Below are 144,179 nucleotides of genomic sequence, written 5' to 3'. Positions count from 1 at the left end.
TTGGATATATTTTTTACACTTAAACAGATACAGTTTGTAACTTCCTCTCTGGTACTGGGCACAGATTAGTCAAATGAAAAGAAAAAGAGTCTTTTGTATTCCCTGCTAATTATAAGACTATTTTCGTAGATCATACATTGCCAACAGCTTTTACTCCTTTGGTCTTGCTGAAAAGAAGAATAATTTATATTTAATAATTAGTGGGGGAAAAGGGAGGTTAAATACTAGCCTGTACTTTGGACTGGGGCAGGAATTGTATGTGATAACATAAGTGTTAAAAGCATATCGTAATTCTGGATGTGAAGATGTGACCATTCTGCTGCAACAAGCTTATGAAGTTGTGCAACAGCCCCTCAGAGACAGGGGGTTAAATTCAGTTCTCAATTAATTATGTTTGGTTGTGACTCACTGGTGATTTAAGTGGGGGCTCGTTTGGACCTTTCTGATCAAAGCAGATTATAATATGTTTGTCTTGTGCCAGTCTTCTCCGCTCCCCGAGATGGCGGTCTGTACTAGAGACATGGCCAAACACAGCTACTGTGCAGTTGAACCCTAGACCAGTTTGGTCCTGCCTCTGAGAAGAGGGCTGAAACTGCTATGCTGTAGGCACTGTGGTGTAGTACAGTCCAGCCTCAAATTGACTGAACTGTTTTAAACTAAATCACAGTTATTGAACTAGAATAAAGTCAGAGATGTTGTCTAAACCAGACTTCAAAATGGAGCTTTTGCTCATCTTTAATGTTGTGTTTTCCATGGTTTAAAAATGAATGGGGAAGCATCATGCATATTGATGGGGAAAAACCTATGGATGTAATTGGGGTTTCTTAGGGTTGCACCTGGGCACACTTTTAAGACACTGAAAAGTTTGCTTTCTTTGTTTGCTTAGGTTCTTAAGTTACATTTAAGAGTAGTGAAATAAGCTTGCCCTAATATAACAGGTAGTTTCAAATCACTGCAGCTGTGAGGAAAAAAAGAATTTGTAAGCATTTAGGCAGAATGAAACTTTCAAAATTTCCTTGTTGCCTAAATACAAGCTAATTTCCCCCCACCAAAAAACCCTCAACTAACCAATGTCTTCTCCATGTTCATCCTCTCCAAGCTCCAACATCCTAATCATGCTGAGTTAAGGTTCTGAATTTGACCTTTTGTCAGTCAGTCATAAGAATCCAGAAGTTGATTGTCCAGGGAAAGAGTTACCTGACTCTTATGAACAGAGGAAAGAGAGGTACTTTCCTGGAAATTACCAGGAGTGGTACTGCAGTTTCTTAGAATCACAGAACAGTTGAGCTTGGAAGGGACCTCTGAAGGTCGTCTGGTCCAACCCCGCTGCTCAAGGCAGGGCCAGTTGCCCAGGACCATGTCTAGACAGTTTATTAGTATCTCCAAGGATGGAAACTACACAACCTCTCTGGGCAACCTGTGCCAGTGCTTGATCACCCTCACAGTAAAAAAGTGTTTCCTGATGCTCAGAGGTAACCTCCTGTGTTTCAGTTTGTGCCCACTGCCTCTGGTCCTGTCACTGAGCACCACTGAGATGAGCCTGGCTCTGTCCTCTTTGCACCCTCCCTTCAGGTATTTATACACATTTTTCTGAGCCTTCTCTTCTCCAGGCAGAACAGTCCCAGCTCTCTCAGCCTTTCCTCATAAGAGAGGTACTCCACTCTCTTAATCATCTTGGTGTCCCTTTGTTGGACTCTCTCCAAGTGTGTCCATGTCTCTTGTACTGGGGAACCCAGAACTGGACACAGTACCCCAGGTGTGTCCCCACAAGTGCTGAGGAGAGGGAAAGGATCACTTCTCTCAACCTACTGGTAATACTTTGTCTAATTCAGCTGAGTTTCCACTGTAAATTAGTCAAGATCATTGAAAACACATTCATGCATGGTTTCTCAATCAGAAAGGCAAATAACGCTGGGGGTTTTTTTGCCCCTCTTGAGTTTTATCCATCATTTGCAGATGACAGTAAATTGGGCAGAAGTGTTGATCATCTTGAGGGTAAGAAGGCTCTACAGAGGGATCTGGACAGGCTGGATCGATGGGCCAAGGCCGATTATATGAGGTTCAACATGGCGAAGTGCCGGGTCCTGCACTTGGGTCACAACAACCCTGTGCAATGCTACAGGTTTGGGGAAAAGTGGCTGGAAAGCCGCCAGGTGAGAAAGGACCTGAGGCTATTGTTCAATAGCTGCCTGAACATGAGCCAGCAGCGTGCCTAGGTGGCCAAGAAGGCCAGCAGCATCCTGGCTTGTATCAGAAATAGTGTGGCCATCAGGACTAGGGAAGTGATCTTACCCCTGTACTTGGCACTGGTGAGGCTGAACCTCAAATACCATGTTCAGTTTTGGGTCCCTCACTCACTACAAGAAAGACATTGAGGTGCTGGAGCATGACCAAAGAAGGGCAACAAAGCAGGTGAAGCATCTGAGCACAGGTCTTGTGAGGAGTGGCTGAGGGAACTGGTGTTGTTTAGTCTGGAGAAAAGGAGGCTGAGGGGAGACCTTATCAGTCTGTACAACTACGTGAAAGGAGGTTGTAGCAAGGTGGGTGTCAGTCTTTTTTCCCCAAGTAACAAGTGATAGGACAAGAGGAAATGGACTTAAGTTGCACTAGGAGATGTTTAGATTGGATATTAGAAAAAATTTCTTCACTGAAAGTGTTATCAAGCATTGAAACAGGCTGCCCAGGGAAGTCGTTGAGTCACCATCCCTGGAGGTATTTAAAAGACCTGTAGATGTGGTGCTTGGGGACATGGTTTAGTGATGGACTTGGCAGTGTTAGGTTTGCGGTTGGACTCGATGATCTTAAAGGTCTTTTCCAGCCTAAATGATTCTAGGATTCCATGATTATTGATGGACTTTTGGCTATTGGAGTATATGTATGCAGAATATAGCAGAACACAATATACCTGGTTTTGTTGCAAAAGCCACATCCTTACTACTGTCAACTTACCGTGAGCTCAAGTAAGCTACCTTGACTTCTTGATACTCTTGTGTGCAAGTACTACTTACTGCACACTATGTTGCAAACCTTTTTATGTAATATATGGTGTGTAGGAAACTTTCTTTGGGAAGCTGGCATCATATTGGTCTCGGTAGAGGGTGGTGGTTTTTTTTGTTCCTCTTTGATTATTAGATGGAATAGCTCCAGTAGCTGTTCTCAGTGATAGGCTGTTTTGGTTTGCAGTATGAACTGTACACACTGGATGCATGTGCTTTTCCCCTGCCCCTCTACCTCTCATGACTTTAATGCAATGACTTCACTTATGGTAACAAGCAGTTTAACACAGTGACCTAAAATGTGGCCATGTCTCTGGTTTTTGAAACATGAGGAGATAAGTGCAGTTGAAAGACTTATGGGAGGAGACTATATTCTTTCTATTATCTATAAACTAGAGCTTTTTGCTTCCTATGGTGGTGACATTGATTACTGAAAAGCAAAGGCATCAAGAAAACTTCATAATAGATAGCTGTAACTTAAAGCATTGAGAAGGTGAATTAAACACCAGATCCCTTTCTCCTTTGCTTGGATAGCTCTTGACATATGTAACTTGACCTTCTTCCAAATGTCTGCATCTTTTGAAAGACCTGATCGGATCTTACGACACGGGTAGCTGTTAAGGTACTGGCTGGAGGAATCTCCTCTAATATAAATTTTTATTAACTGTTGTTGGGCTTTATGGTTATGCACTCATCAGTCACTCTGGAAATCTTGATTCAAACTGAAAATGAGTTTTACTTGACACATATTGTCCCTTTTCTCTCAGGAAATGTGTCAATTGTCTTTTATGGGAGAGACATGTTGATAAATTATGCCAAGTTCAACAGGAAGTAACAGTCCCCTCTTCTTGCATGGAGCAGGGATGAGGTCTGAAGAACTGGGGGAAGACTGTAGGTCCATAGCCACCTGCAGCCCAGGTATTTTGCAGGAGGACCCTGGCTCCATAGACCTCTTCTGATCAAGATTATTCTTAACCAGTATGGCCAACCCTAGCAGAAGGACCCTCACTTACATCTTCAAGGACTTTACAGCAGCTGCTTTGCCTACGTGTATGTCACACCAAAGCTTCTCTCCTCCATCCTGTGGAGCCCCTTGCTATGTGGAGTGATTGTATGTGGCTCTGAGAGATGACCACTAAGCAAGGGTATTTCTTGGCTCAGGTATGCACAAATAATGTCCAAATGATTTCTTTACCAAAGAAGGAAGCATGTAGCTCTTACTTCCTTTTCTTTATATTTGTTACAAAATGTTAATAATACTAGAAAGGTCTTTCCAAGAGAACTGATGGAGTAGATGGGGGAGTCAGGCTCTGATCTGGAGAGAGGCTTGTTGTTCTTTAGAGAACAAGTGTGCTGTTGCCAGTGGATGATGATGCAATCCATTGAATAAGCTGCTGCAGATGTGTAGTGGCAGCTAATAAAGTCCTATGTTTTGTTTCAAAGAAACATTGAAGTCCCTCACTGTATGAACATCAAATGAGAGGGAAAATACAAGTACCACCACAGTAAGAGAAATAAAGTGAAGTTGCAAGGAACCGGTAGAAAGAAGATCTTTAAGAGCGGCTTTTACATTGTTCTATGAAAAGCACTTGGACTTTAGATGGTTTGCTTCCCTACATGACCTCTCTTCCCTAGCAAAGGATAGAGATTAAAAACCCCAGCCTTTCTCTGTCTGTGCACAACATGCAATATTAACTAGCTGATATTTAGCAAATAGCAACATGGCACAGGTCATTTACCGCTATCATTACCGTTTGGGAGAAATGCTGCTGTTGGTTTGGGAGAATGGTTTAAAATGCAGGAAAGACCCATAGCACTGCATGTCACAATATTCCCAAGTGTGGTTATTTTTCTTCTCTACAGTAAAAGTTCCTGTTAGAAGCTCTAGTGTATGTAGAAGTGTTAAAAATTCAACCTTTTCATATTGTTCCTTTTACATTTTAATTTCCTTCAGAGAGGGTGAAATCTGGTGTTTGTGGAATAATTTGTCCTACCTGTCTATTCTGCTGTTCCTCTTTGTACCATATGAATTGAAAGGTGAGGGGAAACATCTGAAAAGTCCGAACTCCCAAAGGCTGGTGCACTTTCTTTGTCCGAGAGGTTAAATTTGAAAGATGTTGATTGCTTAACTTCTTACTCTGTATAGTGAATATAGAGGGTGCTCTATAGTTTGAGGGTAAAAAAAAAAAAAAAGACCCATAGATCTAGGAATAAATCACAAGCAATATCTTTCTGGCTTGATCTGAGAAAAATGTAGGTAACAAGATAGAAACTGCTGTTACGCAGAAACTTGGCTCGTCTCTTGGTATTGAAGGTACATGTATCTGTTGTAACAAAAACTACGCCTAGGTTGACTTCCCTAATGAGTACATCATGCGTATCCAGATATCCTGCCATGGTACGGTACTCCACAGTACTCTGAATACTTTGTCGTGGTGGCAAAACAAGAAAGCTTAATTGGAAAAGATTGTAAAACCCACAGAAATATAAAAGAATATTTGGTACTCTTGCATATATGTATAGTAAGGTTTCAGGAACGTGCAGTTCAGAAATACTGAGCCAGGCTTCTATTTTAGTTGTAGAGTATTTGCAAGCCAATTCCTTGGATGTTCTCTTACATAACCATTATGAGAAAATACTATTCTAGATGGTAATGTGCAAGAGGAAATAAGATATAAAAATGAATACTAATGGCTTGTAGAGACAGAGTTCAGGGCAATTCTTAAAGCAATGTGTTTCCTCTAATATTATGGAGAATTAAATTAATTAGTGTTTTAATTCTGGATAACCAACAAAGGCAAACAGAGTACTGTATTACACTAATTTTATACTAATCAGTGAACTTTTTCCTCCTAAGCAGAGCTAGTTTTAAAAACAACATACTCCATAAGCTGGGTGCTCATCGAACAGAAAGAGTGGGGAAAAAAATATAAATCTAAACCAACCAAACCAGGAAACAGATGGTGATGACTAGCTTTATAGTTGGAGAGGATAAAGAATTTTCGTTTTACAAAAATGTTTTTTTATCCAAATCTTATGTCCTGTTTTATTACATTACTAACAGGCAGTCTTCACACACTACTCTGTACCTGCAGCCACATCCTGAATAGACCAAGTTAAATCCCTCATCAGGCTTTAACTTGGACCTTGATGATAAATTCAGCTCAAACCTTTTTTACAGGTTTTACTTCCTCAGGAGCTTTTCTGCATTCATCAGTCAATTTTTGGAGTCTCTTATGTATGATCTGAGCAGCAAGACTCTTGTGTGCATGCCTTTGCCAGCAGGACTGGTATCTTGGAGGAGGGTGTGTGCTGGCTTGTGCTTGTGGTTTCTGCACTTAGATAAGTACTTCTTCCCCCAACTTCCACCATACATCCTAGTGCACTATCTCAGAGTGTGAGTTAGAAATGCTTGTGCTCAATTGGAAAGAAGCGTTGGGTCCTTTGAAGTAAACTGGCTTTGTCGTGCTGTGAAACTGTGGCTTCTTTAGTCTGAGTTTTCCTTTGCACGTGCTGTGGTTATGCAGCACACGCTCTTTGTGGCCATCACACAGAAATGCTTTTGTCGTGTTGCAGGCTGTAAGGTTTTATAATGGACAAGAGCTCTCGAGAAAGCCATCGACTTAAACTAAAACATAGAAAGAGCACTCCAAAAAGACTCAGTTTGGAGAATGAAGGAAGAGGGGCCGGGCTAAGCTGAATGTATGGGTCTGTGTTGTGTCGAACACCATTTCAGCTGTGTAGCAGTAACTCTGCAGAGAAAACAACCCACACAAGTGCTACATGCCCTTTTGTTTCTTCTACTACATTTGTGTGGTGCTGGAATATGAAACAAGGGCAGTCACTCAAAGTAGTTATATATAGTTCCACGCATGGCACTTGAGCTGTAAGATGCATGACAAAAGCAGTCGAGTTGCTGTCAATATATAATTTCACCAAATTTTACTGCCTACGCTGCTGCTGCATCAGTTCAAAATAGTAACCCCTCTTTATCCTGTAGCCTGCACAACGCAAACCCAGCTCTCTGGCAAGTGCATAACCATCAGTTTTGCCTTCTTTTGTGATAGTCTGTAACTGCTGGTGAGATTGTGTCATTCCCACAGGGCCTTGCACAGTGGTCCGAAAGCTTAGTTAGTTTGGGTTACTCTGGACTCAGTCCAGAAGTGGAAAGTCAAATTTTCAAACAATATTGCTGGGCCAATATCACTTAGTTGTTTTTTTTAATACATATTAAATATGAAACAGGCAGGAGTTGTCTGTTGCACATATTTTGTCAGTAGGAAGAAAAATGAGGGTTACATATTTGGTGGAGGAAAAAAGCCCAGACCTTTGGGTGTCCTCCAGTTCCTGCCAGTGGGAGAAATGTGTTTGTTTTAGCATGACATAGAATAAATGTAAACTTTTTTTTTTTTTAAATCTCCCTGTGTGGCCACCTCAGTTGTTCAGGATGATGTAAGCCACTGACTTTCCCCCTTAAGTGGCTTAATACATTTTTTTTTTTTTTGAGGGAGAGGGCAAAGATCTTTCCTTAGGTGATTACATGATTTGTTAACTGGGTATGGAGACAGAAGAATTGACTATAAAACAGCGCTGGACAGTGCTGATTTACAGGGACAATCCTCGGGGTCAGTTTGTGATTGCAATTTCTGTTCCCTGGGCTCTGGTGAGGGTGAATGCTCACCACACAAGATGGCAGTTTGGCAGATGGGTAGCAGCCAAAAAATCAGAGGACAACCAAGTCCAATTTACAGTGCCACTTTCAGCAAAGTGGGTTAGTTGCTTGGTGGTGGTGTTGGGTTTTTTATTTGTTTTTTTCCTTTAAGTGTAGCCCTCTTTCAGTACAGATGGGCTAGAGTAGGAACTGTTGAAATGTACCTGTGGAGCAAACCCAATGAAATCCTGACAAAGCAGTGGGCTGTGCTTGCTGCTGGCGTTCAGCCGCCATGTGTTTTGATGTACTCTGGGAGTGCCTTTGCAGGTAGTGAGCCTCAGACCCTCGTGATCTTTACTCAGAGGCTTTTTTGTTTGGGAAGTATTTACTGAGAGCCATAGAAAATGCCACAGTCTAAACTGATGTATGCATTTAATAGTTTTTCCAAGTAATTGCGTGCTTCTCAGTGCTACTTATTAATGTGTTTTCCTCTTCCATTCCCCATTAGCTGTTTCCAGTACAAAGGCTTCTAATGTAATCCTTACATATTTCCAGTGAAAACGTTAATAATGCCAGGTAGTCACAAATGGACCACAAAGTTTTATCTGTAAACTGTAAAAAAAAAAAACCAAACAAAAAAAGCAAAACATAAGAAGAAACCCTTCTTCTACTTTATGAATATTAACTTCATGAATTATAGTGAATAATAACGCAACTAAGGATTTTCACCCAGGTGAACTCATCAGCCAAATGTCAGTGGCTGCATCTTGGGTGATTTATTTCATTTTTATTACATGATAGTAGGAAGTGAGGGGTGTAGTTCAGGTATTGTAGATTCTTGCAGATCAACTCTGGTGTTGTAAATTTCTCTCCACAGAACTTGACCAAAGACTTTCTTTAAGCATAACGCAGCTCTAGCTGAGATTCTCTTCCCCAAGCCCACCGAATGTCCCATCGAACACACAGAAGTCTTAATATGTTCTGGCACAGCTCTTGACTGTTTGTTTCTAGTGGGAAGTTGGTATAAGTTGCTATAAGTGAGTAGGATGAGAAGAAAAGAAAATACCTCCAAAATGAATTACTTCCCTTTCCCTACTTCTTCCTTTCTGACCTTCTCCTCCCTACATTAAGGCCAAGGGACTTTCCAGGAATTTATTGCAGAAAACAAACAGCTATAAAGCTTTTAATATTTATAGCATAATCTAGTTTGCTTTGTTGTTCAAGATAGTTTTGGCCAGAGTTTTCCAGTAAAAATATCGCTGCCGGCGTTTCCAAGCTCTGGATTCACATAAGAATTCTTCTTGGTTTAGTAAGCTGTTGGCTTAACCTCTACTTTGAAGCTGCTTAGACCACCCCAAGCAGTCCTTGGCCCTTTATCTCCAATTGGCTTCTTATCACCGGAGAGGAAGAAAGCTCTGCTTTTTCTCCTTGCTCTGAGGTTTGTAACTCTGGATTCGCAGGTCCTGTTGGAGAGATGGGTGTGGATCTACCACACAGGCTTCCTGCCCCTCTCCTGCTGTCTGTGCATTCACTTGGCTGGATGGGGGGACGTGAAGGCAAGGAGGAGCCCAGCAGCTAAACCAGTGGTTCCTCTCTTCTTCTCCTCCTGCTCAGGAGCTGAGTGATGGGCCTCTGGTTCAGCTCTCAAAATACACATCTAGAAAGTTTTTGGTTGTAGAAGAGATGAGTGATTGTTCAGGTGGTTTTTTAGAAGTAATAAACTCAAAGACAGAAGGTGCAAACATTCAGGATGGAGTGCACCTAATTGTTTCCCTGTCAGAAGGCTTGTCTGGGATGCTGCTGATGTGGCTGGGCAGTAACCCTTGAAGAAGCAGGCCACTGGTGAGCTCCATGGCCACCTCTCATGCTGTCATGCAGGGACTGCTCTGTGGCTTTTTTGGGGGGATGGATTGGATTTTTACTAACAGCACCTGCCCTGACAACTTCCTGCTGCCCTGTGGTCAAGTTAGGGGTTTTCCTTCTTGCCCCAGTGTGGCTTTTTCTCTGAGCTGGGAGCCAGGTGAGACTCACTCCTCCTTAGCAGGCAGAGTGTGGGTGAGGCTGATGTGGCATGCTGCATCACACACCTGGTGCACATAGGCTCTGTGGTGTCCTGTGGTGAATAACCTGCACTTGATTGCTCTGACTGTGGTCCCAATGAGTTGTAGGTCAGAACTAATTTACAAATATACTTGAATAGCAAATGAATCTGGGACTAGAAAACTAAAAAACAGAATAAAAGGCTAATGTGATAAGACACACGAGTTGTTCTTTAATTTGCAAAGATTGTTTTCCTGTGGAAGTGTGGGAACAGTTTGGAGGGATGATATTAATGGTGTTAACACGGATGTAATGCAAGAGAGCCATTATTTAAAAAACAAAAAAGTTTTAGCAGTGTATGAACTCCTTGTATAGCATGGGCATGATTCACCTAGTGCTGCGCAGAAAGGCCTTTAATAAAACAAAATGGGTAAGTAAGCTGGGGTTGTCTGTTTGGGAGTAGGAGGGAAGCAAGGCAATGAGACAGACATCTGGGGGTGCTCATGCATGGGTGAGCCTGGCCACAAGAAATGCACTTGACTTGCTACTGACTGGAGTTTGCTGTTGTGCTTGGGATGGATAGGGTCAGTGTGTGGGGAATAAGGCCTCTAGCAGGATGTGGAAGAGGCTCAGGTTTCAGTATCAGGACTAATTTTCCCAGTGGTTTACCAAAGAGGGAGAGTGTGATGGGAAGCCATGATGATAAGTACTCCCGTTGCTATCAAGAAATGGCAGGGAATGAAAAAACCATCACTAGAAATTTGAAGTTTAGAAGACCTGAACCACCCCTGGTAATCGAAGCACGTGATATCTCCCACGGCTCACTCCTGCAAATGTGTTTTTTTCATCTAGTTTCCAATTAAGTATTTGACATGTTTTCAAAATGCAGAAGCTTTCAGGCACCCTCTGGTCTCACACAGTGCTTGCTGCTCATGTAGATGTGATCAGAGACATCTTGGTGTGAGGGTGGGTGAGTCTGACAGTGTTGACTCAGGGCAGGAGCTGCAAGATGAGATTTGCACCAGTCTGACTAGTTTGGGTTGGACATATATAATATTTCTATATCCTAAAATGAAGTGAAAGCCAGTTATAAAAGCACAAAAACAAACAAAAGCCATTAGTGGAAGAACAGATGCTGCCAAAGCCTGGTTCTCTGGTTGCTTTCCTGTCCTCTTACATACCTTTAACCCCTAAGACAAAATCCCAGGTGGTGTCCTCATGGAAAGGGGCACACTATGTGACCCCAAAGGCTTCCTTCTGTTGATCAAAGCACAAGGCCAAGTAATGTTTCTGTTGTTTTTCTCTAAGTCTTGAGCGACTTCCTGGGATGACCAGTCCATTCAATCTGTTGCTTCTTTCTGCCTTTGCTTAAGCGAGGTGGCCTGTGGTGACATGGGTGCTGCATGTGCACTTGGGCATCAATTGTGTGTTCCTCTAGATAGCTCCAGTTTTGCTGCCCTTGCTGAGAACCTTCGGCAGTTCCTGCATTGTCACACTTGTGCACCTGCAGAAGGCAGTGTTGTGTTCGACATGCTTGTGCTGCTTTTATACTCTTTTTTTTATACTTCATACTTTTATACTTTATTTACCTCTAGTAAACAGGACTTGTCTGGCAAGAGGTTTTGTCCAAGGCAGCACTAGGTCTGATTCTTTTTACTTTTTGTCAACTCTGTTTGATTTATTAATTTCTGATTTATGGCTACAGGGTTGAAATGAAAGTAGGATCTTGATGAAGAGGATTCAAGTGAACATTTAAACAAATGAGAAAAGGCCAAGGAAAATAGAGAAGTAGAAGCAGGCATTATTTCTTCATCTTTGAGTAGTGCTAAACCAAAAATACACCAAGTAAACATGTATATGTTTTGCATTTGTGTGTTTTTCTTCTCTCTGCATACTGTCTGGAAACTTTAAATGCTATTCTCCTACAAGTTTCTAGACAATGAGAATATCTTGAACTTTCAAAATATAGCTGCAGGTAACTTTGTGGAACATTTACGCTCAAGCTGCTGCTTATTGGGCTGTTGTATCTGGGAGAGCAGACTGCTTGCAACATCTGGCTTTTCTGTTCCTTTGCAGCTCTCCCACTGTAAAACCAATGCACATCACATCAGGTGGCTTTCAAAATTATGAGCTTGTCACTAGATCCTCTTTTTCACTGCCCTGTTTGGTGCAACTTTTGAGAACAGTATAAAACGGATTCTTAAAGGCTGGAGATACTGCAGTATATAAGCACAGGTAGATGTCATTAGGTTTGAGAAGTGGAGCTGTTGTAAGGTAATGGACACACTGCTGCATTTCAGATTAAAAGTTGTTCTTCAACTGGGAATTGTGTTGATATGTACTTGGACTATTAATTACACGTTTGATTCAGAAATGTACAAAGCACTATTTGTGTGCAACTTCATAAAGTTTATGTGGAAAAGCTGAATCATCCAAGCCATCTGAATGATGCACACTATTTGATGGCTGTTTTCTTCATCAGGCAGCTGGTGATCTCTCTTCCTGTATTCAGGGTGGGGGTGTGGGGGGGAAGAAAAGGAAGATGGGAAGGAGTCTCTGTTGCGGGGGGGGGAGCCCTCTTGTTTCATATGTGCAAACTATGATTTTCCTGAGAGATCTCTAGATTTGTGGTAAGTTAAAACTATATTCAGAGGATTGAAGAGGTAATATATATCACAACTAGGTTATAAAGTGGTTTTATTTTAAAGTAATAATGCTTTGTACACTTTTTAGTCATGATTTGCTTAGTATAAGTTATATGTCAAGCAGCCCTTCGTAGGGAGGACATGGGAGTTGTGCTAGGGCTGGAGATCCTTCAGACTGGGTGGCTTCTGTGTCTCCTGCTCCCTTCTCAAAATCAGGAGGTGAACTATGAGATTTGGTGCCTCTCATCTACCAGCCAGAAAATAATTTATCTCTCGTGCTGCTTACGTTGTAAACTTAATACTTAATTTACATGTTTACGTACCTAAGCTCAGTGGTACTGAAGGGCTGTTAAATGCTGGAAAAACTCACAGCTAAGGGGTGGGGGACACAGGTGATAGGGTTTGGAGGGAACAGTAGTTTTGCAGGCAACCCCTAACACGCTCCCTGTAGTTACAACATCTTTAGTTTTCCATGTATAGGATGTATCTAGTTTTCTGTGGGATATTTTGTTTACATTGACATTGGCAAGCAAGTTAACTGTTTTTTGTGCTCTATCCTTTATTACAGTCTGTCTTATCTACTTAGATCATAAGGGGTTTTTTTGTAGCAAGCCATATCTTACAGTTGTAACTCCCTGAGTGTGCTGGGTCAGTGATTTAATTGACCTCTAAATAGTAATAATACAGTTCAAAAGGCCTAAAGAGCAGCAGAGTGGAAAAAAACAATGCAAAGAAGCTTTGCTCAGAGATCATCTTGTTGGCTCGATTTTTCTTTTTTTTTTTTTTTTTTTTTTTTCCCAGAGCTGAAGAGGGACAACCAGTAGGCATTCATATCTTCTTTTGAGTCTATACCAAAGTTTGTGACTGTGTCAGTATGAATAATAATCTGCCTGGGAAACAATGATAAATTACTTGTATTTCTAATCAACACAGAAAAAAGGGTCGGGGCTCTTGTTCTCAGCAGGCTCTTCAAGAGAGTCTCTCATTGACTGTGCTAGGGTGGCGCTTCCATTCCTTTTGGTGACTGTCATTTTAGGGCTGGAAGTGCCTGTCACATAACCTGAAGTAGTCACCACAGCAGGTAGTTTTAATGAGGGGGCAACAGCCCCCTTACAAGGCTCTTTGCTTAGAAAACATTTGCCTTAGAGGAAATATTAAATAAAATGATGTTGCATAGTCTTAAGAGGTGACTGAATTAGTGTCATAAGAACAAAAATGATAAAAGTTTATGTAAGAAATTTATAGGACAAGAGACAATTGTCTTAAATTACAGCATGGAGCTTGAAGTTGGTAGAAAAAACTAACATCAAGGAGAGTTAAGCACTGGTTTAGACTGCTGAAGGAAGCTGTGGAACCTCCTTTATTTGATGTCTTTGAGAACAGGTTAGGCAGCCTCTGTCAGGAATAGCTCAAGTATAATGGATCCTACTGGGAGGGACAGACTTAATGATCTCTTGATGTCTCTTTCCAGCCTTATGAATCTGCAGAGATGTGAGTAGGCTGTATATAATTGCATCCTAGTAGAGTTCATCAAGTGCTTTCAGGTTGTTCTGGATAAAAGCCACCATATGCACTTCAAATCACTATAACTGTAGTGAAGTTTTTGAGGTTTAAAGGAACTTGATTCGGTTTGGTGTCACCATACAGGAAAAAAGGACAGGGAGCAATAACATACAAAATCAATACTTTTGAAGTTTTGTAGTTATCTAGAATAAAATCATCATCTTCTTCAATTACCGTTGTCATTTCTTCAGTCGAGGCACTTGCATAACATTGGAAAAACATAGCTATTTATTTTGAAGAACTACACAGTTTTTTTCACCTTAACAAAAGGAAAGTATGAGGGATGGCGCTACACTTCTGACTCGTCAAGGGAAAGCATATTGATAGTTCTAAAAGATATTTTAGTCTCTGAAAACCAAAACAAGAGATCTATAAAATCTAGTCTTATATTGCTTCCTTTAATATGATAGAGTGGAAAGGTGACCCCCCCAACTCCCCCATTCCTATTGTAAGCCTTAACATTTAAAAAAGGAAAATCACTTGAGAACAGGCAGGGTAGCTCAGTGCGTATGGAAGTAGCTTGTTTCTCTATGTAAGTTCCTTGTTAAAACAAGCTGTGAGGCAAAAACTAGCCACCCTCATCTTCTTTCAACCAATGGGTGGCCCATGGATAAGAGCTTTGTGGGGAGACACAGTGATGGCATTATACTGAGAAATTAATTTCCCACACAGGGCAAGTCATCAGTGGCCAGAGTCTCCAGAAAGCAGCACCAGGTGCCCTGAATATTTGGCATGCAAGTCTGTAGAAAACTCCAAAGAGGAGGAAGTGAAAGAACGATGGCCAGTCTCTTGCAAGCAATTTTAGAGATGTGGGACTTCATTTGCACATGAGTATGACGGCTTTCTTCAGCAAAAAAGCATGGCGGGAAGTGGGATAGGGGATAGGCATCTGCTGAGAGACATCTGCTTTTCCATGTCGTCACTGAACACTATCTGGTCTGCTGTCTTTATCTATTCTATGGACTATTCATTCTTTCCATTAGTAACACATGCACTTCTTCAGGCCTATCGCTATTACCCTCACTGCGATTCAATGCACATGTAAAGGCAGTAGTTATTTTAGGAAGCAATAGCTGAGTCTGTGCATCAGATTCTAAGATATGTTCTTGGGCAAGTTTTCAGATAATCCATTTATATGCAATTGAAGTGCTTTGAAGATATAAAGTGCTATGTTACTGATAAATACTGATTAGTCATGCAAATAAATGGAAATATTTTAATTAGGGCAATTTCAACATGACTTGTACTGTGGAAAAGAGCCTATATAAACATATTAAATAGGTAATTTTTTAGTGGGAACAACCTGTGATTAAGGGCGTTGTGTTTTAATTTTTTGGGGGGGAGGGGAATAATATACACAGCAAAGTAGCCATGCAAGAAAATAACCTGATAAGCTTAAAACCCAATAACTAATAACCTCTAATTTTCAAAGTATGCAGAAAGGTACATATGAGACTTGTGTCTCTTTATCTCTGCTTGAGCCACATTACAACTCTGAGTAGGTTGGGGGTGGTCAGATATATACTGCCTGAAATGTGGCAGCTTTGCCAGCTGGTCGCTGCTTGAGTCTACCTACCTGTCCTATGGTGCTATAGTAGTTTTGTTCTAGGATTTACCATCATTTTTCTGCCAGAACCCTTCTTTCTTGCAAAGAGGGTTTTTTTGGGTGATCCACCAGCATCCTGTCTGGGAGTAACAACAAGTGGCTGGAGCATTTGCCACGAGGCCTTTGTGTGTTATGTAGGAGATGTATGTCAAACGTTGCTAGGTCATTTTATATCTATTTCATAGTTACTTTTGCATTTGTGTACAATTACATGTAAGATGAATAGAAACAGAAGGCCAGGATCAAGGTATTGTGTTATGCTAGACATGTTCAGGAAGGCTTTGAAGAATTAGAGCCAGATCTTTCATGTTCTTGAATGTGGTTGCACCCTACGCTTTTGCTTCCCTTGGAAAGTAGAATCAGGTACCTCTGTGATGGGGAATGGAGCAGAATATCAGACTATTGTTATTGATATGTGTCTGTTTATCACCTTTGACAGTATATCTGGGCAATGTAAGTGGTGAATGGTTGATGGACTATGGAAATACATTCATGAAATTATTCCTTGTCTTTTCGTTTTTAGTGCCAGGACTTGTTTATAGCGGAGTGCACCACAGTTCAATTAACCTCCAATTAAAAATCAGGAGAAGCAACAGTTTACTTCATGGTAAACACCATGTAGTGCCTCAATTTACTCTGTCAGTTAGTCACAAACACCCACAGTCTATTGAATGTATGAATAAAATGCAAAGTTTTAATGTAAAGTGACTCTTTCAGTCCAGCTTCCTGGTATCAGTGAAATTTGCCTGAGCTTTGTATGAGTGCATTTACATAGAATCATAAGATGGTTTGGATTGGAAGGAACCTTAAAGATCATCTAGTTCCAACCCCCCTGCCATGGGCAGGGACACCTTCCGCTAGACCAGGTTGCTCAAAGCCCCATCCAACCTGGCCTTGAACACTTCCAGGGAGGGGGCAGCCACAGCTTCTCTGGGCAATCTGTTCCAGTGCCTCACCACCCTCACAGTAAAGAATTTCTTCCTTATATCTAAACTAAATCTACCCTCTTTCAGTTTAAAACCGTTACCCCATGTGCTATCCCTACCCTCTCTGATATAGAGTCCCTCCCTATCTTTCCTTTAAGTACTGGAAGGCCGCTATAAGGTCTCCTTGAAGTCCTCTCTTCTCCAGGCTGACATGTGTATGTCTGCGGGTATACATATATATATACCCATGTATTTTTGAATCCTGCCTGATTTTAAACCTAAATATTTATCAGAGATGGAATGACAGGATTTTTCAGCTCTGTCTTTCAGAGTCACTTTCACCTTTGCTGCAACCCTTCCCAAAGAATTTAGACTTATAAACTTTAGTCAAGGCACACGAGTCTGCCAGTTGCCACATTTCCCTGTCCCCACAGCAAGTTCCCTTACCTAGAAAGGGGATAAACCCAGGCTCAAGTGAAAGCTCTTGTGTAACTTGTAACTTTATGCCTGTACAAGGGTATATTTCTCCTGGTTTTGTTTGTTGTTTTTTCTTCAAACTGAGAATATACAGCAATAAATTTTCACAATCATTGAGGTTGTGATGCTTACTGAGTAGGTATTTAATTTTTTTTTTATGGCTGTCTACACAAAGTTCAGTGCAAAATATCTTGTTAATCATTGCTATTCTCTTTCTTACCATAAGGTTTACACTCTAAGTGCAGCTGTGTCTGTCTCTGCCTTTAAAAAGAGGTCAAATTGACATTTAGAGTTGTGCTTTGAAAAAACTGCTGTGACTTCATGACCTTTCTAAAACTGGTATTCTCTGCCTTTTAAATAGGGACCTTCACTTGAAGGAATTTACAACAGATTTTCTTCTCAATCCTTCACACTTAGATCCTGGCTTCGTTCCAGATTGTAGAAACTAGATTTGTAATTGCCTTATTTACAAGGTGTGGTTTCCCCTCCTCCTTGTTTGCTTAACTTAACAGATTGTAGACTATCAGGCGCCACTTAACCTTTTTAAAAAAAATGTTTTATTTCAATTCCTTCTGCCTTAAAGATCCATTTATTCTCTTGAGAAACCGCCATCAGAATGAATAGAAAAAGTGGATTATTCTGGATTAAATTTGTAATACCAGAGACTGTGTCAAATTGCGGGTTTAACAGAATGGGAGAAACTAGATTAAAGTTGTGCTCAGTTTGACTTAAAATTCCTGGTTTATTTTTCCCATGAATTTGCAGATTTGATTAAAATTTGGGTAGAACTGTGGTCTGAATTTCTATTCCAAGATTAAAACAAGTCTTGAACATGGTAAATATTTCAGGGAACAAAACCCTTAATCCAAATGGTTTCTGGCTTGATACTGTGGGTTATTTATTTTTACCTTCAGTCACTTCCTCTTTGATATCTGACTGGCATTAGGAGTCTGTAGCACAGCTGGGAGGGACCCACAGCCAGCACAGGGACACTTGTTGGGAAGACTTGCGCATTCAGGACATGCTCAAGCCTTTCTCTCCCAAACATGCCATCATGTGCCCTTCTGCCTACTCGCTGCCCTAAACTGCTCCTCGTCAGTACCTTCCTTTTCACAATGACCCTTCTAGTATGTCCTGGGCCCAGCATTTTCTTTAGGAAGAGATAGTTGATGGGTAAGAGAGGGTGTAGTTCAGAGTTTGTTTTGGGACCAATGGGCTATAAGTAAGCTCCTGAGTGAGCTGGTTGTCCTCCTGGTGTCTGTGGTTCTCCACTGGACTCCTCCCACTGTGGGAAAGGGCTGCAGCAGGTCCAGGTCCTACACACAAGGGTGGAGGTGGGGGAGGAATTGTAACTTGTCTTTGTTGTGGTAGGACCTGGACCATGGCTGGAGGAGTGGGGTGTTTGATTATTCCTTTGTGCCAGAAGCACCGGGTGTTGCTGAAGATCCCTGAGGAGGATTGTAGATTACAGCAAAGAGGAAGATACCCTGCACGAAAGTGTGTTTGATGTCTGCAGAGTCCATCCACACAGCACCGTTGTCGTGTGAGGTGAAAGCAGGTACAGTGGTACCACTACTGAACCTCGCTCCTCTGAGACTGGCAACAAGTGACTTCCTAGCATTGGTGCCCTGAGGCATTTGTGCCTGTGGCGCTGGTCGGAAGGTCTGTATAAGAAAAGTCTTTGGAACACAATACTCCTTGGTGCTTGCCTGCTGGAGCCTCCTCATCCTGCCCCCTTCACAGAGCATACAAGGACATTAGAGGTACAGCTGGAGAGATCTGGTGCTTTTCTGCGAACTGAAGCGTCTTGTGTTGGTAATGCTGACAGACCCTATATCAGTCTCTGCTGGTTTTGGCCAAGATGAGAACTTCTGTGTGTGTGACTACCAAAATGCGTGTTATTTATACAGCATGTGCTCATACTGCTTTCTCTAGACTTATTTCAAATGGATCCATGCAATAGACTAGGCCTCATCTGGAATTTCTGACAATGTTTTGTTGCTGTATTATTTAACATCTTTTCTCAAATATCACTGTGTGAGCAGATGGCACTTGCGGTCTGACTGATTGGCCAGTTAGGCTTTTATCTCTATGACTCTGCTGTAGGAGAGCACAACAACTAGCTGGGCTCTACTGAAATGTTGTCAGTGGTGACTGGCGCTGGTTGGATTTTCTGGTCTGCTCAGCCCTCTCTTTTATTTTATGTCAAATAGACTGTGAAAAGATTCTGAATTGTACAAATGGACTTGTTTGTAACAATGTGACAGGCAGCTCGTGTATAACAGTCTCATGTACAAGTCCTTCAGAAACTCTTTGCTTCCGTGGCTTCCTATTTGTTATTTGTGGCATTTGACTGCCCAGCTGAGATGTGTGGGTGTCTCTCTGTTCCCTGACAAACTTTTACAGTGGGAGAAAGATGATTTATTGTCCTCTGTGGCTGAATACGGGTATTCATGCAAAGCACAGATTGTCCAGTCATGCACATAAATAAAAATCCATTCAAGATAATGATGATGAAAAAGGAACATACATAAGTTGAATAGATCATCTTCTGTAAATCCAGATAATAGTGAGGTCTGTAGAATTTACTTAATTTAGGCCCTGGTCCTGCAAGCACTTATCAGCATGTGAATACATTTATGTAGCACCGTTGACTTTTAGAGGACTGGTCAAGTTTATAAGATTAGTTCAAAGGCTATGGAATACCCAGAGTCATTCTGTTAAATCTCACCTATTTTAATGTGTTACCATCTTCAGGTTGTGGTCATATGTATTTTGTATTTCATAGGCAGGGGAAGGCTATTCAAGGGGCGAATAGCTGTTCACCGGGAACTTGCAAGTTTTGACCGCAGGTCCCACAGCTGCTGCAGCCTGCCTGCTATCTTGCATCTCGGCAGTAGGAAAAAGAATGTCATGGTACAGGAAGTAATGTTTAATTCTCATATTACAAAGTCTTATAAGAGTGAATACTTTTGAAACTGTGAAGCAAACAAGAACTAGCCATGGCTCTTTATATTTCCTATTTGGGGTCAATGGGGCAACTGATATTTGATAGTACATGTATCTTATTGCAAGGTTGGGTTGTGAAACTTGTTATAAATGCCTTCAGGTTTGCCATCAGGAATAAAACTTAGAATGACTTGTTTGGCCTCATCCACAAGCTAAAACAACCAAGGAAAAAGGGCTTTGGAGCTAAATGACGTTTAGAACCACTCTGGTAGACGAGACTGAACTTATTAGAATTTTTTTTGAGGAAATGAGATTTAAAGCATGTATATGTTAAATACAACAGCAACGAACATTGACAGTCATTTATAACTGTAGTCCTTTTTGATACATTGAAGACTTGTAAGCTGTGGTGTCTCAGTAGATGCTGAGCAGATTGATGCTCATTCCTGCACCATCACTGTTGAACTGACTGAAATGTGAAAGTCCAGATGTCTCTTTAGGGGATAGTCTCATGCTTTATCATATATGTGTGTATTACCAGAATTCACATTTGAATTGATTCCATGACAGTGAAAAATAATCTATAGCTGAGTGGTAATGGAAACCTGGATACAAGGAATAACAAGAGAACTTGGAGGGAAAGAATGAGAACAGGAAGTCTAATCTTGAGCTTGTCTATATATAGAAAGCACCTCAAGGGTAAGCACATACTGTTTTGTATAAATATGTTTAAAATGTGTTTTGTAGGCACATATTTTCAACGTGTTGTCATGATTGAAAACACATGTAGACTGAAAAATTATGTGAAGCATGCAGAACCCTTGCTCATACATATAAGTAAAAGCTATGCACAGTGTATACGTGTGTAAATATTTAGCTGGAGGAATAGCCACATGAGAAGTACTTCAAAACCATCCCCAAGTCAGGAAGCCACAAATTATAGGTCTGAAATTTACCACACTGGCATGTCTATGTAAATAAAACCAACTGGAAAGATAGGAGGGAGAAAAAAATGCGTTTACAAATAGGATTAGATTAGAGAAGAGAAAAAATGCTAAACCCTTTTCTTGGTTCTAATCAGAAGGCAGGAAGGTTATTATAGACAGGAGCCTGCAGACTTCAGCTAAACAACTTCCTGGATCTGAGTTTGAGTCTTGATTTTTATTTATGTGTATGCATACCATCAGGTCTTTACACATCATTATTTTGATAGAGGCTAACAGGGGGCATGGTTGGATTTGGTTTTTCCTTTTCCAGGAACACTGCCATCATCTTATTCCCTCTTTATCTTTGCCAAATCTTCGGGATGGAATGATGTCATCTTCTTTATCTACCTACTATCTACCATGCTGAGGCCTTGATCCTAACAAAGGGTGTTGGCTGTTTCATGAATGTTAAATTGGGAAGCAGCCACAGGAAACCTGAATTTCTATTGCAGACAGCAATACTTCAGCTAGAGTAAATACAACTGATACTTGTAAAACCACCAAGACAACTTCTGGTTGTCACAAGGCCTTACAGAGGCATTGGTACGTCAGTCCTCTTCCAGTCCTCCCATCCTTTGCCTACGCCAGATCAAGCTCCCAGAGCTTCTCTCCCCACACAGTTGTCACATTTGCAACTCGAACTTGGCTGCAGACAGGCTGCTGAAGGCTTGGAAAAAGTAGCTGCCTGGAACGACTGGATGCTTCTCAGATCCAGGTATTCCTGGAGCTGGATCAAGAGCAGCAGGTAAAATATAATCCTTTGAACTGAAGAGTAGGAAAAGGGGATGTCATAAGGTCTGAAGAGAGAAAGCAAAACAATCATGTATGTTTGTCTGGAGTTGTCTTTTTCTTCTGTGTCTCTGAAGAGAATCTGAGCAGAGTTGTAATCATCTCTGATGTGGAGCATCCCCACACGGTACAGAAATTCCGGCACTCACTTCATCTCCTGGTTGGGTCTGGGAGGTCTGTAGCACGACTGGCAAGAATGTAGCAAGGACCGCTCCTCTTCCTCATGCAGACTTCTTGGGGCTTTGTCCACGTCCTCTACTTCATCGGCTGGAAGGATGCAAGGGAAGAGGAGGAGAAGGGAAAGCATTATGTAAGTTGGGGAGGCTTCCTTATTATCTAGCAATGTCTGAAACTTTTAAATAAGGGGGGTAGAAGCAAGTGTTTTCTTGAGACCACATGTTGTGAAACTAGAATTGAACGGTTCAGCTTTGTCACCTGGCTTCTCCAGAAAGGAAATATGAGGAGTTTATTCTGTAAGTGCCCCAAAACTGGAGGCTTGGTGTGGGGAACTCTTGCTACAGAAGAAGGATCAGTAGGTTTAGAAAGTTTAGTTCTACCCTTAGGCTTTGATGTTAGAGATCATAAGCGGACGTTGCATATCACCCTAAGGAAAATGACTGTCAAGAATGTGTTGGTATTAATGGCCTTATGTGGCAGCTCCTGGGAACTGAAGCACTGGTAGCACCTGGAGCAGAGGTGTTTATGTGAGAGGATACCTCCTGTTCTCTCACCGAGAGCTGACTTCTGTGTCATTGTAGCTATGGCATTGTCATCAGCTTTAGTAACTTAAAATCATGACAGTTTGGTCAGCAATTAGTAGTCTTTGCATCTTTTTAGTTCCTCTGGTTGAAAAGCTGACTGCTACTATTAATGAAGTAGATTGATCTCGATTGGCACCTAATAATAAATACTTGCTTTGGGTGGTACCGGGGGACTGCAGTCCACACAGCTGTGGAGCCGAAGTTCCCTATAACGTTTAGTGGATTTACATCTGCTCTTCACAATGCTTCCATCTGCAGAAGAGAACAGCTGTCGCTTTCCTTGGGCGATCTGGGGAACTGAGATGGAGGTAAGCCAAGTTTGTTCAGCACTGCAAAGCAAATGGGGAAATGGAAAGCCCCTGAATCGTAAACTAGTGCTCTTCTACAGCTGGACTATCTTCCCTGCTGTCATTCTCTTAACTATTCAGTGGCTGTGGATCATTCAGTAGTATGTGGTGGTCACTACCAGTTTTTCAGTCCTTGAAATGACCTCTGTTTGATGGGGTTCCTGTGCCTGCAGAGAATTTGTCTGAACTGTATTTAATGAAGAACCTGAAAAATTTAAGTCTGCAAGGTAGCACTGAGGAAAAACATCTAGCTGGATATTTCTCTATCCAGAATGAGTTTTAATATGTTAAGATTTTCAGTCATCACTTTGATCTATTTGGAGTGATTCCACTTTCTTTTTGTGGTAACAGAAGTGGTCAGGGTCTAAATTTTTTTTTCTGTTTAATTCTCCTGGGTTGGAATATGCACAGTTCCCCTTACTAGAGAAGGGGAAGGAAATGGTTTGAGCTGTGGTATGGTAACGTTGTGTAAAGAGAGGCTCAAGGTTTTTGTGATGTCTCCACTGCCCAGTCCACTGTGCATGTATAGACCATGATCTCTTTGGGGACAAGATACATGTACTGTTGTGACCTTCTGCAGCAGAAGGCTGAGTAGACAGCTGCAGGAGGGAGCGTCTCTGCTGGGTTGTAATAAACGGAACAAAGTTGTTATCTTTTACAGATTTTGGTAGAGTTGGATTTATACGTGGCACTTCTTTCAAAATATCTTCCTATGTATTTCCCAAAAACTTTTAAAATATATATGATGTTCCTTTTGGACTTCCCGATATGTGATAGGGTAGGATTGGGAAGGGATGCTTAAATATTTAATCTGACTATTATTCATGGGATTAAAAATTGGTTATAACTAGTGCTTTCTTGAATACCTTGTATAACTGTAATCTCTAGAATTTTACACGACTGAATGCTGTTCCAGGATAACCAGCTTCTACCATGCTTTGGTTAGATAGAGCTGATGGAGTCATGCACAGAAACTATATGTCTTACTAGACTCTCCTTATTTCATCTTGGAGCTCAGGAGATCCAAGGGAGACTCCCACTGAAACCTGAGCTCTCCACAGGGTGAGCCCTGCATGCAAGCGTAGGTCCCTGCTTACGTCTCTGCTGGAGGAGGTCACTCCACCAGCTGTCACGTTCTCCCCTTTAAACCAGAGCTTCATCCAGCTGTGACGCAGTGACTGGACCAGGAAGTGTGCTGCTGATATAAATCCTCCATGGTCCAATACGTTATTAATAGTTAAACACTCTGTGGCTGGTGGAGGTTGGGTCATATGCTGGTTCACATTTTTTATGTGGGGTTAGGCTATAGGGAAATCTTGAACTGCTGCAGTTGAGTGTTTCTGGCAGACAGCCCAAGGGACGGGATAGAAAGGCTTTTGTAAATACACTGCTGTATAAACGTATGCTTGATGTGTGCATGCATAGAAAGTATTTATTAAACACGTAGCTTTGCATAGCAGGAGAGGCAAGCAGCCGTTCTGCATATAGCTGGGGCATGGTGCTGCTTTCCTGCAGAGCCCGGCCCAGTCCTCTCCTACCAGGTGTTCCAGGCCCCAGAGCGGGGCAGCAGCAGCACCCTGATGCCCACTGCAGCCCCTCTGGCTCCCCACGGCTGTGCTGGCACTGCAGGGGGGCCAGTGCCCCAAGCCCTGGATTTGGGGTGAAATTGTCATCGTTGTTTTCATTATTATTGTTAATCTTCCAACTCAGGATTTCTGAGAAAAGCGAACATTGCCACTTAATCTATAGGGATTTTCCTTCTGAGGATGTACAAAGCTCTCATTTATAAAGATTGTTCAGTTGGAAGTCTTGTCAACAAGAAAGAAAACATCCTAGATAAAATTTTAATTCCAGATGTCAGCGGTTAGGGGAAGTGCCAAAGAAAGTAACACGCCTCTCACCTTTGTTAGGTTAAACAAGTGTAGAAACCGCAATGACTTCAAATTCAGCATCAGTCTGGTAGTTAAGAAACCAAATAAAGTAACATTGAAAAGGGGATCTAAATGATATGAGAAGGTGTGTTGAGACAAAAATAAGAGGAGCATTTAAAAGGATAAGCAGTCTGAAATGGCATCATGTTTAAACGTGCCATTATTAGAAACTAAGAGTAAATGTTTATCACCCATCAAGGAAGATTTAAAACGTACCAGTAATAAAATGTAAAAGATAGTATGTGTAAACAGCAAATTACAAGGTCAATTAGAAATAAAAAAACATTTTTCAAAAAATGAAAGCCATATCCAATAGAATAAAATGGAAAAGACCATAAGTTCTGGTAAATAAAGTTGTTAGTCCTTTTGGTTTGATTGTTAAAGTCCTAAAAAATGGACTGGGGAGGGAGACACACTGAAATCCTTTCAGATCATCAGAAACAGAAACCAGAGAACTGTTTTTTGATACTGTTTCAGTTGTAAAGAGTGGGAAAAGATGACAAGACCATAAGAAACAGTGTTAAATGAGCCCTTGTACTAAATGTTTCTAGAGGAGAGCCTTTTTGTGTGGAAGAAATCTAAGGAACTGTTTCAAATTGAACTACTGCAATAATATGTTTTAAAACAAATAAGTAATAAAGGCTCACAGATCGTCAGGACTTGGCAGTGTTCATGGAGAATTCTAAAGCAACTGGGAAAAGGAAATGCTAAATTATATACTTTGGCATGTAATTTATTAGCTGAATTAGTTGCAGGATAACAAAGGAAAAGAAAGTGGCAAATTAATAACCATGTGGATTCACAGGTGTCAAGGGAGAGTAATACTAACTTTGTTTTTTTGGAGTAAAGATGATGTTCTTCACAAACCGAGAGTTCTTTGGATTTGTAAGCCAACCTGAACTGCGGATGTGTCCAGTTGATAAAGGATGTGGTGCCATAGGTGGGTTAATTCAGATTCAGAGTGTACTTCTGAAACAAATCTCCTGATTATCGCCACTTACCTTGCTGTGGTTCACATGGTACACGGATCTCACATTATACAAAATGAGTATCCTTTGAATAGAATTAATCCAGATGTGCTTCAGGAGTGCACTGCTAATAAGTCCATGGGACTAGACTACCAACACTCATTTGCAATACTTATGTGCATGTCAGATCCTTGGCACTGCCTATTTTGCTCTACAGATTTGTTGTTGTTGGCCTGCTGCACCGCTTGCCCGTGTGCGTATCAGGGCAGTGGACTTGGATTTCCAGAAATCTTTTGTCGGGGCTATTACCAAAGGCTTGTGGCAGCTAGGCAGCTACAGGTCTTTTGTGGGTTAACAGCTAATTAAAAGATGGGAACTGAAGGTCAGAAACACAGTATGGAAAAGGGGAACTAGAATTTCAGTACATTTGGGCTCCTCAGCTTGAAAACGTAGATTGGGAGGTAATGTGTTAAAGGTCTGCTAGTTATGACTGGCACAGAAATGGTTACAGGGCAGCACTGAATACTTACTTTTTCACAGAAAACTAATATGCACCATTTATTAAAACAAAAACCACCCCCCCCCCCCCCCCAACAAACAAAAATCCCAACCATCAAAAAACCCCAACAAACCTGACAGTCAATTTAAATGAAAAGAAAGTACTTTTTCCACACACCACACAATTAAATTGTGTGAGTTGGTCTGGATTTTGTTTTGCTGAATGTATAAATGGGTTCAAAAAGCAAGGAGAAAAGTTTATGGAAGGAGAGGCTATTGAGAGCTATTGTATACAATGAAGCTGTGCAAATCTTCCTTCAGGATGTGCCCAGACTCTGGAATGGAAGTCCCCATGGAGGCCTCGTTTGACATTGTTCCTGTGTTCTCTATTTCGGTATCTGCTGTTGGCCACTGTCAGAGGTAGGGTTTGGGATTACCTTTATTTTCACCCAGTTCAGACCATTGACTAAAAATACCACTTTTATTTCCTCTCAAAATCTGACATTCAGAAAGCTAATTACCGAAGAGATCAATTTTTCTTCAGCTTGTTGAAGAGCTCAGTATCACTGAAGATACAGGTGCTTTACCTCTGCATCCCCTTGGAATACCCAGATTATCCATACTTTTTTTTTACATAGCAGCCTTGGGTCAAGCTCTCTAGAAAGTGTTGGGTTGAAATCTGCACATGGATGTTCTTCTCAAACAGCATTGCATTGCCTTGTAATGAATGGCCAAGGAAGCTTGCTTGAATTCTGGAGATCCTGCTAGTGCTGTGAAGACTTGCACAGTGCACCACCACCTGTAAACTCACTTGCAGAGTCTTGCTGTAGTATCCAGCTGTGGGAAGTGCCTTGCTCGTACTATTTCTGTGTCAGCCTCAGGATTGACATTGCCCTGGGCACTTGGGCCAAAGCCCAGTGGTAGCAGGGAGGTGGCTGGTGGGGCACTGGGCAGATGGAGCGGTGCTTTGTCAAGGACTAAGACAATTAAGAATGCTCATAGTGTACCTTGGTAGTTTCTGACTGTGGGGAGCACCAGGGATATTACAGCTGTGGTTATAGCTGTTGTAGCAGGCTGTACCACAGGAAGGGAGCGACCTTGAAGTGGTGACACTGGGGAAAACACGTAGAACTCCTTACAGAGCTAAAATTGGAAGACCAGGTGGGTGGGTGTCCTGGCAAGCAGAAACTGCCCAGGGGGCTATGGAGAGCTCCTCAAAAGATATGGGGGTCTTCTAAGTTTCAAAGGTCCTTTGAACTCTTCAACAAAGAATTAGTGCAGGCTCTTGAAGGTGTAGGTGCAAAGCAGGAATCTGTACCATTGGCTTGTCTAATTGCATCTTCTCTCTTGCCTTCCCACTTCCCCTTTTTCACTCTTTCCATAACCATTGATCTTTATTGCCCTTTGCTCTTTTTTGGATAGACAAAGAATTCCTATATAACAGGAACTGGTGGAACTAGAAATATAATTTGTGAGCTCGGAGTGTTTATTGAAGTTCTGCTATGCCCAAAGCCTTGCATGATGAGTTGTTTGGATCTCAGAAACTGTTTATAGCAGTGGAACAACTCTATAGGAAGTAGTGGTGGGTTGGAGGAGCAATGAGCCCTGCTTGAATTGTTGAAGGACAGTATGAGGTAATGCCACTGAGTCATGCTGGCCTCAGGGGTGGAAAGCAGTGAAAGGGCTCTTCATCTGCTTTGTTTCCAATGACTGAACTTTGCTGCTTTCAGGGGAGCTGGCCCAAAGACTGGTCAGTTCCCATATAAAAGGAAAATAAATTTCTGCTCCTGGTGATGAGTTTGAAAATTAGAGTTGATGATACCATAGATAACACTGTCTTTTCAGTCAAGAGATATTTGGAAGGCTTTTCTGAGAGCTGGTTAAGCAATTGCTCCCTTACAACAAAGCAGAAACTGCTGTGATATCCTCAGTGGGCCTCCATGGGAAGCTTCAGTACCTTTTCAGAGAATTACTGTCATTAACAATGTAAAAGTGTTGGTAGAGGTGTCACACAAGTTCTTAGGGTTTTGTTTGGTTTTGTTTAATCAAGGTACCATCTAGCTCCAACATTTTCACATTCCTCATCTATACAATGGGTTTAACACCGAGCTATCTTCCTTAAGATGTTCAGAGATTTCCAGACTTAAGTCTTTACCAAGGTGAAGTGTTCTGTTGAGGCACATGTGAACCTAGAAGAAAAATGACTTGGTAAAAATGGAACAGCGAGTCCCAATTACATTTCTTGAAGCCTAGTGCTTAGGATCCTATTCAAAATAAAGAGAGAGATTTTAACCACTAGACCACAATGAGTCAAATGTTTACTAAGATGTATCAGAAAATGCTTATGTTCCCTTCTCTTACCTTGTTATGACTGACTGTTGATGATGAAAAATGCAAATAAGCTGGGGGAGTGGAGGAAGGGTAAAAATCATAGCTGGGCAGAAAGAGTGACTGGAGAGTACCCTTCACCCTCTTCATCCTGGTAGGTTCATTGCTGTGCTGGGAATGAATGCTGTGGGGGAGGAAGAGGGAGAGAGAGGAAGTAGCAGTCACAGAGGCTTTGCAACCTCAGCAGAAAATACTGCTGAGAAGCAACAAACACACAGCTAAGGTTGGTGTTCTTCCTGGTGATTGTGTCAGTGTGGCTGCATGACCTGGTTTGGTCCTCAGAGGTGTGAAAGCTCAGCAGTCAGCTTCCCTCAGCCCAAGGATGTGCGAAGGGACGGAATCTCATTTGGAGAAATTAATTGAATCCAGATGAATGCAGATCATGTGTATATACCTAATGATAGTACCATTTGAAAACCCATTATTTGATAAATAGCTGTGCAAACAAAAAGACCATAGTATGTCAGCCTTTTCTTACCAATGGTTCAAAACCTGACCTTTTGCAAGTTAAAGATTTTTGAAGGCTCTGCATTTTAGATGGCTGTATCATGACAGCATTTGAATTTAAATGCAGCTCATGTGACCCTAAAGTATGATTGAATTCAATGCACATTCGGTGACTTACATACAAAGTGAATAAAGTTTATTGATGAATTGTTAAATTTGATGACACAAGTCAATGGCTGCGTTGGCTTTTTATCTATTTATCTTACAGCTGGAATGGGACATCCCTCTTTTGGGTTCTTTACAAGTAATTAGATGGCTTAGCCTTAGGAAGCTTAGAGCATAGCTCTAGAGTTACTTGAAAAAATAAATTTGAGATATAGGAAAATAATGGGTTTTTTCAGAAGACTTTCAAACCCTTTAAAATATTTTCATTTTCAAGACATGTACTAATTTTTTCCTTTTTAATTTTTGCTGTTGTGAAATGATCCTGTTTGGAATTTAAACGGTTGAGTGAGAATGCAAAAGATGTGTGTGTATATATTGTTGGTTTATTTTTCCTATTTAATTTTTTTCTTCTTAGGAAAAGCATTACATCCAGTAAACTCCCCTCTTTTCTTAAATACTTTTAAAAACATGAAATAGTTGAATAAAAGTCTTACTCCTTTTTCTGTCTGTGAAAAACCATGCTTTAAAAACTTGAAGTTCGGATGACTTGGCAGGACAGCTGAAATGTATGAATGAAGGAGAAGGATGTGTTGGCTTAGTGAGAAAAGAAAACTTCTGAAGGAGTGTATTTTTGAAGGTGTATAGTCTCAGTTCATTACCATATGCCTAACAGTGATATTTTGTAGTTGGATTTTAACATAGATTTTTACAAACGTGCACAATTATAAAGATCCTCCTAAATTTGTATTTGTACTCATATGTATCCTGCTTTTTGAAAATATAGCATCTTCTACTTCTGGTAAGACTTTTTAATATCTTCACTACAGGTTTGTGGATGATCTGCTAGTCAGAGGTAGGTTTGGATCTAACAGGGAACGACAGGCTTATTGCACCACCCAGGCTGGAGGGAAGCTCAGGAAGTCTTGGTCAAACCTCCTGCTCACAGCAGGCCCAGCTGTGAGCTCGGCCCAGCTCGCTCAGGGCTTTACCCTGAGTCTTGAAAGGATGGAGACTGCACAACCTCTCTGGGTGACTGGTCCCACTGTCCTCATGGGGAAAGAGGTTTTCTCTATAACCAGACTGAAGCTTTCCTGTTTCAACTTCTGCCTGTTGTGTTTCATCTTTCTGCTGTACTCCACAGGGAAGAGCTCATCTTTATCGTCTTGCTGACCCCCTCATACAGGGTGGAGGGCTGCTGTTAGATGGTCCCTGAAGCTGTCCTCCAAGCAGGAAATGTCCCTATTCCTCAGCTTCTCCTCGCAGGATGAGTGCTCCAGCTCCAACCATCTTGGTGTCCCCTACTGAGTTTGTTCCAGTTTGTCACCATCTTTTCTATATTGGGGGCATCCCAAACTGGATACAATATTTAGATGTGGTTCAAACCAAGCAAAGGGGGATAATTATGTTCCTCAATCTCCTGGCTATGCTCCCATCAATATAGCCCGGTATGCTGCTGACTGCTGGCCTTCTTGCAAGCCCACCAGACTCCCAGGGTATCTGGAAGATCCAGTTTCTGTCACAGGGTTAGTGATGAAATTGTCCACATGAATATTTACAATGGGAAGCTGTTGCAGGCTCTCTGGCAGGTCAATGCATTTTGAACATATACAGCCACAACAAGCAGCACTAGTGTTAACACGACTGGAACTGCTGAAGGCTTTTTATCAGAGATGAAAGGAAAGCAGTGGCATAAGGTTGTGCAAGAAATGACTTTGAAGCTAAGAGTGGGATTTAGGATTCTGTACATATGTTAAACTCCTTGATTAGTATAGTGCTGCAATAAAACCAGTGTCTAATGTTTAACTTTGGCAACCATTTGTTTTCAAGACATTTAAGCAATTTTCTGGTCGCATTAAAGATGTTCTGTTTTTCTTTTCTGATAATGCTGTCATTATAAAGATAGCTAATATACTTCCCTCTTGTGAAACAGTTAATTCAGAGAACTCCAAACACTTTAGGGGTATTAATTAGCAAATTTTCATAACATTCCTCCAATGTAAGTAATTACTATGTACTTCCTTTAAAAGTGTGGAGGTAAAGCTGTGGAAGTGGTTGGTTCAAAGTCAAGTGGTAAGTCAGTGCCAAAGTCAGGGCTGGAGCCTCCAAGTGCTTGTACTCTGCTCAAAGGCTGCCAGTCCCATGTTGTCCATCAGTATTTTATTCTCAGTGTCTCACAGTGGGGTTTAGCCAAGTGGTAGAAGTAAATATACAGCCAATTTCCTCTCCCTTGATTTTACAAATAATGAGCCCACAAAGTTGACTTGATCTAAGGGAGAGAGAAATGCAAAACTGAAGCGATGTGTATAAAATCCCACCATTCTCTCAACACTGGAAAGTTCAAGGGCTGATTAGTGCTCTCAGTTTCAAATTCACTTCATTATGTGAAAAAAAAAATTAAAATAGAAACCTCACAGAGGAAGCTGGAACATCTTTACTACTTAGAAGGAAAACTTTATGGTAGTGGGAGTTGGTAGCTTTCAATCATAAATGTTAAGTGCCAGCAGCAACTGGTTTGCATGTAACAGATGGGTATGGCAAATATGAATCATATTGGTTGATAGAGACTCATCTCATCCCACTTGTGGTCTCTGCAGCCTGTGGCAGAAGTCATGCAACCAACAGGGTTTGTTGATAAGTGATAAGTAATCTGCTTTCAGTGGCTTTCCCATACCTTTTGGTATGTTCATCAGTTACTTAGTTGGCTGAATAGGCAAAGGAAGGCTCAGATGATACCTTACTTTCCTGTCAGGTAAGAAACAAACACTTGCAGAGAATTTTTGAATAAAAAAGACACAGTGTGTAATGGGATTTCATTGCAAATAAGCTGCGAACTACGTCACTTTTTTTCTGATTCCTGTGACAAATGCTGGTTGGCTCAAGGAGAGAATACAGATGCTATGTCTTGAATTTTTAACCAGGCAGATGTGTTTTCCCCTATGCAATGCCCAGATCCAATGGATTTGAAATCTGCTGTAGGAACACAATGGAAAAGTAGTTTAACCTGGCTGCTTTCACCAAGCCTTACTTCTGTCTGTGAGCTGCTCTCATGTTCCTGTACATATTATTTTGGTTATTCTACTTCCACAATCCTTTGCTTCCTCACAGGGAGCTTGAAAGATTAAACAGGAATAAGGAATTCCTAAATTTTTGTGGTTTCCCCCCACCAAGTTTTCTTGTGTCCTTGTAGTCACATTGGCAAGCTGACAAGGACTTGGAAATTCCTTCAGAAATCTCTCACCTGCTCCAGCCTCCCAACTGCCCTGAATGGAAGCCTAGTGATTCCCACAGCTTGTAACTGCACAATTTTATGCATCGTTTTTTAACTCTCTGCATCACTCATCCTACTGAAATTTTTATTCTTGTGATGTGCAGCATCTACCTCAAAAGTTAGTGAAGGTCTTTTACTCTTTGCCACTGCTGTGGCCGTAAGAAACTAGTGAAACTGAGAGAATAATTTTCTTATGCTGGAAATTACCTCATTTACTGCTCTATGCACACAGTGAGTCACTGTTTGCCTGCTTCAAAGACTGATATTTTTAATTCTGCACCAAATTCCATGCTCAGGTCACTGCAGCAGTGAGTTCCAAATAATGCGCTCAAACCCACTTCCTTCTGTCCATTTTGTTTATCACCTTTAATTGTTTTTTCCTTCCTTTTTTGTTTTATATGACCAAGAAAGATTTGTATTTTCCCTATATACATCATAATTTAATATATTTATGTTGAATCCCTTATTAGTTACGCCACACTACAAAGCATTGTTTGTATTAAAATCCATCTTCCTACAAAAGCTTTTTTTTCTTGGCTCTTGCTCATTCTTTTCACTCTTTCCTATTTAGTCTTACAGAATTTTTTCTATTGTTTGTTGGTGATGTTTATTTTACATAATATTCTACACGAAACTGCCACTGATTTAAACAAAAGCGCTCTTAAATCTGTTATAATATTCACCATTCCCTTCCTCAGTTGTCTGAACATTTTGTTCGTTTTTGACCACAGCTCAACATTAAGCAGAAGATGCCTTTAACATGTCGTACACCTCCTTTTAAGTTTGTTTGTAGCAACAGAGCTATTAAGTTAATCAGCTGAGTATTTTCACTTCAAATGTTATTAATGGAAATTTAACAATAAAGGTGCATATACTTACCTTTGTCTTACTGTGTACCTTCAAATGATACATTGGAGAGAAGTCTTTACAGACATCACCTTAGCTATGGTTGGAAGAGTGGAAAAAAAAAGAGAAAGCAACACAAAATAAGTTAATTAGTATATTCTGAAGGATATACAACTGCTTCCAAATGCAGATGCAAAGTACCATGCGCATGCAATGCGAATACCAGTCATTGAAGTGTGATGCATTGAGTTACACAGTCAATAGCTAAAAAGTAAATTAAAAGTGGGAAAGTTAATAAATAAGGAAAAAGGAAAAAAAATTAAAAAATGTGTGCAGCCATAATGGAAACTTTCCTTAGATTTATCTCTTTGAGGGTGATGTCTGTCTTTGGAAATGATTGAGGATGTGACAGTTCTCTCCTGCTTACAGTGGTAAGCTCTAAGGTGGATGGACTATGAATGCATGGTACAGTCACATCCCCTTCCCACAAGAGATTCATCTTAGTAACAAAATATCCTCTTCTGGGTGTGCTGAAATACATAAAACAAAACATGTTGCTCAGTGTAAGAAAGGCTTTCAAGTTACTCCCTGTAGACTGACATGAGTCATCTGGTTTTTATGTTCTTATGCTTCTGCCAAGACTACTATAAAGCCCTATAATTATAACAACTGGCATTCATGGAATCAGCAAGGCCCAAATTAAATTTCTTCTGGGTGTCCTACAGGTGGCACTGTAATTTCAGTGTCATGAATAATAAAGCATTCAGATCTCTGGATGTCTCCTTTACCAGCCTTTGGAATCTGGAATTTCCCTGCCACAGCGGAGAGAGGTCTGAGGAAACACAGGAGAATCCTTAGGCAGCAGCATCCCTCTGTCCTGCTTTGAAGAAACTGGTCTGTAATATTCCAGTGAGTCAAAAAGGAAAAATTCATTTCAAAGCATGTAATGATCTATCTTATTTTTAGCAATGCTTATCACTTTGAAGAAGGATAAGATTTAACAGAGTGCATATGCTCTGTCTTTTCTAGACTAATGTGATATATGAAGTAAAGAGTAGCGTAGAGAGAGCAATGAAAATTAGTTAGATGTTTGTGCTATAGATGTTTATTCATTCTTGAAGTCCACATACTTGTGGCTGAAACTGTTGACTACACCAGCTAGAAAAGTACCCAATACTACAACGTCCTGATTTTTATTTTTCTTTGTTCCCCAAGCCTAGTAAAAGTGTAACTTACAGAGCATAATATCATAGAATGGTTTGGATTGGAAGGGACCTCAAAGATCATCCAGTTCCAACCCCCCTGCCATGGGCAGGGACACCTTCCACTAGACCAGGTTGCTCAAAGCCCTGTCCAACCTGGCCTGGAACACTTCCAGGGAGGGGGCATTCACAGCTTCTCTGGGCAACCTGTTCCAGTGCCTCACCACGTCACAGTAAAGAATTTCTTCCTTATATCTACTCTAAATCTACCCTCTTTCAGTTTAAAATTGTTACCCGTTGTCCTACCGCTACCCTCTCTGATAAAGAGTCCCTCCCCATCTTTCCTGTAGGCCCTCTTTTAGCATCTGTCTCATATTTTTAATAGGGCTATTAATTTTGGCTTGCCATTGCATCAGCTAGTCAAAAAGGGAGAAATGGGAAATAAAGATTGTTGATTTGAATCTATTAGACCCATGTGCTCTTCCACAGATCTTACTGTCAGCTCCATCCCTGCTTGGATGGTACTTCCTGGAACACACCTTGCAGGTGACCCAGAAAAACCAAACCGGTAGCGCTTCATGCCCCGTCTTTCCTTTTGTCCCGAGGGCTTCCTGGCCTCTGCGTGGCTGGGCTCAGACTGTGCTGAGCTCTCCTGCACCTCAGGGTGCAGGGTTGGACCCTGGAGGGCCCCTGGGAAGCTGAGGCTGAAGGGGGTCTCTGGAGAATGGGTTAGCAACAGAGGCTGTGCTGAGGCTTGGATAGTGCCATTTGTTACAGGGCATCCATAATATGCTTTCTCCTGTCTCCCACAATATACTCTGACCCTCTTCTCAGAAATATTTGATAACACAGTTTTTAAACCAATTTCCGTTTGTGAAACAAAAAATTTAAAAGACTTGTTATCTGGGAATATTTCTCATTTTTTAGTCCAGCCCCTTCCCCATTTCAACCTAGCTTGATTCTAGTATTAATAGATCTGGCAGGCATGGCTTTTAGCACTTGCTTTGATGCCTGGCTTGTGGTTTGCATAGTCATGACTTGTAAAAGAGACACCAGTTTCCTCTTGGGCAATGTCATCATTGCAACCAATTTCTGTAAGAATTTCCTCTCTGCTTTGCGAGGTGTGGGAGTTGACACGACAAGTGTGTCTGTTCATCAGAATTCCTTGCTGGTAAGGTTGTGGCTTCTTTCTTTCCTCTTAAGTGACAAATGTTATTTGTTTCTGTCTAAGGACATCTACCTTTTTTTTTTTTTTTTTAAATATGGTTTTAGCTGATGAGAAACAATGATTAATTGGTACAATAAAGGAAGTTCACACTGGCAAGTAATTGCCCTTTTTTTAAGGGCTGTGTAAGAGATCTTATGCTTCTCTTTCCCCACCCCCACCCCCTTTTGGTTAAAAAATGCAAATGCATTGCTTAAAAATAATGAAATCATTAGAAATAATGGAGTTTGTGGAGTGAGGACAAGTGACAGCGTGTATATGTGAATGATTCCTATTTTGGACAAGTTTAATTCAGTTATGTTTTAAGATCCATCAAAAGCCAGGGTGACAGTCTACTCATGACTTTCATGTAAATTGGATATTTGTGAAGACAAGTGTATAATATGGAAATGGAAACAATTCCTTTATTGATTTCAGTTTCCTAGAGAAATGTGCAAATCTAGTATTGTGTAAAGAGTATTTACGGTGTAAGATGGAAGTAGACTCTAATGTGCTGTGGTGACAGCACTGAGCAGATTGACTTCTGGTTTTAATGTGAAAATAATTTTAGAATACATTAATTTTAATGTTTTTCTCATAGAGATGAAATTGTGTGAGTAAAGGCACAGAAAAGTACTGTGTGAATGGGCTTACCCATACCATGAGAAAAAAAGACAGCTGGAATTAAAATCTCTTGTCCTTTGCACTGAAACAGAAAACCCAAAAACCTGACTGCATCTCAAATTTTCCTCAACAAAATGTGCCTCTGGTGGAAGCTGAGGTTAACAGCTTGTTTAATCATTCACTTACCTACTTGCTTCCAACAAGTCCTTTTTGGGGTGTAGGGTAGTAACTTTCTTTACTGGGCTCAATTGTATTAATTGGATTTCTTGGAAGGTTTTTTATCCCTGCTTGGGAACTGCAGTTCAGTTCAGCAGGATTTTCCCATCTGCAGTTACACCAACATTTAATGGTTTGTGACAGTGCACAAAGGAAAGAGAAATTGTTTGGTAACTTCTCATGAAATGGCTTTTCTGTACCTTCCCCTGTGGTGAAATTTTTACTTTCTAGAGGTAAAAAGTGCCTCCATGGGAAGGAAAGACAGGCACCATGCCCCTCTCTTGGCGTTGACTCTGATGACACAGCTGCACACGATTTGATCAGGTGGAAGTCCTGTGGCATGGCAGAGGCTGTGTGCTGTGGGTCAGGGATGCTGAACCTCTCTGCTTTCAAATGCTGCATCACTTTGACTTTGCCCAGAGTGCTGCCTCACCACCGTCCCTGAGAGAGCAGTCTGTTTGCAGACTGTGCTCAAACACCTGCTTTCCATTGGAAAGTCATACTGGTTTCATAGGTGGGAAAGGTGAAAGAACACATTAAGATGCATATGTCTACAAAAGTATGTTTCATGAGAGCATCTGTACCACAGTCAGGAAGAAACAGGGTGATAGAAAGCTCCGTTTCACTCTCTAAATGGCAAGGGCCCTTAATGCCAAGCTGCTAATGTTCATGTGAACTTTTCGTGCAAGCTGCTTGCTACTGTCCCCATGCGTACTGGGAGACCTGATTTCTTGTGGGGCTGTCCAGTGGGCAGAAAGCAGCATTTATTTCTCACTTTTTTGAGTGTGTTTCCCTGGGTGGGTGCTGCAGCTGGGTGCTACACACTCAGCACAGCATGCTCTCCACCGGTGTCTGTGCAGTCTCTACAAGGTGACTGGGGAAGGCATCAAGCCAACATGGGCTGAAAAGCTTCCACAGTTGTTAAGATGCTCTCTGTTTTGTCCTTGTTAATTCCAGATGTTCCCCCTTGCCCACCAAATTCATCCCTTCCACATTCCCGCGTGATCTAGCTAAACTAATAGCGACTTCATTGTGGGTGAATAGGATGAGGACTAGTTTGAATAAAGACTCATCAGAAGGACACTGTACAGACAACAATATTGTGCACTTGCTTGATTAAATGGTACAGATGTGCAGCCTGCTGCTAATCAGCGTGTCATGTGGAGATCCTAGCAGATTCTCAGTTGGTGTTGGATCCTGAGGTAGGAGCAGGAACCCAGAGAGAGGGCTGTGTTGCTAAATGACATGTTGAATATCACTATTTTGTGTGCAGAATTGTCTCCAAAGGATCACTCAACCATCTGCTAACACACCTAGTAGTATTTGTGGGCCAATGTAGTTAGTACTGTTTATGGGCCTGGAGAAAGGGTCCCACCTGATGCATCACTTATTGCTGATGAAATTGTGCTGAGTGTGGTTACACAATCACTAAATAGGGAGATGAGTACTGAAGTAATGTTGCATGTGAAACTATACCTGTTACCCACTTCTGCATCTCAGTTTCCCTCTCAGTTGAAGCAGAGACACATTTCTGTCTCTTAAGGATTTTTCTGAAAAGCAATACATGCAGTTAAAGGCATAGCTCATCAAAGTGTCTATGTGTGTGTACTGTGTTTATGCCTTAGTGACATACATTTCTAAAAATATTTCCCTTCTGCAGCCTTCTCTACCCTCTAATTGTTCACTTCTCTTTCCTATCATCAAGTTACAGGCTGGCTTCCCTCCAGTGTCTGCTTCTTTTGCTTTTGCTATGGGGCATGTCTGGCATAGGTTCCATGAATAGACTGAATTCTTCTGCCACGATGAGTGTGTCTGTCCTCCTCAAGCTCTATCTCCTGCCTCTGGCTGAGCTGAGTCACACTTTCTCTGTGCATACACTTTCAGTTGTCCCCATGTTCTTGCCTCTTTCCTCTCCAAACAGGTCTTGCCGATTGCTTCCAAGGCCAAGGGGCGGGAATCAACATAATAACATGGCCTTACCTCACCTACTACTACTTTAACTGCTTTTTCTGCAGATATGGCTTCCTCATCTGGGTAGAGCTCATCTTCCTTTGACTTCCTTACTTGTTTTTCCCCAGAACCTCCTCTAGCTGTTCTCCCTTTTGTCAACTGGTATGTTTTTATTCCTTCTATTAAATACAGTCAACCAACAAAACCTTCTGTTCTCTGCCATCATTTTATCCTGGAACTTCCCTTTGATTTTATCTGAAAAATCTCTTCTTAAAACCTACCATCTGTGATTCTATCTGCCAGTGGTTCTCAAGCTGTTTTCACCTACAAACTTCCTTTCAGAAGGCCCTGGTACACCCCAAAATACTGTCTATGGTCTGCTGAAAGATTTTATCATCTGATCCATTTTCCCTCTGAATCTTATACCTGGATAATTTTATTCACAAACATCAGTATGGCTTCTCCTATGAAGGGCAGATCTACTCCTATAACACAGAGGTTTGGGGTTTGGGTTTTTTTTGATCAAATGTAGAGTTTGGCCTGTCTCTCTGATATGTTATGGCTCAGTCTTTAGTTGGATCCAGCACAATCAACTTCTGTCTTTCCTAAATCATCTTTCCTCATTACTGACAATGACATTATGGTCTAAGTGCTGCCTTCAATTCTCTGTGCCCTCATTTCCAAGCCATGTTTAAATTTTGCACATACTTTCAAATGTCTTGACTCTTCATATAGCAAAATAAACTGTCATCCAAATTGTCATTATCTCATGTCATATTTGCTGAAGTCTCCTATTCTCTGGCCTTGACAAAAGTAATTTCACCACCCTGTATCAATTCAGAAACTCAGAATCAATTCAGAAAAAGGATGATTTTCTCACTCTGCTGCTTTGTTGAATCTCCCAGCCTATTTATTTACACTTCTGGGCAGCATCAAACATATTGAGCTTTAACTCTCATTTTGAACTCCCTGGGATCCCTCCCTCCCTGGGATCCCTCTCTTAGTTTTGCAAACATTTGAAAACATTATATCTCGTTATTTTTCAAAGCCACTTGCTACTGCACTAACACAAACCTTGACAATGTCTGTCTTCAGGCACGCTGAGACCCAACATATGATCCTGATGACTGTTGTCTCACTATTATCTTGGACTTCCTCTAATTCCTGTCTACATCTTCCTGTTGTATCCTGTCTTAAACTGGAAGCTGCCAGGAGCAGAGTTACCTTCTCTTTTCTTCTATTTTCCTACAGTACCTGCCACGTGGTCCATCATAATGGCAATAAGCATACTGTGATCTTTATTGCTAATACTTCAGAAAAGTTTCTTGAACAATATTTTGGGTGTTAATGCTGTAAATCATTTTACATAGTTCTCTGCTTTGTTACATTATGTAGCTGCCTCGTTATCCTTGTTCCTTCTTGCAGCTTCTGGGTACAAGTACCATCAAAATACTGTACCAGCTCAGTCATATTAATTATGCTTATTTTCTCTTAATCTAAACCAAATGCAACTGCTAGGTAATTACAGAATCATCTAGGTTGGAAAAGACCTTGAAGATCATCTAGTCCAACCATTAACCTAACACTAACAGTTCCCAACTACACCATATCCCTCAGTGCTATGTCAACCCGACTCTGAAACACCTCCAGGGATGGGGACTCCACCACTGCCCTGGGTAGCCCATTCCAATGCCTAACAACCCTTACATCCAGTCTAAACCTTCCCTGTCGCAACTTGAGGCCATTACCTCTTGTCCTATCGCTTGTTACTTGGTTAGAGACACATCCCCAGCTCTCTGCAACCTCCTTTCAGACAGCTATAGAGGGCGATGAGGTCTCCTCTCAGCCTCCTCTTCTCCAGACTAAACAACCCCAGTTCCCTCAGCCGCTCCTCGTATGACATGTGCTCCAGACCCTTCACCAGCTTCGTTGCCCTTCTCTGGACACGCTCGAGTAATTCAATGTCCTTTTTGTAGTGAGGGGCCCAAAACTGAACACAGTAATCGAGGTGCGGCCTCACCAGTGCCGAGTACAGGGGTAAGATCCCTTCCCTGTCCCTGCTGGCCACGCTATTTCTGATGGAAGCCAAGATACCATTGGCCTTCTTGGCCACCTGGGCACACTGCTGGCTCATGTTCAGCTGGCAGTTCAGTTTAGCTTAAATCTCTTTTGTAGTTAATATGTCTCAGCTGACACATAGCAACTTGCTTATGTGTCTGAACTTTCTGTAGCTCCCTAATACAGACTTTAAATGATTTGTGTGGATCTCACAAAGTGCAAGGAGAATGGAGATGATGTCAAATAGTCAAATTTTCTCAGAAAGCAACAGTGTGAAGATGTTTGTAGTAAGTAGGAAGTAGCACTTCTCAAGTTTGCTGTTGAACATCTCTGCAGTTAAGAGCAAACCAGGGAATTGGGAGAGGAGGGGAGGGAGGTGGAATGGAGAAACAGAAGTTATTAATTTTTTATTTTATTTATTTATTTATTTTTTTTACTAGCAATTTAGTGCACTGGAGAGGTTCTTCTCAGATGTGATTTTTGTCTTGTGTCTCTATCTGGAGTCTTGTGGGTTGCACCCAAGTGCACTACCAGCGCACTTAAAGCACTTTTCCTCCTGCTGAAATGAAGATTGAAGCTGTACTCTAAAGTGCTGTGTAGTACATGCCATTGCAGGGGTAAGCAAGATCCTCCAGCAGTTTTCTGTCTTCTGGATGATTTGTCTGTGGCCAGCGTAAACTGTGTTTCCAGTAAAGATGTGTTGTGGAGATATGATCCTAGAAACACAGTGAATCACAGAACTTTAACCCCTGTCTTTGGTTCCTGCAACCACAGAAGAGACATCTTGGTCTTGTATTGGTTAATTGCTGAGTCCGTAGGGCTTTCTCCAGTTCCTCCGCTTTGATGATTTCTGAGGAGATGTACTTTCAGGTGGTGGTTGCGTTCCAGCCTGTTTGTCTCCTGATGGAAACCTTTGGACATCTTTAGAGACAGCTACTCAGCATGCTTAACTATTTTGCCTCTACTTTTGGGCCATAATATTGCATTATACTATATCACATGATGTTATATTTGGGTCCTCTATTGCTGCCTCTGGATATACAAGGACATTGGGTGCTCAGTTAAAGTTTGTATTATTTCTCCACTGCTGCTTCCTCTTCTTTCACTTCTGCTGAAGTGATAGAGCAGGAACATATTGGTTGCACATGCAGCACATTATGAAATGTGCTGAAAACTTGACTGATATCCAGTTTGAAGAGCTGTTCAAACTTCTGACCTGACTTACAAAACCCTGTGGAGTTTCAGCATTGGCTACCTTGAATTCAACATTTCAGCATTCTTTTATCCTAATATTTGTGGTCAGCTCACTTTCTCATGCTAAGAATTGGGGCTTAAAGTCTGGAGTGGCAGATGTTTAAAAAAAGCATCAACAAACCATTTTGAGAGTGGGTCCTCTGAAGTAGTTTGATTTTCTTGTTTTGGAGTAGTTTGGATTTTTTCTTTCTCATTGATCTCAACAAATTACAGATTGATGGTCAAAAGTCTGTCCACCTCATGAGAAGTGGATTTCTTGTGCCAACTTTCTCATGAATTTGGGTGCATTTTATATTATTGCTCAAATGTAAGTAAGTTATAAAATTGAAATTTAAGGACTGTAATAGAATTTGAAAAATATATATTTGAAAATCAGGACATAATGAACTTTAGACATGATATTGTGGCTAGATTCCACTTAATGTTTTTGTCATCCTATGTTAGGCTATAGGTTTCAGCAAAAGGAAAGATTAATGAAAAAAAGGAAATAATATTGTGAAAAAATACAACAAAAAATTATTTTTGTCTAAATAGTAATTTAGTTGTTGGACTGCTTATCTAATTTGTGTTTTTAGATAAAAAACATTTCTCAGAGCTCTGTGTGCTCACTGAGGTGTTTCTGGTCATGCCTGTGTGTCTAGAAAGCACCATCACCCATCATGAGGTAATAATTCAGTTGTGTTCTGCCAGTGATGTGCCTAGAGGAGTTGTAGCCAAATTTTCCAATAACCTTTCAATCTTTCCAAACATTTCCATGACTTTAACAAGATGGGAATATTACAACCTTGTTGTGCTTGACAGTGCTTGTAAAATAGATGTGCTCATTTATAATATCTGGTCAGAAGGCAGGAGAAGCTATCCAGCTGCCAACAGAAAAAGGATGTGTTGTGGCATGCACTTGAGTAAAGCCTGAGACATCAGCTAGGAAGACAAATACACCATTCCTTCCCATGTCAGAAAGTGTGTGTTGAAAGTTGTCATGAAGTCAGTTGATTTAAACTGAGGTAATATAGATTATGGGTGTTTCAAATCCTTGTTAGCCTCAGATTTATACCTTATAGATATAGCTAGCCTATAGATTTATACCTTAACTGGTATAAATCATAGCTCTGCTGCAGTGGGAATTACCAAGCATGGGGTTGTTTTTCTCTGAGCATTTACTTCTTGTTAATTATTTGTACTACCATGGACTTTTTGTTGCCAAAATTGCACGTGCCATGAGAGGGAAAACTGAAGCAACAAATTAGAATAAATTATTTAAAGATGATCATAAAAGTAAGAGTAACTATTGAGGCTGCAAATACTGTGAGCTATACATTGCCATTAAATAGCTGATAATACTAAATTTATTTTGTCTTCATTAATATTTTTTCTCACTGGGAAGTCTAAAACTTATTATGTCTATTTGCTTTTCTTATGTAAAACTTGAAAGATATTAACAAGTTAAAAAATGGAGATACTCTATATTGGAATATACTCATCTAAATATAAAACGACATAAACAGCTGGAGACTGGTTTAGAAGAAAAACAGAGGAGAGAGAGTGTCTCTTTAGAATAAAAAAGTGAGAGACAGAGACAAACTTAACTTTGTATGAAGTGCTGTAAGAGTCATGATATGGCGGAATTTAAGGGAAAATGTTTGGTGAAATACAGATTATGGTATCAAAAAAGTCCAGATCTTCTGAGAAAACCTGAAAATCGTTCCTGTCAAAGAACAAGCTCAGTTTTAAGTTTTATGTAAATAGTTTCACCATATTACCTTCTCCTTTAGAAAAATGCTCACTGATTTCCTTTCAGATTTTACTATGGTGAGGACAACCACACAGAAAAAGAGTAAGGAAAAGTGCTCATTTCTAAGATTCAAGAAACAAGCATCCAATGTAGCCAGATCTGCATTTGCAGGAGTAGCAAATAGTCACATTTAATGATTTATTTTTGAGTGCAGATGTTCTGGCAGAGGCTATAGTGTTTAAGAAGCAAGAATCATAGTAAATCCTGAATACCTAGAGGGGCTGATGGCTGCAGAAAAGTATTGCAGCAATCTTTTGCAACCAGTAATAGTTTTTTTTCCAAGTTTTATTTCAGCTCTCAGGGCCAACCAGCTTGTTATGCTACCCATCTCAGGCAAGACACCCTTTTCACACTGGTGGGAGGCTATGTTCTAGCAGGTATTTCTTACTACTCTCTTTTTGTGTGGTGAAGTAGGCTTTCTTCTCTTGTTCATTGCAAACATAAGCCAAAGTAAAGATGTCTGGTAGCAATTTGAACAGATAATGAGAATTAATGTGATTAAAAGAAAAGCAAATCTACTGCTGAAATAGTCTAGAAGCAGGGAAGCCACTGATGATTAAACTGGATTCCCAGGGCAAAGTGTTTCTAAGAGCACCTTCACATCATATCTCTGAGCATTTATCCTAGAGGTGATTTTTTTGCCTCTCACCAGACTATATCTAACTCAGATGTACTGAGACCATCACTGGGCTTCCAGTTGCCTGCCCAGCTTGCTGGCCTGCCTGTCCTGGACCTTGGAGAAACTCTATGTTATATATTAGCATGTGGAGCTGGATGTTGAATTGAGGAGTAGGTGTTGGTTAAACTTCTCTGTAGAAGCTCTGATGTTAGCAGTCTGGTTTTCTCCATTCTCTTGTTCTTAGGGAAATGCCTTTCACCTGTGGGGAAAAGAAGACCACATGCAAATCTCTATGGCTGACCAGACTACACTGTAGTGCAGGATCAGTTTCACCTTCCTCTGGTGCAACCTGCCAGGGCAGTTTGCTGTCCCTATACCTTGCCTCACTGAGATTGCTCTACTGCAGAGGTGACATTTGAGTATAGTGCATGTATTTTGTATACGGTGAAGGCTGAAAGGAAGATAAGCACTTCAATGCTCCTGATCTTTTCATGAAGAATCAAACAGGACTTTCAAGACTTCTGTTTCTTGTGGACTTTGTGAAAGTGGAGTGGAAGTCTCTGATGGAAGAAACAGCAAGTCCCCCAGCTATTTCTTCCTTACTTCATCCTCATAATCATCAGCATAACAATTTTGTTTTACTTTTTAAAACCTGTTCTCTTGACTTTTCTCTGAAGTGTGAACGCTGGCCTTTTGTATAGTGCTGTCAATATAATGAACACTGCCTGAGTGGAAGAAAAGAGGAGAGGATTTGCATCTAAGCTTCAGAGAGTGCAAACAGTAGCAATTTTTTGTGGCCTTTTGTTCTGAAATGCAAGAGCCAAAAGTGTGCTCCTGTTAATGATGTATTATTTATGATGATGTAATGATGATGTATTATGATGATATGATGATGATGTATTGATTATTGATGTATTACAGTGCAGTTGTAATGGGACTGAATTTCCTTGTGACATCTCTTGTCAGGGTGGCAGCTCAGGAAATATTGGTCAGGTAACTGTTGTTCTGGACATAGGGAAAACTGCATCCACAGTGCTCTGGAGAGTGTCTGTAAACATAGAAAGGACCGGTCAGCTTCTGCTCTAGCCTTGGCTTCACTGCCTTAAATTGAATTATTGCTGCCCAGGAGATGCCTCTAGCAACGTGTGGGTGGGGACTGAGCCTCTCCGTGCAGCCTGGAAGCACTGTGGGGAGACAATTCCCTGCCTCGGGGACTCCTGCCTCTGAGGTGGGTTTTCATGCTGATGGCTGCTGGAAGGAAATGTAAAAATTTTCCAAAAGGAAAATGCCACTGTGTTGTGCTAGGCAAAGGGCCCCAAAGTCAGTTTGTTCTTGAAATGGCATGGAGCAGAGCTGGAAGATAGGGTGTACTAAGCAGTCTTACCATGTCAGCAATATATAGCAGGATTTTTTTTTATTAGTCTTATTTTCCCTATTAGAAAATCTGGTTCATTTTGATGGCAATACCTTTTCTCTTTCTTTTTCATTCTGAACCCTGTCCTTCAAATTTGCAAAATGTTTTGCAGTGGCTTATTGCTGTGACTAATTTTTTAAATTTTTACCTTCCATTGGATGCACAAAACTTTCTGCTTTTCCTTACAGCAAATGTTTGTCAGAACAGCCTTCCAGTGAGGATGTCTCATCTTTCTGTCACTGCTATGATCTACATTTATGATTAGGGCAGCAGTTCTGTGCCTCTGTGCTGGGGAAAAACATCCCTGTCGTTCTCTCTTTAGGTGCTGGACCTTGGGGTGTTCCCTCAAAACTGTTTGCTGAATGGCTGATCTGAAAAAATAGAGGAGGGAACGATGCTCCCTCTCCCTTCATCTATATCTTTTTGCAAGGGACTTGCTTCAAGAGAAAATCCTTAGATTGTCGTCTCAGGAGGGGCTATAGGCTTTGGGTTTTTCTTCCAGCCTCCCCTCTCCGTTTCATCTTTTGGGATAACAAAGAACCATGCATCTTTGGAAGAGAGCAGAACACCAGGGAAGTGCTTCTTTAGCCCTGGAGTGTTTCCTTATCCCCTAACTGCACTAACTCTTCATCCATTTTTGCAGCCAACTTAACTTTGCCAGTTTTTATTGCCCGCCACAGCAAAAGAGCCAGCTAGGAGGCAGTAGTAATTGCAGTATTGCACTTAATGTTTCTGCAAACCCTTCCTTGGCCTTCAAACATAACAGCACTAGGAATCAGCTCAAGACTATAAGGAGTCTGCATGCAAACTCACACTTGGGGCAGACACACTTCACTAAGTATGTCATTTTGATTTCTTATTTTTGTCTGTGAGGCCACAGAGGCAGCTGGAACATCTCTCTACTTGTTGAACCTCTTCTTTCTTTACAGCCCCTCTCCCCCCAAAGGCAGTGAGTGTGGGCTCCTGCAACTGCTTGCTCAGAGCTGTCAATGCCTGTAACCTGCCGCTCTTGGGCTTCCCAGCTGGACTGACAGGGCCTGGCTGTGATCCAAGCAGGGCGATGTCTCCAGACCTTTTCTGTCTCTGAGACAGGAGCAGTGAACTTTGTGTTTCCTGGCCCTCTCCCAAATGGAGTCAAAGTTGTCTTTTTGAATTGCTTGCAGGTGAGGGGATTGAGAAATTTCAAATACATTTGAAAATAAGGTTATAACTACTGGTATTATAATGTGACAAATGCAGTTTCTTGCTGCTAAGCCTGTAATTTAAATAAAAATTACAAGAAACAAATTTATCCATTGTGGTCAAAGCTGAAGGTATGCTTTAACTGACTTGTTGTTACCAATGTTAATGGTGAATCTGTAGTTTCATTTGCAGTTGGAAACATGAAGTCATGGGGACCAAGGTGGGTAGGACACCACTTAACCAGGGTGGGACAGCCCACCAACTTTTGTGAAAAATGCCTTAATACTTCTTTGTCATTGCCCTGTGGCAAAGCACCAGCTTAATATACAACTTTCCTGGTGAGCCAGTAAATGAGAGAAAATCTGAAGATGAAGAAACTCCTTGTACAAATAAGATAGCCAGTTTAGATAGCTAATTAACCAGTTAAGTAACCAACTAGATCTGATTAATTAGTAGCTAATGGTAAGGTTCTGACATATTAAATTGATCTCTAGTAACCCAAAGGACAATTATGAGTTTACAATCACTCTGATTATTTTTCCCCTGCATTGTTGCAAGAACCCCAGTTAGAGGTAATGTGGTAGTTTAGGACTATTATGTAAGGCTGTCTCCTTGACACAGGACAGTGCTCCAAGCACTGCTATAATTTGGGGCAATGATATTCCTAATTCTTGTTAAGTGAGATATGTGATTAAATAATCATTGATCTTTTTTTTAAGGGAAATTTTTGTAGCACTATCATTAGTTTCATATCGCCTGTCAATTCACTGCCCACTGAAGTGCAGATTGTTGCAGGCAGCCAAATAAGCAGAAAGCAAGTAGAGAGGTTAAAGCTGGTGACCAGTGTGAGAAATGTAAACAGAAGGCAAAAAGTTTATTTTCCAGGTTGTCCTAGAGCCCTGACTAGGTGCTTGGTAAAGCAGAATTCTTTTCTTTTTCCTGAGTAGTCTGTGTCAATGCCATCTGAACAGGAACTGAGCTATGCATATTTTGGGTGCCTCTACAACACAAATAGTTTTAGTCATGTTACAAATCTCAAATATTTTTGCTCAGAAGCAGGAAGGCATATGCCCACTCTGGATGTCATCTGAGGCATGCCTGGAAGGCATGTCTGGCAGGCATATACCAATATCATTGCAGATCAGCATTCTCACTGTAGCTTGTAACTGGTAAGAGACAGTGTCAGACCTTGTGAATTTTGACTTCCACAAGAGGAATATTACTAATGAATTAAGATTGCTTTTTGCAATTAGAATCATTGGAACCTTAGTGGTTTCTTTTCCTTTTTCCACCTTTAATATTGCCTTTGATCTTTAACAGAGATATTTCTATTTCTTTCAGAAGAGATGATGTAGTCAAATGGAAATGATTGCAAGATATTTCTGATAAGTCACTTGCTGTGTTTCCACATTTGTTGCATCAGCTATTACTCATGTACCTACTTGTTTATTACTCTTCTTGAAAGAGCAGGAGTGAAATGGGACTAATAAAGCTATGTAAACTGATATTTATAGTTCAGTTGTTGAATCAAAATAAAAAACCCTCAGAAACTTGAATTAGAAATCTTTTAGCTGAAAACCACTTTTGACATATTATATTCAATTCAGACTGAAATGAAATTAGTTGTTTTGGGCACCTCTAAGAAAAGTCAAAGAAATGTAGGTAACGTTTACAAACTGGTAATGTAAATCCATCACCTTTTGCTTTTACCTAGTAGGTCTAGTACGTTTTATCCTCCAGGAAGTGAGGCATTCAAGTCTGTTTTCTCCTTTATAAAGCCATTTGAAGTGGGAGAGGCTTCACTGTCCCTTGTTTTATTTTCTCTCTTTGGTTTGTTCCACTTTGCAGTTTTAGTGAATTGGATGTTCATTGCAGCAGACTGCAATCCTGGTACGTTTTCAATGTGGGTGTCTTAATCTGTAGGCTGGAGGGTTTTCCTCTCCTTCTGTTCCTAGGTATTACCTCGTTGCAAATGGAGAGACTTAGGAAGAGGGCTGGAATCCCTCACTTTGGTGCTTAGGGTACACCTTTGGGAGTGACACCCCGCTTCAAATTCAATGTCCACCTAAATCAGGACAAGGATACACACATGGGTGTCTCTAGTCTGTAATATAGCACCCTGAGTGCTATGAAATGAGGTGGTCTGGGCCAAGGCTTCTCCTGCTGCAGCTGTTCCAGTTAGGAATCAGGACACTTTCCTGGTGGTATGAACTCAAACGTTGTCCCCTACTAACCTCTTGCTGGCTTGCCAAGTTCCCAAGTTCAGGTGTAGCTTTTGTGGGCTGGGAAGCTCTTCTGCCGGAAAAAAATGCCAGTCCTGGGCTGCCCTGGTGTGACCACCTACTGTCACACACGAGGGGCAAAGCTTAGCAGGGGATTCTAACTGGAGCCTGTGGGAGGGCAATACTGGGGGTTGGAGGGCTACAGGTCCCAGAGACAGCCCCTGCAGATTTATGCTGGACCATCCAGTAAGGTGGGTATAGACTAGCTCTGCTTGAGTGGCCATATTTATCCAGCTCCTTCTCCTGGTTCACCTGTCTGTTTAGAAACGATAGATGGTTTTCCCACAGTGCACCTGCAGAAAATTGAAAGGAAACACTTATTTTACTGTAGTGCAGAGATAAACAGGTTATGCCCTTCTGAAATGTTGGGTTTGCAACAGTTGAGTACACTTGAGCGGACATAAAAATCCTAATGCTATTTCACAGTGTAACTAATCTCACTCAGGTTGGGTTTACTTAGGAGAAATAAACTCAGGTTATGTTATAGGAGAGTTCTTTCTGCAGTGAACATGCAATTTTTAAAAAATATCTTTACACATGGAATAATAAATTATACTCTTAACTAGAATGAGACAGAAGTCAATGCTGCTTTTGAAAATTGGATGCTGGCTCAAAGATTCTTATCCAGTTTCTGGAAACTAAACAAAAGTCTGAGTTAAAGTCACTGAGAAGGTTCTGCTGAAATCCATTTCAACTCCTTTGGCACAAAGCACACAGGCGGAAATGTTTCCTTGCCAGTTAACTAACATTCTCCTCTTGCTCCTGGTACCATGGCTGATTCAAATCTGTGCAGTTCATATAATCACACCCCACCCTCCCCAAACCCAAAGCACGCATGAAATGAAGAAATGACAGGAAAAAGGCCACATGTCACAATAATGACTGTAATTTGGTCTGTTATTCTCTTGTTTTCTGGCTCAGTATTTAAGGCTCAATGTTAATTTGGTTGTATAACTAAAGGTGTTTCCTCTGCTTGTTTATACTAGCTATGATTTCCAAACATCCTTGAAATTATTTGCCATAACATCTCTCCTCATCATGATATTACTTCAATTTGAGCCACTTATAGAAAATGCTTCTTTCTATTTTTGAACAGAAACAGTTGGGAGCCAGAAAAATATGTATTTGTTTGACTTTCTATTTTTGGTTTGAAATTGCTGGAAGCCAGTAGGTGGGTTTTTATTTTCTGTTTTAAGATTTTATTTTCAAACTAAAACAAATATTATGTATGAGAAATGGCACATATCTTAAATTACTGGTTCTAGTAACAGGAAAAAGTTCTTGTTAGAAATTATTCTGAAGTGTTGCTCTATTTCTGGAAATCCTTTCTTGCTCACTTCAGCAGAGTCTTGTATCGTCTCCCATTTCACTCAATGATTTTTTTCATAGGCAGAGGGGTGAGTTTTGTAGGAACTTTGCTGACACTAAAAAGTTGGTATGTTCTCCTTCATCTTGTATACTGCACTGATTATTTTGTCATGTGTCCATTCTACCAGACTAAGGAAAATCACGCAAAGAGTTGACTATTGGTTGTGTATACCAAATGAAATCACCTGAATTGACACCTAAATGGGTAACTACTTTGTGTATCTTTCTTTGGAAAATAAACCCTAGTGTCTACTGTTGGACTGCACAGATTTTGTTCTCCAGAATGGAAAACTGCAATTCATTATAAAATGGATAGTCCAGTATGAGATCTCATCCTGTTCAAGAGAGCCAGCAGATTACCTAATTAGAATTCCCAGGAAACATAGGAATTACTCAGCAAAGCGGAAATCAAAATCTTATAGACTTCTTTCAAAGTAAAAAACAAAATGAACAAAAAAACCCAATCTCAAATCACCTCCGGTTTTACTTATTTATTCGCTAAACATTTCCTAAAAAAAGCAAACACCAACCCCCCCCCAACCCCAAAAACAAACCCAACCAAACAATAAGCAAGCCTCTGACTATATCCACGTGCTTTATTCTGTTTATTTCATTGAAAAGCTTGGGCAGCTTTCAGTTAGTGTTCCTTATTACTGGTTGTCTTCTAAATCAGTAAAATCAGTTCACATAACATAGCATTATCTTTGGAAAAGTTTTGGGGTTTTTTTTTGAGGGGATGCGTGGAGTGGGGAGGGTAAAGTTGGCAGGTCAAAGCATATTAACACATTTTTTTACTCTACTGCCAAGACTCATGTTATATGAAAATATAATACAGAACTTAAGTAACAAAATCTTTCTCTTTTTACAGCTTTCCCGCTAAGCTTTGAAACCATTCATGGAAGCTGATGGCAATGCTCTTGTAAGTATAATTGAAGTTATGCCAGAGTTACTGATCAGCTGAAAAGGTGGTGTGTTGGGGTTCTGTCCTTGTAATCATAGAAGACTGTGGACAACATCAATACCCAAACAAAATCTTGCTTACAGGCCAGGTCAAGTGGTGAGACTGCCACAGGCCTGCCCTAGTTTTGCTCTAAGGATGAAATGAATTCTATTGTATGGGCCTAATGCCAGGTGTGCCCTCACTTCCAAGTCCTATCCCTCAATAGATGAAAAAGCAGTAACTTAGGCTACATGAGCTTAGCAAAGAATTTTGTTAGCCACACATCTCTCTAACCCTTGAGAAGCCTAAGGAAAGTACAGCTCTGTAGAAGATGAACTGTCAGTCACAGTTTCCTTTGGTACCTTTTCAGACTCATCCATTGTGAGTTGAACTTCATGAGACATGAAGTCTGGTCTTCAGTATTAGCCCAATGCCCCTGCTTTTTCTTGTAGAACAGTTTTTTTCTTTCCCCTAAAACAGCCTCATACACCTATTTCACCCCATTTTTTTCTCCTGGGGAGTTTGCAGGCTGCAAGCCCCTCAGTATCTGGGCAGAAACATCCTTTGGTGTGATCCTTGACTGTTCCTAGCAGCTCCCCAGGGGGATGCTGCCTACCCAAGTTTGGTTCACATAGATGATTTCTCAAAACCACCTATTTGGAAGGGAAGTTGGAAACATGTAGCCCCCATGCTATATATCTGCAAATCCTTGCTGTCAGGTAAGAACAAGGTAAGGGGAGCCACAAGAGTGTGGGCTGAGGAAGCTCTAGCAGCTTTTAATGATTGTGATCAGCTGCCCCTGACCCAGGGTGCCTGGAGCCTCTGATTAGGGAGGGTCAAGCACCCTTTTAACTGGTGCTCAGGAGGAACCTGTCTAAGAGCCAGGCCCAGAGGGTAGCCAACAGACCCAGCAGTTTGTGGAGCAGGATGTTAAGAAGGAGCAAAGTAAGGGGGTTACAGTTGAAATTGTGCTGCTGTAACAGTCTTAGGTGTGGGGGTAACAGGGCAGTTTTGCCAATAGATGTGGGAGCAGCTGTCCCTTCTAGGGCAGATGATTCCACACAGACTCAGTTTCAGGTGGCAGACAGAGCCCTCAGAGTCCCAGAATGCAGGAAGTGCCTGGGACCTCTCTCTGAGGCCAGGAGAGATGACCCTCTGCCCTTTAGGAGGTGCCCCATCTTGGAGAAGCTGTGCTAGCAAGTGGAGAAGACATGGGAGGAAGTGAGCAGGCTGCACAGCATCAGAGAAAATGAAAGGGAGATAGGTAAGGTCTTCTCTGACACACAACAGCTTTAAAAACCTCAGTCCCCACCTGCAGTGGAGAAGCAGGCAGTGTCTACCACCACTATCAAAGTAAGCAAAACCTCTGGAGAAGGGGAAGGATGGAAGCTGATGACCTCTAGTACCAAGAGGAAGGCTCCTGCTCCACCTAAGAACTTGCATCTGCGATATAGGTTGACTGCCCTCAAAGTAAAGAGGAGCCAGATATACCTATTAGCAAAGGACCTGGTTCATCTAACCATAAACCATACAAGGCTACCAGGAGCAAATGGTGAGTAAACACAAGGGGTGACTCCCTGCTGTGGGGGTCAGAGTCATCCATCTGTAGGCCTGACCAACCATCTAGAGAGGTTTGCTGCCTGGCAGGGGCCAGGATCCAGGATGTTGTGGAGGGACTGACAAAACTTGTCCAGCCATCTGACTTCTACCCCCTACTGTTATTCCATGTGAGCACAAATGATATTGACAGGGGAAACCAGTATTTGCTGGGGGCCACCCAGATGGAAAGCAGCTTTGCAGGAAAGGACTTGGGATTCTTGGTGGACATCAAGTTGAACATGAGCTAGCAACATGCCCTTGCTGCAGAGAAGGCAAATGGTATCCTTGGAAGCATTAGACACAGTATTGCCAGCAGGTCAAGGCAGGTGATCTTTCCCCTTTATTCAGTGCTGGTGATGCGACACGTGGAGCGCTGTGTCCAGTTCTGGGCTCCCCAGTACAAGAGAGACATGGACATAATGAAGAGAGTCCAGTGAAGGGCCACAAGGATGATTAAGGAACTGGAACATCTAATATATGAGGAAAGGGTGAGTGAGCTGGGACTGTTTAGCTTGGAGAACTGTCTCAGGGGGATCTTATTAATGCATGTAAATACCTGAAGAGAGGGTGCAAAGAAGACAGAGCCAGGTTCTCTTCAGTGGTGTCCAGTGACAGGACCAGAGGCAGTGCACAGAAACTGAAACACAGGAGGTTCCCTCTGAACATTGGGGAACATTTTTTTACTGTGAGGGTGACTGAGAACTGGCACAGGTTACCCGGAGAGGCTGTGGAGTCTCCATCCCTGGAGATATTCAAAAGCTGTCTGGACATGGTAGGTGTCTTTGCTTGCATTGGGGGGTTGAACTATATGACCTCCAGAAGTCCCTTCCAAGCTCAACTATACTGTCAGTCTGTGAAAAAAATAGGATCTCTAAACTGACAGAAGTCTCTTACTGAAGTTATCACTTCTCTCATATGTTTTTGCTCATTGGTGGAGCCTGCCTGGCACAGCAGTCATTGTGAACAATGCTCAGTTGTACAGCTCCCTTTGCAATTGGCTCATGGGGGTATTTGCCAAGTGGAGGAGTAATGGATAGCAAACTTGAAGCCCACATTGTCCTGCAGGATCACTATCTCATCCTGTTCAGGTCTCAGTAAACTGATGAGTAAACCAAAACCTACCTAAAAAGATTAAAATCTATCCTCTATTGCCAGCCTTGCGCAAAAATGATGACCCTCCTAAAGTTGCAGATAACTGTAATGTTTTGCATTAATTTCAGAGCTTTCTGAGGTTTATTGCTCTTGGATTTTCCCTGGTAACAAGAGATAGAAATAGGTCTGATTTTTTTGGTTTATTTTTCAGTTGATCGTGTGATAATGAAATAAATCTTTTGCCATCAGGAAATTGAGATTTATAGAGAAACATCCACCATTATCAGAAGCATAGTAAAATCAGGATATTTGATTCAGTTTCAGATAGTTTCAGTGACTATGTCTGGTAGTTACAGTACCTTGACATCTGAAACGGCTGTTATGCCACTGGTTGGTACCATTGGCTTTACTGGTAATAACTCTGTCTTCCACTGTTTTCTCTTTGTTTTGCACTAGTGTTAATGTCACCGTTAGAGGTGAAACTTGAAAGTATCTCTTAATCAGTTTTCACTCAGGTTCACTGAAATGAAAGACTGTGGACTCTAAGCCAGTTTTCGAAGGAGGAAACTTTAATTTACTTCTTGAGGAAAGGTTTGCCACTGGAGACTTGCTAGTGTGTTGTATTCTCACGGAAAACTGAATCCAAATCCTGTTGGTGAAGCATTTTATGACTTCTGTGATAGATTTGTTTAAATATAGGTTTTCTATTGGTTTAAGATGGAAACAGTTTTACTGAAAACTGTTTGCTTATTTCATAAAATATTTTACTTCAAACACTGGTGCTTTGGAGAAAGAGGTTGTTTTTGCTTCTCTACATCAGCAAAATTTGGGAAGGCAGTTTTGTGAATAACACTGGATTTCATTGTTACAGTCTAGGATTAGAAGTTTCTCTTGCACAGAGCAAACCAGATATTTTTAATAAGATGATGCTGGGCTTCTGAACAGCACTAAAAACTACTTAAATTGTTGAATTTCAGGTTTAAGATTAATTTATTGAAAATTTAATTCAGCTTTCAGGAATACTGGGAGTGAAAACCAGAAATGTATCTTAATTCACAAAATCTCACTCAGCAATGATCTTATTAAGGATTTATCATTGATTTTATCCAGGCAAACTAAATGCAGTGCTGGCTGGGTAAACTGCCCTTCCTTCCCCCATTAATTTCCCAACTCCTCCCACAAAATATGAAGAGATGGGGATTCATCACCCCTGTCAAATTGCAGCAAGATACTATCATTACTGTGGAATAATAAATGCACATTTGTAAATTCTTTTTGTTACCCCGAGCTCTCACTAGGTAATCAGTTTTTTCATCAGTCTGTATACAAAACAGGCTCTTACAGATGATTTACATAATATGGATATTAACCCTTTCTTGACAGATAAGCCATAGACCATATTATTTTGCTTTAGATCATCAATAAGGTTAGTGGAAAGATCTACTTCTTCCTCGGTTGTTTAGAGAGCCACATCCTGTCTCAGTAGTGCTGCTCTTGTTGTACTACTTTATGCTGGTTAAAGATGAAATGACCCCACTGTAGTGTCATGGCAAAGATGTGACATTGCCCCACTACATAGTTTTTGTGGAAGGACAGCTGATTCATATTTGTTTTTCTTAATATCACTTTGGGTAGCTCTAAAGGAAAGTAATTAGTGTGACTCTGTGACCCATTGATTCACTGAGGCCATATATTATTTCCATGTGTCCTAAATAGGGCATTACTTCCTTTGCAATCAAGACACAAAAGGTGGCCCATATAGGATGGGGAAATAGCGAAGCCTCCAATAGAGCTGATGTGTTTTCTCATTGCTTTTCTTTGTCTGTTGTCATGGAGAATAGGCTGAGAGAAGGCAGTGGTAGAATTAAAAAAAAAAAAAAAAAAAAAAAAGGAAAAAAGGAAAAGGGAAAAAGAATATGTGATGATTAAGCAGGAGTCTGGGATTATTCATTCCTGGTAAGGCCTCCCACAAGTGTGTTTCTCAGGTCATCTCAAAGAGGCATCAGATAAGCGATATGCAGTTCTACACACTGTGATACATGCTGCAAAGATCACTGGTTAAAGAAAGTTCTAGCTTTCGTAAATACTGGTGGCAGTGGTCTCTTCTATCTATTTCCAGATGGTGCAGCTTTACTCACCTTTAATTCGCCTATGAGAAAAGTCATCAAATCCTTCAAGAATAAGATGAAGTGGGGTTTTGTTTTCCTGAAAAGCTGGCTGGCTAGGCAGAGGGGCTGCATTAGGGATGTTCATAGCGTAGCTCTGCAGCGGATCAGGTAGCTACCAGCTTTGCATAGCAACGTTGTGGCCAGCATATTAAATCATATGTCACCTTATCCAGCATTTGTCATCTGGAGGCTTCAAAACCTTCCTAAAAATAGAAAAAGGTGAATGCTTTTGTTCCCATGCTAGAGATGGAAAGGTTGAGGCGAAGAGAAGTCAGGTGCTTTGTTCACAATTGCGTGACCAAACAGCCTGTCTGGGGAGAATTTACTTCAAAAGCCAGACTTTACATTTCTAATGATCTCTTTTTTAGCCTGTGGTCTTCTGTTTTAGTTTCGTTTTCTACGTGTTTATGTGGGATCAAATATACAGACTGCAAATGAGTAAATATACTTCAATTGTGTTATTTTTGCGGTGACTAAAACTGTCATATATGGCACGGCAAACTTCTGGCATTTTTATGTTTTATGGTTTGGATAATCTGCCTGGTTTGTATGGTTATTATTTTTTTGTTAAAAAAAAATATTATAAAACTCTTATACAGAGGGAAATACATTCTCGGCACTAAATAAAAAAAGAGGACGGCAAAATCAATTATTTTTCTTTTTCAGAATTTCTTAGAATGAGCTAAAGGACAATCAGACACGTGGCATGTATTTTTCATCTCCCCACATTTGTAAATCCCCCTCGTGGAGTCTAATGAAGCATTAAAATGTTGGAGTCATAACTTATATTTTTTAACTTCTGAACACAGAATACAATTCAGGCAAACACGTAGCAAAGTAGAAGCTGCCTGTGGGTGTGAAACAGGAAGCACTAGTAGACACACACATGTATAATATAGTTACGTTTGTTCTTGCTCAACTAGATATACATCAATTTTAATTAACACGTTTTATGCTTCAGCTACTAACGTCCCTTCAGCACTGAGTGGGTTATGCGTTTCCATCCTGCATATACCACCAGCATCACCACCACGTCCTTCTCTAACTTCCCCCTCCCCTTTCTACACAAATGTTGCAACACAATCTGAAATTTCCTCTTTTCTTTCCTTCCTGCATTTCTTACAGGTTCCCTTGCGTCAGAAGACAAAAAAGAAAAGTCAAGGTAATGAGAGATTGTTTTTTCTTTTCTCTTCTGGGTTCCTCTTTTGTTATTTTCTTAGTATGTCTTATTCTTGGGAGGGTGAGGATTTTACACTGCTACTCAGCTGGTGGAAGGCTGCTTTTTAACTCCACTGATTCTTGCACTGATTCTGAGAAAAATGACAACGGGCTGCTCCTTTGGACTAAATCCTTGTGGTATGTTAATTGAATCGAAGCTGGAAATCGGTGAGGTGGAATCAGCTGCCTGCACATACACACACACACACTAGCGGTTTTCATGTACTTGGCATAATAGTTTTCTCTAGCTGACTTAAATAGATGTATTCTTTTCAGTGCATTTGTGTCAAGGGAGATATATGCATGCTTCTCTTAAAAGGATCAAAGGATATATTTTTAATTTACAAAAACCTGTATATGGTTATCTTAGCAATAATCAGTGTCTACATTATCTATAGCTTACTATTTTGTTTCTGCACATCAGAATGCCTTTCAAATGAATGTGTGTTACTGCCACAGCCATTATAAAACTGAATGACTTCTAAGTATATTTTAAAATATGCTTGGATGACTTGCTGAGATTGCTAAGTAAGGTTAATATCTTTAATTGGCAGGAACATCTTTCTTGGTAATGCACTTTTAAACAAGCAGAACACTGTATTTTTAATGGCACAGGGTTCTTTATAATGAGCCGACGGAGGATATCGTGTAAAGAGCTGGGGCAAGCCGATTGTCAAGGATGGCTCTACAAAAAGAAGGAAAAAGGAGCTTTCATTGGCAACAAATGGAAAAAGTTCTGGTGTGTGCTGAAGGAGTCATCGCTGTATTGGTACAGCAGTCAGCTGGTGAGTACAGTGTCCAAACAGTATCTGCTGGGACTGAGAGAAGGGGAGCTGGGGTCACAATTTAAATGCACCCTGGAGACCTACAAATGACTGGGTTTATTTCTCAGCCCTGACATTTCTGGTAATCTGGGAAATGTCTATATGAATGTGAAACATGCAGAAAACTATGTGTTTTCTAGTTTAGTAAGTGCTTGTAAAATGTTAACTTGCTGTCTGTTCTGCTCTTTAAAGAGCTGCTCTTTGCAGGCACTGGTGGCATTTGAATTTGGGAAAGGTTTTCCTGGGATGGGCAGTTTGCAGACACTCGCTATCAAGACGCAAAACAGGAACACTTTTTCACTTCTAATTCGTTTAATTTTCAGAAGTCTCTCCTGCTTCTTTCTTCATCCTCTTCCTCACTGAGATTAATCTGTTTATTTGTTTGCTTTTTGGGCTTTTTAAAATTTTTTTTTTTATTATTATTATTTTTTTCTCAGTTTGCACTGGTAGGGTTGCAGGTATGAGAACTGCCAGTTGGTGATGTTTTTGCTCCTGGTCTTGCTGATGTCTCATCCAGAGCACTGTAATTAAAGGTTCTCACGTTCTGCTGATTATTAACTTCCTGCTCTGATGAGTCAATGCTAGCAGTCAAATCTGCAAGAGAACACAGTGTTTTGAATTCAAGGTCCAGCTTTCTGTTCAGAGGATGAGCTCTCAGAACAACTAATATAGATAGTGTTTCTCTTCCAGCCAGTCAAGCCCAAGTAGCCTACTCCACTTACAGTGTGAGTGGGAAACAGAGACAAAGAACAGCAGGCCTTGGATTTCCGTAATCGGCTGAAGAACTAGGAATTAAAAACTGAACAAGTAGTGGTGGGGGAAGACATGGTGAGAAATCCAGAGTAATCCTTTTAATGAAAGGTTATGGCTGAGTGCAAAGCAGCAGTGAGTCCTAGGGAACAGCCAGCTTTACTCTAGGCTGTTTGCTACAGCTGGGCTTGATTGGGCAAAGAGGGTGTCTTGTCCATCATCGGAAGATTCAGACATAATTACTACCTTCACTTTGCTCTCTTGCACTGCTGCCTCTAAGAAAACTCCTATCATGTTCAAGTGCTGGAACGACAGAGCCCAGAACTGGGGTGTGCAGAGGATTAGGGCATGCTAGCAACAACATAGGTTGAAACTCAGCAGCTTTAGTGTCAAATTGTGAACAGGCATCAAGTTTCCTAAATGCAAACAAACTGCTCTGGAAATCAGCATGTCCCACACCTGGGAAAAGATGAGAGATTAAAGGAACTCTTATTAATTCTTAGAACACTTTAAGAAATCAAATGCAACCTAGGTTGTTTCCACTTGTTTATTTCCGTTGCAGTAATCCCCATTAAAAATATTGCTAACTATTTCAAGGTACAAATAAAATAGTTGAAACCATAAAAAAAACCCTAATCCCAAACAAAAACTTTACTCATATGAAGAGTATTTCATATTCTCCCTTCAGTTGCAGGTTTTTTAACAGAATAAAAACTTTGGCATTTAAATATGGTATTAACTATTCTTTTTTTTCGGGGAAAAGTGAAAACAACTCTGCTGGTCTTGGGTAGTTGTTTTTTGTGGTGTTGTGGTAGTCTGATTTAGCTTCCTTTCAAGACCAAGTCAAATACATGCATGAGAGAAAAAGAAAAGAGAAAGAAATAGGATATGTAGGAAAAAAAAAGATAAAAGGCTTTGTTTTCCCAGTGCTTACAATATCTCTTCGGGAAAGACATGGCCTGACAGATATAGTCATCAGTGGCATAAATACCCTGCAAACCCTTATTAACATTAGCTGTTCTAAATCACTGATTGCAGTTGTACTTCTGGCAAAGCAGTGTTAAGAAAGGTGAGCTAGATGGCTGATGTGCCTTTTAGACATGGGAAGTATCAGAAAGGAATTATTCTGAGGAGTAAGCAAAAATAACAGTGACATGTTCACTTGTTTGCTTGATATTTCTTTTTACTATCTGGCCTGGCTTTAATACTCCCTGCACTTCCACTGCCTTCAGTGGAGTTAATCCTTGGTCCCAACGGGGCATCCAAGATGACAATTTTAAGTTCACAGCTGTGTGAGGCTTCCCATGATGAGCCCTCTTATAGAGGCTGAAGCACAAGGTGGTGGTGGAGGAGCAGGGCTGAGGCCAAAGGAACTGGGGCATGCTTGATGGCTGCCTGTAGCTCTGTCTGACCAGTTTCGTTCTCGTGAGAAACAAGCGTGTTTTGTTCATGGCTGTGTGGAAACTGCAGTCAACCAGACACTGGCAACTGTAGCATAGCAACAGGGTGCTGGACCTAACCTTTCTTTCTAATGGAGATGGAGAAAATAGGGAGTGGGTGGAATTTGTACAGGAACGTGCATTGTCCCAGATTTGGGTAGGTAATCTCAGCTGACATCGTGTTCTCAGTGAAGTCTGTCTTCAGGCACCTCCAAAGCTCTGGATGTTTCTGTTGCTCTGATTTCATTTACTTTCAAGCCACTCTGGTTCTGGGTCTTTCACATGAGGCAGGTTGGGGGAGGCGATATAGGACCCTTCTGGTGACATTTGCAGACAGTAGTTCCTTCAATTTAACATAAAATATGATGTGAAAGCTACAGCTCAAAAGAGAAAAAAATAAAAAAATGCTGGGAAGGGTCAGCAAGGGCAGATCCAGACACCCCAAGTCAAGCTTCTCCTTCACTGAAAGCAAACCAGAGCACACAGTCAAATCCAAATTAGCTTTCAACTGGTTAGCTGAGGTACTGGGAGTGGTGAAATTAGGGCCCCAGTAGTCTCAGCAGGCTTGGGTAGGCTGCCCTCAAACCTTTTCCCATGTATGCTTGCTCTTTTTATAAAACATGGATATCACGAGACACGTAAACATTTGTTTGCAGCATGGACGCGACCCAGTCTGGGGGGGGGGGGGGGGGGGGGAAGCTGTTTGGACTAGGAAGAAACACAGAAGGGTTGGTTTTGCAAAGGAAACACAGAAAATGGATCTGAGCAGTCAGATCTGAGCATTCACCAAACTCCTTGGACAACTGCTCTTTGTTAACCTTTGGTTCCCTCTTTCAAGTACTGCTCTCTGTAGGGAGCTGCCTTGAAGATAACTGTTTAAAGAGGACAGTGTATGGTGCTGCCTGCTCCTTTAGCAGTTTTAGTTCTCATACTGAAACCCTGGAGGGAATCAGTACTCCTGTGTAGGAAAATCATCACGTGTAATCCCAGGCTCCTGGCTCCTTGCACTTGTTGCGACTGTGTTGGATAGTGTTGGCTGGAAAGTGACAGAGGACTAAACGCCTCTGTCTTGTGGGCCTTTAGGATAGCTCATCTGGTTTTCCAAGTAGAGTTGAAGCAAGATGTGTTAACGATGGTTGTCATGGGGATTCAGCTGAAAAGAAATATAAATATAAAATCAAAGGGTTGCAGGCTGTGATCTACTGTCACTATTTATCTTTGGGGTTTTTTTCCCCCATTGACTGCATTTAAATTGTTCCTCACTCCAACAGCTTTGCCAGAGCTGTGTAATTGCCGTCTTTTAAAATGGAAACCTTTCACCTTTGAGTTATAGTAGCTGCTTACATGAATGATAAAAAGTCACTGATGTCGGCTGATTGTGCTGAAGGCTTTGGGGACCTCTGGTCCGATATCTTACACAAATTATTCACAGTTCTGTAGGTTGCCTCGCTGGTATACTTGGCAGAGAGAAAAAAGACTAAAAATGCTTGAGGACCGAACTGCTCCTCCAGCATCCACAGGGTCTTCTGGGGGCAGTGCTGAAACACTGTGGTGAAGCCATGAGGAGTATCCTGAATTGCAGATTGGAGCTGTTCCACAATAACTAGATATTTTGACTTTACAGCACTATTTAAAAAAAAAAGTCCTTCTGCCCCACTAGGTTCATTTTAAATACTGAAAAAGATCTATTAAATGATTTACTAAATCTCCTAAAGACACAACATTTAGAGAATGTATTGAGGCAAAGTAAAAAGGACCTTAACCTCTTTCATTGTATTCATGCATTACGTTTCCTAAATATGTTTGAATTTTTTTTGAGTGAAAAGCATTTTCTGTGAAAAAGTGGTTACTTTTTGTCCCAAGCATTTGCAGAGACTGTTGTTACTTTTGAAAATTATTTTCCTACAATTTCGCATTGCAAAATGTGTAAAGTTATATGTTAGGCTAACCTGCATAAAAAGCACAAAAGATAACAGCTTATTCTTTTAAATGTCCTGATTAAATAGGAAACAGGTCAAGGTTCTTTTAATCAGAGTCTTTTAGGGCTATTTTACAGCATTGCAATAAAATCTGAAGGAAGTTTAAGTGAAATGTGTGAGTTAAATAATAGCATGATTGAAGTCACATTAAAGATAACATTTAAGAGAAAAGAAAACACTTAGGACTTCTATACACTTTTAATGTTTTAAAATGACATTTTTATTCCAAGAATGACTGAAAAGATTACTTCCACATGTGTTGTTCCTAGAGTTTATTTGGAATTCTATTTGCTGACTGTAATAACTCCATAAGGTTTTACTGTTATGATTTGGTTTCTTTTTTTTTTCCTTTTTTTCTGATAATTATGGAACTACATACCCATCAATCCATTATTTTCTGTTATACAGATGACACATCTGAGATGTGTACCAATAGTGCATTAAAATAATCACACCATTATCCTCCTTACTTTCACTCATACATAAAATGAAACATTAAACTTTTTTCTTATAAATGAACAAATGTGAAATCACTGACAGAATGAATATAGAACCTGAATGCATTGAACATAATTTTTACCAACTGGAACTTACCAAATACTGCATAAGAAATCTGGAAATTTCTCTGCTGTAAAACTAGTAAATGTAAATTACTTAAAGAACTATTGTCATTAGCAGTATAGAGAGTACTCCTCTAATTTAGATACTGATTGAATATGTCAGTGGTACAAGCCCAAGTTCCATCTCTGTATGGATGGGAGCACCCCAGGTGAGTGTTCCCACACTGGCTTACAGAGTCCTGATAATTCACTAGTACAATACAAAACCCAAATGCTCAAATATCTGTATACATTGACAGTAGAGACAGTGACTTATCTAAGGGCATTGTATGGACTTAATCTCCTCATGAGTGCTTGTGCAGCACCCTAAGCAATTTACAGGGTGCAGTCTAGACCAATGGCTACTGCACCAATAGATAAAACTGGTGGAGCTGTGATTGTAACATGTAAGCTCAACCTGCCCCAGACCCTAGTCACCCACTCACTTACCTGATGGCTTATCTAGCTCAAGGATTGGATTTATCGGTGTATGTGTGAGAAGGTACCTGGGTATATCCTTTCACACAGGGTCTTTTGGATCTCTTTTTTTAAAAATTGAGTTTCTTGATTCATACTGCGGAGAAACAACTGGCATTGTATATGTTTCTCATCCAGAAATGTGTGTAATGATGGCTTTGATACCTCATGAACTGCTTTTCTAAAGCTGGTTTCTGGCATTCTTAGACTGGTCTTGGCAATCAAACAGGAATTTCAGTGTTCTTGCTGCACTTCGTCTAATAAGTGACCACTCTTTCTGGTACAGAAATACAGGATAGTAAATTCTGTATCTTTAGTACAATGCAGCCCATGAATAGAGCTCCTCCTTTATTCGACCCTACTCATTTGTTCATCCCTATATATTTGGTGCACTATGGATTTGAGATGAAAATACTTGCATAAGGTCTAAATGAATGAAATATACATTTAAAATAAACCTTTAAAAAATCTTGTAACATCTTTTTCTTGTTATCTTATGCCAATAAGTTTAGTCTCACTAAATTTCAACCTGTGGAAGGGAAACAAAAGCTCCCCAAGCTAGACTTTAAACAAGTTTGACCGATACAAATATGATAAGTGAAAGTTAAAAACCCACAACACCAAATAGGCACTTTTTGGTACAAATTAAGCCACGTTGCAAAATAAATTTATTTTTCAGCCCAGATGCTGATGAACATTATTGTTTCTTCTGTACTGAAAGAAAATAACAAAAAATACCCCTTCCACTGCTGTGGGTTTTGGGGGTTTTTTGTTTGTTTCTTTTTGTCCTGGAGCAGGCAAAACCATTTACTGGTGAAGATGCAAAATATAAACCTCTACTATGAATAACTGCAGGAATGGTGGTTATGCCATGATTTATTGTTTCCCAAAGATCAGATATGCAGAGATACGGGGAAGCCACCCACTGAAATATCCATTCTGTATCCATATTTCTGTTCTCAGAGATTCATGCTTCCAGGGATTAAAGCATTAAAACTCAAAGGCTTGTCTCAATGAACATCTTTGTATAGTCTTTTCATATTCATGAATAATGTGACTTGAGATGCTGTCAGTCATCTTCATTTATCCTCTGTCTCTGTAATTGTTGTGTATATTTTACCTGCTTTAACTCTGTACTTTTTCAGAATTTTAATATGCCCAGGGATAAGAGCTGGGAGCAGCAAAAAAAGTGATCCAGGAATGAACACTTTCTGTATTTTGGAAAGTACAGTTTTTCCTGATGTTACATGCTACAGACTTTTGTCTACATTATTGCTCCTCTTAGGAGGAGTCCTAGTCTTATTGTGGCTGATTGGGTGAATGTAGATAGATGTAGTGATAGGTGTTTCAGCTGCAGCCATCAGAAAGAACAGGGATTTGAGGCTAACTGGTAAATTCAGTTTTGCTGGAGCCACTCTGTGACACAGAGTGCAGCTGACCCAAAACAGAGATGCCAATGGTCAGTAAACCTCTCCTGTCCAGAAAGGAGTGACTACATCTAAACAGTGCACTTTAAATGTCTGCCTGGCATTTGCTACCTCCTGAACCATGCCCCCAAATTTCTGGGGGGAGTGATAGCTGGGTGGCCGAAGCTATTGAGGGCTGGTTCACAGTGTTTAACAACAGAGCTCAGCTGTGTGGGACCATCCCCTTGCACCATTTCACCTCCTGGCATGGGAGCAGCTGGTCTCGCCTCTGCCTTGCTCACGTACATAGGTGACCCTGCAAAATGATCCATGTTACAATTACCCAGGGGACAGTCCTCCATCTCTACCTTGGATCATTTTGGGTCACTTTTCAATTCCCATCGCTATATTAATGTATTTTTCAAATATGCATATATCAAGCATGTTGCTGTTATGCATCTGTGTAACATGCATGCTGTATAATGGAATAAATGCTCCTTTGAGATTGTATGTAACATCCAGACAGATGTAACAGATGATATAACCCTTATTCATCCTCTCTTATGTTGTCTGTCTCTTTTGAGAGGCTTCTGTTTTTAGAGCTGAGAATCAGTAGTTTCATTTTTTGTGGTCTATGCATAATGTGTGGCTAGTCAATTTGTTCAGAGAAGTTGTATGATCACTGATGGCTGCAGAGGGACTGGTTCCTCCACCTTCCTGCTGTTTTTAGTCCTGGTTTGATCCAAATGTAAATTTTGCCCTTGACAGTTTCAGACTCCGGACTATACTTATGAAATCCTGAAATGCTTTGAGGTAAGAAGGAGGAAGAATGTTGTAGGAGTTAAGGAACCTTCCTCTTTCAGGTGCTTTGATATTTGGAAGTGTATAACAAATCCTATGCTCACACTCTGCCACTTGCACAGACAGGAGTGATGGCTTTCTAGCATCCAGGACTTGCACAAGTAGTAGCTGGTATAGGAATATTTCTTGTTTCCAAATATCATCCGAAACATTGGGTGTTAATCTGTCCCCATGGTGATGAGAATATATTTTCACACTATAAAAAGCTGTCAAAAACAAGCACTTGCATGTTAAACGTCTTTGAACATTGGAGTCTGGTAGTTTACCAACTGGTTGATGTGGTGATTTTTCTTTTTTTTTTTATTGTAGGCTGAAAAAGCAGAAGGATTTATCAGACTTCCAGACTTCAGTGTGGACCGAGCAATTGAATGCAAAAAAAAGCAGTAAGTTTATCTCTTGCCTCTAGTTTTGCGTGATTTTTACAATGTTGCAAGGAATTCAGTCTCAGTAGAGCCTGACAATGAAACTGTGGGGAGCTCTTCTGTGTTGTGTAAATAATGAGATATTAATTGAGCTATTGAAAGAAAACCATATTGCAAAAATATTTTTGAAATTTCTCTGCCAGATGTGCTCTGCTAAAGCTACAAATAAAAAAGTAAATCAGTATGCCAAATGATTTTTTTTCCCTTTGTTCACTGATTATAAGTTGTAGTCTATCTTAGCTACCTTCTCTTAGGTGGGGAGGTCAGTAATGGTGCAGGTAATGCTGCTTCACTCCGAGTCGGGACTATTCTTTAGGCCACTGTATTGCAACTGATCTTCGGCTGTACTTGAAGCCTCTGATTGTGCAGGGAATAAAAACTTTGTTTAGCCGGGTATACATTTCAAAATATTCTCTCCAAACTCTATATGCAGCACTGGCTTCCAACTGCTTCTGAGTACACTTCAAAGGTTTGGAGGGGTGTTGCTGCTGTTCAAAATTATAAAGCTCAGCATGGTTTTTATTCTGTCCCTTAAGAGAAAGCCTTCGTTCTTCTGTTGGGGTCTCACGCTGACATTGGCTGTAGGTGTTCTTGAGACTAACTGTGGGCTTGACTCCTCCAAACAAAGGGAACAGCTCTTTTGAATATGGGGAGTTCCATTTTGTTTTCTCAGAGGAAAGGTTGAGTCACATAGTACAGGACCACAAGAAAATGTTGCCCTTCTCAGCTGTTGGCTGCCAGTGACTGGGAGGAAAACACTTGCTCATCACTTATTTGGGATGGGGTAAGTTAGGAGAACTGAGAGAAGTGATGGGGGCTGCTGGGACCCAGTCAAACAGTGTGTGTGCTTCCATGGGACAGAGTCACCTAACGAGGAACAAAAGAGGGAAGCCACACAGTCTCGGGATCTGAGACTATGTTTTAGGAAAAAAAAGACTCTGGAAAGTGGTGGATATTCAACTAAAGCATAGTCTGGGGCTGAGACCAACAGATTAACTATTGGGGGTAGTCAGGGGCCTACCTCCATTTTGTTTGTTTCAAACCTGCCACCTAGTTGCCTCTTTGGTGCCTCCTAAAACTTGTCTTGGAAAAGAGTGAAGAGTCAGTCCCTATTCACCTACTGTGTGCTGCTTGTGATTTTATTGTATCATATCATACCTCCTTTCCCTCAACCATCATTTTTCCATGCTGTGGGTCTTAGCCTGATTAATCAGTCATGGAATCTGTTCCATACCTTGGGTCACCTGCGGTGCTTTCTCTGAACATTTTACAGGCTTACTATGCTTTTCTGAGCTGGGGGAAGCAAAGCTGCACACAGTATTCAAGATGTGGGCACACAACTGAATTATGTAATGACATAATGAAGGTCTTTGTTTTATTCTTCCTTCCTTCCTTTTTAGTTCCTGTAGTTTATACCCTCTGAATAATGTGTGGCCTAGCAAATGAGCTAAAAATAACAGGAGTTTTAAGGAAAGGCTGTATGGATGGATAAGCTGATCTGGATTAATATAGTGGAGGAAATAAATATTTTTAAATAGTTCATCCAGCTATTTTTTTCTTATGTAAACTTGTTTTCTTCATATTTCTTTTATTTTTCTTTTCTTAAAGTGCTATTAAGATCAGCCACCCACAGATCAAGACATTTTATTTCGCAGCAGAAAATGTTCTGGAAATGAACACGTAAGTAGAAGCGACTGGCCATGTTTCATCCTGTCTCACGCCTGAGAACACCATTTGAAAGTTCATTCTCTCACTGTCAAGTGGTTGTTGACAAAGTTATCTGGGGGATTACTGAATCTGTTTTGTTTTCTGGTGATTGTACAGAAGGAAAATACTGCTATTTGTTCACTAATGACAGTTGAAATCAGAATCACATTATTAGCCTGATTCTGATACTAATCTTCCTGACATTTGCGGGTATAAATCCCTTTCTGTTAGAGAGGTGCAAAGATTTGATAGCATGCTCATCACCTTGGGAGAAGTGAGGGAAGAAAAGAAAGAGAGGGAAAAGCTTAATATAGTTTAGTCCCAGAAGTGATCTAGGTCTAGAATATAATAATGTCTGCTTTCATAGTAGCATGTCATTTAACAAGGAGGGTTAAAGGGATAGAAGGGGCTGTTTCTTTAATGTAAGTAAGTGTTTACATCACCACCAAACTATGTTGCAGTTAAACGATCCTCACAACAGACCAGAAATTTTATGTGCACAAATGTCCGTAAGAACAACAATTCATTCATGTGGTTTTTAATTCAAGAATTAAAAATTGATATGAATACTGTCATTTTAGAAACCACTGAGCTATCAGAAACAGGTATTATTTTCTATTGATCTAGTTTTTGCTGATTGAGATACATGTCATATCTTCTTTGTCTTTTTTTTTACTTCAGATTGCAGTCTGTTTACAATGCTATTGCATTAAATGGCCAAATACTGGATACAAAGTACAATTTAATTGGGAAGAGAGCTTCTATGGTAGTCAGGTCAGGATTTTAATCATGGCTCTGCTGGTGATACTTGTGAGATTCTTCATAGGGCACTGACTGTTCTTTCCTTCTATAAACAGGAGACCTCATACATATTTACCACAACAGAAAAGGATAGAGGTTGAGAGAATGTGTGTGACCTTACAAAAGGGCTGCAGACACAGAAATGTACGATACTACAGTAGTGTATGTACATAGATACATATTCATAAATCTGTACTCTATAGATGCATACAAGTAAGCATAGATGGAAAGAACATTTTGCCCTTTGCAACTTGGAGCAGCACAGAGCATACTGATGGGGCGATAACCCTTCATTTTTGTATTGTTGCATTTCCTATTGGAGCTCCTGATGGGAGAGAGAAGTTCTTAAGGCAGATGGGCTGAGGATGACTGAGAATGAGGGACTGCTGGACAGGAATATTTCTGTTGAGAGAGAAGAGAGGGAAGGATGGAGGGAGAAAGGAAAGGAAAAATAGATCTAATGGAGGACATTAGTGAGTGCTAACAGCCAGTTTGGAGCCCAGCTGGAAATTCTCAGTGTCTTAATGACACTTTTGAAATGTTTAGTCTCATGTGAGCGAATGATTGAAATCTATGCAGGTGTCCCAGCTTTTATGCCCCCAGAATGGTTTTCTTCAAACTCCACTTCTCAAGTAAATTTCATCTTGGCTTAAATTTAGGTAGCCTAGCATTAAAGCAGCTTGTACTATACTGCACTAATACCAATTCCTCACTGTTGTAACTGATGATGTTTTCCTTGGCAAAGTATAAAATACATGTATTTAATGCATAACGTACACGCATACTCATGCGTATGTCAAAATAGACTAAAAGACATCTGTCCTCTTGGCTCCAGTCCCACAAATACATATGCGTGTAAGTGGTTCCACTGAACTCACTGGGGCATTCGCCTGTGTCGAGTTACTGGTGTGCATAAATGCTTGATGGATCATGACCTTTTGTAACTCTTCATGCATATATATATATCTATTAAATCAACGGTGGATTTATTAATACAGTAATCTGCTTCATTAATTTAGCATGTATTTGCTATTGTCATGCACACATGCAAAGTAAATGTGTGCTGGCTAGCTGTGTGCATTTACCTGACCAGTTGCACATGGTTACTAGAGATCTGTCTGACCTTGTGGTTAAATGAATTCCTAGGTATTTTAACAAACCTTTGCTTTTGTTAGTTTTTCTTTTTTTTTTTTAATCATTCTGTTATCATTAGCTGTTAGAAGAAAGTCAATAATTCACTCTTAGAGAAATGACATTTTGTCTTCTTGAATTATGTGGCTCTGTTCATACTGCAGTCTAAAAATCCAGTTACTTTGACACTGATCTTACTAGCAAATTTCCCACTGCTTCAGAAGAATCAAGATCAGAGACAATGTTGTTTCAGAGTTATGAATCTTAATTCTGGCCCTTCATATATTCCTTATTTCAGCCTTGAGTTTTAATCTGAAAGGCTTGAGCTTTTTAAGTGGCTAGTTTCTTAAAACCTGGATAGATCTGAATGGTCTACAGGCAAACAAAATATACAAAAAGTTTATCTAGGGATTGTTTCTAGCATTAGAAAAATGCAGCCACCTAGGAAGAGAAATGAAAAAAACCCAACTGCAAATAGCTTAAAGCAACACAGGAAGTGAGACTTACTAAAACCAAAAGTCATAGGGAGTTGAAGAAAGCAGTATATAATGGTCAGAAAGTCTGGTTTTAAATGGCTTAGATACTTAGACTGTGCTGCGATAGCTTTGGCCAGCACAGCTGACACTATCTTCCATGGCTCCTATGCCTTTTACTCCATCTCTGGTGAAAGATGGCACCTCAACAGCAAGGCTAAGCCACTGGCATTGTGTTATAGCACGCATACTTTTCCTTTAGCTTCCACGAATGCAACTCCTTGGTCATCAGTAGTGCTTTTTTCAGGATCAGGGAAAGAAGATGTCCCAGGCAACTAGTTCTGCTCACCACAGGGAATATTAGTATTCAGGTAACTGGTGCCTTTCTAGGAGATGATCTAAGAAATAGAAACTTTCACGTTTATTCTTCAGGTTAATGAAAATAGATGCGATGATGTAGAACACATCTGAAAGGGCCAAAACTCTGTCTGAACAACATGCAAGTATCCCTAATTCTATATTCCCTCTGTTTCAAACACAGGTGGCTAAGTAAGCTGGGGATGGCTGTAGACCCTCAGGCACCCAACGGGAAGAATGAGGAAGGTATGTTCCTAATGGTGCTTTCAGTGTGTAACTACATCATGTTCCTCACAGTTTTTGCTTGGCCAAATTTTTGTCAGCTCTTTTCTTTCTTTTAAATTGTCAACTGGGGTCTGTCTACCAGCTGAGCTCAGAGAAACCACACTGACACAGCACAGAGTAATCACAGGAAAAGAAACAATGGTGAGAAACAGTGCCACTGAGAGACAGTTGGTGATCTTGAGTGGTGTGTAACTACTTTCTGGCAGTTTGATGGCTTGCTAAGCCTACCAAGTGTGAAGAGAAACAACTATGCTACTCTGGGTTTTGAGCTGGTAAGGTATATTACAGGAGTTGTGCTGTGACCCAGGAACTGGCTAGTTTGGGAACATTTTGTGCAATGTAGACCTGTCCCTAGTGTCTCCTTAATTCCTGGGGGTTTCAACAACAGCAGGGGCAGTAGTGATGTACTGAAGCCTACAATTTCCTTCAGAGCTCAACCCAAGAGTTCATTGTGGAATGAGTAATTTTAAAAGTTCCCTAGCAATTTATTTATTTATTGTCTTAATTTGCATATTGACCTAATAGAATTTTATAACGGAGAATACCTGCACTCGAATCACAAATCTGGGCAGAGGACAAAGCAAGTCACCTGTCAGAGTGCTTGGAAAAGCTGCTGGTGAGGACACACGTGCTGGGAGCTTGTTTAGAATGAGAAGTGCTGTCAGTAGTATTATGTTAGCAAACCAGAGATGGACTCTGGCCTGAGGAACATATATCATCTTCTGGGTTTTTGACCCTTCATTTTAGAGTATTGGTATCCAGTACCTTTTTTAGAACTGCTCAGGTTGAGAAGGAGCTGTCATTATGAATAAGAAACTGATATTTGTGGTAGTATGAACACTTACATGATGCAGCCTATTTTGTCTAAGCACTGAAAGGCTCCTCTCTACATCCCTTCTGCTGTTTCCCAGAATAAGGTTGTGGTTTATATCCAGGCTTTGGACATGTAATTCTATTATTGATTAGTCTGATCTGGCTCTGTTTATACTCTGACTTCATTTATACCCTGCCACTAAAAGCAGCTTTGGGGCTGGTAAACATAGATACCACTGATTTCTGGAGATTCAGCAGGTCCCATCAATTTGTTTTCAGTTCATGGTTCCTCTTTACTTCTTGTAAGGAAACTTGTTAATTTCCATACCCCCAAATTCCTCCAAAATGCCTGTGTCCTCTTTGAACCCAATTTTGTATCAAAATCTGGGAACTGTCAGTGCTAGGTCAACGGTTGGACTAGATGATCTTCAAGGTCCTTTCCAACCTAGATGATTCTGTGATTCTGTGAAAACAGTCTGAGATAATTCAGATAAAGTGCTATATGGAGTATTAGGCTGTGTAGCAAGAACTGCATGGTAATTGTACTTGGGGAGGAAGTGTCCAAACATGTTGTACACAAAGGAGGACTTTGATGGAAGATGAGGATGGCCAAAATTCTACACATGAAAGCAAATTATTTTTTTAAAGCCTCAGAAAAAGTAGTATTTGTTGTGTTGGCCAAGTCAAGAATTATAGAACAACTCAAAATGAGTCAGCCCACCAATCTTAATTAAAAAAAAAAAAAAAAAGGTACAAAATAATCCACTCAATAACCTCTGCAGCAGGTTTTCTAATTACCCTGCAGTAAACATAACATAGCCAAGATTTCTTCAGCTGTTGAAGTTGGTGGCCCATTTTCCGCTTCAGAAAAAGGCACTCTGATTTAGGTGTCAAACACCTCCTTGTCTTTCCACACATGTTTTGTCACAGGTGCTTCAGCAGCTGCCCTGAGTGTGGGTTCAGCACCCCACCAACGCACCTGGGTGGATGAGCCCTTGCAGAAGCATTGCTACATTTCAGAAAAATGCTGTCATTACCCACAGTCACTTATGTTCCTGCTGACCTGGTTCTCCCCTCTGTATCACACACCATAACTCTTCAGGAGGGTCTTGGCTCTTGTTATGACAGTTCTTGTGTATTCATGTACTTTCTATGCATTTTAACACCCCCTCCAACCCCATTTGCCTATTTAGAGTATCAGAAACAGCTGTTGATTCTTTTTTGGTTCTTCTGTGTACCTAAAAGGGGAGCTGTAGAAACAATAAACTTTTTACTAAGAGTTATTCAAGAAGGCATTAATAGAGCCTTAGAATTTGATATAAGCCTTATTGCAGCCAGTCGCAGTCTTTTACGCTAAGATGTACCAGCACATATTTCCAGTAAACAGAATAGCAGCTATGCTATTAAAAATCCTATAATTCTGCAGAGTATGGGGAGAAAAAGTAATGAATCTCTTTAAGTTTTACTTTGTTAACATCTTAGGAACCTCTCTCTTGTGTATAAATTTTTTTTCTCTTAAAATTTTTTTCCCCTCACTGTGGTTACTAAAATCCCCCAAATGACATGCACAAGAAGAAAGTGTGTGGGTATTAATTTAATTAAAAGATGAGATAATCACAGGTGATTTCCCAGAGACAGTGCTAACATACTGCTTTCTAGTGGTGTGAACCCATGAAGTCCAGCTCTTGCAAAGTATGCCCAGAACATAAACAACTCTTCCCTAGTTGGGAAGAGAGCGGGATGGTTGTTTCCACTGGAGAGACCCAGCTGCTCTTGGACAGCACAAGCTGCTGCGTGCAGCCGGTTGAGGGAGAGGCAGTGCAGAGTGCCAGCTCCTGTGGAGGCCACAGGGACAGCCTCTGCTCTTGTGACACTTGACACTTACTCATGTCGTTCTCATTAAGCTCTGATTATGTCTTTGCAACCTCTCATGTCCTCAGCTCAGTCAGGTGGGGTGAGCACTGTTGTACTTGACACGTGGCACAGGGCAGGATGCACGTGCTTGCTCCTATAAGGGTTGGATGTGAAAGGCTGATGCGTGCTGGGAGATTTAGCAGAGGGAAGTGATCTTGCCCCGGTGGTTACAGCCAGGCCCTGGGAATAGGAACCAGCAACTTACTGCCTCCCTTTTTCTCTGTCTCATTTTATCAATGACTATCACTTCATTTAATCCACTTTTAAAAAACACCTGAGAAAATGCTTTCACTTGCTACACAGGTATTTGAAAGAAATAAGAAGGTGACTGCCTCTCTGACACATGTCAAGAGATACTGAGGCTCTATCAGCTTGTTTTTTATTTAAAAAAAAAAAAAAAAAAAAAGAGTGGGCTGTATAGTCCTAGAGTACTGTGTTTACTTTTAGTACTAGCTCGGGACATGTACTGTCATTCTTCATGGCATGTCTATGTGAGATACCATGTGGTGACAGAAGGCTCTCATGAGGCTGCTCTGTGGTTTCTAAAGCACCATGAGAGCAACCTGTGTTCTCCAAAATTGCAACCAAAACACTAATGCCTGTTGCTAGCTCCACGAAAACGTATTGGTTACAGAGATTAAGGGACAGCATCTATTACTTGCAACAGGTCTCCCTAATTTAATACTGGAAATGATGCAGCCTTTCTTTTGAAGGCTGCAAAGGGAGGAAAAAACCCCACCCCAAACCTATTTGTGAAGTCATCTAGAGCAGTGCCACCTAGTGTTTCCTGTCGTAGCAAATTGACAATTTTTTTTACTTAAAGAAAAAATGTTGCCATGAAATAGTGCAACATTACCACAAGTGGGTTAATTTTCACTGTAGGAGATACTGACCTCTTACAGCATGGTCCTCAGTCCAGAACATCCTACTCGGTGATCTTTTGTTACCACAGCACTGCAAGGAATAAATGAGTGTCCATCTAACACTTTGTTTTTTTTCATTTTTCATGTCTGCCTCAGAATGCTACAGTGAAAGTGAACACGACGATCCAGAAATAACAGACACACCACCTCCCCCCTACACAGTCCAGCCACCACCTCCTCCTTCGGTAAGTGTTACAGTAATTAGCTTGTTTCTTGTTGCTAGCCAGTTGGAACAAAACTTTCTTGAGGTGGTGGACCTTTGAGGAATAACCTAAAACAGTGGCTGGAAATGTTCACACTGTATTCCTGTGAAATGAGGATGCACTGATGGTCCCTGCCCTGTGGCAGAGCATGCAGTGATTGCAGCCTGCACCGCTGGGAACCTCACACTGCAAAAGAACAGCTCTTTCAAATGGAGGCATATTTATCTTGCTGGAGAAAGGAAGGTGTCACTCTACCTTATACACATGCTGTGTCTTTTCTTTACAAGGTTTTTAACACACTGCCGTAACCTAATTTTTCATACTACTCTTTTTCTTTAATCAGACCCAAATCTTCTTTCTTTTTGTGATCCTGGTAGCATCATCCAACAGATTTGTATTTGAGTGAGTTGTTCTTAAGACTGCTGAATTTGAAGCTGCTTTTGTGGCTGTGAAGAGAAGTGAGGGGAAAGAGGCCTCTTCTTACGGTGATAAAATGGGTTCTTTACTTCTGAAAAATAGACTATAAAAAAAAGAGGCATCCTCCCAAAATCTATGCCATTTTTCTCTCTTGCTGTAGAGTATTTGCCCAGAATATTTCTTCTTGCATCGCTTCATTTCATAAATTATAATAAGCACTATGCACCCCCACGTGTCTAATCAAATTGACTTGCCTAATTATTAGCCACTTATCACCCTATTAATCTTGTTTCTATATTGTTGCTTTTCCCAGTGATCTCATCTCCCCTAACATGTGCTTTAAGATACGAGGTTTACTTAATTCTGTGTTTAGAAATGAGTAATCTGGTTTGGGGTGGTAATGCAGGTGAAATCAGGAATCCTCAGTTCAAGCCTTTCCCTTCCCCAGCTGAAAGTTGACACTGAGGGGTACACAGTAACATGCTTAGTACTAAATCTCATGGAAGGGAAGTGTCTGCTGCTTCACTGGTGTGGTACAAGTTCCTGTATGGCGTGCTGAAATGACATCCAGTAGCTGGGCCTGGTACAGAGACAGTGAAGCAGGAACAAATTTGAAATATACAGATGAGCTGTAGAAGCTTGTGCAGTCACAGGCAATAATAAAAGGAGATGTCATGCCCAGGGTTGCCTGTCTGGCTATCTTTAATTAACTCGCATAAAGCTGGGAGCGTATGTCACACTGTCACCCACTTGCCCCCTTCTGTTTCAGTCAGATAAGTTAGTCTTCACTTCCTCTTCTGAAACAGTTGTGTAACGTTAGTCACAGCAAACCAGTCTGCCTGGCACTCAGGAGGTGCGTGGTGTTCGCTGCTGTGTAAAACGTGATTCTTTATTGCCTGTATTAACTGCAAGTTAAATGTGGCTGAGTGGCTATAAATATCAGAGAAAATAAGAACCTTGGCAATACGTCTCCAAGAGTTATTCTGGGCTGAGGGCCGATAATGAAGCGTCTTGAATTTTATACCTCAGTGGCTTGCCTTTAAGAAGCTGTAGATGTCTTTTCCATCTGCTCACCTCTGAGTGAATGCCTGCATTTTTCCAGATGATGAGGTATAAACAGGTGCTGGATTTTAGTTTTCTGTTTTTCTGGCTTCCTGCTGCTTGTCAAATTGTTGCTGCAGAGGCGATGTCCAGTTGTCTCCTTCCCATATGATCTTCTTGAGTGCTGGCCTCCACTTGTGAGCAGGGGACACGTGGGAGGTAGGCAATGCTGCAGGTGCCAAGAGGTCCTGCTTCCTTGGCCTTTCCCCTAAAGGTTATCTTCTCTTCAGCCTTTAACTCTCTGATTTCCCTTCTCCTCATCCCCAGCTTAAAGGCCTTTCTCCCATGGATAAAGTTTAGTATCTCCTGAGCAAAGTTGTCATCTTTTCACCCCAGAAGTGGCCACTGGAATAAGTTCCAGCTGCCATGGGCTGCCCTATGCTCAGCTTGCTTACGTGATGGGTAGGAACAGTTAGGTACCAATGCAGTTGTGTTTAACTGCAAGTCAGGGTCATCTTTTAAATACCCAATTTAATGCCCCTTTCTCTTCTGGACAAGTACTGGAGCAAGAAAACCACTGGAAGGATTGGGAAAGCACAGTTTCTAGTGGAAAGTCAATTCTAGGAGTGGAGCTCTTGATTGTCTCAGGGAAGGGTGATTAAACATTGCTTACTGCCTGTTTATTTGCTGCGGAGTTTTTGAACCAAGCTGTGAGGTCCCAAACATGTGATGGATTTAGGTTGATACTCTGTGGGTACACCACTTTTGGAAGGCCTGCTTGAATCTTCTCAGATTACTACTGGGAGAGATACTCATCCTGGAAACCCAGCCCAGCATCAGGAATGCCACAGACATTGACTGGGGTTCATTTCTTTTTATTATTTTTATATTTTTTAGAAGTTGCACTTCTTCCTCCTGCGTGCTAAAGGGATTTTGCAAAATACGAATTAGGAGCTATGGACATTCTGGAAAATCAAACCGATGCTGTCTTAAGAAGAAAGTCCTCCAAACCTCTTGAGACCAACTCCAGACTGAAAACTATTAGTCTGGAAACTAATAACCACCCAGGTGCAGGCTCTGTTACATGTTAGAGTAGCAAACATTTTACTGTACTTCTAGCACAAAGTTTTCATTTGCTGTTCTGTTCTCTGTTGACCCAAACCATTTTGAAACTTGAAAAAAGTAGTAGTCATGAGCTTTCTATGTTTTTCCATGCTTTTGGGTACTGTGGAAGAAAACAGCAAGTGAGGAACAAGTAAATTTTAACATCTGTAGGACAAAAGTTAAAATGACTGTCTACATTAATTTCTTCACATGTGAATGGATTTACAGTTCAAAAACCATCAGCTATGTTGAGACAATAAATCACAGCAGTCTCAAAAGAGTAGCTGAAGTGTTTTGTGGTGATAATTTTTCTCTAAAAAATGCCTAGAGACTCATTGATCTGCAGTGGAATCCTTATGATGGCTCAAGCATCTGCTTTAGAAATGTCCCTAAAATGGAGATTTATTATTATGTGGATCATTGCAAAACTTCCAAAGGAACCACTCGAGTAAGTTAGGTAAACATTTGTCATGCCAAAGAAAAAAATCCCACAACACATATGTAGAGAAAAAGAAACACATTCTGGCAGTCATCTTGATTCTCACCCACATTTTTTTTATTTAACACACAATGAAAATGAAAACAAAAATATATTCCACTCAGTGAGGCACAGTTTTCATTTCAATGGCACTTTCTTTTGCATGGACAAATGCCAAAAAAATAGAGGTGAGATCTAACATCTTCCTTTTCTATCTTTGAACAATTGAAATTAGACCATCCACACTATGGGAGGAAGAGCTTTTACTGTTTGGTTGTTCTGTTTGACTGTACAAATGCTTCAACAATTTGTCTTTTCATTAGGAGCTCTTAGATTAAATGCTTCAGGTCACCTGTGATCCCAAGGGCGTTTTTATCACTCATACATGTAGTTTATGACAGCATCACCTTGTCCTTTGCTTTAGGATGCTTTTGTGAAAGTTTCCTTTTTAAAAACAAAAATGCACTTGAAACACAATTTTGTATTTCTTGTAATAGGAATATAAATTAAGTCTGGTCTCACAGTGTTTGGGACAGTCTTGGAGGAATGACAATACAAAGAAGTGATACAAAGAAGTGGTGACTCACAATCTGATATTGGTCGTCCTCATCTTCTGAATTGGTTAGTAGCTACATGATACAGCTAGATTAGAAGCACAGGAAGGCAAATCTACTTTGCTTTTTTTAACATGAAAAGGAAATAGTAACACTGAATTGCAGAAGTTTATATATCATAATCCAAAAAAATTTTCATCCTTGGTTTGGTTTATATGAATACATTTTATTTCTAGTTTACCAGGTTAGAAATAAGTATTACAAGCTAGTCCCTTTATTGTGTTTGCAGCTTGCCCAGGTTTCCCTAGCAACACCTTCTCAGTAATTTTCAATACTCCCAGTCTAGTTATCATCTGTTTTAATCCTTACACAGATTTATTCTACATATGTATTGAGAACATAAACTTGCCAGAACTCTGGCCCATCAAGTCAGAATTCTGGCCAATGCCAGAATCAGATGATTTGCAGAAGGAGTAAATTTCGGCAGTAGCAGATACAAGAAATCTGGCTTTCATATCATGACAATCTCATCACGATTTCTGATAGTTTCTGCTAAGAGCTTCACCATAAGTCTTTGTCTCCCCTTGTCTTCCATTACTTTATTACTGTCAATTAATCCTCTTCTGGGTATTTGTATGTATATTTGTGTGTTTGTGTATGTATTACTTGTGTATTTGACTTTCTTGGCTCATCTTTTCAGTGATGTTTGGTGGCTAAGAAGTAGACTAGTGTTAGTTCTTCTTGTGTGAGTTGCTTTTGGTGACCAGATAATAGTACAACTCAATCAGTGTAAATGCCTACTGTAGACAAAGACCTGGGCATCTATTTGTTTGTCTGGGAAGATAAATACTTTTCAAAACTTTGTTCTTTCTCTCAACTTTTCTTTACATGAAATTGTGCATCTATCATACCCTCTCTCATTCAACTCCTAGCTCCTAACGATGACTGTAAGATGTTTCCAAGACCTCTCTGGTTGTATGCACTCTTGTTGAGTCAGGGTGACAAGTACAGTATGGAGGACCTTAAGATGTCTTAATGATTTCTGATGTGTTTCTAAGTGAAGTTTGGACCCTTTTCCAGATTTATGTGCTGAAGGATGAATCTTAGCAGGTGAATGAGCAGCACAAATCTTGTACCCTTCCCCTTTTCCTGCCCTCTGTCCCATGAGTTTTTCTTTCTATCGTTAACTTGCCATCATATTACCTGTCAGCCTTCCTGTCTTGGTGAATAATTAGTCCCTTGAATGGACCAGGTAAAATGGTTCTGTGTGATGAGAAGGTCAAGACACATCAGTGCTTGGGCCCATTTCTGTCTATCCATGGTTATGGCATTGAATGCTTCAAGGCAACTTCATGTTCAATGGCTACTTCAGTTTTTCTTCTGCACTCTTGATAAGACCAAGAAAGTGAAGACAAACTAAAGAGTGAATGTGAGTGTGAGACCTAGCATGGAAGTCTACATTCAATGCAATATTTTTCCTTGGCCTATTGTTTTTAGGCATTGCCCAGTTTTTATCTGTTTTACCTCTGGCTTCCTTGTGGCTTAGTTTCTGAAGTTACTGCTCTGTAGGAGATTGGCTACCATACCTCAGGCTTGTTTGGATGGATAATTAATCAGATTACATCAATTTTCAGTCAGTTAGCATTTCAACTGCATATCTATAACATGCAGAACCTAGGAACAGGAATAATGTGGAAATAATTGAAATAATTTTTCTTCTACCCCCCCCCCTTTTTTTTTTTTCTTTTTCTGGAATGCAGGATCAGCAGAAGTCTTCTTTCACCTCGACTCTGTCAAGTGAAGCATCTTGTTCTCTCTCCTCTCCTGAAAGCACATTCAGTTCCCAAGAGTCATCATCTTCCTTAATGTCCAAAGTGGTTTATTCCGAGAGGCAGTCCTGCCGTGACCTAGTTAACAGCTCTGCCACAGAAGAGGGTGATCAACCTTTAACTTTCTGCGTACAGATTCACTCTGATGAACCGCCAGAAGTAGACTGTGGAGAAGCAGCAGAAAGCCAGGAGGTCCAGCTTTCCAGACCCAGTGGTGTATCCCAAAACTCTTTTTTAAGTCCGGATACGCATTGTCTAGCTGTGCCAGATGCAACAGGACAGAGATCACTAACCAGAGGTGAGCTAATGAGAGAGGAGATTTTTGTCTGCAGAGCCATACAATGTAGGAGTTCAGGGGTTTTCCCCAGTTTCCTTTCACCTTCCTTCCTTTATGCTCTTCACTGAAGTTTTCCAGTGGCACATAATTTATAACAAACATTTTGTTTATTGCACATTAAATATATAACCTAGTATCTAATTGGTAAGTACCTTTACAGCTTTTCTTAGTTTTTACCTATATGTTTAAGAATATAGCCTTTGTATAAAATCCTAACATAGGCATATTTTTATTAGCTTGCTTTATGTCAGTACAGCTGTCTTTTACTAGTTAGGAATGAATCAAAATTTTAAGAAAGTGTGTCACAGAACTCACACCCTAAGCAAAATGGCATATGTAGGAAGTGGTGAACATGGGGTTAGGCTGATTCAATTTTAAAAATAAAAGTTGCATTTACTTCCAGTACATATTTCCTATTTGTTTCATTGAGCTTCATTGTAATCAAGGGGGAACAACTGCAATCCTGAATCAAAGTCCTTCAAGACCCTTTAAGCAAATGGGTATCTGCACAGGTATCCTCCTTCTGTAATGTGCTGCTAAGTTAAAAAGGTGGTATAGTTCTAGAATTTGGTCATCATTACTGTTAATAACTCTCCTGCCATAGTGAGGCAATATGTCTTGCCTTTTGAGCAAAGCTGCTTCTTCCTGCATTGAAAGCAGTTGAAGCACAAGAGGAGTTTCTGGCATACAATATGCTGAAATGAGAAGATCCTCAGCGTGCTGCCTAGAGAGGTAATACATAAGGAAACAACGATATTCTTGTGCATCAGCTCTACCCGTGATTCTAAATCCTTGTAAAGATTTGAAGTGAGTACTTTGTTGCTGAAAGAGCAGTGTTGTCTCAGTACAATGCAAAACAAAGGTGCATCCAAAAGCTTAGGCTGAAGGTAGTGCAAAGGTGGAAAGAAACAGCACTGGACTCATTGGGAAATTAGGTTACTTCTCTGTAGGTGAACTTGGCACTGATTGAAAAATGATAGTATAAGGCACATTAGTTACATTGTCAGTCTCCCAGTTGTTTTACAAATATCAACAGTTAGCACGCCTTTAGTTTGTCATATGTTTTTCTGATTTTACAAAAAAAAAAAAGGAAATTGAGTGAAGTACAGTTTTTAGCAAAAGTGAAAATTAATTCAGTGTGTTTTGCACTCAGCTTCATTATCAATCTTCTAGGCTGCTCTGCTAGAGACTTCTGTAGCAATGAAGATCAGTAAGAATTAAAAGCAAAACCAAGCATATGTACTATTTCTATGTAGCAGAAAAGAGTGGATATTTTGGGAAAGTTACTGTGGAATCTAATTCCCATAAACTCTGGCTTTGCAAATAGTGAAAAGGCTGGGACTGACAGAAATGGGGTCCCTAATGAAAATTTCACAAAGACTTAGTAAATTAGTCTTCTGTAATTTCACCTTCTGGGTTAAACTTGACTAACTAATGCCTTTGGGAAACATTACTAGGTACATTCAGGTTGATTGATAGAGTATAGGTCATATATGGCATGGTGGCTTATAGATCCTGCTGAACAAGATTCAGTGGTTGCTCTTCAGAAATCTAAACTTTTGCTTGGAATATGTTACTCCGGTATTGTCACCAATCCTGCAGTAATGCATAAGTTAATGCTTTCCATTGTAATGGTAAGGGGGACAAGTACTTTTACAGATAGTCATAGAATTAGCATGACACATTCATAATCATTTAAAGCATAATTTGATAGGCTGATAGGCTAAATAATAGTAACCAATTAAAATGGGATTAAAATGTAAATTGAGATACATCTTGGTATATTTCTGCCATTTGCAAGGTGGTTTAATTTTCTCAAAAATATTCCTGGGGAAATGAATTCTTCTGTTGCTTACTGCTTAGATGATGGCCAACCCTGATCGCAGAACACTTCCATCCTAACCACACTGGTGATCTCTGATGGAATTCCAGAAATAGATAATTCCAATGAGACAGTCACTATGGAAACTATATAACCTCACTAGATACTGTCTGCATCATAACCAGTTGCTGAACAAGTAAGACTTACACCATACACATATTTTTTCTTTCCTTTATCAGTCTGCATAATATGGGGAGGGGATGGAGAGTGTTGGTGTGTGGGGCCTTCCCTTGCAATGGCCACTGAAAAAAATAAATGAAATAATTTGCGAGGAGATTAGTGAAGCCACTTTAATTTGAGAATGAGGTGGAAAATAAAGACTAACGTAAAATAGCAATTCAGTTCCAAATGAAAGTTATGAAAAAGGATGCAATTCTGGTTCTGTGGCTTATCCCCCAAGAATTTCCCCCTCCAGCTAGTTGATAAGGATGTGCACAAATACTGTGAGATGAATTCAAATTATGGGGTAAAAGCTAGCTGCAAAACTTCATGATTTACAATAACTAGTAAGAATACCTCTGTTATCTGATGCCAAACAAGAATGCATACCTCAGTGCAGTCCTTATTATTTGTTTTACAATGCTTCAGAATAGTGCATTTCTGACAGCTCATCATGTTTCAGAGTAATGAAACTGTGTCTAGGACGATACGGGTCCATCTTGCATCGGCATCTGTCCTGAAAGTGCGTGTCCCGTGTGCATAAAGCCAGCCCTGCTGTTGTCAGAACAGCTATGTGGTCTTTTGAACCCACTCCCCACAGAGCCTTCATGTGTGTCCATGCTCTCTCCTTCTACTTGTGAGGATAGAAAAAAACCTGTCACACACTCTGCTTTGTGGACACATTCTGCGTAGTGAAACCCCGTGAGGAATTTTTGGTTGTAGCTGATAGCGGTGTAGAGCTGAGGTGAATGTTTTCAAGAATTGAAGAGCACTTTTGTTGGCAAAAGTCAGAAATGGAGGCCAATGTGAGAAAAGTTGGTACCTAGAAGGAAGAAAGAGTAGCTGTGGCTTTATGAGAAGAGTTTATCATGAAAATACAAAAGTATTGGAGAAACGTCAGTGATGAGTTAAACAATGAAATAAAAGTTTCTCAGAGATAAATGGATGAATCTCTGTAAGAGAAACTACAGATTCAACTAAATGATCATGGATTATTTTCTCAATTAAAATTATTTAATTAAATCTGCTAAGCAGTTGTGTTTTGTGCAAGGAGCTGTACCATACGATATTTTTAATGACACCACTCTTAGTGGTGTTATGACCATTCTCAGGCTTAATTTTCAGCACTTGATTACTGGGGAGAGGTTACATACCAGAGAGTAATACAAAGGTACAAAAAAAGAGTTTAACAGTTTTCTCTTTTGAAAGATCAGCATTATGTTTCCATTTACTTTGTGGGATTATTTAATATTTCTGTGTTGTAGCTTGCTATATGCACAGTGACAAAGGATTCAAAGCTGCCTGTGACACAAAGAAACCAAAAGGTAAACAAGAAACACTTGAGAATATAAACATCTATCTGACTACGTGCTCTGCATCCAGAAGCTGGCCTTGCCCTGTCCGGGACAGCTAGACACGCCCTACAGTCAAACTCTATCCTTTGTATTTCTCTGGCAACCACTGGAACAAAAAGTATCTGACTATGACCCACCACCATCATCATCAAAAACTATGATAAAAAAAGGAAGCTGTAGAAACTGAGAGATTAATATAAGAGAACAAGAATGTGTGTTTGTATTTATTTGGAGATCATTTACTATAGCAATAACATCCTTCTTCCTTGCATTTTTCTGAGGGTTTTATGATAATGTGAAGTTAATACATCTTGGCAAGGATTTCTTATGCTACGACTTCTGGTTTATTTATTTTACCTTAGCTCACAGTAACTGGTAGAAGATCTGGTGTGTGCTGATATTTTGAAAAAAACAGAAAGCTTTTCAAATGCCAGTTCAATTTTATTTGGGTTAGTTTTGTGGGAATGAGTTGGTTAAATAGGAGCTGGATGCATTCAATTCCTTCTTTTCTCAGAACTGACATCCTCTTCCCCTCTGGAGTCTGCCTGTGCCAGTAATAGCCAGAACAGATCCTCTGGTGTGCTCTGGCCCCTTTGTTCCTTCTGCAAAAGTTACAGAAAACGGTTAGATCGTGGCTGAGACTAGCCAAGAAGTGTGCCTATGGTGAGAACAACTGTGTAGAGAAAAAACTGTGTGTGATTATATTGTTTCTCATCAAAAAGGCTTTAGAAATCGCAGTGAAAACTATGGTGTTACAGTTTTCTGAAACCTCTGAAAAAGAGATACTTATTTGTGGTGTTTGTAGTTCAGTTGGTTTGTTAAAATGCCATCCTTCACTGTTGAGTCCAGTATACTGTTATAGTCAAGAGCATCTAACTGTTGGTGGTAACATATTTTTCCTGTTATTTTCTCCCACTGTCTCCTACCTTTAGTTCTGCATTTGTCAGTGAGGAGTTTGCCTAAGCTATGCCTACCTAATTCAAATATTTCCTGTCTTTTCTGTTCTGTAGTTATGTGGAAAATGTGATTTCCTCAAGGTGTCATCATATTCCCATTGAAAAGTCTACTACCACAATGGAGAAGGGATGGGGAGGAGGGGGATGAGTAGGTAGGTAAGGGCAAAAGCAGATTATGCTTTTTTTCCTCTGCTCTTTCCAGCCTGGCACATATGTTGTCCCATTGGTATCAAAAGTTTTGGCAGAATCAGAAATGGAAGTGCTGGCACAGCTACAAGAAGTTCATAAGAGTAGCAAAGATGGGAGGGAGAAGCAGATTTTTTTTCCTAGGATTAATACACAGTTGGAGAGCTGTGACGTCTCAGAGAAGGGGAGAACAAGTATTTACCTTTCATCTTAGATTTAGCAAGATACATTCTGTTGGTGGTGGTTTTCAATGCAAAATGCTTTTTCTGCCAAACATTGGCAATTTCTATATCTTTACTGCTGGGAAACAATCAGCATGATTTTTCACAGCTGCTTTTTGAAAAGTTCTGGATAATTTCACTTTTGTAGGCTTAAAGAGCATTAAAGTTGAGATTTCAGGGAGGCTCCTGTAGGGCTGCTGCAAGGTGGGGAGTCTCAATACCTTAATGTCTCCCACCTGTGGCAAGTTGGCCGACAGGAAAGTGGAAGCTGAAAATTGAGGAGGTGAAGAGCTGGCGTGTTGAACCTTTGGCAGCTTGCTCTTGTCTGTGATATGTCCTGTTAGTTAGAGGGAAATTCCAGATAAGCCACAAAATTGTGTTTTACTTCTCCTGAAACAGAATTTGTCAGAAGTTCTGACTTGCCTGAAATATTACTTTATTTTCCTCACCCCAACCTAGAGGTATCTTTCTCTTGAATATTAAAATATCTCAGGGCAGAACTTCCCTTTCCCTTAGTTCAACATTGGTTCTTTTCCACTTTCCCCACTGTGGAGTCTGACAAAGTCGAAAGAGCTATACAATGCTACAGAATTTTTCCAGAAGTGCTATGAAGCTTTAGCAGGCTGCAAGGCTTGTGAGTGAAGGGCATGGTGCAGGATCCCAGGAAGACTGATCCTTCCAGTGACATCACTCAACAGAATTGCTTGTAGTTACTACTGTCAAGGGAAGGGAAAAGAGCACAATGCACGTGTTCCCCTCTGTGCAAGTACACGCTCATAAATGTACATAATATGTAATATCCTTGCACTGTTGCTGTTTGTCCTTACCACTAATCGTTCAGTAGGTTCTGAGAGAAAAATGTATGTATTTTATCTTTAAAATAGGATGAGGTAAAGAAGTGCTGTAGTAGCATTTCAGTTTCGTAACTTGCATGCCTGAGACAGAAAGTGCTTAGCTTGAAGGGTACTGGTGGAAGAGATAACTTGCAATATTATGTTTTGAAGTGGTTTTGACTGTGCCTGATGTTAGCTGTGTGACCCGACTGGAAGGACTCACTCCCAACGGCTCGTGGGGCCTAACCTGTCTGTGTTAATTTTTTTCAGTGAAATATATCCATCATTATAAACCTTCAGAGGCTAACAAAGCTCAGAGTAGGGATGGTACATTTATCTTTGGGAGGCTGATACAGACAATCTTTTCATTTTTATGTCAGGGCCTGAGCTTATATACTATATGCTTTCTCCATAAATTTTTACTTTGTGATGGAAAGCAAATATTTTGTAACAATTCTGTAGTATGGTCTAGACAGCCCGGGTTTCATAGGAGGAATCCAAATCACTGAAGCCTGATAATACAGAACTGCTGAATGCCTGTGCTTCTGTTGGAGACTTGCTCATCTGCAGGTCAGTGCTCTGACTCCGGATGCAAGGGAAATATACCAAGTTCTGGGAAAATGTGCTGTGAATGTTTGAATCTAGAGAAAAAGTCCAGTCTGTGCTTAAGCCTTGAGTCATGTTGCTTTATCTCTATTATTCAACCTTAATTTTCTCTCAGGTGTTTTGTGGGAAAAACAAGCAAGCAAACTTCAGGTAGTGCTTTCTTTGTTTACTTTTGTGGCATTGAGAGGCTTGTGAAATAACATAATGCACCGTTGTGTGAGTGAAGAAAAATCTATTTTCTTATCACAGATCATTTTATTGGGCTTGTTAATTGATTGCTAGACTTAATGCCTCTTCCCTTCCTCCATTACCTCTCCCCCTTTCAGATTTACAGCATCAAGCTAGTATGTTGAGCGGCAGCTTCAAGCCTGCAAAACATGGGCTTTTGTTTTCTGAGCTTGGCTCAGGGGAACTCAGGACATTGAAGGTAAAAGTCCAGATAGGTATCAGACAGTCTGGCCTCAATTTATAGACATTTATTGGCAGACATACTCTTTGTCAACAGCAACAGTATCTGATTCTATACAAAAGCACAGTATTAAGATATTGTTTTGTTATTTTTTAACTGTTGTAGAAGTTCACTGTTCATTAGTGTAAACAAAGATGGAGGCAAGTACTGTATATAACTCATACCTGGCTCTACACAGCCTTGTTTTCCAACTGTTTCCTGAAATTCCATTTAGATAGTGCACTGTCACTCCCCTTATCTACCCGATCTGAAGAATCTGGCATGCTCCTTTCCCTCTGGAATTAGCTGACCCTGATCAATCCTTTGGGGGTGGGAGTGGTAAAGGAATAAGAAATAAGAGAGGAGTTTAAGGTTGCAAACTTGAAAGAATACGGGAGCTGAATGCACACTGCTGGTCAAGTGTATCATCTGGGAGCCTTTTGCTGGACTTTTCTAACTTTGGCTCCATCTTTTCCTGTGCTGAGTATTACTGTCCTCCTTACATTCACCCACAAGTGCATGGAAGATACTAGAGTACTTAGCATGGAAGAGTGTTCAGTGAGGGTGTTTTCTCATGCTTGTTGTTTTGTGACCTTTTTAGGACACTGAAGAGCATCATGAGTTAGCTTGAAAAAATATCTGGAGCAGGCACCTTATGTCCCCCATGGCTTGACTATTTTTTAAAGTTGCTGGACAGGATCAATGCAATTTTTTTTCTTCTTATATACTCTTTCTTGGATATCTGATGAAGGTCAACTTATCGCTCAAAGCGATACTGTGCACAGTCCTGATGGATGATGTCTACAGTAGAGCTGACCCAGTCCTGTGCAGGAGCTGGCTAATGAAACAACCAGCTGCTTCATCCCAAGAAAGGAGGCAGGAAGCTAGTTATGATTACGAGCCTCATGGCATAAGCCGACATTTTTCAGGAAATACTACTGCCGTGTATTATGCCTTACGCTTCCATTTTTTTCTATTTCCCACAGCTTGTTAAATATACAACAGTTCTCCTTTTCCTCCCCCAGCAGTGTACTAATGTTGGAAGCTATATTTAGTTCTTGTCAAGTTACAGCAGGCTTCTTATAATCACCAAGTAGTGAAAAAAAGGCCAGCAACACAGTGAAGGCAAATATTTGTAGCATATCATAAACCTTTCTTGTAACCTATATATTTAGAAAGAACAGCATTGTAGGAGGATGTTGTACTTTTTAAAACATGTAAAAGATAAGGAGCAGCCTCATAAGTGTGCTGACATGTTTTGGCTGCAGCATGAGTGAGCAAAAGAACTTCCTCCTTTTGTTCAGAAAATGTTTGTGGACTGAAGATGATTTAGAAAAGTCAATGTTTAACTTTTCATTAAAAGAAAAAAAGTGCCCATCCAGTTCGACAGGCACATGGAGTACAGCATTTGAGAAGAACTACCACTGCTGTCCCCAGTGAAATAAACACAGATGTTATCCCAGTGGATCTTGAGGGACTCATTAACACCCTGAAAGCAGCAGTAGCTTTAAGATTTTCCTTTAGCAAACACTGAAGTAGAAAAGCTTGTAGTGTAGACTGAGGGACAAAAAGCGAGTTGCACAGTCTGTTGCTGAAAATGGCCTTCTGCCAAAATGCCCCTATATATGCCTGATACAGTTTTTGTTTTATTCTGAAAAATGTCTTTGCTTCAATTTTTATCTTGTTTTATGCTATTTCATTCTTAGCTGTTTACTAGCTTTTCCTTTCATGTCATGTCATGGAAGATGGTGCTGCAGCTTGGGAGCCATCAGAATAATTAAGGTGGAGATAATCAAGGCTTTATTGTGAGGCACCACAAGCAAATTCTGTGCTGCAGTCTGTGAACTGGTACATCAAATAGAATTTGACCTGTGAGTTGCCAGGTAGAACTGTATTTCACTGTGTGCGGCATGCAGGGAAGGGTGAATGGCTGTAGGTGCTATCAAAGTTGTTTTCATTCAAATGTAGCATTACTGACAGTTGTTCAATGTCTGTGATATATTCGGAGCATTAAAGCAGCACTCTATCTGTGGAAATACATGCTTGTATCTGTTTGGATCATGACCTGATTCTTACTACCAAACTCAAATGTTTTTATGTCTTTCTCATGTGCACTATTACCCTATAAATTACCCTAAAAATTGCCCTTGGTTTTAACTCTAATACCATTACTTTTTGACTTGGCTAAGAACGTTCCTGATGGTTGAAATTAACGTTTCTGCTATCTGCTGCCACATTCATGTTCTCATACCCAATTTATTCTTTTCTTTGCAGATCAGGAAAAATGTGATGATGATGAGATGGAGCGACTTTACAAGTCATTAGAACAAGCAAGCCTGTCTCCCATTGGTGATCGTCGGCTGTCAACGAAGAAGGAGCTTAGAAAGTCATTTATCAAACGCAGCAAAAACCCCTCCATTAATGAGAAACTCCACAAAATTCGAATGCTGAACAGCACGTTAAAGGTGAGGTCACAGAGCTAGCCAAGGGAAAGCCTGAGAGAAAGAAACAACTTGACTGGAAAAAAGAAGTAAGCCTAGACTTCATCCACACTCTAATTACATATTTACTTAAAGCCCCAGAGAATTTGGTTAAGTTTTTGAGATTGTTTTCTGCTTCATTCTGAATACTCATCTGTGTTTTGTTGTTCAATTTGAACTGTAAGCAGAGGCAATAGTTCAGAAGGGACTCTTCTTGCAGAAGTTCCAGCCCATTTGGAAAATTTAATAAAGAAAGCTTCTCTTAGCTGGAAAACTTGCAAACTCAGCTGAATGCACTAAACAGAGTAGCCTTAAAAAAGGAAAAGCAGGCAAAATAAGTTGATGATAAAGGACATGAAAATGACCCTGAGCCAAAAAAAGTTTTCCTTATGTGATTATTGGAGAATGTACAGGATATGCCAAAGCTATTGTAAAGACCTCCTGTAACTAAAATATTTTTAATAACAAAAGCATCCTGCTTTTATGTTGGAAATGTATCATGAACTGGAGGGGTGGAGGGGTTCAGAGGACATTCTGTGAAAGGGCCAGTAAATCTGTCTGGAATATGAGGATTTATGAGGCTGTTTACTCACCAGCATCAGGTGTCATGGGATTTCAAAGCCTGCTTCTGACTGGTACTGAGGGAAACAGAAGCTTAACCATAGCATTTAAACTGTAAGGAGAAGAAAGAATAAATGTAAACCTGGGGCTTCATTTGTTTCTTTTTGTATGCATTAGAAGCAGGAATTAAGTATTTTGTTTCAAGTGCGTGTATTTGGCTTCAGGCATTGTGAGCTGGAGAAATGCATGTAAAAACTTCTCCTACCAGCACAGTCATTGATTTGATTATTAGTTGCAATGGGAGGCTTGGCTTTGACACCTGGGCCTGTGTTAAAATTCCTGAAGATATAGTTGAGAAGACAAGTGGGAATATAGGCATTCTCCGTGGCTCCATATGGGACCTGGTGGAGTCTCTCCTCAGTATCAAAGAGTTTTCAGTGATGTGGTACTGACTACAGCAGTATTCATCTGCATCAGCGATAAAGTAAGCCCACCACTAACAAGAAAGTTAGTTTAAAACGTATGCCTATTTCATGGGACAGGAAGCTAAATATAGAAACATACTGCAAAGTTTTCCATGATAGGAGCCTCCCTGATAAATCTAAGAACCAGTTAGTACAAAATAGGGTTGTATCTTGTGGACAATCAATTTCATTAGTACGGAGCTGATGGAAGCCTTACTGCCAGACATGAGCAAGGAGGACAGCTTTGCATTGATTTAGTATGGGTGTATTGTATAAATTGTGATTAACAGTGTTTATAACTGTGGGCTTGTCTAACACTTGTATTTAATATGGAAAAATCATTTTTGGAGTGTTCTTAATGTATAAAATGTGTTGATCTCTTTTTGCTTTCTTCAATCTAAGAAATTGGAGTATTGACAAGACAAATACAGCACAGACATTTTCTCACAGACACAAACAGAGCTCTATACACAGCAGTGTTTAAGTTAGCCTGTCTGAAAGGCAAATGCCTGCAGTGGGAAAGTGCTATATTCTTTGCATCAGTGGGATTATGTGCTTTTAAAGTCAATTTTCTTAACGTATAACATGAGACATGAGATAATTGGAAATGGTCTATTGGAAATTTAAAAATCAGGAAAGTCTTGCATCTGATCCATATTTACTCTGTTTTAATTAAACCCTTATAAGTTTGAGAAGTTATTTGAGCAAGATTCAGTGCAATTTTAATTTTAGACTTTTGACTCCACATCTTTAAAATGGATTAATGTTGTTGCCACAATATATCATTAACAAAACATGCTTTGGATAGCTTGGAAGAGAAGAAAGCTGTGCGCAAATGCATCATAGGCATAATGGATGTGGGAAATAAATTTAGTGGTACAGGAAAAATTCCATGGCATGGCTTTTTGCCACCAAAGTCTTCCACTGCAAAACTTTTCTCTCCCTTCTACCTCCCTATCTGCTCTTCTTCTCTTAAGCTAACTGCGCATATCTCTGCATCGAAGTCAGAAGCCTTCTTCCAAGGACTGATGCTAGCTAGGTCTTGAAGGTAGGGCCTGTGTAAGCCAACAGTTGAACAAGCTTTTGTGTTTAAAAAGCAGCTCAGGCATCACAGGGATTAGAGTAGTTAATAGTTCATTATAGTAGTAGTGGGATATGGATGTGTAAGCAGTCAATTGCTGCTATCAGGAAGTGTTGTGAATGTGTGGGAGTATTTTCAAGGTGTTTTCAAGGCAGCCGCTAGCACAGTGTCCTCAGGCATGATGAAACTGGTGGCAGCAGGAGAAGATGCTTAGAACTATTCCATTGCTTTTACACACAGACTGGAGGGGGGGATGCAGCCAGGCAAAAGCAGTAAAGTTTTATTAGCGCAGCATGGTGCCTCCATTAAGACATTGTAGATGCTAACTAGGGCTTCTCTATCCTGTGGTCCACTGCATGGATAGGCAATAAGGGCTGGAAAAGCAAAGTGGTTCGTTGTGTCAGAAAATGTGAGGACATCAATGAACATAAATATCTGAAAGGAGGGTGTAAAGAAGACAGAGCCAGGCTGTTCTCAGTGATGCCCAGTGGCAGAACCAGAAGCAGTGGACAGAAACTGAAACACGGGAGGTTCCCTCTGAACATCAAGAAACACTTTTTTACTGTGAGGGCTGACTGAGCACTGGCACAGGTTGCCCAGAGAGGCTGTGGAGTCTCCATCCTTGGAGATATTCAAAAGCTGTCTGGATAAGGTCCTAGACAGCTGTCTCTAGGTGGCTCTGCTTGAGGAAGGGGATTGGATCAGATGACTTCCAAAGGTTGCTTTCAACCTCAAGCATTCTATGATTCCTGTGACTTAAAGGGTGTCAGCATCCCTATATCTGTGGCTGTTCATACCTTACAATTGAACCAGAGTGCCTGCAACATACGGTCTGAGCTGCTCTCATCTAAAAGTAGAGACCAGATTTGGTGGTAGTAGCTGGCAGTAGATGTATTAGCAGTCACATGTACTCTAGCCACTCTACTGCCAGTGTACAGATTATATCCAAAATGATTTTCTGTCTAGCTTCTAGAGAAGAGACCTTTATAATGTGGCCCAGGAATAAGTATTTTTTGAGAAAGTTGGAACTGGTGTGAATTACAGAAATAAATGCTGTTGTGTCTAGTTTCATGCACGTACTAACTTGTTGTGAGACAGCATAATAATGTCTAATTTTCACATGAATCCTCTCTCATCAAGTTTTGCTAAGAAACCTGCGAAATATAAAATCTATATGAAATCATAACCTTGCCTTCAACTGGGATGAATTTCTGCTGTGGACTTAACTTTGATGATCTCCTTTCTAAAAATGGAAACATGTTGCCAGGAGGATGGATAATTAGCCATCTCCTTGTGACATGGTTCTCGAATGTTCCCAGAGTGTTTTTGTTATGGACAATGAGCTTGACAGTTTCTGTGGGAAATAACCACTTGTTCTCTTCCTAGTGTAAGGAACATGACCTGGCTACAATTAACCAGTTGCTAGAGGACCCAAAACTGACGGCAATGAAGTACAGAGAGTGGAGAAACACAAACATCATGTTGGTCCAAGACATTTATCAGCAGCAGGGCGTCCAGGACATGTCCACAGAGAATAGCGAGGAGCAAGAGATGACTCCACAGCCTATCACTGAAAGTGCTATCTGAGGCCATGGTTCAATGGATCATGGCAAGATTTTTCCCCATGGGTCTTCACATACAGGCACTTTAAACTGCTGCATTTTGAGGATTGCTTTTGTTCAAGTGTTCTTCAAAAGGAAAACAACCCCTTCTCCAAAGTTTTAATTCCTCTTGCAAAACTCATTTCATGTCAAAATGGCGAATCCCACAAATTAAAAAAACATACCTGAACCTGGGCTGCATACCTAAGAAGATTATTTTATGAAGCAGTGAAGAAATGTTTTTCCATCTCTGGAGAAGTAAATTAAATATGTCTAGCTCTTGGAAGTCACAGAACTGTATAATATGTACTGTATAAATGTGAGATCATTGAAGTTGTTTTAACCATGTAACTTACCGTTAAAGGAAGCTAAAACAATGTTGACAGGATGTAGTCTACCTTTTTACCCTGTAAGGTAACCTGCTGTATGCATTTTCATCTCTACATTCATTCACTTTCACCATTCTACCAGTTTAAACTGAGACAAATAGTAATTATGCATGAGTTTATACTACAGACAGCTGTCAGGCACCTGGTTTGTGCTCTGCCTGATGCTATTTGAGTTTCAAATTTATTTATGGACCAGACCAAGGTACTGTCTTTCTACATGAAGAGAAGGTATCTTAATGTTTGTTAACATGTAATTTTCTGTGAGGCAGCTAATGCTTCAACAAGTATCAGCTTTTCTTATTGATTTGGTAGAATTCCTTGGAAGATTATTTTCTTTCTTATTTTTGACAGCTCTGAATATATAAGGTACAAGTTCATCCCAGATTCCTACTTAGGAAGGTGATCAAGTTCACAAGGCAGAAGCTAAATAATTAAATTCCTGATGTGGACCTGAGTGTAAAACATAGCTGCAAATATTTTTGTAAATATATGTAATTTTACGGCTTATATGAATGTGACTACTGTATATATGTTTTATTTATATATTTATATATGCTGAATTTCCTAATGTAGATAGGCACATATGGACCAGACCTGCCCCAATGAGAATGCTTACAGGTTGACTTGAAATGCCTCTTTGTTTTTTGTTCCATTATGAATCACAATAATAGCTCTGCAACTGAGACTACACTGGAATATCTGCTGTAACTTTTTCTTCTGTCATTCTAGCTTTGAGTTTTAGATGAAGAAAATCTTCAGGGCAGGAAAATAAGTTTTCTAGAAAGTTTCAAGATTTCCCTTTGGGCAAATAAAAATAAGTATGTTAGGGGTTTTGCTGGAGGATCATAACTTCTTGCCTTCGTTGTCCTCAGTACAAGGTTTGTTTTTTTTGCCTTCCCATCTTTTGCATACGTACAAGTATGAGGAACCCTGCAAAGTGATGAATTTTGAAAAGAAAGAATTAGCTCACCATTCTCAAATTAATGCCACTGCAGGAACTGTGGCAATCTGTCCTTCTGTTGGCTATTTCATAACGATATTCTTTGTCATTAGTTTTCAACACAGTTTATCTTTTAAAGGAAAATACAATTTACAGATGCACCTGTCTTTATACATTATGTGTTTTATCATAGCTTGACTGAGAAAACAAAAGTTAATAGTGTAGTGGGAACATGTGAAATCTTTTCCACCTGTGTAGTGATAAGTTTGTTGATACTGCATTTTTAACATTCAGCAGCTTTCCTTTTAAAATTGAGACACGGAATTATGTCCCAATGCATCCAAAAATGTCAATTAAGGCTGTGTTGAGTGTGAGAACTGAGGAGCAGATGGTAAGCTATAAGAAAGGGGAAATAGAAGGAAGAATGTAGGCTCCTTTGATATAAGCTTTAATGGGAGAGGGTCAGGGGAAATGGTGGCTGGTTGAGTGCTATACTTGGGGATAGTGTTACTGCCTCAGGTATAAAAGGGTTTAGGAGTGTGAGGGTAAGGACTGATATTGGGTCAGGACTTTATAATTGGGGCTAGTCTGCTGGTGCTAAATAACTGATAAATAATGGAGGTCAAATTGCATGTACATTTTTCTCTCCCAAGTGCAAGTTTCTCATAAAACAGTGTGTAAACACCAAACACCATTTTTCTTCAAAAGCATCTTAGATCTTAAAAAAGCACATGCTTAAGTGGTCTGTTGAACGGGGCCAGATGAGTCAGTGCCTTGCAGTTCTCAGCAAAATTCTAGTCAACTCCGTTTGCTGAAGTAGATTTGCACTATACAAAGGAAAGCACTGTGTGGCCTGCACATGCTCTGTTGGCTCTCTTCACACTGTGCTTGTATAAGCATATACAAAACAGGTTTCCCAAATATAGACAAATGTCCTTGGACTGCTCAAACTCTACTATTGGTTTTGATAGATTACATAGCCTCAAATAGCTTTTAAATTACATTCAGATGGTCAGCAGATACTTACTGTTGAACAACTGAGGTTTTGGAAACCTGTTGAGGATGGTCTGTATCACCCTCTTAGAAAAGAACAGAAAATTCTTGAATGGTGTTCTTTAATGCAGTCATTATTTTAACAAATTTCTGTGTGTTCAAGAAAACAAATGTATGGGTTTTATGCAAGTGCAGCGCTGGGGGTCTATCTCCATTCTCTTCAGCTATTATTTAGACAAATGGAAAACGTGAGAAATGTGAAGCAAAAATTGTAGTAAAACAGGATTGATTTTCCAACATTGCTAATTAATGTGACAGTTTTCACTTGGTGGTGGATTCATCACAATGGGCTGCACAGCCACAATCGGAGACAGAAGTGTGCACAAGCAGACAGCTACAGCTAGTGAACACAGCGGGGAGCCACCTCGGCCGGAGAAACTTGGACAGCTCTCTGCTCCATTCAGTGATACTTGGGGTAAACAGTATCTTGTCGGTCTGAATTTGGAAGGCCTGCACTATTGACTCACAGCACAGGAAAACTGTGCATCTCTAGTGAGCGTCCAAAAGTCTTTAGCTATCTGCCTCATGGGACTTTTTCATGAGAAAGTGTGTGTGCATGGACGTGTGCATGTGCGCAATTATTCCTTTGTCCGTAAAGAGTTTTGGTATTGGTGCAGCCAGTCCAGCTTTGCAGATTTTGGAGTAACTAATGACAATATCTAATTTCAGCTGTTTCTGCAGCCTGTTTCTGGTGGCTTTTCTGGAAATCGAATCCCTCTGTTTTGGTGGTGTAGATCTCATGAGTTACCAGAATGAGGTGTGGTCACATTCCCTTTCCTAAGATAGGAGAGGTTTCATGTGGGGACTGTGAATTGTTTCTGCATCTAGTTCTGATTATTTACTCAATACTGGGTTTCACCTGAAGCACGAATAAACAGGAATAAATAATGTGCTACAACTTTTTTTTTTTTTTTTTCCCAAATAATTTTATTTTTGGAGGAAACCTTCATATTGAGAGAAAAGGCTGTTTTGGGACAGCCAAGGAGGGAGGGGAAGAAAAGAGGTGGTATTTGATTTAAAACTATGTAGAATTTCAGAATTTAAAATCATTTCTAACTAGGAAAAATTATGGGCATGCTGCATCTATTGTTTGAGCCTGTAAGCTTACATGTGTATTACAGTTATAATATAAAAAAATTGTATGTTTTAACTCTTAAAGTAGCAAGGAGTCCATGTATGCATACTTCTATGTGAGGAACTCTATGTTCTGTGACTGAAGTTTGGGGTTTGGGCTTTTTTTGTTGTTTTACTTGTTTGGTGGTACAAAAGTGACCAATTGCAATGAGATTCGGGGTTTACTTAATTTATGAGACGTGTCTTTCTGTTAACAGGAAGCCAAAGTGGTTTTCTTGTAGTAGCAGAGCCAAAGTGGTATTTCCTGTTTTGTGTGTGGCATTTCAAAGCAGCAGACTTTTTAAGATGTCAGTCAGCCTTTCCTTGACAGCTTGAAGATTCATCCCAGTTTGGTCTGCTTCAAGCTGCCATATTCTTGCATTTTTAAGGACTGGCTTCATTATTAACTGAAACAAAAATTGAAGTTAAAAAAGGAAAAGGAAAAGCAGAACAGAAAAGCTGTGAGCTAAGATGAGGCTGAAATTCTTGTCTCTGTGCATAAAGGTAATGGGAGATAAGCTTCCCAAAAGCTAGGCATTTCAACACTGAAAAAAGATTGTCAGATGTTGAGGAGAGTACTACATTCCTTGATATTTGCTATGGGAGAAGTTTCAAGACCTGTCTGCTCTGGAAAAGTGAATATTTTTCTAATTTATTTCCTCCTGGTAAAAATCCAAAGGGAGTGGTTTATAAGTTGTCAGAAAGTTCAGAATCAAATATGCATATAATTCATTGGTAGTTCATCAACCTTGATGTATTCCTTGAAATAATTGACTTTAGATGACACAGCCTTTAATGCAGAAAATCCATTTCTTTGGGAAATCACTGTACCTACCACAGTGTCTGAGGCTTATGTACCCCACCTGGCCCACATGAGGTCCATTTTGAAGATGTAGATGTATGGTATTTCTATAGGGTAAATAGCTTAAGTCATCATACCATAACTTAGGAACCATGTGAACTCTAACACTCCCTGTGTCCTAGATGCCATAGGACCTACCCAAATTATTCTGACTCTTGAAGTTGCTTATGGCAGTTTTACCTTCTCCCACCTAAAGATAAAGAAAAGAAGATATGAAAACATGTCTCCCACTCTCATGTGAAGAAAAACTAGCACTAGTCTAGCAAAGATTCAGGTAAGTCACTTTGTTTATGAACGTTTAGCAAAATTCACCTGGTGAAATGCCATATGTGCATGCTAATAGCAGTGCTCTTGTGCAAAGCTTTCAGTGCTGAGGACTGGCCAAAACAAGGAGTGGGGGTGTCTATTCCACTACCCTCTGAGCAGACAGGGAAAGCCATGGACAGAGGAGTATTTGCAAGGATATCTGTTAGGCAGGGACAGGGCCTCCAGCACCATGAATGTATATGGAATCTCAATTTGGTATTTTATCTTCTAAGTCTATTTTTTTTTTTCACTGGTTTCAAACTCAAAGCACAATGTTTTCACCCAGCGCTGCCTTTTTACTGTTTGTTGCCCACACATGTGACTTGATTTTAATGGAATGATACACACATCTTGCAGAATGAGAGCCTTATGTTTGCACTTGTCAATTAAACACTGAAATGAGAGAATATTTTGCTCAGCCTTTTTTTTTTTTTTACTTTTCACTGTGGATTTTTCAGTTTACTACTATATAATGAAATAAGGATTTTCTGGTTGTTTAAACAAGCAATTTCCTCTTCGGACTAATATTACTATTAAGTTGAATAATCTGGAACCAGGAAGAGACAATGAATGGTTTGACTGAGGAATGCCTTCCACTAGCTGGTAATGTAATTTTTGAAACTGCTCTTAAATTAGTTAATTCTCTTTAATTGGTTGCTGTAGCCACACTTAAGGAAGGATGGTCTTTTTTTTTTTTTTTTTTTTTTAGCTCACAGAACAGCCTGTTTCAATTAAAAGAGGACTGGGATCTTTGTCAAAAGAGTTTCAGTTTAGATGGACAGACCAGCTAGATAGAAGCACAGTGAAAGCGTGTTTCCTAAGAAATGAGCTTGTCTAAGGGCTCAGCTGCCCTGGAGGAAGAAAGTTACCGTCCCCCTCTCTTCCCTCAATCTCCTACACTGCTTGCCTCGGGCTAATCCACTCATCATTTGGGATCTGTCAGTTCAGCCAAGTCAGTCAACAAGGAACAGACATAGCAAGCCAGAGAGACGTCTACTGCGATGGTGAATAAAATTGGTTTACGGAAAGGTTCTGTGCCTGCCAGAGTCATCACAAGGGAGGCAGCTGGATTGTGTAGGCAGAAGCAGAAGAGCTGCATAAGTGGGAGGGAAGAGGGGGACCTCTTCCTTTTAGGAGCAGAGGATTAGTTTGACTCAGCTTCCCCCAAAGATATAGCTTCACTTTCACCAAGTGATTATTTCCCTTTTTTCCCTCTGGTTCCTTCATGGTTGTGAAGACAACCTGAGGGAACAGTTTTCATGCGGGGTTTACTGTGATCTTAGCCTCTGCTCTTGCTTTCCGTGCCTCATGCGTGGCCAAATGTTTTGTTTCTGGGCCTGAAAGCCAAACTTTACAAAAAACAATGTTATGTTTCCTTCGGCTCCTTCCTGGCATTCCTGCTGCAGGGGTGGTGGTGCAGACATGAGAGAGGCAGTGGATGGGGCTGGAGCACCATACATGCACGCATTTACACTAGCTATGAAACCGCACCTCATTGGTTTGGACCACCTCTTGTTTTCCTCTGGATTTTGATTTATGCCCTCCTGTGGTAGTACAAAACTTGACCGGTTCCAAAGTTTTATAAGAATAGAAATGAATTGCTCATCATGATTTGGACATTTGTCTTTTGTCTGCTTAAAAAAACAGCTGGGCTTCACCAGGCTTCCAGACAGTCCCTGTGAGCCTGGGGTCAGTATTTTCCCTGGCAATACAGAGGGCAAAGGTGCCATTCCTGGCATCTGTTTCATCTCTTCATGTTTTGGAAAGGCCCAGTCATACTTTTTCTCATATTATCATATTATGGGCTGTTTCTTACTTCTGGAAGAAAGTACTTAATGTCAGGAGGAAAGTTCCTTTATTATCTTCCTGTGCTCAAGAAATGACCTAGTTGTCACTAGGGGATGTTCAGATTTGTCTGATGGAAGCCTGACAGAATCCCATCCATACATGGGATACCATGCGTGGTGGCAAACTGCTCTGTTATTTTGATGGGGAAATGTGTATCTTTCATCTTTCCACTTCTGGGCAGAGCCGTGTCAATCTGGGGCAGACACACAAGTTCTCCTCATATTGCTGGTGGGAAAACACAGCTTCTTGAAAACGGGTCTCGGTGTTTTTCTGATGGAGAAAACTGATCCCTTAGCATAGCCTGCTGGCTGTTAGAGAGACAGCAAGCAAGGGAGAAAATTACAGGTTTATATGTAAGAGGGGAAGTAAAAGTGTTACTGCTGTAGGCGTGATGATCTCAGTCTACATCTGGGCAAGTTTTACAGTGAGGTGACAGCATTTGCTGCAGGTGAAAAAATGGAGATGCTGTCTGGCACACTGGCCCTCTCCAGACCTGAAACAGAAGCAGTAAACTGAAACCAAGTACAGTCTGAGGATAAAGATGCTTTGTGAGGAAAAGCAAGTTAATGCCTGAGGGGCCAAGGCAGGCGCTAGGAAAGGAGAGGTGGTAAACCTCAGGGCAGAAAGGGATGATTATTGCCTGTGGGAAAATGAGGGGCATGAGATCAGTGGAAACCCACAACCTGCCATAAAACTGGTGTCTTGGAGGGAATGATTTTTAGTATTTGGTTATTTAACATCCATGAAACTCAGCAAGTAACTTGTTAAAGCTGTTTTGCAGACCACCCTAAAAGATGAGAGTTGAGAGGTCAGAGGTTGTTTCATGGAAAATGCTCTCATGCTGGTGTTAAGGACCATGGCATGTTCCTGTCCCTCATGAAATGTGCGCAAGTGTGGTAAAACCCAAAAGCCACCATCATGGTGTGGCACAGGCAGACAGTTGAAAATTAAGAGACATCTCCCATGTCCTCAGTCCCTGCAATGGCAACCATGTCCTGGTAATCTATAAGCCTATCTGTGCTCTTGTGGTCCTGTTGCTAAGTAGAAGGTATATTTCTAAGGTGCATTTTCTAAATCTTATTTTTATTACAGACAGTAAATTCAGTTCACCTTGGCTAGCACTTAAGTTCATAAATTACAGCAGCGATGAAGATGACCCGGGTGGTGATGTCCTTTCCCGTGTAAATTGAAAAATTCATTCTACAAATGTCAGGAGGAGTCCCAAATAAGTTTTCATACTGCTGTAGAACACACACATCACTTTTCCAGCTTGATGTGATATTTCATCATGAGCATCATTTGTTTTCTGTGAAATAATTTAATCTGCTCATCTTGTTGATGACAAGTTGAGGCAATTTGGGTGGCTGCATCTTATGTGCTGCCTCTGAACTGTGTTTTCTAACACACAAGAAAGGATGAATTATGGTGCTGATACCTGTTGGAAGAAGCAGATGAAAGTATCAGGACTGAGGCAGCAAACAAAGCTTAGCACTTTGGATACAGTAATACAAATTATGTATATGTCTTGAAAAGGGGATGTGGGAACCTCACTCATTAAACAAAGGAAGGAAAACAGTCCCATGAGGAATCAGAGGAATGATGAAGGCAGAGTTTGTGTGACAACACTGTTCATACAAAAATCTGAGTGTGAAGTAACCCCTGGGAACAAAGTCCAGATGCAGGATGGTGTTGGCTGGTTTAGGAGCATGGCTGCTTTGAGTGATCTCAGGGCAACGTGCTTGGGCCATACCCCAGGCAGGCCCGTGTGCTGGGTCAGAGGAATGAGAGAGACGACATGGCCAGGCCTTTCCTCCAGATGTTATAACCCATGCTAGCTGTTCTCTGACATGATGCTGATTTGTGGATCTGGGCCCAGCTTAGATCACCTGGTCTGCATTTTTATTTCTGCCTGAGAATATATGTGGTAGGGTAAAGGATGGCAATGACTGAAGTGCCTGGTTTATTGGCCTTGTCCTGTGAAGGCCCTTGGACTGCAGTTGTGTCTAAGGCTGGCCAGGGTTTCTTGTTCATATTTCAGTGTTGGTCCAATTGCTCTTGCTGATAAAGGTTAGTCTAAAGTTAAGATAAGCTTTTGTGCCAGAGAAAGTGTGGGTTAATATTGGGTGTAGGAGAGGTCACAGAGGTGAGTGCTGCATCATGCACCTATCTTTGCTTTATTTCTAGCTGTGGCCCTGGTGTGTGCCAAGGGGATGTTCATGATTGAATTTAGGCTTAGACTGTGTCAGGGTTCAGGACAGAAGTAATTTAAGATCTCTATTACTAGGTCCTTCATGAGCAAATTGAATTGATTTAAGATAGGAGATCCAGGGGTAGACAGAAACTTGTCTCTAGGGTTGCATTCAGTTTAGCATAGTGACAGCTGAAGGTACACATTACTTTCTTGGTAGCAGAAAAAACTCAGATGATATTTTAGGGTTAGCAAAAGCTGTTCCCTTTTCTTTTAATTTTGATTTGGGGATGGGTGGCGTTCTCAGATTAGGGTGACAACTAAGGTTTGGGCTATGGTTAAGCCATATGCTGACTTTTGCTTCTTAGTTTCTGCCCACCCTAGACCTGTTCTATCTGTGCCCTAATTGTCACTTTTGTCTGTAATAACCTTAAATGTAACTTGGTGTCTCTTTCTAGACCCAGCACTGCTGCAGGCTCATCACTCCTTGATTACATGAGTGTTAGCCCTAAGTAGACAGAGATTGAATACTGCTTCAAAGACCATAAATATTCCTCTAAACTTTTATCTCAATTCTAGAAGGTAGTTTTGTGCCTCAGCAAAGATGGAAGTAGAGGGCAGAAATCCTGGATCAGCTCTGACAGAGGAAGTTACAGTTTGACTGTGTAAGAAAAAGGGTTGCATAATTGTTCTTTTTAATGTACATGGGGACTGGCAAAAAGAACACAGATACTGGCTCAAGTGAAGCCAAACTCGCACAGCCTTGGAGAGTGGTGTCTGGCTTGTGTGTCTTCAGGTGATCTCAGCTGCTTCCTGTTAAATAAAGGGACTTAGACTGCTTTCTGAGGACAAAGCTTCACCTGTAGATGTGGATATACTGAAAACGGCTGTATTTGATACATTTACATTGTCAGAATGAATTTTAGAGTTTCTGGAGGATTTTTTTCTTAAATGCACTGAGTTAGAAAGTGGGACTGTGTCGAGTCTGCTGCAGGCAGAGAGACAGAGAAACCCAGCAGATGCTCAAGGAAGCTGGAGCACATGGAGCCACTGGTAAGTAGGTCACAGGTGGAATTGCCATGAAAGGGCTACCTTTGGACTTCCACCTTTCTGATAGGATCTATCCTGTAGAAGAATTTGGCTGTGGAAAATAAGAAAAAAAATCTGAGATATTTGGATATTTTAGAACCACAAAAGGAGAAAACAGAGCAGACCTTTTGCTATTTATGTTCCACAGCCATTCCATGCTCTGAGTTTGGCCCTCCTGTCCTGTTCCCTAAGTTATGCTGGGTGTTTCTTTGTGCAGCAAAGGTAACACTGCGTGAAAAGAAGTGATGTATGACATGGCACTGGGTGGTCAGGCAAGTTAGAAGTAACAGTGTAACATAATGTGTTGATCTCACCACAGAAGAATGAGTCTGGTATATTCTGAATAATAATAAATTTCCTGTCTGTAATTTTTTTGTGCAGAGAAAATGCATATGGATGGTAAAGATAATTTAAGGTGTGCAATGTTCGATGTAGATTTGAAGGACCAAAGTTCAATTTCCAGTCACAGATAACACATGCGATTTTGATTAAATTACTCCTACCCTGTCACTTAGTCCCTCGTTTGTAACTTGGTGATGAGAAGTGTCTGCTGCAGAGGGCTGTAAAACCAGCAGTGTTACTCCACTGATTAAATAGAGGGATGATGTAGAGTTGCCAGTACAGGCTGTGACAATCAACGGTAACGTGGTTTTTCAGGTCTTGAGGACTGTTGATTGCTGCTGGCAATATAGAATCATAGAATAGTTTGGGTTGGAAGGGACTTTTAAAGGTCATCCAGTTCCATCCCCCTGCCGTGGCCAGGGACATCTTCAACTAGATCAGGTTGCTCAGAGCCCCATCTAGCCTGACTTTGAACGTTTCCAGGATGGGGCATCTACCACCTCTCTGGGCAACTTGTTCCAGTGTCTCACCACCCTCATCGTAAAAAATTTCTTCCTTCTATCTAGTCTAAATCTACCCTCTTTTAGTTTAAACCCATTACCCATTGTCCTATCGCAACAGGCCCTGTTAAAAAGTTTGTCCCCGTCTTTCTTATAGGCCCCCTTTAAGTACTGAAAGGCTGCAATAAGATCTCCCTGGAGCCTTCTCTTCTCCAGAGTGAACAACCCCAACTGTCTCAGCCTTTCTTCATAGGAGAGTTGTTTCATCCCTCTGATCGGTTTTGTGGCCCTCCTCTGGACCCGCTGCAACAGGATGGTGTCTTTCCTGTGCCAAGGGCTCCAAGGCTAGACACACTACTCCAGGTGGGGTCTCATGAGAGAGGAGTAAAGGCGCAGAATCACCTTACTTGACATGCTGGCCACACTTCTCTTGATGCAGCCCAGGATACAGTTGGGCTTCTGGGCTGCAAGCGCACATTGCTGGGTCATGTCCGGCTTTTCATCCACCAGTACCCCCAAGTCCTTCTCTGCAGGGCTGCTCTCAATCCCTTCATCCCCCAGCCTGTATTGATACCAGGGGTTACCCTGACCTATGTGCAGGACCTTGCATTTGGCTTTGTTGAACCTCATGAGGTTCACATGGGCCCACTTCTCGAGCTTGTCCAGGTCCCTCTGGATGGCATCCCATCCCTCAGGCATCAACCACACCACTCAGCTTGGTGTTTGCAAACTTGCTGACGGTGCACTTGCTCCCACTGTCTATGTCATTGATGAAGATATTAAACAGTACTAGTCTCAGTATGAACCCCCGAGCGACATCACTTGTCACCAATCTCCATCTGGACTTTGAACTGTTGAACACTACCCTCTGGATGCGAACATCCAACCAATTCCTCATCCACTGAACAGTCCACCCATCAAATCCATATCTCTCCAATTTAGAGACAAGGATGTTGTGGGGGACCGTGTCAAAGGCCTTACAGAAGTCCGGATAGATGACACCTGTAGCTCTTCCCTTGTCCACTGATGAAGTCATTCCATCATAGAAGGTCACTAGATTGGTCAGGCAGGACTTTCCCCTGGTGAAGCCATGCTGGCTGTCTCAAATCACCTCCCAGTCCTCCATGTGCCTTAGCATAGCTTCTAAGAGGATCTGTTTCATGATCTTTCCAGGTACAGAGATGAGGCTGACAGGTCAGCAGTTCCAAGGGTCCTCCTTTCTACCCTTTTTAAAAATGAGTGCAACTGTTTCCCTTTTTCCAGTCACCAGGGACTTCACCTGACTGCTATGGCTTTTCAAATATCATGGAGAGTGGCTTGGCAACTATATCAGACAATTCCCTGTACGCTTTCAAGAGGCTCTGGATAAGGGAAGAGGAAAGTTGAAGAGAGTTCCTGCTTAAGTGCCCCTCTGACTGCAAGTGCTGCATCCTGGAGTTGACATTGTCCACTGCAGACTTAGACCCCATGAGCCCAATTCTCTTTGCATGGCTTTGTCTCTCCTGAAGTCAGAATACGGTTGTGTGCAGTTGCAGATGCCTTTGCAGAAGGAATACACAGTTGAGCTGGCTTTGAGCTGGCTTATGCCAGTTCACTTGGCTAATGAAGGGAGGAGTGGGCTCAGCTGGCACCCTGAGGAGTGTGACTCAATGGTTGAACTCCCTGTCTTTTTGGCTTTATTGTTATTCAAGTCAAGGCAGCATGAGGAGGCTTACCTGTGCTACAGTCACCTGACTCTCATTTTGAATAATGGAAAGTTACTTTAGAAATCCACATCAGGTTCTTTCATGTCTCCAAATGAACAGAAAAAGATAGGGTGCTGATGGCAGATTGTGTCATGGGCAAAACAGTCTTGACTAATTCTTGGCAATTAACACAAAATTCTCATCAGGATTCAGGTACTGAGGAAAAACTCTGGAAATCAACTAAAATGTGCCAGCTGCAGTGGTCAAAATACTACTTTGGTGGCCTCAGGTGGGTCCCTGCCCCAGTGTGGGTTGCCTGCAGCCAGTGGCCCCTTAGGGTTGTCTCTGTCTTTCTTGTTACTTATTATTTACTGTTTTTTTTGACCAAAAAAGGTTTCAGTATAGGGTCAGTGTTTTGGTAAATCCACATGAAAAATGATTAGCTATGATTTTCCAAAGACCATTCAATAATTTTTGCAGTGACTTAGTTCTGAGTTACTTGATTTTCTCAGAACAATGATTTTGAAGATTATGTTGGGTTCTCTTGAAAGCCTTTTCCTACACAGAACCTGAAAGGTGTCCTTTCAATTTTTGCTTTCTATCAAACTTTTATCTGCATCATATAGGATCAAATTTATTACTCTGTGGCAGAACTGATAACTGATTGGAAAATACATCATATAGGGATTGTAAATATTGAAATATCCAAACCAGGTCATAAGATCAACACTTTACTTTTAACTGGTATTCAGTTTCTAATTTGACCATCTGCTGTTTCTCTTTGACCTTGTCAAAATTGTCTCCTGATCAGTGCTTCCATTTATTACATTTTAGGAAATAGAGTGAAGGCAAAACTTCTGGTACTTTCATATATTTCAGCTGAATTTTTACCAGGCACAGGATCGTATTCTTCTCCTTCTTTCTCCCCTGAGATTTCTAACAACTAGTATTTTCTTTTGAATTTTGGGAAGAAGCAATATATTTGTGAATAAGGTGCAATTAAGTTCAGGATAATCCAAATTCTCTCTCATTGCTTAAGAAGCCTGTGAATGTACATATTCAACCTCTTTTACTGAATGTTTGCTTAGTTTAGTCAATAGTGCAGAGATGATACAGGCTGTTCAAATTTAATTACTTTTTTGCATTCCTTCATTGGAATATTTCCTTGTATCCGATGTTCCAGAGAATCGGAAGACAAAAGAACAGGGAACTGGAGGGCTCAAGGCATGCACCATTCATATATAAATGATGCATTACTTGGGTGTTTCTGCACATCTGTTAACTGTCACAGCCTCTTTCTGTAAATATCTATTTTATTTTTCTTTTGTAATGTTGTTAGTTTGAAGCATCAGAAGAAAACATTCTTCCCAGTTCCCTGCATGTTGAGTCAGAGGGATAAATACAACCTGGCAGATCCAAATGTGTTAGGGGTCTGATGACGAGGGCAATCAAACCCTCTTGCTCTGAAAAATATACAAATCAAGACTGCTTCCATGTATCATAATGCAATTAGATAAAAGCAGAGAATAGTGGCATCTTAACAATGGCTAACACAAAAGTTATTATATAATATTTAAGAGATTTTTTTTTTTTTCAAGAGAGGATCAGACCAAATCTAAGCATCAGCTTATGGTGGGTCAGAATTTCATACACTGACATTAATTCTTGGTAATGGCGAAGATGAGTATCATCACTAGATGAACTTTGAACGGGCCTTCTACTGGTGTTGCTAATAACTATAACCTCCATCTGTGCTGATGGCCTCTGGCTTAATGCAGTGCATTACAGAGCAACACAAGACTAATTTTTTTTTTTTAAAGTATTTGATAGAGCATTTACTTTGCCTTTTTATATTGCCATCATTAACTTTGTTATTTGGAATTCAAATATGGGATAATTGTAGGAAAGCTTTTCTTCTCTCCTAAGAAAGCTATGCATTAGAGCTGGCAGAGAAACTCCATGTTAATTGTATTAAAATAGGAGAAGTAGCAGCAGAATTACATATTCACAGTCAGACCACATGTGCTCCTATCTATTGGTTGCGCTGGAGTCATAGAATCATTTAGGTTGGAAAAGACCTAAGATAATTGAGTCGACCCATAAACCTAACACTGCCAAGTCCACCACTAAACCATGTCCTCAGGAGTCACATCTACACCTCCAGGGATGGTGACGTCACCACTTCCCTGGGCGGCCTGTTCCGATGTTTGACAACCCTTTTGGTGAAGAAATCTTTCCTAATACCCAATCTAAACCTCCCCTGGTGCAACTTGAGGCTGCTTCCTCTCGTCCTACCGCTTGTTACTTGGAAAAAGAGACTGACACCCACCTCACTGCAACGTCCTTTCAGGTAGTTGTAGAGAGTGATAAGGTCTCCTTCAGCCTCCTTTCCTACAGGCTAAACAATCCCAGTTCCCTCAGCTGCTTCTCATAAGACTTGTGCTCTAGACCCTTCACCAGCTAAAAGTTCTAAATTTGAATGTGGTTATATAACAGAATTTTTTAAAAAAACATTCATTTATTTTATCACTATTTAATTTTCTCAAGTTAGTTTTTAGGAGATTGAAGAGTTTGCTTCAGTTTCATGTTCAAACTTATGTTTGTTCATTATTATTTTGGCTTTTGATGATTGAGCGTGGTGAGGGAGACTCATTTGAAACTTGTAAGTCTTAATGCAGACAGATACAAAGTCATGGATCTGGGAACAAAAAAATTGCTGAAACAAAGTAACTGTGACATATTTGTGGATGAAAGTAAACAATTACATGAGTAGGAGCTCCTGGTAAAGTGAATAAATCCCTTGGAGATGCTGATAAAGTGAATAAATCCCTTGGTGACTATAACCCCTGGATGAACATGCCCCCACCACCCAATATGTATTTTTCAGGAAGGACAGTGGCTAGTATATGAATGCACTTCTGAAATGTCATGCATGTGTCTGAAACTTTGGGTACTGTTCTCATTTCCACATCAACACGGACACTGGTATTATTAGCAGGCTAGCTGGCAGTAAGTGAAACACAATGAATGGAATTTGGAAACCATGCCTTATAGGAAGAAAATTAAGAAATGTGAAGTGTTTCATCTAATGTATTCAGAGAAGCGGAAAGATTTTGCAATGGTCTGTTTTTCCCTAATGAGGCTGAACCTCATCCTGGTTCAGATGAGGTTCCCAGTGATAAATGCTCTGAACTGCCCTGGAGGAGCCTGCCTCTCTGCCTTGAATTTACTCAAGGGAAAGTTGGGAGAATAAATTCACTAGATCAGTTTTCCCTCTAAGAAGCATCTTATACAAGCCCAATATCCAAGAAAGAGGCTTCTAATAGCAGGGAGTCCTTAAACTCTCAGAAAAGGCATTGCAATAGGTAGGAAGTGAAACAATGGCCAATTCAGGTAGCTCTCGTGTAAAATATATGTAGCAGAATCATGGTTTGGACAGAAGTGTCATGAGGATATAATGGGATTTCTGTCCTTTATACTCATTGTATCAAGAATATTTTCCTCCCCACTTTTTTTTAAAAAAAAAGTTACATCATGCTGTGGTATCATTTGGACTTGATAAAAAACTAGTAGAATGGTTTTGTAGAATGTCTGAACAGAAGGTTATAGCATTTGATTTTGGTCTTCAAATCTCTGGATTGGTGAATTTGCCTTGTAACAGATGAGCAAAGCATCATCTGAAGAAATCCTCAGAGTATTTTGATTTAAAAGCAGTAATACAGGTCACTAGTAGCAGTAAATTTTAGGTAACCATGGCAAAACTTCAGCAAATCTCTTACAGGCCCTGAACAAACATACATCAACAATAAAGTACAATTTGGAAGTAAATGAGAAAAAGAGAACAGACAGAATGATATAAGTAAATTTATTATGCAGGAAAATGCAGTGAAATCAGGATTACCTATACTGGAGTAAAACCCATGACAAGTTTTAAATATCATGTAGGTGGTTATCTCCACAGGCTGTTTTACTAATGTTTCTGCTTCCCACTCCCCTACACCTTTCCTTTTAGCATTACTGTCTCTGCTTTGTAGTTGCTATACTACCTCCTGTCTGGTGTAAGTTCAGTAGACCTACTGCTGCTTCTTCCCCAACACAGCAGCAATCTTTTCATTGTGTAATGCTTTTCTTTCCGGTCCTATTTCTTTCTAGAAATGAATGTTCCTTTTAAATGCATAGTTTCTATTAATGTATTTGATGCCTGTTGCTGGGCTTTTTGAAGAGATATCAGTAAGAGTGTAAAGAGAAGCATCACTTTTTTCCTCTAAGTTTATGATGAAAAGAACAGTGAAATAAAATGTTATCTAAAAAGTGTTATGAAGCAAAAAATACTGTGAGTGTTCAATAAATTTACAGGCTTTAACACATTTTTCTTCAAGCGCAAGGTATTTTGTTTTGTTGCAACCTGTATCAGCACATTAATCTGTGAATCTGTGGGTATGTGCAAATTTATGTGTAGTCCAGAAAAGGCTGTTGAATTAGAAGTATTTGGAGTAATACACAATAAATATCTGTCATCTTTAGCCATACTACTTTTTATATTCCTCACTAATGTAGCACGTAGGAATTCATCCTAATATTACAAATCACTCAAAAATTTTCACTGAATTGTCCAACAAAGAAAAAATATCTTCTGTTTCTTCATCTAATGCCAAAGGTGAATTTGGTGCAGTGGAATTAATTTGATGGTACATTAAAAACTGAATACAGGTTTGTGTATAGTTATTGTGCTGATCCTTACTGTAAATTTTAACAGAGAGAGTAGGAGTTACAAAGATCCTCATCCAAAGAAAACACCATGTCCTGCCCTTAACCTGATGAGTCATTTTACTGTGGGACTTTGGGAGGCTGCAGATGGCTCTACATCAAAGAGGTCAGCTGTGTCTTGCTGGGGTGCTGTGTGGTATCTGTGGATCATAAACAGAATTTATCACTCTTTCCTATCCATGTGGTAGATAGTGCATCAGGGAAGATGTAAACTCACATAGTGGGGTTTCATCTTTTCCAAAGCAACAAAATCATTGAGAGATCAAAGGCTGGAGAAACTGAATTGTCAGTGTTGCCCAAAGTGGCATCATTGTTCAGGCCGTGCTCCACGGTTCAGGCCCACGGGGCTGATCTGTTGCGGCTGCCTGCCACATACAAATGTGTCTTTAGGAACTGCACCTACTGTGGTTTCTCTCATGTAACCTCCCCATCCTTTCTTGACACCAACACATGGTTTACTATGTCTGGATACTCACTTTCTGGCCAGGTGGTGTCTATGAAACAAATGGAACTTGGGGATTGATGTGGGTTTGCATCAGCTTTTTTTCTCTCTGCGGGGTCCTCTTGCCTTGTGTCATTAGGCTAGTTCCTGATGTCAGCTGATGTGCTCCTTGAGGACAATGGTTCTTCTCCAGGGGCTTACGCAGGCTGAGAATGGCTGTGAGCAGTGTGTTCAGCAGCTGCTGGCTTGCTTCATCTCACTTCTATTCACAGAGAAATGTGGGTGCAGAATGGACATAAAGCAAGGCCACTAATATAGAGTATTTATTTTCTTTCTTCTATATCAAAACTTTCACTGAGGCCTTATGTGTTGTACTATGCAGTCACAGAATCATGGAAATAGTGTTTTGAAGAGACTTCTGGATATAGTAAGTTACTTCTCCCGTACTTCTGATATTTCTCCAAATGATGCAGTGTCTGACTCTTGACAGCAATCATAGATCAGTTAACTTTTTTGCTATAGATTTAGATTCTTCGACTACTCCTGTTATATGTTGGTAATGTGAAAAATTATTCAGACCTAGAGTAAACATAGCATGGCAAACTGGAAGGCTGCCAAGGGTCCAATAAATAACTAGGAAATAAAAGACAGCGGAAAATGAAAAGATGTGTCAATCCTTTGCATGAGAGTTCATTACAGAGGAACTTAGGAGAGTTTCTGTGTTGCATACTCCATACAGGAGAAGCCTGAAGAGGCATCTCAGAATGAAGTGTCAGCTGAAGTGGCTTAGAATAAATCAGGTTTTCCAATAGGATCAAATAGTGAGGGCCAGATGTTATTCACTCACGGGTTCTAAAAGAACTCAGGTATGAAACTGCTGAGCTACTAACTATGTTATATTATGCACTTTACAAGTGACTTTAGAACTAAAATATGTGGCAGTTGGGAACTTCATATTTTTTAAAAAAAGAAGAACTTCAGAAAAGAGGAACTACACACAGGTAATTCTGATTTTTCAGTAAACCAGGTAGGCGGAAGAGCACAATGTATAGACAGGTGGCAAGACAGAATGAAGAACAACTGACCCAGCATTTCAGAGGTCATTGAAGGAGCTAATGAGCATGTGGAAAAAAGTGATCCAGCTGAGATACTGTGCATCTGTTCAAAAAAACCTGTTGGGACACCATACCTCACCAAAGGCTTTTAAAGAAATCGAAGTGCAATGATATAAAGGAAAAAAAAAAGTCCTTCATTAATTAATAACTGAATGAAAGGCAAGAAACAAACAGTAGGAATAAATAGTATGTGGAGAGGAGGTTTCCAGTGATGTCCCAGAAAGTTGCTGTTGCATTTTGTCATATGTAAGAGGGGCATGCATTGAAGTAATGTTTATAAAAACACACAGTCAGTCATTTAAAATAGTGAAAGCTAGGCCAGTTGTGACAAAGAGCTCATGGTATTGGGTGACTGGGGGCTCAAAGGATGGGTGGCATGCAAAGTTGATATATACAAAATAATGTGTGGAAAAAAAAATCCCAACCACATACATAAAACAGTGGATAGTAAATTAGTTGTTACTGATCAGGCAAAAGATCTAAAGAGTTTGTGGGTAAACCCCTGAAAACATCCATGCAGTGCTCAAGAGTGTTCAAAATGGCAATGAGCACGCTAGGGAAGAAACAACTGAGGAGTTATACAATAAAATCTGTAAAATCATGACTGACATGAGGAAGAGAATAAAAATAGTCATGATTATTCCTTACTGAATAGGTCATATTCATAACGTCTTGCTCTAATGTCATACTGAATGGCCATTACTCACTTTTTTTCCCCCTCAAATATAAGAAACAGTTATGCCCAAATAGAATATCTAGGGGAACTTTTAAAATCAACAAAACAAGAATATTTCAGCACAACTCAACCATGGGACTCCTTGCTAGAGGATGTTTTAAGTAACAGCCTCTATCAGTTTATAGATTGAGGAATTTGTCCAGTCACTCCATAACGAAAAATTCACCAAAGTCTTTTGAAAATTATGACTACCTCTACAACAATACAGAAAATGTGTCCAGTAACATTGTCAGGACACAGAGACCAACTGGGACAAAACAGCTTACATTTAAGCTAGTAAATTCTTTTAGCCTCCAAAATTTGATAGGCACACGCAGGTCAGCAGGGAGCCAGGCAGTAGCGTCAGGCTCTACTCTGCCTCCTGGTTTGGCAGTACAGCTGAGCTTGTTTCAGTGCCTGGGCATGTGCCCAGGCTGTTTAATCAGGAAAGAGCCTGGGAAGCGTCTGCCTGCCAGAAGCTGGAAAGTTTCCTTCTGCTCTCCCTGTCTTTCTGTTGCTGGAGACAGGCTCCCGCACTGGCCGGCTCCTGGAGCTGAGCCCCCACAGCAAGCTGTCAGCACAGGAGGGACATGTGCGGTTTGGATCAAAACTGAATTCTGCCCATATGCTTTTTAATTTTTTTTTTTTTTTTATAAATAATGGAACTATTTGGATTTCCCCTTTTCTAAAATAAAGTATACAACATATTCTTTAAAGCAGTCAGGTAATTAATCTAAGAACCTTCAAGGCAGTTGTGTGTCATTTTTTAAAGCTAAGCTATTAATATAGGACATAAAATGTTAATCAATGTGTATTTGAATACAGTATGTTGCAAATATAGAAGAAACACAAACATTTTTATTAAAGGTTTACAATGCAGATACAGAAGTTGTGTAATAATATGCTACTTACTGCAAAGCACTACCAGCGAACAAACAAGCCTTCTGGAAAAAGCCAAGACATTTTACTTATTTTTGCTAATGCTTTGCTAATAAAATTTGCTTCCTCATATCCTTAGACCATCAAGGCTACAACAGCATTACTACTGCTAAAAATATTTACAGTCAGGTTGCTCAATTAATTATTGGACTGTAAAAACCCAAAATATCTTTAAAAATATTAGGCTGTCTGTTGGCAAGTCATAGCGAGCATTCCATTCTAAGTACAGAAGAAATAATGGTTTCAATTTATTACGTAAATTCTGTGAAAGCTGATGAACATTTGACTAGTCATGAAACTATGATTTTAAGTTTAGTTGAACATATTTCTGATCTATCAGTTAAGACCCTTCAAATAGTTATCCAGTGTATTTCAGTTTTGTGAGGTGGTTGTCTGTGAGCATGGCAGGCTACTCAGAACTTGTCAGATAGTAATGAAGTGGTATGATGTTAGTCTGTTTGCATTTCTGGTGTATTCTATGTTCTTCTTGTTATCTAAATAATACTGCTGTGTAGTGCAAAACAATATGTCAAATTCTTCTGAGTGCCTATCATGCTGTTTACAGATTAGATACAAAACCTCTTAGAATGGTGACAACTCTGGTTTAAACTTTAATCATCATGTCAGGGGGCTAATGCTAAACTAATACAAAATTAAGCTTTAAATCCCTATGACAGCATAGTGGAATTTTCAATAGAAAGGAGGAAAAAAATTAAGGCACTTCTACTATATCTAGTTTCATATTCTGCTTATATATAGGGCTACAGATTTAGCTGCAAGTGATGAAACTCAAATATTACTTTAATTTACAACTTGTAAGGATTTGGCCGTCAATTTTTATTACACAGTCCATTGCAGAAACAAACAATTTCACATTAAAAGCGTATTGTTACATAGATTTTAACAATGAAAATAAGAAATACATTTTGGCTGCAGAAATAAAAAAGACAAAAAAACCCTGCTCCATAGAGCTGTATTTTAGAATACACTTAAATTCATCAAAGAACATTTTCCCCTGGTTAACTACTGATGATTTATTTACAAAGCAAGTAACAAACAATGGCTAGAAAATACCATTGCACCACAAATTATCTACATGGATATTTCTATTTTTCATACTAGAAAACAGCTAAGGTGGCATTTACTTCAGTACAATGTTTCTGTCATAAATCTTAATGTGTTTCAGCTAATACAAAATGGAGATGCAGACTATTACATTAGTTAGAAAAGCAAAGATATTATGGGTTTGGTTAAGAAAAAATAGATGTCTAACAAAATGTAACTCTTTTTTTGTTATTATTAAGAAAGGTCTAATGCATTAACTGCTCCAAGCACCTCATACAGGGACTGTCGATGACTTACAAATTCAAAATGTTGCTGACAGGGCAGCTGAAATTTGAGAAACTACTTGAAAGAGAAGTCATCAGCCTGTGCTAGCTCTGACAGGCTTATAGCTAGATTTCTATCCACATACGAATTTATGTTAATAGCATCTATGCTGTTTTGGGGATCATTTGACAATCAGTACAACATGGAATACTTCCATTTATTCACCTCTTTTAGATGAAGTGGTGGGTCACTGTTTTGATTCTAAAGTCTATTTTTTATGTGAGAAACAGGAGCAGAAGGTGAAGCTTGGAGTTTTGTTTAAGCGAACCCTGAAAGAAATATTTTCCCTTTGAAATTGTGGAACATGCAATCCTTGTAAGAGAAGACCTCTTGAACTGCAAATGTGTTGTTCTAGATGACCTTGTGAGACTTCAGCACACAAATAACCTGCACAGAAAACACGTCTACAAATAAATTTTAAGAGTAAACCGAGCATCCAAGAGTATTACAACTTCATTTCCCATGATTTCCCATCATTAAAAGCTCACCTTCGTTTTTCAAATGATAGTTGTCTAGCTTTTGAATTTTTGTTTCCAACCTGTTTAACACTGTAACTTGTCAAGATCATGTCAGATCGCTACAGGTACAGTAGCTTTGTTTTAGCCTAATGTATATATTCCTGGTAAACATGACTGTTTTGAACACTGGAGCTTGGCAAGCCCCTGTATCTCTTGGCTCTGCTTGCTGTTAAGTTTCATGCTTCTGTGTTATGCGCAATGTGGAAGTGCTGCAGAAGCAATTTTTGACAGAGTGGAAAAGCAGGCACTTTCCTCTGTGGTATTTTTTTGAGGGAAGGTGTATCCTACACACTCCCACAGCATACTGCCCAGACAGACTGTGGCACTGGCGTGCAATTGCTTTGAGAGCTATGCAGCAGGAGACACTGTCACGGCAGTGGAGTAGTTTCAGCTTCTTGAAGTTCCAACTGAAAGAAATTGCAAATACAATGAACAATTACTTGATTTCTTACCACCCACAAGTTTGTGTGTGTGTTGGTATGTGTGGTTTTTTTTTTTTTTTAAAGGAATTTACTTCTCATTTGCAGCTACTGTCCTGCTGTATAAAGCTAAACAGGTAGCCCAGAGAGTAAGGCAAGACTGTCTTTGCCATGAAGCAGTGAAGGCAGAGGAAATGATCACAGAAAAGTTTCACGTCTGACCTTCAAAGACAAACATTAGTAGATCTGAAATTTGAATTAGAATATATTTCATACCAAGTCAGTTGTTCTCTTTCTAGAGGGGAACTCTCTACAAATTTCATGAGTATGGAAGGATTTTTCTCTCTTCCTGTATTCTTTTTGTAGCAATTGCAGGTGAGTTAGTATTTTAGATGATACATTCTGTGCTCACATCAGTACATTGGCTAACTTGGATTTGCAGTTGAAGTCTAGTTTAAATTCTGAGTGAGATGGCCTTACATCAGCAAACAAACCCAAGAACCTCTCAGCCCTGTATGTCCACAGTATCCGTGTTAAGTCCTATTTGCACACAGGCACAACAGCACTACACATATTCATCAAGAAAATCTGCTTGTGGCACCGCACATCCTGAAAGTCTGCAACCCTTTTTACTGTCCATCAAATGTTGTCCTGCAGCTCTAGAACCTGTTGAGAACAGGGTGGGAGACACTGCAAATAAAGGGTTTACGGTATGGAAAGTAGAGTCACAGATGAAGCCTGATTGAGACAAGAGAGGGAACATGCTCCTGTAAACGTAATGGGACATGGGCAAGGATTTTGGGGCAGGGAGAAGGAAAGTGCGTTTTCTAACTGGATTGCTTTCCAAGCATGTATGGCCGAGTGGAGGCTCTTAGGACTTCTGATTTGGAGATTTTCAAGGGCACAACATAACTCAAATGCTTGTTCAATTTAATGTGCTATATTTAGGGATTTTCTTTATTCTGTATTGGGAATATTTCTCCTCAGTTCCTTTTGGCTAGAAACTGACCTGATCCTAAATGTGAGTGTGTCTGTCATTTGGAGAAGTCTAGATCCAGAAATGAATTTCACTTCTCTTTATGGATTAAATAGAAGCATTTCTTTTGTATTTGTTTACCAATGAACTTTTTCTAATTTATTAAGGAAAAAATTGAAATGTTTTGTTCCCCTTTTATTCCAATTCACAGTTTAAGGATGACACAAACACAGGCAACCTTAGAAGCCATTTAACTAGTTCCAGTCCTCATAGTATAGCTTATTCTTGTTTCCGTTCATGAAATAGTCTGATAAACACATTCTGTTTTCTCTGCTACGTAGAAGATTCATAAAAGGCCCATGTCAGTGAGCTATAAAAGAAAGACCAGTTTTAAGGATCTACTGAATTTAGAGAAGCTTTTTATAGATATCATCTTTCCAGAAATGGGCTTTATAAGTAAACAATACTTTGTAATTATTATTGAAATACAGTGTTATTTACAAAGGAGATATGTCCATTTTCTAAAATTACACAGAAAAGCCATTCTCTATTAATACAGGTAGATGTAGATGTGAATCTTCCAAGGTCTGGAGTTACAGAATCTACCCAGATTTTGTCATGTTTCTGCACAGGACTCACCAGCATTCTTCATATTTGTTTGCAATCTGTAATATAGCTCTGAGAAAATTAAAATGCAAGAAAGTACTTTCTTCGTTTATTTAATCTAAGTGAACCTAGCTTTCAATTTTCCCTTGTTTCAACTTAAAATAGTTTTTCTTTAATTCAATATCCTTTTTATTTCTACATGTGGCTGTCAATCCAAGCAATAAGGGCAAAGCTTTCAGGGCTGAGCACAAATACCAGAGCTTCTGGTTACTGGACATATCTGAGGCCTCACTTTCAGCATATGAGGATTTGCAGCTTCCATTACAGCATTAGACATTAGCGGTTAAGGAGAAAGCATCAGAAGCTAAAAATACAAACAATAGTTGCACAGGATGACTAAATAGTCCTGAAAATGTGCCTATACATAATTTGCTTAGTTGCTTGGATACATTCAGGTGAGGCTGCTATAAAACTTAAATGGGTCACAAATGAACCAATTCACTGAAACAAATTAAATTTAACAGATTTCTATAATGATTAATAATCCATTTTCCTAAGTATTTAGGATTTTTTTATTATTAATGGATAGATATTAACAAAAATAAAAGGTATTTGGAAAGCACAGTTTTCAGGAAAAAAGAATTATCAATGACTTTTAAATTTTAAAAAATATCCAAACCTTTTTTAATCTCAGAGATAAATTAATGTAGAGAGTCTCTGTGCATCTGAAGTACAAGCTATTTCAAAATACATGTCCACGTCTTTGTTATAAATCAGGTTAACGTAAACGACATCAAAAAGCCTCAGCCATTTGCAAAAGCTAGTATTTGGTCCTTTATTACCATTCCCTACCAATATTGGGTCATACAGACAAAGTTCAAAGTAAGCAATTTTGCTTTGCAAGCAATTTTTCCAGGATTCTATCACTCCTACTCTCGCTTTAACTCTTCATGGAAATGCACTTATAAGATTGCATATGCTTCCCTGAAAATTAAACTGAGTCAAGCCTTTAAGCTCACTTCAGAACAAATGTAAACTATGCTTCTTAACGCAGGAGTTAGCTGGTTGTAGCACAGGATGCATCCCTCACAGACATGAAACATCTCAGTCTGACAACTCTTCCAGTTTTTGCATGCCTGATTAGCCACTGCCTTTTCTCCCTCATGTTGCTCCACTGAGCAAGTACAATTTCTATAAATGCTCACAACATCAGTGTTAGGTATCAGATGCTACTCTGTACCTTTGAAAGAAGCTGCATTTCTGCAGTTTTGAACTTGTGCTGCTCTTCCACTTTTTGTAAATGCTGATAATAATCAAACTCTTAATCTAGATCTCTGTGGTAATGCCAAAGTCATAGAGTAAGCAAAAGCCCAGTATCTTAACTTAGAATAATATGAATATTTATGATGTTTCCTGTTATTGCTTTTGCACTGATAGAAAACAGTTGTTCCACCAGTGAATGCTTATTTTTAAGTGCTTTAAGCATGTGAGGCCTTAAACTGTTGAGCGATTGAGTGCTTGCAGTTCTCATTAATTTTAGCAGGAGTAAAGAATTCTCACTTGGCAAGAAAGCAACTTGTAGAACATCTGTTTCTTCAAAAATGACATGAAGTGTGCCGAGTACTATACAGACTTGCAATTAGAATTCATACCAAATGCTCTCCAAGGCCTTGTCTATACAAAAGCGAGCTTGTCAGTATACCTAGATCAATACAGATGTACTAGCTAGACTTTTTTGTACAGAAAGCACTTACCTGTGAAAAGAATGACTTGTCAATAGAATTTACAAAAGCTCACTGTTTGAGCAAACAGTGGTTTGTTTGTTGGTTTTTTCTTAATTTTTTTCTTTCTTTTTTCTTTTCTGAGAGCAAAAGCTGCATTCACCCTAGGGCTGTTTCTGTTTAAAAAATAGTAATAGGAATAAAATTGGATGCGCCACTTGTAAGTACTGTCCCAGAGAACCTTTTTAGTGTAGATTTAGTGTAGAACCTTGTCATTCTGATAGTAGCAGACAACAAAAATATTGTCTCTTACAGAAATGTTTTCTGGAGAAAAAAAATAATGAAGTTTAATATTCAGGTTTGAACATGGCTTGGCATGAATGTATTCTATAGATGTTGTGGGGAATGAGAAAGACTGCTCGACCCGTACTCCAGGGAACGCAGCAGTGAGAAGGCTCAGGTCAGCATCCAGTGAGCACATCTGGCAGAAATGAACCAGTGGCAGCAGCTGCCAAAGCAATGACTGCAGGGATGGTGGTGAGGGAAGTGAAATTGGGCCCATTTATGGCCACTGCAAATTCTTTCAAATACCAAACCATGCAGAGAGACCCATCCATCCATCCATCCATCCATCCATCCATGAGGACATGAGCTTCCAAGTGTTGTCTTCTTCTCCCCAGACCTGGGGAAAACTGATGGCTAGTTGCTAGGAAGAGCTACCAAAGCAGTCAAAGCTGGGTAGTCAACAATTTCTTACAGTTCTGCACACACCTTTTTTGTTCCATGCCTATTGGCTCACTCTTTCAGTTTCCTTCCTTGCTGCCTCACTCCGACCTCATTCCTGATGTTCCCCTTTCTCCTCTGCACTCTTCCTCTCACCTCCCTCTCCCTTCAGCATCTTCCCCTTCACTTCTCTTGACATGTGCTTTATCTCATTTAACTAATTTCATCACTATTCCCTGAATGGAAAAAAACCCCAACCAACAAAGAACCCAACTATGAGACTAGCTTTCTCCTTATTGCCACTATAAAGCTCACTTCACTTGCTTGGTACATCCCTGCCTCAGCTGGCTCTCTCCCTTGTTGGTGTAGGTTGAAAGATCTTTGTGGGAAGGATCACATTCTATTCTGTGTTTGCTCAGTGCCCAGGGAAATACACTGTATTTCACTCAACCTCTGGGCAGTACTACATTAATCTTTGCTAAGGGTAGAAGTTTAGAAGGCTACAGTTCTCCTAAAAATAATACAAAGATACATAACTAAATGTAGAAAATGTGTGCATACACACTGCTTTGTAAAAAGTTGAAATTGTAGTAAATATAGATACAATCCTGTTGTCAGACACATGCACAAAATTGACTCCACTGAGGGTTACAAATGCATTACTAACAGCTGAATCTAATAGTTTTTTGCTACACCTAGTAAATACTACATGTATATACATACATACATATATGTATGTGTCTATGCCAAGTTTGGCAGTTCTGCTCCACCACGAAAGTGTGTGTATGACTGAGCAGGTGCAAACTGATTTCACAGGCCACAGTTTGGCATGTATGAATCAGATACTGGTGAACACCACTGCTAACTGCAGATGCTTAATAAAGCATCTACTCCCTCCTCTTTTCTGATGGGATTACTATTTTGTCTGTTTGGAGATGGTAATGTTCTGATTTGGGCTTCCTGGCAGCAGCCAAGTGGCAGGTATGCAACTGCTTTCACAAGAAGCCATTGACTTTTGCACCTTGAGGAGGCAGCCAGCTTGTGGCTCAAGTGGCAGCAGTGAGAAACTGGTGCAGAAGCAACCTAAGTATATTGCTGAAAGGTGACATGACAAGGAATGAACTAGGCTTGTGCCTTTAGTTCTTCTTTTTAATGAATTACAGAGATGACTCAAACTTTTTCTAGTGCTTGTTACTTGCGCTTGAGTTACTTTCATGAATGTTAAGATTTGCTTTCCTGTTTTGCTTTATGTTCACTGAGGGTTGGGGATTGGAAATTCTCAGGATTAATCACAGGAACATGGATGTTGATCACATAACAGAAGAGCTTTGCAAAAGCTAAGCAAAAATAGCCTGAAAAAAAAAATCTCTCCTGGTATCTGCTGTGCCATAAAATCCAAACTTCTCAAAGGCTTTTTCTACATGAAAAAGGTATATTCTCAGTACACCTTAAATGGCAAAATGGCAGAATACTCCTTAACGTATGTGTATATATTTATACATATATCTAGCTATGTATCTCTATCTATCTATCTATCTATCTATCTATCTATCTATCTATCTATCTATCTATCTATATCTCAAAACCCACATTAGCCAACACAGATAATTACCTGATACAAGAAATGCATGGAGAAAAGCCTTTGTCTACTTCTTGCATGTCTTCCAGGACAAACAAGGCCAGGTAGGCCTTCTTCGTACATGAATCAAAAGTGTATAAGCAGTTTCTTCTCTTTTTAATTCACTGTTGCAATGGGAGAGGAAGAGAGATCTATATTCTGTCCCACTCCTGTCTCCGACAGCAGACAAGGAGTATGGCTAGAGGAATCTGATTAATCTCCAACCAGTTATAAAGCAGTCACCTATTGTAAACATTCTGCAAATGAAACACTGTTTTGTGTGCATTGCATATGCATGCACGCTGGACTCAGTCATGCAAGGTACCTTTGAAAGCCCTCAGCTTCTGAGCATCAACTAGAAGAGAGAACAACTAGAACCATGCAGGACTGGGGTCTCTGTGTATGCATACAACAGTTTCAAATATAACCCTGAAGGTGTTTAGACCTTCAAATACCTACAAATCAATATAAACTGTTACTTCAGAATACATGTCATCTCCAAGCAGGAGGCCTGGATCCAGAGATGACATCTCCACTGCTAGTCATACCTGATGGTTAGTCCTGTCCACAGTGTTGGCAGTGGAAGCATGGTCACGAGTGTTTTGTCGGACTCGGGTGGAGTTTTGCTGCTCAATGGTTGAGGAAGTGGGGATGCAGAACTCTCTGAAACACCTTTTGAAATTCTCATCTAGAAATGCGTAAAGGACTGGATTAAGGCAGCTATTTGTGTACCCTAGAGCAATACAGAAGTGCCAGGAGACAGTCTGGAAAGTAGTTTCTGGGATGTTGACCAGGGCTTTAATGATAACATAAATATGGATGGGAGTCCAGCAGACAATAAACACCGCCACCACTACAAGAACCATCCTCGTGATTCTCCTCAGGTTCCTGTCCTTCTCTTTGGAGCCAGATAACATGCGAACGCTCTTCAGGCGTAAAATCATCAGCCCATAGCACACAGTAATGATCAGGACTGGCATGATGAAGGCAAAGATGAACACACAGATTTTCAGGAGGTTCTCCCAGTACCACGCAGGGTGTGAGAACGTAAGTGTGCAGTCAATAGAGCCTGGAGAAAAAGGAGAACAGCAGAGAAGAAAAGTGGCTCAGTTTTTCATTTGCTTTTCTTTAAACCTTTTTTGTTAAATATCATAGGCAAATATATGAAGGTTTACTAAGTAAACAGGTAAAATGAAGCAATCTGTGACCTATCATTGGCACAGACATTGGCAGGACACAGTGCTACAAACATCTATGAAGTGTGAATTGGAAAAACAAAACCTAAGTAACATGTTCTCTTTTGCATTTTATTGCTTGGAATTGCACGTATGTTGGACAAGAGTTGAATTGTCATAAATGCTTAAACTCTGACTCATTTTCACCTTCAGTATAAAACCTGGTGAAAAGAAAGGTGGTTTAACCACCGTATCTGCTGAGAGTTTGGGCATTTCAGGGCAATGGGGAAGAGAATGACATGACACTTGGTAACTGTGCACAATGGAGGGTTGGGATTTATGTCGAGATGCCATCACTTCATGGAAGGGCTTTGAGCACCAGTGATCCAGAACATGTTCTCTGCTCTATACCATGTCCTGCCAGACTAGGTGCAACATACCTGTGACCACCAACTTCAGTGGGAATATCCTGGGTAAATCACAGGCTTCTGTGCTGTAGGACAGTGCATAACCACCCCACACAGAAGGCAGGCAGGCAGGCACAGATGCTTTCCCAAAGACTCCAGTAACTGTGTGGGGCAGTGAGACTCGCACAGACCCACAGGAGCCAGAGCTGCCTGTTGTTAAAAGACAGATCATGTGCAGTGCTGTGTCCGGTCAGCTACAGCCAGATGCAAAATTATTGAAGGGGTCTATTTGCACTAACACCTACTTTACACAGGTTGGAGGTCAGAAGTTAATTAAATGACTCTACAGTAAAACAATGCAGAAAGTTTAAACATTGAAATACTCAATTTAGGAATGAAAACCTGACTTACCATGCCTGTATTTAGTAGTTGCCATGAACATAACTGGCAGGCCAATGGCAGAAGAAAGAATCCAGTTGCAGACATTGACAATTTTGGCATTTCTGGGGGTACGGAAATCAAGGGCCTTAACTGGGTGGCAAACAGCTACGTAGCGATCCACACTCATGGTGCAGAGTGTAAAGATACTGGTGAACATATTGTAGTAGTCTATGGATATAACAATCTTACAAAGGATGGTACCAAATGGCCATGTTCCCATCAAGTAATTCACACTCTGGAATGGCAGAGTACTTGTTGCTAGCGCATCTGCCAATGCAAGATTGAAAATATAGATATTGGTGGCAGTCTTCATTTTCGTGTACCTAGAAAAAAAATCAGCAAAGCATGTGAATGACCACAACTGATGATGTTAAAAAAAATTGAGTCCAGTGCACCATCTATAAGAAACTTCTGTGAAATGATGTGCTAGATACTGTCAAAGATCATCTTTTCTGCTTTTAATCAAATGAATTTGCTATGGTTTATCTACAACAGTGTTTGCAGTTCAGTGAGGCATTAGCTAAAGGGTGTAAGAAAGAAAAGAAAAGATTAATGTAACTTGTGCAGAGAGAAAGGATACATGTAGAAAAAAACCAATATTATAGATGCTAAAGAACTGAGAAGCTGGAAAAAAAAAGGTACATATCAGACACTGTGCTAAATGGATAGATTTTCTGTATCTGCTGATGTCATGTTGAGTATCAGAATCACGGTCTGTAAAAATAGAGAACTCATTTGTGGGTTGTGGAGTGATAATGTCATAATTCCTTAGGGAATAAGTACATAAAAGATTAGTATAATTATCAAATTCACTGTGTCTAAAAATTCAGGCTTTTAGACTTTCTCATTTATGTATAAAATTCTAAAATAATTTGTAATGACGGTTACCACATTGCTTTACTAATCTCACTGTCCAGTGTAAGTCGGACAGATGTTCTTTCAATCAAATGAGAAGATGGATGTTATTAACCATTTGCATTGAATGTATCAATAGAACCACCACCCTGGCTGGATCCTGCAGCTCTGTTGCTTGAGGTAGGAATGCTGGCTCTGCTCCACAGTACCTATTTCAGCAGAAGGGTCTTCAACCTCCATTGCACCCCCTTCTTCCTAAGTCTGTGCTGCTAACAACCCAAAAACCACTTCCTGAATTTTGAATACGCCACACTTCAATCACAGTTGAGCAGGGGGAGATTTTTATGTTTTAATTTATATTTGCATTGCTAAAGGTAGAGTCCAAATTCCTCCTTAGTGTCATCAAACTTTTGAAGAGCCCTTCACTGTTTCAAGTCCCTTGTGTCAGCTGAGCAGCACTTGAGATCCACTTTTTATGAGGATGCTATACTTTTAGAGTGGTACAATGAATGTTTCACTCTAAGTAATGTTCCTGGCCATGATGTCCTGCTATCCTGATTGCTGCTGAGGTTGTTGGGCACTGTGGCTGCCTGTTTTTTGGGGGGGTCTGATGGCTTGCTCTTTTGATAAAACTTCCTTCTGTTTCTGCAAAGTAACAAGTACAGTGTTTGATCAAACATTTACAATTTATAGAGTAATTTGCAAAAGGAATAGACCATTTGAAAAGATCTCTCAGGCAACCTGCCAGGGAAGACAAAGTATAAAAACCAGTATTTCATGGTCTTCCATGCCTCTCTCTGCTGGGAATGATTTAGAAAAAAAGTACAGGATTTCCCTGTACATCCCACAGTGTGGGAGAGGTGCACAATAAGCTGCAGCTCTAAAAACAGTTTGGAGGGAGGAGAAAATATTTTCTGGACAATTTGCTGGAGAATCTTGCAGAGGACAATGAAAAATAGCAACAATTTTACATCTTTTTTGTTTTATATTTTTATATTGACTTTACCATTACCCAGAATGAAAATGTTGTACTAAGCCCTCTTTTTGCCATGTCCTGTGTTGTTTATCAGAAATTAATGTCTTCTCCACAGGTCTGACAACAGACCCAGGACTAGCTAAGGTTGTGTTCAGAGAGCTAACCCGGAGGTTTCATTGCATTCTGTGCAGACATATCCAGCTTGCTCCAGTCTTATCCACTCAGGCAGCAACAGCAGCGGAGGAGCAGTGGCTCTCGATCCCGTGTAGACAAGGCAAGGCGATGAGGATCCTGCGCCCTCACCCAGGCTGCTGATCCCTACTCAGCCCTGAGGGAATTGCCCTATCTTTATGGCTGGACAAGAAAGCACACGTAGGTACACTGCTCAGTGCTGCTGCCATCACACATGATTCCAGCATAGTTCTGTCTGGAGAGCACGCCATCAGATGATAATGGGTTTTTTATCGGTAATGAAAGCCATTCTTGTGATTTAAAGGAAATGTTTGATGCAGAATAAAAAAAAATACATCAACTAATATATAAGTGACTTAGATTTGCATGCCAGAGGATGGGCAGGGAAAAGCTCTGAATAAATGGAATCAAGTTTGTTCACTGGGACTGGCATGGGCCTTATGGCACTTAAATGCTACACATTTTCCAGTTTTGCTATCTTGCTTTCATTGTCAGTTTAAGCTTAAACGTTCTTGGACTTAATTAATTTAATGGGCTCTATAGGCTATTAATGAAGGATTTTGCTTGGTGTACTCTATAATCTTTACATTTCTATCAAGCTGTTCTTACAAAGAAAGGAAGCAGAGCTTTTGTGGTGAAAGTATTTACCTCCGCAATTACCTAATCAGCAAAAGCCTATTGAAATTCACAATATTCTTTTCAGTGAATTCTATGGGATTTGGGTGTTTCTCTGTATTGAGTACTTCAAGATTTTATAAAAGACTTACTTCTGCAAGGTACATTTTGTTAAACATGTATTTTTCCAAATAAGTAGATTATCCATGTCCCCAGGATTATTTTTTTGAACAAATAAATACTGAAGCAATTGATTAAAAGTAATTTTAACAGCATGAAAAACAACAGTCCCACAAAATGGAGTTTTTCAAAGCCTTGATCTTAGCTGTTATTATACCCTTTGCTAAGTCTCAGTCTACCTATTTGAACAAGCAGCACAAACATTTCCATCATACAGACACAGATGTGCATGTGATGAGATTTCTATACTTCAGAGGGACTAGATTTTATATGTAATTAAAGTCACAGGATATCTGTATGACTTATAATACCAAAAGTACTGTGTCTATAAATGCAGTCTTTTAACAGATACTGTTTTCACACTTTCATTTAAGGCCACTAGAGAATCTAAAAATGAAGAGATGTGTAAAGGAAGAGTCTTAAATGCAAACCCATGGAAATCTGAATGCTGGTATTTAGATTACATTGAAATTTCAGCATCTAAAACACCAAGTATATTACATTTTGCATGACAACTAGCAAGGTAGGAAGTGAAGACAGAAGTTGTCTTTGGGCAACTTTACTTTTATTTTTAAAACTACAATGAAAGACTAATAGAGCAACATGATGATTCCATTTTTTGGTGAATATTTAGCTTGACACTGCTCTTGATACATATCCAAATTAATGATGCTCATTATAATACTGACACCCACTAGTATGCTCTTTCTATCTCCTCAGTGCAGGTTTTGTATCATAAAATGTCTATGTTTATGAAGTGTTTTTTTGTTGGTAGTAGTAGATGATAGATGAGATTTGCAACAGTAAGAATATACTTTATGCCTGTCTGATTCTATAGGGAAAACTCAGCCCTGCTTTTATCTTCAATCCAGCAAAACTTTAAAATACACTTGAAGTTTGAAGACCTGAGCTGTAGAGGTCCACTCAACTGGGATTTGCTTGGAATACAAAAAAGCAACACAGAAAAGCATAAGAATCCTACTCAGATAGTCACTAAGCTCCTAGCATTCAAGGACAAACAGAAAGCCATGAAATGACCTCTTCAGCTGGCAGCCCACGGGCCACCTGTAGTTTGCAAACCAATTAGAAGTTCACCAGACTCCACTGCACAAAGTGTAACAGCATCTTGAGCAGGAGCCACGAGCACCTTCCTTTTCAGCTTGCACTCATGTCTCTCTCTTTCTGCAAGACATGTGCCACAGCTCTGTTTCTGGCCTGCCCACTCCAATGGTTTAGTCTCTACCTTATCACCTCCAAAAATTTTTGAAGAGTCTTTTCTTTTAAGCCTCCGCGGCTCAAAAGTAAAGAACAAATAATATGAAGACCATATATTTTCTTAAAAAAATAATTAAATTTTTAGTTTGCATCACACTTTACCCAAGCCTAACAGACACAGCTGGTATACTGCCACCTGAGTCTTGACCCCACCACTTCTTGGACAAACCATTTACATCCATGTGGATTGTTGAAATATACCCTCCTCCAGATCCTTCAGCCCTTCTGTACCAGATCAGTTTTATAGCATCCCTCTACCACTAGGCTGGTGCAAAGAAGCCAGAGAGGGGGTCCACATTTAGCCCAATGAATATAGTAATACATGCCATTACAAATTAATTTGAAAACTGCTCCTATCTGAATAACAGAGAAAAGCAGAAACAGTCTTTTGCACTTAGGAAATGGGCTGACGATGATAGATTGGTAATAACTACTTTCAGCAACACAAAGGCATGCAAGCTTTTGTCCACAGAATGGTAATCTGGAGACAGACTGCCTCAACTGATTTAAGTTCAATGCAAAATATATGAAAAACTGGCTTAATTACAGGAGATTCATTGCAGAGAGCAGTTGTTCATGAAAATGGTTTGGCTGCTGAAAGAAACAACAGCCAGCAATTAGGTCTTGCATACAGACAACCTGACATAACTCTTGTGGATGCTGGAGGAGATTAGGTTAGTGTTTCAAATTCGTGTTCTTCTTGTATAAATGACTTGTTAAACAAATGAAGACTCATTATGTGCATACATTAGATTAGTTGAGGTCTCCTTGGGTGGGAAGATTAAAACATGTGAAGTATGCCTAGTTGAATCAATTTAAATCAGCTTTTATTTCCGTGGTTGTTCTGGTACATCTTGTATATGCAACTCAAAAACAGTAGGAAAGAGGGATTTTTTTGTATGCTTTCCTGAGATAGCAGGTACTTTCAGTTTTCACTGAGCCCTTATGGCTTTGACAAAGACCATGTCATATTCAGGATGCTCTGGAAAAACCCTCAAAAATTTCCCCTGTCTGCCAATCCAACTACTATGTTTGACACTGAAATGAAATCTCTCAGCTAAGCCATATTCTGGAAAGTACCTTTGAGCTAAAGGGTCTCAAATGATGGACTTAACTGATGACCATCCTATCGTTTTGTCCTTTTTCTTTCTTTGCATGGTAGTGGATCTCTATAGAGTGAAAGACCTGTACTGTATCTCAGCCACAGTTGTGACATGTGCTGTGGCAGACTGTTACCCATTAAAGTTTTGAAGTCATATATATTCTGGATGAGCCTAACCTACCTGTTTGGGAGCATATGATTTACTCAGCTTGAAGATTTAGTCTTTGATTTTTCTGTTCATGAGTACTTTAGAATGCTTATGGCTTAAGCCATTAAATTCAAGTTCTGGGTACAAGCACCATAAATTTGTGTACAACCCTTACATGTTAGGTGGTCAGGCCACCCAGATTGGAGGTGTCATACTGTGGTTAACAATCTACTTGTCCTTTTGATGTATGTTCCTGTGAAGAGATCATATACAAGGAAGTAATTAAAAAATAATAAGCCCTCAGGGAAAACAAACAAGAAATCAAAAAAAAAACCCCACCCTCCAGCAGGTACAACATCATAGAAGAAAATGTTCACACTTGGTTACAATGAAATTGTGCAACTTGTACCACATTCACTTACTTCCTGCACTGATCATGAGTTTGGAAAAAAGCTGAACAGGGGAAGGGAGGAAGATTTCACTGCCTTTAAGAAAGACAGAGGCAGTGGTTGATTCTTCCTGTTAAAGCCTTGCATCATGACTCCCAACAGGGTGCTACCCAGTCACTGCTCTGACCGATGACAGTGACTTAATTAGAGAGATGAAAAAACATACGAATATCACGCATCACTTCAGGTGTCAAAGCATGACACAGTAAAGGAGTGTCCTGGATCTAAAATCACAAGGCGTAGTTATTTGACACAGTTGGTCGGCAACACTGCAAGGCCTTCATGTACATTATTCTGGAGCGGCCTTCCTCTCCCTTCCTCACACATTGTCAAGGGGATGTCCATTTTCTGAAGGAGTTTGAATGTATGTGCTGAATGTGGATCTGAACATAGGGCCAATAACTTCTGGACTGTAGTTCCTTCAGCTGCTACCTCTTTTCTCCTTAATACTTTGTTTTCTCCCTGCCAAGTTCATTTTTCACTTTATTCTCCATTGCACAAATGAAATTAAGCCAGAATTTCACCAAAGTTTACTTCCCTCAAGTTATCTTGCTAGCAACTTTGACCTCCCAGCTTGTCCTTTCCTTGCACTGGTGCAGTGTTAAGGCATGTGCAGATCCACTAGTATTTGCTTACAGGACCCAGGCAGGAGAGGTAAGCAGAGCTTACCATTTCCCGTGGAGGAGCACCAGCTCAGGGCTGTTTCTCCTGTACTCAGAACCAACTAGTGACTTCTCTGAGACCCCAGCTTTGGGAGAAGGAGAGCTAAACAAAAGCCTTTCAGGCAGAGTCTACTTTCTTCAGACTCTGGTGCTGGTCTTTTGGGGAATGATGTGGCATCATGAGAGTTAGGAGGGCATCTGACTCATCCTGTTTCCAATTAATTACAATACTGTGTTGGGTTTTAGGCCAACTTGTTGCTTTCTTTATGGCTCTTTCTGCTTTTTTGCTACTGAAAGGCATCATATAGAGGTCCTCCTTCTGCTATTTAGTTTGAATCAGTGAGTATAGTCCTTCCCCAGAGAAAACAAAACAAGCTTCTTTCTTTGGGAAAAACAGCTATTTTGGGGAGGAAGGTTGGTCCTTTCCCTTGATGCCTGACTGAGAGGATCAACGAGCAAGGAGATTACTTTGGACAGAACACACGAACTCCAGAGTAGTCATAACAGGTAACTATTTATTATTTCTCTCTTATTATTTTCATGCATGCTTTAATTACATGTATATGCAAAATATCCTGGCAGAAATCTGTACAAAATAAGGCTGATGTGATACATTCTTTCTTTTTTCCAAAAAGGGGAGGGGAAACAGCCAAGAACAGGTTTTTATAGATAAATTCCTATCAACTTGCCACGCAAACATTTAAGATTTTGCAATGTCTTATAAGTCCTATTACCCTCATTTATTTTTATTTTTCCAGACATCATAAAAAAGCTACTTAATGATAAAAAACAAATGACATTAATACGTATCCTCTAATGCCCAAACAGTCATCTGCTGGTATACTTCCTTCCCTTCCAGCCTAGTTAAATCGGGGAAAAATTATCTGCCAATGATTTCAGGACTTAATCTGGTCTGTTTGTTAAATCACCTTTAGCTGAGTCTCTGTTTGCCTGGTGCCGAGGCACATATGGGTCTCCACTAAAGGTTGCTGCTTTTGCAGTTACTGTGTAACACAGCTCTCTGATATAAATCAGTGGTGCTAAAAAGGCTAACTCCAATGTATTGCTGTTACTCAGCAGTGGGTGCTTACTGCCGAAGTTTTTCCTTTGCTAGGAAGACGAAGAAAGGAAAGCTGTCGGTGTCTTCAACTTGACTTTCTCCCCTCTGCCTTCAGGGAAGTGTGATTGAGAGCAAACCCACCGACTGCATCTAGAACCGAAGCGACATTTTTCTAGAGGGGGCAAGTTAACAGGTATTTTCTCTGGTTTCCAGGTGCTTTTCCCTCCTCCTGATTTGTAGACTGATCACCTCTGGCGAGGACTGAATATCAAACATCCCCTGCTCAGCAGGGAAGCTGGCAGGGAAGCCTTTTGAAGACAGTTTTACAGCTAGTAGATGTGAGATCCTCAAAGGTGTGATGGGAAACAGCACTGGTAAATCCCCCCTGGTCAAAGGGTATCAGGGAGGTAGCATGGGGCTCGAGGCAAGGCCTCAGCCTGTACAGATCAAAGTAATGCTAAGTATACAAGGTATGGTCTCTTGCATTACAAGAGACTGGGTGACGTGAGACAAAAGGGACTGGAGAAGGAATAAATGCAGAGGAACACTTGCCTGTGATGGGGGAAAAGGGGGAAGCAGGCAATGGTGGAGGCAGGCGTGACAGAAAGGAACACAATTATGTGTTTTGACAAGACTGGATCATGGATTTAGTCTCCATGTAACAAGGACGAGATTGTGTCTGAAACTGGGGCTCTGAGAGAGGTACTGATACCATCCCCTTATAAGAAGGATTTGGGTAACTGGCTTCTTGGATGATTTTCCTTTAGAGGCAGCACATTGCAGGGCTGGAGGTTAGCACTGTGCAAGGGGAAAACAGGAAAGATACCCTAACTGCTGCTGCCTGTTCCCTCTTAAGAAAGAGACCTCTCTCAGCTGGGATCGCTCCATACAACACAATGAGGAGATGCTCCATTTTACACAAACATTTTTCTTTTGAAGTTTTATTCTTGATCTGAGATACAAGATCTTATAGCTGATAATTGAACACTTCTCAGTAAGAAAGTGGAAAAAACATGCTATTTCATGTCCTTCACAGTTATTTGATTAGCTATGGTCTCTCATCCCTACCCTTTTTTCGTCATATAAATTCAAAGGAAATATAAATAAAATCCAGAAGTGTTTAACACTAAATAGATGAATGAGAATGTTTCTTAACACAGCTGGTCTATGCTGTGGAATTCCTTGCTAGTGAACAGCATTAAAAGCTAACTCCAAAAAGAGAGCAGGGGCTTTGAAAGATAATGATAGCATCCCCGCTTACAATACCATAAACCCAAACTTCATGGTATAAACCAAAGAAGGCACAGATGCTTATAAAAAGAATTTTCTTTGAGATCAGCTTAACCACAGCAATTCAGAAAACAGTTGCTTTCAAGTTTTTTAAAAATATAGTTATAATGAGTAGATTTGTATTTTGAAGATAATCAACATGGACTGGAAACTTCTTTTTACTTGAAATCATAATGAAAATAAATAATTTTTTGAAATGTCCACTAATCAGGATCTCTACAACATCCATCTTAGAACACCTAAACTTAAAAATAACCAACTTAGAATCTTTAAAAATGTGTCAGAATTCTGAAATCTTACTTTAGCAAATATTTGTTTCAAAGCAGCTTTGTTTAGAAGTGGTAATATCTGTGACCTTTTACTTCCAACCTTAATTTTGATTCTGATTTTTTGGGGACTGCTGCATATTAGAAATGTCCACAAAAAGCTACTGAATAAATGCTGATGCAAACTGCAGCTCAGAAAGTCCCTCTTCAGTCTAACAGACTGTTAGAAGGATTCTCACACAGTGATGCCCCTAGTTCTTCCACTTTTTGACAACACCAGCTGCTGGCTATGGTTGGAAAAGAGGTTAGTAAGCTAGACTATAATTCTGAGATATTTGGGCTTACATCACATTATGTTTGAGATTTTTTGTAAATAAGTCACCTTTTGATCTAGAAAAATTATAAAAGCTTATCAACCGTGTTCAGCAAAAGCTATGCCTGATGATTTGAAAAAATACTGTAAATTAGAACAAAATAAAGCAGTACTTCAGCATTATGTAAGCTCATTAGCTCATTTGTCATTAGCTTGCCAATAATTATATAATATAAATAATTGTGTTTACAATATTTTCTAATTTTCCTGAAGCCATGAAAAGTTGGTATAATTTGACTTATTTTTATAAGGAAAAAAAAATCAGGAAGTGTTTAACATTATTTTTCTGAGAGCCATTACAAATGATAATCCAGAAAAAATACAGTGGGATAAAAGCAGGTTTTTCAAGAGAAACTGAGTGAGAGGGGATGTTTTCTGAGGGGGGGGTCTGCCCTCCTGGGGCAGGCATGCTGTCCTGCAGGTGAGACCTCACTGGGACTGGGGACAGGCACAGGGTCTGGAGTTGAGTCGGGGGCTGCAGAGCTCTCACTCATCCCACAGTCTCCTCTGCTCCCTCAGGGAGACTGGGGTTATCCCCAGGTTGCAGACTAAGGTATTTTCAGCCAAAGTTTGACCATGTTGGTATCGATATTAAAAAAAACAGAGAATATAAATGTATACTTTCCGTTTTATCTGTCTGCCTCCCTAGATCTTGAGGGAGGGAGGGGTGCTGCTTGCTAGTCAAACATTTACCCATTGGCAGAGGTTGGTAAACGATCATAAATGGTGTGCAAACAGGGACACCTGCCTTTCTGTAATGTAGGATGCTGAGGGTCACCCCCTCACTATGCTGCTCTTTTAATTCAGCTTCTGTGCTGTTCCTGCCCAACCTAACACCCTCAGTTCTGTCCCTAGATCTTCTCTGACTTGTGCTGGTGAGCAGTATCAATTCATGATTGACATGACTGGTTAAGGCCGCTGTGGCTTTAGTTAACAGCTCTTAGCAATGGGTTGGAACCTTTTCAGACAGTGGAACAGGCAGGACACGTTCACACACACAATGCTATCCAAATGCTGGGAAGTTCATGCAGCTGCAGACAGGAAAGAAAAGAATGAATTTTATGCATTTCTTGGTTTCTAAGTTCCCTGATCTATGCTTCTACAAGAGCTGCTGTAGGCCTTCTTTCACACTGCATCCATAACTCCATGTCACCTTCCAAAGAAGAACTAATTTTCCTAAAAAACTTGCCTTGCTTCAGCTACTTTCAAGCTTGTGATCATTTTCAGGTTATTTCTCTAAATAGACTCTCTCCACTTTGTATGTTATGACCTCTTTCCAAACCCCTCACTTTTCCCTTTCTGTGCACATGTGTGAGAATATTTACTCCTCTGGTGAAATCAATTCTTTCTACAATTGAAATTTCACCTGAAATTCTGTTCTACTTAGTAAAACAGTTTTCCTTAAGTGTGAGTCAAGCTGAAGTAACCAGAACTTTCAGTACTTTCAGTCTTTCCAGATTAGATGATGTTTCAGTCACAGCTCCTTTTTTCAAAACACTATTACAAGGCTGTTTTGAGAACTGTAGAAAGAAATTTCTTGTTTCAGAGAGGACTTCTTTCCCTTTTTTATATGTTATTTTTTTTTAAGCAGAGTCATCATTTACTCTAATGAAATGACATTTCTTCCTGTGAAGGCTCACAGAGAATCTGAGGCACCTTTGTTTATGATATGTGACAAAAGTAATAGCAAAGCAATTAAGGAATCACTCTTGACTTGAGTGACTTCAGCGGCTGTTGGTGGAATTACAGACACTTGGCATGATGGAGGAGTGGGGCCTCCAAGAGCCATTCCTCTCTTTCAGACCAGCGATGCTAAAGATTTTAATCTATGATCTATTACAGCTTTCTAGCATATTGCCTTAATCACAGGGCATATTCTTCCCACTCTAATGTGTGACTAACATCCCACTGACTTGACGAGAAAGCTGGAAAAGCCTATAGATTACTGTGCAAATTAATTCAATACCACATGGTACTAATTGCACGCTGTCTTGTACTCTGCAGTGGCTAGAAGTAGTGTTGACACAGCCATAACAACACTGTGTTCATATTAGTAATTTATGCTTATACAAGGCACATGAGGAAAACAGGTAATAAAAATTATCTACAGATTTTTCAGATTACAGGAAATTCATGTCTGGGAGTAAAACCTATTACTGCTGTCACTCAGAAGGCATTTTTTTGTACTTGACAAAAGGAAATAGCTCAGTGTTAGTAACATGGGGTTTGGCCTCACACACTACAGATGTAACACGTAAATGTTAATTCAAGGATGAAAGTATTCAGCTGAACAGGAACCATTTGGGAGAATGAGGAGGGTTGATGAGAATGCATTAACTATAAAGTAACATGTATATAAATTGGAAATTCATGGATGTGCTTTGCTTGAAGAGCCTGATTTTTGTATCGATAATGACAACACATTTCTAACTCCCTGTTGGACATCCGCTTTCTGACCCATTTGCCCCACCTGAGATAACAGGGTGGCATCGTGGGCTGATAGGGACAGTTTCACATCAGGCAAGCACTTGCACATCTCTGGCTCCAAACCCATGAATCTGCATGCAGAGAAGCTGTAAGAATAATAATGTTTATAAGAATAATATCATAATTATTAAAAAAATATTTCTAAAGAAGTCAAGCATGAGATATTAGCATGCAGCACACTGAATATGAAGTCACTGCTGCTTTCACTTGGGCTGGACTCCGAAAGGTGAGTAGGGAGAGAGTTTCAAATATCTAAGCACCTACCTCCCAACTCCTAGTATTTTGGAGGCAAACTATGTACCAATATCACTTTAAAATTTTATTTCTAGTAGTCTCAATTCTTCTCAAAATTAATACGAACTTCAATGTTTTGTTCTTCCTGAGCAGGTGTGATGTGAAAGGTAGATAAAGAAGGGGAGCTTTATATGATGCCAAATTTAATCCAGTGAAGGGTTTGCCTCCCACCTATAGCTGGATCCAAGGATACACGAATGTGAGCACATACACTCACCATGTCGTATTATATGATTGAGAATACTGTCACGTTAGTATGCTTGCAACAGGAAATAAAAAGTTCCCTATTGCTGTCCAGATACACTAAACCTGTAGAGAAGCACAGAAAGGAAATGCATTTTTGTGTTGCTTAAACCACAGATCCTATTCAACTATTAACATGTAAACTTTTTTTCATCCCAAATTGGTAAACAGCTGCATGATATTAATTGGGAAGGAACTCTGTGGTACCAAAAGCTGTTCTTGCACGAGAGACCTGGGTTCGGTCCTGTCTTTGCCACAGAATTCCTAGATGGTTTTGGAGATGCCATTTAATTTGTGTTTTTCTCTGTAAAGCGAAAATATATTTTTGCTTTCTTCTATGGCTTCTGGCTTTTGCTTTAAAGCTGTACTCTCAGGGAAAGATGCTCTCTTTAGCTAGAAATCTAAATGCAAGTGCCTCATTCAATTTGGCTTTGTGGTGCAAGTGTAATTCAATTAATTAATGTAAGAAATATTATGGGCTATGCTCGCTATAAGTATACATAATTCCAGGGACAACCTGTGGCATATTTCTCTGCTGACAGCAACCATGGCTCTGTTACGCTGTGCATCTGCTTTTTCTCCCAGAGGAATGCATTCAACGCTGCTCAGCCGATCGCAGCCCTGCCCTGGTCCGGAGCCCTCCCGCGGCTGCACCTTCAGGCAGACAGCCCCAGCCCCGGACTGACCACAACCACGGGGCAGAGGAGAATCTCCCCAGCTCCGCGCACTTCAAACGCAGCCTCTGAAATATAACTAAAAGCACTCGGTTTCTGAACTGCTGTGGCTTGAACCACTGATGCGTATTACTTGTGTTCCCACCAGCTCTGTGAGCTGCCCAGGCTTTGCAGTGCCACCCCCGAGCACGTCGCAGGAACCGGCCTCGGCCGCGCCGCAGCAGCCTCCCCCTGACCTCCCCCCCCTCACCCCGGGCTTCCACAGCGGGCGCTGCCGGCCCTGCGCCGGCCCCCGAGCCACCCGCCTGCCCCGGGCCTGCCAGCGCTGCCGGGCGCCCACCCCTGCTCCCGCCCGCCACCCGCGCCGGCTCCGTGGGATTCCCGGTGTTCGGGGGAAAAGGGACGCCTTCCAGACCGGGGAAACCGGCGGGGAGGGAGCGCGCCCCAGGGGCACCCCCCGCAGCAGCGCCCGCTGGGTTCGGAAACCAAGCCGGGCTCTGCAGGGCTCAGCGCCCGCTGGGCTTGGAAACGACAAGCAGCCACCGAGGAAGAGGAGCCCGGTCCGCCCCGTCCCGCCGCCCCGGCCCCGCCGCGCCCGGGAGGTGGCAGTGTTCCTCCACCGACCGGGCGGGCAGAGGAGCCCGGTTCCTCTAGCTCTCACCCGCGCTCCGCCGGTTTGCGGCCATGGGGTTTTCTCGTGCGTGGAGGACACACTCGTGCGCGGCCCGTAAAAGCCCCGGTGACCTCGCGGGCGAGGAAGCTGCGACGTGCTGCAGGACAGCCGGGAAACCGGGATTGCGGACCGCGGCCGCGATCCTGGAGTGTTTATACACGTGTAGACGCATGTGTATATATATACATATATAAATGTATATGAATATAAACGTATGGATCAAGTCTTGAGGCAGAGGATCTATAAACCCGCGCAGACAGCAGCTTTAGCCGCGATGCCATTTACATCTTGCTTGTGCGTTTGGGAGAGGTGGGGGGAAAGTGGCGTGGCTGTGTGCCGGGTGTCCCTGTGCGACCGCACACGCTCACTGGCAGTGGCTAAAGCCCCTTTACACCCTCCCTCCTCGGCGGACAGGTGCGGGATTCAGGCCTCGCCGACGACAGCTGCTCGCAGAGGTGCGGCAGCACGGAGCGTCCGTGGAGCATCCCCGGACCCGCAGCGGTTTCGGATCAGTCCCGGCCGGTCCTCACGGCCCCACCGCAAGTTTGTCTCCCCCGACCACCCGCGTTCCGGCGCTTTCTCAAAAGCCGCCTTCCCTTCCCCTCCCTTCCCTTTTGTCCCCCGGGGGCTGGAGCTCCTCCGCGCCCCCCAGTGCGGCCCTTTGCGCGCTGTCCGCCGGGGCAGGACCGCAGCGTCGCCGTCCCGACGCCGTCCCCGCAGCCCGGCTCCCCGCGGCGGGGCGTCCGCCCCGACGGCAGCGGCCGCGGGCCGCGGGGCAGGGCAGGGCGGGGCGGGGCGGCACTCACCTCACGATGACATACATGACCAAGAAGTTGCCGAAGAGCCCCACGACGCAGACCACGGAGTAGAGGGCCATGATGGCGATGGCCGTCACCACGGAGGGGCCGCCGCCCGCGGGCGCGCAGGGCCCGCCGCCGCCCGCACTGCCGTTGGCGCCGCCGCAGGGCTCGGAGCGGTTCCAGCCCGCCGCCGCCGAGGCGTTGCCCCAGGCGCCCGGCGGCGCGGCCGCGCAGGGCGGCGCGGGGGGGCGGCAGGCGGAGGCATTGGCGGCGAAGGGCACCTCCAGGGCGCCGGCGAGGAGCGGCGCGGAGCCGTTGCCCAGCAGGTAGGCGACGGCCATGGCGCGCAGCGGGGTCAGCGCGGCCGGCGGCTCGCCGCGCCCGGGGGATGCCCGGCGCGGTGCTGGCGCGGGGCGCGGTGCTGGCGCGGTGCGCGGTGCTGGGGAGGCGGCGGCGGCGCCCGCCCGCCCCGACGGCGCGCCCGGCCGCTGGCTGCGGGCACATGTGTGCAGCGGGCGGGGCGGGCAGGGGAGGAGGGGCCAGCGGCGGCGGCGGAGGGAGGCGGGGGGAGGCGGGGCTTTCCGCCTCTGCTCCCCCCGGGCCGGCGGGGCGCGGGCAGCCCCGGCGCGGCCGCCTCCCGCGGTGCGCGCAGCCCCCGCCGGGGCGCACCTGGTGCGGAGCGGGGCCTGCCCGCCCCGTCGCGGCGCTGGGAGGCCGGGGGCAGCGGCGGGAACCCGGCAGGTTTCCCCCTCCCTGCGGGTGGCACTTGAAAGCCGAGCGCTGAAAACGTTCGCTTCCCCAGCGCCGCGAGCGTCGGTGGCAAACACCAGGGGGAAAGCGCCGGGAGAGGCTGATTTAGCGAGCTGAGGAGCGGGGCAGCGGGGAGATCAGTGCGCGACTGATTAACGTAATGAGTCAGGGATCTTGACGAAAGGGTGTCCTTTGTGATTATGGAGATAGCTGAGCCTTGTAATAAAGTGTGGTGAACCGTACGGCACCACGGAGGGGTGACTGTGAACAGAACTGTGCTTTGGACACGACTCGGATCTCACGGATCCTCGGGATTTTCAGAGGACTCACCGTTCCAGAGCTCCAAGCATGCTCTCCCCTAGACACTGGTGTGATTGTTACCGGATGCGATAACACAGATAAGGAAGACATCAAAACCGTTCTCTGGACTGCATGTGCATTGTGTCGGGTGCTTGACTCGCACACTGCCTACTTGCATCAGCACATTTCTGTGATCAGTGTGTTCCAGATGAGCCCAGAGATGCACCTCCAGGACTGCCTGCTGGCTGGCTGATCATTAATTACTAGGACTTAGCTCTTGTACTGCCTCGGGATCCTTGGTAAGGCAGAAAAAATACCTCCTGGTGAGCAGGAAGGAGACAGAGTGGCAGTGATTGCTCCTGCTGCCTCATCATGGCTGCACGCTTGGTGCAGCTGCTCACCGTGTACAGGGCACCTCCCGCTCCTTCAGGAGTGGTGATGGCAGAAGCGGAGAAGCAGCAAGTTGCACCCTGACGGAAAGATGCAAAAGTCCAGGCAGGCATTTTAGTCTGAGCAGTTCCCGTGTTTCCCCACCACGGGCAATGGGGGCCAGTGCCAATCAAGGCAGGTAACAGTAGCAGAGTTAGACCACACGCTCTTCTAAACTATCTCTGATCAGTAGCAGTGGGGAGGAAGGAGAGGAAATGGGGTGTCACCGGGCTTCGAGAGGGACATAGATCTGGGTAATTGGTATTCCTTTTTTCAAGTTATGTGCTGCCAAGTCTTACCAGGCACATAGTGGAATGGAGGAAGAAGATCAAGTAAGCTGTTAATGGACACTTTACATACTATGGACATACATACTAATGGACACTTTACATACTATTCGGTAGATAGTATGTATTATTTCATGACCAGAGATTTTCAGCATCCTTTATTGACAGGAGAGAGCCATTTAGCATCATATTCAGAAAAAGAGCTTTAGAATAGAAGTTATATTCTCACTGGAAAAAATTGTGGACAAGGGGAAATGAAAGCAAGAACTCAGGGATTTCACATGGTCAAAATCACTGCCTCTTTATCCCCTTCTGAAGTACAGCATGTTTAGTCATCCACGGAGCGGGAGGAACAAGGCTTTAAAACTGGGCTGTTCTCAAAGACTTTCATCACTGGGTATGTGCATAGTGCGCAGGAGCCTCTCTCTGTGCTTGCCCTTTGTTCCACCAAAACCATCAGAAGAGTTTAATGTAAGCCTGAACACAATTAGTATTTAGCCCTTTGAATACACCTGTGCCTGGCTGTGGCAGGGATGGGGAAGATCGGGAACAAAAATCAAGGCTGCTAGGAGATCCACTCTGTATCATGTGTCATAGCCAGGTTTGTATCGTTCTCGCTGTCAGAAGGGCCTTTGGTGTATTAAAAATGAGTGTCTTAAAAAAGCCTTAAAAATAGATGCCCAGGTAAATCCAGTGTTATATACAAGTCTTTTATTATTAAAGGCAGAAGAATTATTATGCCTCATTAAATCAACCTTTTGGCAGGTGCAGATGAAAACTTGGGCTGCAGAGAGGACTGGCAAAAAGCCCTGGGAGTTGAGCCTGTTTAAGACGGGCCTCATTAAGCAAAATTTCAAGGTAGGGGAACGATAGTTAAATGTACCTCTTTGCAAAGTTATTACAAATGTTGTTTCTCAAAGACATAGGTGATATGAAATAAATCTTTACAACAATGCTTTCAGATGGTGAAGGACATTTTAAGTATAATAATGCATGAGACCCTTTCTTCAAATAATTTTGGGTAATAAAGGACTGTGTAGGTAAGATTCTGCTGAAAAGGTATTTGTGAAGTTGCAGACTGGTAATTCCTTCTTGCGGGTAGTAGTGTAGTGCATGTGGAAAAGGGAAATACGTAGCTTTGAGTCATGTACATTTTAAATGGATGCCTTAACATCAGGTTGGGAACAGAATCACAACCTCCATCTCAAATGAAATTTTTGCTTGTCTCTTTTCTGCCAAAGCACTAGCAATAGGAAAGTTTCCGGGGCTGTAACTAGAAATGGATGGACTGAAGACTTGAGAAAGACTCACGACTTGCAGAGAATTTTAGAATGAAAATAGTTTGTCAAAGACTTTGTTAGGAATACTTGTCAGTGAGGTCACTCCAATGCAGTTATATATGTATGTATGTATGTATGTATCTCTCAATAGCAAACGCAGAGTTTCATGTAGCACATTCACTTCCACAGTCTCCTCATGAGTCCTAAACTAAACAGAAAAACCATGTACCTTGCTTACAGTCTAGTTAAGAAACATTGCTGAGAGATGAGTTGTGGCTTGGCACTTTGTAAAGATGGTCTGTATACTAATAGCATGGTGGTGTGACGTGTTTCTTCTAGGAACAGAGCAAGAAGGGGTCTGGAAGCAGACTGCTGGTGGAAGTATTCCCTCTCCTTGCAGTGTGTTACCTAAGAGCCTGTGCTGCATCTATGTATCCCAAGCAGAGTGAGGAGCGGGAGAAGTTACGCAAGACAGGGGAAGGAAAGAAGTATCTTAGTAACCCCAGAGGCATTTACATCATAGCTTCCAACCAGTTCTGAAGTCCTCCAGAGACACATCCTCCTTTCTCCCCTCAAGGACATGCTCAAGGTGATATAGCAATAGTGTTTTGGTAGCAGCATTGTGAAGTCTTGTTTTAAATCGCATAGACGATACTAGCAGGCTGTATGACCTGGTCTCAGTTTTGGATGGGATTTGGGAAGAGTCCAAGTCACCATGCAATGTAAGGAGTATGTGGCATGGAAAATGCTATTTAAGAATTTACAGGCAAGTCTGTTAATTAACATTAATATTTCAGTGGCCAGAAGGGCCGATTGTGGTCACATTAGCTGATATTTTATCTAATGTAGCTCAGATAATTTCTCTGTCTTGTTTTTTATTTAAGTCATTTGACCAAAATCATACTAATTGAGATCAGCACGTCTCCATCTCTGGAGTTTCAGTGCAATATTTTATCCAAAACTTATCTTTCTTCCCTGAAGTAAATAAAACATCCATTGATGAATGTATAGGGATTTTAAGTAAGATTTTTATATAATGATGCTACATAACCCTGGAATTTAGATTTAGGCTAAAGAATTCAGATGATGAAAAATACATATAATCTAAAATCGTAGATTTCAACACTTTTTTCATATAACTTCAGGATTTAGCGTTGGCCTACGTTCTTTTGAAAATTCTGCTCCTAATCTTCATAGACAATGAAAATAGTTGTGTGGGTTTTGGCAGCAGAAGCCCAAGAGCTTGCCAGCCGAAGAAGAGGTTACGGTAAATGGTGGTAGCTAATGAGAAGACATGCAGAGGCCAGGGTACGGAGCAGTTGGTAGGAGAGAAGTAGTAATGAAGGAAAGATCCAGGATGTGAGAGGCTTGGTTAGGACTGGTGTGCCTTGGTGAAGGGGAGATGGACAGGGCCTAATGGAGTCAAGGACAAAACCAACTCAGTTTAGGTGTCTGGTACAAGCCAGTGTCAGAGAGGTTAGATGCGAGGTAGATCACTGGTCTGACATAGCAGGGCTTTTACTTTGCCCTCACAGGTGTTTAGCTGTGAGGGAACCAGGTGCTGACTTGGGGAAATGAGACTTGTTCTGAGTTCTGGCATAAAATCTGTATGCACATCATTTAAAGTGGTATGACTAGTCTGGGCTCTATAGTAGCCGTCTGAGGACAAATTTTTGGAAGTAAGTGCTAACAGCCTGAATGGCTTGGAGGGCTGCCGTGAATTCTGGGCTGCTAGGAGTATGTGATGGGCTTGCTACAGTTTGGGTCCCTGAAATTAATTGAATACTTTAACAAATTTGAGACTAACATTTTTGCCTTGTTCTCTAGCATACAGATATTAATAATGTATTAATAACTCTTGTAGGAGGCTGTTCTCCAATCAGTTATCTTCATGGAAAGTAGAAGTTTCTGTCCGCAGCTTTTTCCTTCTTCACATTGAGGAAGCAGTCTCAGTGATTTGCCTTTGTATTAGTGACCCAGGTCACCTGTGTCTCCTTGCTATCTTGTGACAGTGACTCTGCAGGTAAGGGTAGTCTGTCTTCGGGGTAGCAAATGCTAAATCCATTAGTTGAAAATAAGTACTTTAGGTTCCAGGATCTCTGAGTTCTTCTGCACTTGTGAAAAATAAAATGTATCTTCAAAGTTTAATAAAGGTAGTTGTGAGTGATAGCTTTTGTATTTGTCTAACAAGTCTGAAGGGCATCATGGTTTGGGGATATAGACTGGGACTTTCTAATCCAGCAAGGCTACTAGGCAGATTCATTAGTGTTTGTAAGAACTATATTAACAGAACTATCCTTGAAGAAGCTAATAATTTTGCATTTGCTGAGCTACATATTGAATAAGAAGAATGAAAGGTGTTCTGAAAAACTACCACTGAATGACCTAACAGTCTAGAGGAAGTTAGTATGTGATATAATTAAACTCTATAGTAAGTGGAACACTTAAGTTCATACAATCTTGCATTTTCTAACTCTTGAATATTTTGACTCTACAAGTTTAATTCATGGTCATTGGTTAGGCTTTCCAAATCCAGTAGCTCAGCAAAGGGGAGGCAGCTGCAGCTCTGTGTCCTCAGGTCCAACCAGTAGCAAGGCTGAGCTTGTATTCCCAATAGTCATGCATGCAAATGCCCGTATAGAATGCACAGATGAACATATACACACAGCTGGCCACACAGACCAGCACAGACACATCCTCTGCACTCACAGAAGCACAAACGGCACCAACGGCCTCAGCCTGTTGCCCTCTCTGGCTGTTCAGGATGAAGGTCTGCTAGTGGGAATACATATACATATACACCATGTGGCTCTCTTCAGTGATCAGCTGGGATCAGACACTCAGTCT

The 144,179-nt window shown here is 40.9% G+C and overlaps 3 protein-coding genes across 5 annotated transcripts in view; 2 read left to right on the top strand and 1 right to left on the bottom strand.

The window, feature by feature from the left end:
• CNKSR3 (CNKSR family member 3) overlaps positions 1-721 on the top strand; it is a 62,664-nt gene extending 61,943 nt beyond the window's left edge. For both annotated transcript variants that reach the window (XM_074818802.1, XM_074818801.1), the window contains exon 13: positions 1-721. This exon is cut by the window's left edge and continues 1,402 nt beyond it. The gene's annotated coding sequence lies outside the window, so the exon portion shown is untranslated.
• Positions 722-35,480: 34,759 nt separating this feature from the next.
• On the top strand, positions 35,481-98,993 carry IPCEF1 (interaction protein for cytohesin exchange factors 1). 2 transcript variants are annotated; one of them, XM_074818803.1, is made up of 11 exons: positions 35,481-35,620; positions 51,281-51,331; positions 57,337-57,373; positions 58,045-58,214; positions 66,074-66,147; positions 67,795-67,866; positions 70,840-70,901; positions 74,687-74,775; positions 80,148-80,514; positions 89,474-89,664; positions 93,172-98,993. In XM_074818803.1, exons 2-11 carry the CDS (start codon positions 51,308-51,310, stop codon positions 93,370-93,372), a joined length of 1,287 nt encoding a protein of 428 aa, XP_074674904.1. In that variant the 5' UTR covers positions 35,481-35,620; positions 51,281-51,307; the 3' UTR covers positions 93,373-98,993. The 2 variants fall into 2 exon arrangements, with proteins under 2 accessions (XP_074674904.1, XP_074674905.1); XM_074818804.1 differs by lacking the exons at positions 35,481-35,620; positions 51,281-51,331; positions 57,337-57,373 and adding an exon at positions 57,459-57,567.
• A 14,583-nt stretch (positions 98,994-113,576) lies between these two features.
• On the bottom strand, positions 113,577-138,627 carry OPRM1 (opioid receptor mu 1). The gene is made up of 4 exons (XM_074818800.1): positions 138,293-138,627; positions 123,643-123,995; positions 122,198-122,718; positions 113,577-115,993 (listed from the first exon to the last, which is right to left on the bottom strand). Exons 1-4 carry the CDS (start codon positions 138,625-138,627, stop codon positions 115,955-115,957), a joined length of 1,248 nt encoding a protein of 415 aa, XP_074674901.1. The 3' UTR covers positions 113,577-115,954.
• Between the last annotated feature and the right edge of the window lie 5,552 nt (positions 138,628-144,179).

Source organism: Strix aluco, chromosome 3 (genome assembly GCF_031877795.1).
Source record: "Strix aluco isolate bStrAlu1 chromosome 3, bStrAlu1.hap1, whole genome shotgun sequence".
NCBI lineage: Eukaryota > Metazoa > Chordata > Aves > Strigiformes > Strigidae > Strix > Strix aluco.
This window is presented reverse-complemented; position numbering and strand designations above follow the sequence as displayed.

What these genes read in the sequence shown, in the direction of transcription:
- IPCEF1 (XM_074818803.1), top strand. Translation starts at nt 51,308, where the DNA reads ATGGAAGCTGATGGCAATGCTCTT. An exon ending in AAGCTGATGGCAATGCTCTT is followed by an intron (nt 51,332 to 57,336) that starts GTAAGTATAATT and finishes CATTTCTTACAG; the next exon opens with GTTCCCTTGCGTCAGAAGAC. An exon ending in AGCCACCACCTCCTCCTTCG is followed by an intron (nt 74,776 to 80,147) that starts GTAAGTGTTACA and finishes TCTGGAATGCAG; the next exon opens with GATCAGCAGAAGTCTTCTTT.
- OPRM1 (XM_074818800.1), bottom strand. Translation starts at nt 138,627, where the DNA reads ATGGCCGTCGCCTACCTGCTGGGCAACGGCTCCGCGCCGCTCCTCGCC. An exon ending in AACTACTAAATACAGGCATG is followed by an intron (nt 122,719 to 123,642) that starts GTAAGTCAGGTT and finishes CTTTTTCTCCAG; the next exon opens with GCTCTATTGACTGCACACTT. An exon ending in TGGACAGGACTAACCATCAG is followed by an intron (nt 115,994 to 122,197) that starts GTATGACTAGCA and finishes AATTTCTTTCAG; the next exon opens with TTGGAACTTCAAGAAGCTGA.